This window comes from Leiobunum rupestre, chromosome 1 (assembly GCF_980474605.1).
Source record: "Leiobunum rupestre chromosome 1, qqLeiRupe1.1.hap1, whole genome shotgun sequence".
NCBI classification, from domain to species: domain Eukaryota; kingdom Metazoa; phylum Arthropoda; class Arachnida; order Opiliones; family Sclerosomatidae; genus Leiobunum; species Leiobunum rupestre.
The window spans coordinates 20,938,664-21,075,299 of record NC_143384.1 but is presented as its reverse complement, the minus strand read 5'-3'; the positions used below and the strand labels follow the sequence as shown (position 1 = coordinate 21,075,299).

Below are 136,636 nucleotides of genomic sequence, written 5' to 3'. Positions count from 1 at the left end.
GTCCCACCCCCAAACCAACAAAAATTCATATTGGTCGTTTAACAAGAAACGTTACCAGAGAACATGTTATGGAAATATTCAGCTGTTACGGAGTGGTAAAAAATATTGACCTTCCAATGGACCGCGTTCACAGTCATTTGTCCAGAGGATTTGCATATGTTGAGTTTGAAAATGCAGATGATGCTGAAAAAGCACTGAAACATATGGATGGAGGTAAAAATTATTGAATTAATTTTGAATTGAGTACTAATGTTAGTAATTTCATTTAAGGACAAATTGATGGTCAAGAAATATCAGCGGCACCAGTTTTATTACCAAAACCCCGCCCAATGATGGGTCGCCGTAATTCACCACCACCAATGCGACGCGGCCCTCCTATGAGAAGGAGGTCCCCCCCTATGAGAGGCAGAGATAGGCGCAGGTATAGACGCTAGATTTACAAATACAATATCGTCTCACATAACACAAACTTAAGTCACATTTTCACTTAATAATGTAAATCTCAACCTATATTTTAGGAGTCCACCCATGAGGCACAGATCACCTAGACGACGTAGTCGTTCCCGCTCAGCACTGCGCAGGCGTAGAGATGGTAGATCGAGTTCCAGTTCATCGCGATAGTATAGGCACTCATACCCTTTCACTAATGATTTAAAAAATAACCCTCAAAACAAAATGTAACTCATCATTTTTCAATTATTTACGGAAAAATTTAACTAGTGGTATTGCCATTCAATATCAATTTTTTTTATTGCATTGTTTCCAATGCTTCCGTACTTTCATCAAAAAATAAATAATCTTACTCCATAAGAGTTTTTATTATTTTCACGTGTCTTGTTCAACAGTTCCTTTCATGTAATGAAATCCTGCTTTCAACACGCAGAATTCCTAAAGATATAATATGTGAAAATTAGAATTTTTCTGCAACAATAGTTTGCTATTAATAAACCTATTTTTCATGTGTTACTACTGTCATGAAACATAATAGGTGTTTCTATAAAATACAGGAGGTCATGTGATAATTTTTTGTCTACGTCTTTACGAAATTTGCAACCCCCATACAAAACTCGCGCGCCAGTAAAGCACTGAAATAACTGGAGCTCGTGACGTAGATAAAAACATTTTATACTTTATTTTATAGAAACACCTATTATAAAATGTTTAAATGGTATATTTTCCGCATATGATATTGAGGGACCTTTTTTTCACAGAGTAAACTTAAACCACAAATATAAATTATTAATTTGGACTTTAACTTTTATTATGCCAATAACTTTGACGAACATTTGTAATGTTCAGTTTAATTTAAACCACAGATACAGCAGAAGCATTGGCCTTAACACCAGTATAAAAAGATTTCCTACAACGTCACTTACATTCAATATTTTTTTGCAGTTTGCTTCGGCCGCATTACTTTTTCCTCCTAATTCATCCTCGACCTTCTTTTGGAATGTCGATATTCTAATTCTGGCTGTTTTAGAGAACAAATCAAGAAGAGCTTCGCGTAACTAAATAAAAAATTTAAAATTGTAATTTTTTAGAGGTGTCAGGGTCCTCTTTTAATGGTTGCGAGTAGAGTCTAGAGTTAAATTCCCAAGTACTCGAACGAGTCCTTAAAAATTGGTTCTTCATAATTTTCTGGTCAAGCACCGTTAGTCTTTACCATACAGAACCACTTCTAAGAGTCTCATGGTAGTTCAAGTATACCAAAAGTCTTAACTTCTAATGACAATTGTAAAAGACTAAAGCAGCATCACCAGCACAAAGGAAAGTCCTCTCTTCACGCGATCTATCTCTGTGAAACCAAAATAAAACACAAAAAACAACTCTGGTATTTCACCAGGTGGTGAGCCGTTGAATGCAACTACGCATTAAAAAGATCAGAAACTAAAAACCAACTCCTTGGACTCGTCAAAAAACAAAGGACTCAGTGGAATATTTATTCACTCGAATCAGCGAGTAATTTATAAGCCTTGGCAAAGTGCTCAGGTACTCGAACGAGTAATATATCAGGACGTGAGTTTGAGTACTTGGTACTCTAACTCCAGACGAGTACTCGCACAGGCCTTAATTTTTTATGAAAAGGTAATGTTTAAAAATGTCAAATTACCTTATCCAACGAATCACCAACTCTAATTAGACCATAAATAGGTTCTTCGGAGGCATTTTGAGGCCATTTATTTGATAACCTAAAAACACCGTTAACCTTCACAAGTGCATCTTCTAATTCTTTATCAGAGCATTTCTTGTTGGAGGCCGAGAGAAGATTCCTTAATTGACTGAGTGATAAGCAATGATGGGTCTTCATTATTTGGGTTAATGGCTTTAATAGATCTGATGAACTTCCACCGGAAGGCCCATCAATATCTTTAAAGACAGAAAGTGTTCAAGCTATAAGCCTTTTAACTCAAAATTAATTTTCTACCCATATCATTAGATGTTTTTGATTCTTTGTTAGCAGCACTCTTTTGCGGAGAATCTTCGCGAACAGACTTCCGTCTTGGCCTTTTTGTTTGACTAGATGGGCTAATAGGGTCTATCTTATTTGTAACTGGACCATTTGTGGCATTTGACGTAGCACCAATAGAAATTTTATTCATCATCTGAGATCTTGCTGACCATAATAACTTCTGCCTTTGAACTACATCGGGAAAACTAAATGGGATTAAATTTTATATTAGTAAAAGCACGCAGCAATTGAAAGAAAAAAAGACAACTTACTTCCTAGTGAAATTTGCGTCAAATTCATAACGGAATTGCCAAGTTCCATCACTTTGCTTAGCAGAAATATCTGATAGGATTGTTTTCCAATCTTCTGCTGGAAGCTTAAAATTTAAATAGATAAATATTTAATTTAGGGAATTAAAACCAAAATAGGTGATTACTTTGAAGCACGGTGGTATGTCATTACGATTAAAATAAGGTTTGTCCGCAAACTTCCATATCTTGAACATTAATACAATAAACATCAGTCAAATGAACTAATTTAGCCCTGGTTAACTTAAGTCAGAAATTTACCACAAAATCACGGCATTTGCTCAGAACTTCAGCTGGTACATTTGTAGAGGTACTAAACGTGTCCTTTGGATAGAGTATTTCACTTTTAATAACCCAACAGCCTTGAACAAGAACCGCAATGGGCTGGAGCAGCCGTAAAATGACAGCATTTTCCACAGGTTTTAAAAATTCAACTAATTGTTCAAATTTAACAACTTTTGCATTAATTAAAATGCTTTTTATTTTGTCAGATGTCCCCGTAGTTGAGGGTTCGGTTGATCCTGGTAAACCGCGACGACTAACACTGAAATCATACGATATTACACTTAAGTTTTAAAGTTACATCGCTTTTAAATTAATTATATACCAGTTGCTAGGTACTAAGGCATCAACAAAATCAGTAACCGAACACTGCATATCAGATCCATCATGTTGAGTTTGAGCACAACGTAATAATGCTCTTTCTATTGACGATTTCCCACTCTAAAATATTTATTTTAATTAAATGACAAATCAATTTCAAATCGTTAATATAATACCCAGGTAGGGTAAAAATCAGTGTGAATCCAAGGCTCTGAGGCTGATTTTTGTTGGATAAAGTGAAATGATCTTTGTTTAGCTGCTTTCGATCTTTCAGTTTCAGTTCCAGCAAATTTAACAGTAATTGCTTGGGGTTCTTCCTCTTCTTCCTCCTCAGCTATTCAATAAAAATTCCAAAATTATTTTAATTTTCAAAACTGTTTTAGAAATTTAACTTTTAACATACCAGCTGCATCTTTTTTACCACTTTTAACATTATCAGCTGAATCCAAGTAGTTAAAACTTGGCCTTAGTTGAACCACAGAATGAAGGGGAGTTAAATGTATTTCTCCTTTGTTTAACAAACCTACAGCATAGTGAGTCGCACCAGATGGGATTTTGGATGATGTGAGAATCTGCCTATCTAAAATTTCCCTAAAATATAAGTTTGGTAAAATTCCTGCGCTTTATGTAATTTATATTGAGAATTGCACAAACCCGTGAATATTTTTAGCAGCTTCGTCGTTGCCCTTCATATTTAATACAATTTGTTCTCCCTTTCCATAATCATAATTTTGGCTTTCGCAATCAAGACCTATTTCCAATTCAACCTAGAACACGGAATCATATTTAGAATTAAATAACGCAAATAATGATAAAATGTTTACTTTTTGCTGAACAGGTTTAATTTTGGCTGACAAGCATTCATTTTTATCATCAAATGGAAATTTGGTTGGTTTAGAGGCATATTGAAAAACGTACAAATTCTTATTTAATGATTTACTCAAGTAAACATTCAACTGCAAAAAATGAAATTACATAAATAACGTAATTTTGGATGATTTTACGCACATGGTAAAACGTATAGCAGAATTAATAGCAGTAGAAAATATGGTTAAGGCTTAACTTACTTCTTGAACAACAGGGTCTTCCTTGTCATTATCCATTTAAGATTATCGCAAAAAATATTATTTCATAAATAATTTGGTTGAAAGAAACTCATAAATACTGGGATACCATTAGAACTAGAAAATATTTTCGCTGCAAAATTTATAACTTAAAACTTATATTACCCAAACCCTCTTATGCCTAATCGCGCAAGCGGCGCAACATCAGTGCATGGACTAATTAACAACAGGGACGGTCCGGCCCGGGAAAAAAGTAAAAAGAACAAGCAACGACGCACTCTAGCGGTATTCGCGGGCATAACAGGAAATGCTTGTATAGGCTGGTGATTCAAAATAAGCGGGGGGGGGGGGGGGAGAAAATAGGGAAAGAAGCTTCCTTGGAATGCTTGAAATTTAAAAGTTGAACCACGAGATTACCATTCGGTGCTAATATATTAGTCTTTTAAATTAATCGTCGTAAAAATTTAGAATGTCGAGCTTTTCCGATCGTACATACAGTAAAATATTCTGCTTAACGTCTGGAAGCAATTCCCAAATTTGTTACGGTAATAATTATTATCATAATATAATATTATTTATAAATATAAATTAATGTACCAAGGCTTAATAGTTGTTTACCTTTTCTTATGATGAATAATTTCCGAGATAATTTCATTAGTCCATGATCAGTGTAGCTAAGGAGCTATGCTTTCTGGTAAAACATTCCTACAAGCAGCGTTGCCAACCTGATCGAATAGAATTATCGTACCAACACCCGAAAATTATCGTATTTCAGTTCTATTTATCGTACGCTTCCAAAATATCTAGCGAGTAGAAAAGGGGTGCGAAATTAAAAGAGGGAACGGTTCTTCCCTCTCTTTAGACATAGAGGAATAGAGAATCACCGGCAGCGTTGCCATACGTACTATAATTATGGTACAAATACCATTTTGCATAATATTATAAATTGTACTATTTTTTTGAGAGCGTACTATAATTTAGCGTCAAAACTGGTATTTTTCAACAACGTACATAACAAAAACTCATTCCTACTGAATTATCGTACAATTGGCAATATCGTACGTTGTAATAGCGTACATCCTACTGAATTATCGTACAATTGCCGATATCGTACGTTGTGATATCGTACATCGTACGGAAGGTGAAATTATCGTACAAAACGATAATTATCGTACGGGTTGGCAACGCTGCCTACAAGTATTTGCAAAATACTACTGAAAATTATACTGACCACTCAAAGGGGGAATTTCCAAAAAAATACTAAAATATAGGAGTATTTATACTATAGTAAAACCTCCAAGAATCCCAATAACAAGATGGGCAAACCTAAACAACCAGCGCTTCTATAGGTGCAAAAGCCCAGAAATAAGGTATTTAAAGTCGAATAATTAATGTCTATTCGACAAACGTTTAATTAGAAAAAGCTATGTTAAATTAAATTGATACAAATGATATGAGCCTATGAGATTATTACATACAACATGACACTTCATCAATTAATATTTTCGCCATTTGGCCAGTCTTTTAAAAGAAAACATTTTTGTCACTGTACAGAGGGAAAAAGGAAAGAATTTTCCCCCTATATTTTTATTATTACATTTTTTCCTTCAAATAAGTCTTGCACACACTAAATAGTACAAGACAATGACATACCACGACAACATGTTTTTCATCATCTGAGAAATGGCATTTTTTTTTCCAAAATTAAAAAAGAAAAAAATTGATACTTCAAGTTCAAACTTCACCGAAAAACAAGAAACAAAACTGTGCGGCAAGATTTCTTAGCAGAAAATGAAATATGTACACTATATTTTTTTTGAGAAAAGGTTGTTATCCCCCAATTTAAAATCAACAATTTTTATCGTTTAAATAAATGAGAAAATTTTTAAAAATTTTCTTCCGATGAAAAACAATGTATATAAAACAATCACAGAGTCTCTCGCAAAAAATTTAATTTTTTTTAAAACTAAGAGTCCGAATAAATAATTAAACCATATGTGTTGGTAAATCGTATCAGCCGATTAACAATTAATAATTTTATGTTCCCGTAGAATATTCACCTTAAATATCCATACTTTTAAGCTCTTAAATTATGCCAAATACGGGGTGTTATGAATGGAAAAAAATCAAGATTCCTAAGAGATTCACGGTAAGTTTTTACAATGTTCGGCTTTCTTTCACTTTTACAGTCAAATTTTTTAGTCAAATGGATGATTTGGTTTGAATAATATTGACACGGTTAGGAATGAGATAGGTTGACACTTTTAACATCGCGATTTTTAAAGCTGTTTTTTTTTAAATTTTTATCATCTGGAAGAACTCCTGGACCATTATTTTGAATATTTTTTTTTTAAAAACTCTCTAGTATTTTCTTCAAAAAGATTTTTTTAAACTTTTTTAAAAACCAAAATTCATAATAACAAAGAGTCTAAAGCCTATATTTACTGTACGTTCAGTCTTTTTAAACTGTGTTTTTCATTTATTTATATATATACGAATTTATCTCACCACGTTATCCATTAGCATGCGTGCTCAGTGGGGTTAATCGCATTACATGATGAACTACAATCTTCCTGCTTGATTTCGCTCTTTGTCTTGTACTGCTACAAAGATTAAAGAAAAATTTAGAAAGGTTTCTCGTTGTGAAGTCATTTACATTCTTACTTTGTGCTTAGGACAGAGCATAGAAAAGTTTAGTTCATCCATTTCACAGCCTAATAGAAAAATTATAGAAATAATTAATAAATCTCAACAATATAAAGCTCCCAGCTAAAAGCCAAAGAGCTAAAATATCTCTTTTAAGTCCATAATATAATTAAAAATAAAGTTCCCCCTAAATTATATTAATTTTTTACCCCTATCCTTGGCGCAGATGAAATGGTACTGCTCTGTACATCCTTTACTAAAACATCCCAACGTGGCTCCATTTAGTTTACATTTACAACAGATCTATGGAAAAGGTTAAAGAAATGTATTCAATATTAGTTGAGAATGAATATAATTGTCGTTCTTCGTACCATCTCGGCAGCTTCTTTCACAGCTTCGTCAAGCCCTCTCACTTGCTGCCTGACTAAATAAACTCCCTGAGACCAAATAGCGCAATCTTCGTGGACCCAATACTCAATACCACTGGGGTTAGTATCACCAATGGGAATATGGCCACTAGCTGCCATACTAATTGAGCTGGTGCATTCAATTTCACCCGACGGATGTCCGTCCAGCGATGAAGCGGCAGACGCTGTAGACGCTGCAATTCCAAGAATGCTACTGGATTTTTTACCCTAAAACAATTTAGATAAATTTCTGAATCATAATTCATTCAATAACAATCGCTTTCTTAATAAGGATTGGACAGGCTACCTGTTTTGCCCTTTTTAGTAAAGTAGATTTCAAACACTCTTCGGAAGCATCAGAGCGTTTGCGTTTGCCACGTACTTGGCGGCTTAATGGACTGTGGTTGGCTTGAGACGGGGCACCGCTAGAAACGGGTGCTACGCTTGAATCCCAAACTTTGTTACTTTCTTCGTTCTCTGGAATGCTAGTAGGAGTGGGTACTCCCGAAGAGTATGGCCCAGTAGGGGTGGCCGAAGCCGCAGCTTCCGCGATCCGTTGTTGATCTTCGCTCGAGAAATACGGTCCAAAAAGATCACCCAAACCGCGATAGTGACTGTTTTTATGACAAAGCGAACACACCCAGGATCGATCCCTAGTAAAAGCGTCGTAAAGCGGCGACAACGTGCTACTGTGCCCCAAAACACCCAACTTCTTCCTCGCCAACATGGAAGATCCCAGCGAGCTCATCGGCGTTGAGAGGGCTCGTTTCTGTTTGGCTCCCACCTTACTGGTCTCCTTAACTTCGTCCGTAACGGCAAAATTAACAACTTCAACACTCAAAGGTTTTTCCCGCGTTCCCGTCAAGCGTATAACTGGTCCTAAAAAAGTTCTCCCTTTAAAATTCTTCTTTAAAAAAGGTGTGTCTGGCTCCGAGGTTGGCGGCTCTTCTTTCTTCACAATCACAATATTAGGACTCTTAGTAGGAGTGCCCTGTTGCGACGGCGGGGTTTTCTTGTTAGGGCTGTTTTCTTCGCCTGGCTGCTTAGGTTTGTTCTTGCTCCCCCTAGGGCGCCCTCTTTTGCGTTCTACTTGAGGTTGTCCAGGATACGATACGCCACCCATGGGCATACCAGCCGCTGGCTCTCCCTGGTAACTTTGCTGACTGTAATAGTCATCGGGCCTAGGTGGCACTCCGATACCCTCCTGCATGTGATTAGGAGGAACATTACCAGTAACCTGAGGATTCCTCTGACCAAATTGAAGGTCCTGAGACGTAGATGGCGGTGGCGGCGGAGGAATACTTCTAGGCGTCTCCAGCATGCCAGATTTTAAGAACGGAGCACCATCGTGCATGTTTTCCTCGTCAACGACTCCCGCCATCATGGTAGGATCGCGAATTGTTGGTAAAACTGCACCGGGTTCTAATCCACCAGTACCCAGATAACCGGTTTCCCTCATACCATCGGTAGCGTTACCGCTGGAGTCGAGAAAACCACCGTCGAAGGGCGGCCTTTCGTTGACAAAGTGGCTAAAAGGGCCTCCCCCGGCTCTTCGCCTACTTCTGCGTCCACTGCCTCGAGGAGATCGCATCCCCCGGGCGCGAGGGGATCTACTCATGGCTAAGCTCGGATCATTGTACCTAGGGTCTTCCATTAAGTTTTCACCCATTGGTGGTTGTATCGTACCGGGGCTAACCACAGTTCTTTTCTTACGTTGTCCTCTTTTCAACGCCAAGGATAGGTACATTCCACCTTCATCCAAAGAGCAAACGCCGCTTACTTCTTCAGCCGAGGCAGTGGCGCCACCTAGTTCATTCTCGCCCTCCACCAGCATTCTTCCGCCCCAACGTGGCGAGCCGGCGAAACGACTGCCACGCCCTCTTTTTCTCATAACTCCCAAGTGAACTCGATCATCCGGATAGTACTCCATCTGTCCGTTGGTGCCGTCACTACCAGGATAAGGTTTTCTAACGACCATTGGCCCAACTCCTCCTGGTCCGTACATCATCATGTCCTTATCACCCTGATTAACTCCTCCGAATTCCGAGGGCGAACCTCTTCTGCCACGAACGCCCTTGGCGTACTTCTTTTTACCAGCATACCCGGGGATGTCGTACGAGATCATCTCGTCGGAGTTCCCGTTCGACATGCCGCAATCAACCATAGAGTCCGAGCCATCGTGGCCGCTCCTACTGGCGTCCATCGACCCTCCTGGTCTCGGATTACAATCGACTCTCTGATGTTGCGAAACCATATCACCATTCAGTTGATGAGACGAATCGACGACGACGGGATATGACTCGACGCTAACCGAGCTGTTTGAAGCCGAATCTTGAGCAGACGTAAAAGTTGAACTAGTCGGGGTAGATACACCCGCTCTGGGGGGTGTACAAAGTCGATTTTGATCTAGATTGTAGTAAGTCGGGTAGGGCGAGCCGGGATCGTTCCCGGCAAGATTTTCCACTGAGGAAAAATACGACGATGGTCGGTTAACGTTTGTACCGGGGTGATGTTGTTGATGGTGCGGTTGATGCGACGGCGGGGGAGGCGGATGTGGGTGGGAATGACTCTGGTTCATCTCGTACTGACCGCGCACGACGGCGGCGTTGGCGTCCACCATTTCAGAGTCCAACATGACCATTTTCTGCAGCGATTGCAATGGGTCCGACGGTCCCCCGACCAAGCCGCTGGGCTGAGAGGGGCTGCCCATAGCCGAGACATTTTGAGAGGGTGGCGGGGAGGTTGAACCCGAGGTAGGAGGCGTTTTACAAGACTGTTGTTGTTGTTGTTGTTGTTGCTGATGATGGGTTGTCATGGGCGAAGGGGGCACCCCAACCAGGGGGGAGGCGTGATGATGGTGCGGGGACGGAGTTGCTGAAGCGGGGGGTGGCGAAAAAGGGGTGTGCCCCGGTGATCGTCCGTGGTTGGGTAAGGGAGACGGCGTCGTCCGCGGAGAATGCAACATGGCTCCGCTGGGACTAGGAATCTGACCCGTTTGAGGCCACTGGTGCGGGGAATGGCTAGGCGAGGAATTAGAGGGTGGCATCTGACGATGGTAATGCCCTACCGGAGTCGACATGGATACTGGCGGCGACCTCATCGGTGGAGGCGGCATCGGGGATGACGGGGTGCTGCTACTGAGGTGCGAAGGTGGCGGTAGAGCCCGCGACGCCGATGACTGACCTTGATATAACAAATCTCCGTTGTTACTAGCGTCGTGACCAGGATGCGCCCACGGAGACGACGCTCCCGAGGGTGGCGGTTTCATGGACTGTTGGAGGAGATGAGCGTTGGGACTGGATCCGTAGATAGGCGGCGATCGACCGTGGTACACGTCTTGGTTTGATAGCGGGGAAGGTCCGTAATGTCCTTGAGTGGTTGAGTAGGGGCTAAGTTGATGTCCGGTCGAGTACGATATCGATGGGAGATGCATTTGTCCCGCGCCTGGGGTTCCGCCGTACGGCGACTGATGGTGAGTGGGTGGCGAGACCGGGTGCGGCCGGTAGGGCGACGGAGGCGGCTGGTACGCCGAGTAACTGTTCGTTTGGCAGTGACCACCCTGGAAATTATTAAAACACTATTTTGATGTGTCGTCAAAAAACCCATTCTACAGAAAGAAACGAGAAGCGTAAACTGACCATTTGATTTTCGTAGGCGCGATCGGAGTATCCCATGCTGGACATCACGGAGCCTAAAATGATACGAATTTCAGAAACCAAATTACACCGACTCCACGCGTAGTTCAGTTCAGTTCAGTTCAGTTCTGAGGGACCCAAATGAATTGGAAGCATTTCGAGATAGGGAGGCTCAACATTAGGTAGTTTCTTTTCGCCTGTTCTCGGACTAAGAGTGTACTCTTTTTCCCTAAAAATGTTTTATTCGCCTGTTTCGGGGATAAGAATTACTCCGGCCCATAAATATTTCGCTTGTTCCGGAGTATTAGGAGTAAAAGGAGGTGTAAAGAGAGTAAATCGTATTTTGTCGTCTGCTGAAAAGGTCACAGGCAGCCATATTGGAAAAACGTTTTTACTCCGACTCAAACTATTCGAAATCCCGGAACAAGCGAAAAGACACCAACTACAAACTCTTCAATAAATCAGTAATATTTCCGAGAGCCAGGACCTGCAAGTCAGTGTTTATATAGGGCTTGTTAAAATATTGGATATTTTTCACCTTTACGGCAGCAACAAGCGTTCCCTTTTAACCAGGTAGCTTTTTTGACATATATTAAGGTTTGGCAAATACACAACGTTCTGTTTACAGGTGAAAAGTTTAAATTATTTCCACAAGCACTATATAAACAATACCTTGCGGGCCCTGGCTCTAAGAAATATTACTTCTTGGTGATTTCTTGGGAGGATGATTTATATAAGCATGGACCAAGAATCTGAAGGGAATCACTGTTCAGGCTTTAAAAAGCACGCGTGAATACTGGGAATAGGAAAATCACGGTTCATTTTAGTTCAATGTGGACAAACTTGGCGTCCACGTAGTTTCGTTGAGAAGCTGAGCGAGCACGTTCTATTTGACAAAATGGCGCCGTTGTTGTCGGTTAAATGATGAAGCTTAGTAAGTTTTTGACCTTTTATTTTTAAATTGGGCCTTTAAAGGTTTAAGTAATGGTAATTAACCATTGTGTTAAGTAAAAATAGCCAGTAAGCCGCGTATGGCTAAGGTTTTTTTAATCAAATTAATTAGAATCCATTTCATTTCTAACCTAACTTTATCGCACGTACTGTCTCCGAAGCCCCAACTCGCAGTGATAATTGAACAAATTCTTGAGGCGCTTCAAAGCGGCTGATGTACCTCAGTAAGCCTTCCGATTTAGGCCACGCCTACCGTGTCAAAATATTGGGGAAAGTGAGTCCCCTTAAATTCTTGGTCCATGATTTAAACGCCTTTTGACAACTACGATCAAAATAATTTCCAAAAATTCTAATGACGACAAAACTAGAAACACGAACATAAAGACACAAAGTGAAATGAGATGACGCAAGCTCACTATGATAGTTAGACGTTAAAGAAGTGGCTTGATGCATAGCTGAGACCCCAGTCGCGTTGGCCAGAGCCAGCCCACCCGCAGTACCTGAGGCCACTGAAGAGGGAGGTCCGCTACTGGACACGGCTGCAGCGGCGGCTGCCGCGGCCACAGCCGCTGCGACTGCACTGGCCTGGTAGGCGCTTCCTACACCGCTGCCATAGTCAGGCGCCTGATGGTTACTCGTGGGTTCAGGACTCGAAGCTACACGACCAAAAGAGAAAAAAAAACAATCCTTTGTTAAAAAATCATTCTTATTTAAACATATTTATCGGAATTTTTAGAAAATTCACAAAATATTAAAATACAACAACCTAAAATAAACAATTCAGCTAACAAATCTAATTACTTCAATAAACAAACAATGAAAACTTCCAGCTAACACCACACATTCCAATTAAAATGGGCTATACCACCTAAAAAGGACCTTGATCGTAACAACTCGAACAACAAGCCCCTTCAAAATGCACCTCGAAAACGTAAACAAAGTATCAAAATTCCCGTAAAACAAACGCGTAGACTATATGACAACCACCGACAAACTAACTGGAAAATTTGGAAATTTAATCATCAAAAATAGCTCGAGTCAAGGCCACCAAAAACTGCTATAAAATGGACAAGACATTATTTCAATTACCCCCAATCTGTTAGTTTGTGTCCAATGCTAGTATAAAATCTATATAGTTTCCGTAGTAGGAAGGGTGGGCGGGGAAGTGAACGGAACACGACGCGCCCGCGGGAGGGAGGGAAAGCAGGGATGGTAAGAGGATGCGGGGGGGAGACTTAGATCCTTCATTCCCTTCAACCCCGCATCTAAGGGGCGAGAAGCGGTTGCTATGGAAACACATCGATCTGGAAGCGGGAGAGCGTGGCTGGGAGCTTTCGCAACAATCCGCTAGAGGGAGCGCCGGACCGGGGAGACCGTAGAGGGAGGGCGTGCAGGACGTGGGGGGGGGGGGGGGAAGCAAGCACGTGAACCCAGCACGCTTTAGCGACGAGGTTTTGCCAGCCTAATAGCAGTTCTGGAATGCTACGGGAAGGTTTTTTGGGCTGTGTCAGAACACTATCGACTGTTTCAGCTAGTTTTAAGCCCGAATTTAGACCGTTATGTAACTGAATTCAGTCGATGGAATCTTCGGAAAGGCTCGGGGACCCGCTTAGGTCTTATTATCACGAGGGAAAGGTGGGGCTTGGGAGGAGGGCTACAAAGGTTGATAAAATAACGGTATATATCAAGGCATTACTCGCAAACCCGGTTTTATCGGTCTATTATGGTAACGTCCAAATTAATTACACGCTTGGTAATTATTTGATGACAAGTTATTACGGTGTTCGAAGGGAAAGGGGACTATACGGCGATACGACGCTGTTAGGTTGGTCGAATTTTTGGCGCGTTTCAAGCGAGTGGAATGAAGGGGGAATTTGTTACGTGAACGGTTTTGAAAAAAAAAAGGGTACACCGTTACTGACTCATACTGATAATATTCGTATTTTCCAAAAAAATGTTATAGTAATATAAAAGCTTAATCCATAAGTAACAATAATATTACGTTACTTATGATGGTACTGTAAAATAATTTATACCCTAAGTAATTTGAAGATTAATTATAGATCTTTGATTACGATTTACACAAAACAGTAACCCAAATATTAAGCTTAATAATAAAAATAATATTATGTTATTTATGATACTACTAAAAATAATGGGGTTATACATTATTATATAATTAGATTTTTTGTTAATTTACACAAAACAGAAAACCAATTGTTAAGCTTAGAACCTTACTCAACGCGAAATAAGTTATAAATAACAGGAATCCATACCTATACTTGGAATGCTTATCGCGGCAGATTTTCGTCTCGATGTGGCTGACAGTTTTCTTGACGTCACAATGTTAACTTAACAAACAACAACGTCAGAGGGGAGCGCGCGCAGAGGGGGTTTTTTATCTCTCGTAGGCGGGGCCGAAGCCGTCAGGGTGATCTTACTATACGCGATTCGCCAGGATAAGCATACCATGTAGAGGTATGGATTCCTGTAAATAACTGATAGCTCCACCTGTATCAAACAAAACACCTGTGAAATTCTCAACCGGAAACTATCCTAAAAAAAACGTAAGATGCATATGACTAAAATGACGAAAAATACTAAGGCTGTGCGAGTACTCGGACTGGGACTCGAAAATTTTAATTTTTATTACTCGAGTGGACTTGCGAGCCGTTCACCGAGTCCTAAAAATTACTCGCGAGTCCAATTTTTTTAATACGAGTCCGTTATTTTCCACCGAGTCCGTCATTTTTATTTGTTTATTTTTTTTGTAAAAGTCCCGTATTGGCGCTGCGGTAGCGTTAACGCAGTTTGTTTACAGGGTTGCCACAAAATTTTCAGATTCAAATTCCCTGACTATTCCCTGTTTTCCCTGACCATTTTAAGAGATTTTCCCTGACTTATTAAGGGCAAAATTTTTCTTTTATATTTTACTTTTATCAGAAGTTAATAAATTTGGATGGCCATATATTTAAGTAAAAAGGTTGTTGCAATGTTGAAACATTCAAGGAAATAAATGATAATCGTCGAATTTGTCATACATCTAGAGTTAAATTACCTTCAAAAAGTGCCCAGATAAAATTAAATTCCCTGACTTTTCCCTGAATCTTTACAAATTATTAAAATTCCCTGACATTCCCCTGACTTTTAGGCAGATTTTTAAATTCCCTGACTTTTCCCTGATTTCCCTGTTTTCCCTGACGTGTGGCAACCTTGGTTTAGTCAGAGGTCACATGACTCACATGGATAGTTTGAGCTACGGTTTTAGTTTTGGTTATACTTTTATTTTCGGTCCTGCAGAAGTGGAGGGAAGACAGAGTCAGATCTTTGAAAGAAGTACTCCGGGCTCCCGCTTTAAGTTTATTCTTTATTCAGATTTTCAGTGGAAAATATGAGTAAAACATCGAAGAAGAAACGTTTTAATAATACTTTTCAAGAAGAAATTTTAGCTCCTGATGAATATTCCAATTCTTCTGAAGAAAATTATCAGTCCCAATTTTAAATTGACGTTGAACAACTTCAACTTGACGAAATTGACAATTCTAATGGACTCGTTCCGAAATTTAAGACTCGAATATTGCTCGTGGCTAATTCTTAGGGACTCGAAGACTCGAATGAGTACTCGAAAATGGGACTCGCAAATTGGTGAGTCCAATTTTTTGGGACTCGGACTCGACTCGAAATCCAAAAAAGGGGACTCGCACAGCCCTAAAAAATACCATGATATTCACTTAAAAATAGCCAACGTTCTACAAGAACAAGACTAAACGAAAACCAACCCAACCCCATGGTCTTAAAATAGTGTTGTAAGTCGGAAAATTTCCGTAAAATGACCGAGGCCTTTTTTCCGTATTTTTCCGAAAAAAATAAAACAGTTTCCTTTCCATGATTAGTCTAATATTGTTTGCAAATTTAAATAAAACGGAATTTTCGCCTCATTTTTTCGAATCTAAAAGTAAAACTAAACCTCTAGACTAGTTTAAACTGATTAACAATGTAACACTATTAATGTTTTGTAGTATGTTTACTGTAGTGATGCACCGATATGGGTACAGCCGATATATCGGCTAATCGTGGCCGATAATATCGGCCGATTTTATCGGCCTAGGATAGCCGATATATCGGCCGATATTAACAAAGTTACCTATCACAATATTATGCTTTTTTGTTTACTCTCGTAACCACCTGTTAAAAAATGATATGATCTATGGCTTTTGGAGTCGAAAAACCACTTATGATTCCTGACCGTTTTGGACGCGAATAATTATTTCCTACAACAGCGATCAACTGGCCTTTTTAAAAGGAAATGTAAAGTTGTGGCAATAAATGTTTTCCATTAATTAGTTAGTTGAGTATCGCCTTTTTTTAAAGTTTTTCCTGAAAATATTTTTCTAATACCAGAAGTATCGGCTAATATCGGCCTCGCTTAAGCCGATATTGGCCGATACCGATATTTGAAAAATTAGCCGATATATCGGTTACCGATATATCGGTGCATCCCTAGTTTACTGATACATTTTATATCGATTAAAATTTAAAAGCATTAAAAACCCTTAAAAAGTAATTTATGTTTAAATTTTGAATTTTTCCGATTTGCGAAAAGGGGTCGGACATTTACCAAAATCCCGTACACTTTGTCTAAAATCACAAAATCTTTTAATTCTCTCTATGGTAAATTAACATTGAAATATCAAAATCACTTCAAAAAGTAATGATAAAATCGCCTAAATCTCTACGAAATCCCGAAATCCCGTACAAAATAATGGCAAGTGTCCGACCTCTTGGAAAAGTTTGCGCATTTTATTTTCCGGAAAATTAACAACACGACTGTATACGTATAAGCCGCGACATTTTCGTTCTGGGAGTTGTCTAGGCGGTAAGCCCACGTACAGGTTGAAGATGGTGTTTTCCCCCATCCTTCCTCCCCTTCGCTAAGCCTTGGCAATAGCCATTTTGGTCCCATCGGTTTCGAAGGTAACCAAAATGTTCTATAGCGGGGCGTTATCGTCAAAGTTCGAGAAACGAGGCGCGCAGGCGGGCATGCAGGCCTATATATTTTAAGGGCCGCGAGATTCAAGAATGTCCGGCCCTCCTTCGCCCGAGTTTTATCTAATAATGTCGAGAACAACCGGTAGAGGGGCTCGAATAGGTGACTTTCAGACTGCCGAAGAGTTCATTCGCCCTACGCTTTCCGCCTCTACCTCGCGAACAAACATTCGCCGATAGATTCTCCAAAGCGGACTCGCGGAGGGGGACGTTCATATACGACGTCACGGACGCCATTTGAAGCGAGGGGTCCGACATTCGGGGAAATCTCGTACACTCTAGAGATAAAAAGAATTTTAAAAATCTACAACTCAACTTGAAAATCCCCAAATCTGGACGAAAAACGAAATAACCAAATCACAAAATCAGTTTCCATTTTCGGAAATCATATTGAGATTGATTCAAAATCCCATAAACAAAATTTAGCGACACTGTTTCTGTATTTTTCGTTGTCAATTATTAAATTTGGATTAATTCGATATATTTAACGTTAGCGTAATTATGAAATATACCTTAATATAAATAAATGTCAAATGTCAAATATACCTTAATATAAATAAATATCAAATATACCTTAATATCAATGAATATCAAATATACCTTAATATCAATGAATATCAAATATAAATGAATATCAAATATAAATGAATATCAATATAAATGAATATCAATATAAATGAATATAAAATATAAATGAATATCAAATATAAATGAATATCAAATATAAATGAATATCAAATATAAATGAATATCAAATATAAATGAATATCAAATATAAATGAATATCAATATAAATTAAAATAAATGAATATCAATATAAATTAAAAGAAATGAATATCAATATAAATGAAAATAAATGAATATCAATAAAAATTAAAATAATTTAATATCAATATAAATGAAAATAAATGAATATCAATATAAATTAAAATAAATGAATATCAATAAAAATTAAAATAATTTAATATCAATATAAATTAAAATAATTAATATCAATATAAATTAATTAATATCAATATAAATTAATAAATATCAATATAAATTAATTAATATCAATATAAATTAATTAATATCAATATAAATTAATTAATATCAATATAAATTAAAATAAATTAATATCAAATATTAGAATATATCATTATCCTAACATCTTTCGAAAAGACTCAAATCCCTCCACAATTTCCGAAATCTTTCATTTTGGGCTCTGACGTCATTTCCGTAAAATCCCCCGATCTTCCACCCCCTCAACACAACTAACTCAATACACACGGAGAAAACGAACGGACGGTGGCGCGCAAAACTACTGTTATATTATCGTTTTGTTTACGTTGGAACATTTTCTCGATTAATAAGTAACGAAGCAATTCTAGCCGCGGAAAAGAGTTGTAATTAAAGCCCAAAATGAAAAATACATTCCCTTCTATAAACACAATAGCGGAACAGAACCAGAGAAAATGCCAGGCGAGGGGGGTTGCAGTTGGACCACGGGTAGGGGGGGGGGGCAATCAAATAACTTCTGGGAGACTATTACGCTCTTGCTATGCCGGGAAAGAGTTTGAAAAGGCGGAAAACGCAATTTCATTCTTGAAAACGCCGTGTTTATAGTTTCCACTAATTGATATACTTTATAATGAAATAAAATATAATATATATAATATAATATATAATAATATAATATATAATAATATAATATATAATATAATATAATATAATATAATATATATAATTTATAAAATATAATAATGTATAGTATAATATCATAATGTATAGTATAATATCAATATTATATTAAATCCCCTAGAGTTGTAAAAAAAATAATTCCATGATTAGCCTAATATTGTTCGCAAATTTAATTTTCGCTGTATTTTCGCCTCATTTTGTCGAATACAAAAGTAAAGCTAAACCTCTAGACTAGAATAAAAAACCCTTAACCTCATGAAGTTCTTATGGAAAGGAGAAACCGATGAAATCAGGGAAAACCCCTTTAATTGGTAATCCGTCGAGATAAAAAGTAGTTCACTAATGTTTTCAGACTCTATTAGGGCAAAAACAATAGTGATTAAAAATTACTTCATATACTTTTTAGTAAAATATTTTAATTTTAAAATAAAATTAATCGAATTGCGGGAAAGTTTCCGCAAATCAGAAAAATAAAAAATTTAAAGAAATTAATTTTTAAGGGTTTTTAATGTTAACTTTTAATCGATATCGAATGTCTAATATCAGTAAACATACTACAAAACATTAATAGCGTTACATTGTTAATCAGTTTAAACTGGTCTAGAGGTTTAGTTTTACTTTAAGATTCGAAAAAATGAGGCGAAAATGCCGCTTTATTTAAATTTGCAAACAATAGAGTGTTGTCGTCTGATACGATTTTGAAAACTTGTAACGTCACAGCTGTAGTGTTAATAGTGGCCGCCATGACAGTTTCCGTTTTTTAACAATAGGCAAATTACAATGGTGACGTCGCCGGGTTTCAGACGACAACACTGTATATTAGACTAATCATGGAATGAACACTTTTTTATTTTTTTCGGAAAAATACGGAAATTATTTCGAAAAAAAGGCCTCGGTTATTTTCCAACTTACAACACTAGATTGCATAATTGGCATTATCAAAACGGGACCAAATTCTTAAATCGAAGCATTTAAAGGAATGGAAAATTAAAATTTTAATGCCAATTTAAAAAAAATCATTTCCCTGACATTTAGACAAATATTCTGATTTCATGACTTCCCTGCCGTTTAGAACCATTTTAGGATTCCCGGACCTTTCCAAGTAATGTTGTAACCCAGGCACCCAGCAAGAACACAGATTCAGTCACAATTCTTTCTAACCCTATTTACTTTTGATCATACACCTTAAGAATTATAAACAAAAAATCACTTACGAAATTGTCGAAGAAATTTAACCCTACAACTTTGGCGGAGGTTCGAACTCAGCGTCCCAGCCAAAACCTGCCCACTTAATATCGCGAGACTAAAGTTATCAAGTTAAGCAACACAGTCAACAACGTAACATAGGGTAGACCGATCTATAATAGCTTTTGGAGGCAGCATTTGATAGAGGGGGAAGAATTACACACAGATATAAATATAAACGAGAGAAATTGGCTCGTTAGAATTGACAGAACTGGCAACCAGGTCTTTGGGGTAGGTTTAACGCCCAGTCTACTTGGCATTTATATTTGTAGCGTTGTCCACCTAGATCAATATAAAACGGGCTAAATACGAAAGTTATAAAGACAAGCTTTGGGTGCAATTGCTAGCTAAACCTAGGTCGTAAGATTCAGTGAGTATTTTGCCTATTTAGGTTCAGATTTATTTGAGTGGAATACTTCACCTCTTAGACAACGTTTAGATTTTTATTTTTTCATAGAACCAAGGGGTCGAAGATTCACCAAAAATGTGTCTGGGATTTCACGTTTGATTTGGGATTTCGGAGAATTATCGTGGGATTTCGGAGAATTATCGTGGGATTTCGGAGAATTATCGTGGGATTTCGGAGAATTATCGTGGGATTTCGGAGAATTATCGTGGGATTTCGGAGAATTATCGTGGGATTTCGGAGAATTATCGTGGGATTTCGGAGAATTATCGTGGGATTTCGGAGAATTATCGTGGGATTTCGGAGAATTATCGTGGAACCAACGAAGGGGTCCGACATTTGAATATTTTGAGATTTTGAATCTCTAAGTGGTTTCAGAAATTGGATACTGTTTTGAGATTTCAAATAACGATTTCTCTTTTTTTAGGCTGATTTCAAGATTTTGTAGCTAATTTTCAATATAAAATCGTTTTTTTTCTAGAGTGTACGAGATTTGTACCTGCTACCAACGTTTAACAATGAATTATTAAATATCAAAAACTAATAATATTTATAGCATGGTGACCACAAGAAACTCAAAAAAATCTTATGGGGAAAAATAGGGAATTTTAAGAGATTTTTTTGCAAAATGAAGGAAAATATATGATAAATTACATTAACACCACGGGGAAATCTAGGTTTATTGTACTTCTCAAGTGAAAATACGTGGTTTTTAAAAGGAATTTGGTTTAATAATTATTTAAGTTAAAGAAGATTTCTAATACTTCTAAGATTCTTTCTAATTTTGTAGATTTTGATATCACAATCTACAATTGCAACAAGTAAAGCCCGAAAATGTCCACAAATATATGAAAAATATTAAAATAGTGTAATTATAGAAAGTTATATGAACACATATGATCACCCTATAATAGCCTAAATTAAACAAGAAGTCTTCGCGTTTAAAAATAGACAAGGTTAAGCCTACGTCAGAAAACACGCAAGAGAAACGTGTAGTGCAAACAGTCTGCGCGCAATAAAGCGCGTTATAAAGTGGGCTTAACCGGTCTAATGTCCAATAAAAGGAACAAATGCTAAATAAACAGCATGAAACTAACTTGAAAAAGGGTCGTATAAAAACTCAATTTAAGATCCATTTAGAAAACTATCGCTGTCCAATTTTTAGGGTTGTCGTTAAACAAGACAGTTAAAAATCAATAATAGCTGTTTCAAACTCTTTCCCCCGCTCAGTGCCTTCCCCCCGCGTACTTTTCTTCCTTCGGCGACCCCCGTTTTCTCCCCCCCCCCCTGCGCCGAACAATTTTATATACAGACAAGGATTTTAATATGATTACAATTTAACTTTTATTTACTCTCCCAATTGAAGTTCAGCGCCCCCAAACGACGTTCCCTAGCAACGTTTGCGCCGCCGCCTGGTGGACGATATTAATGGGTAAAGTGTGTTAAATCGGGATGGGTCTTTGCCCAGATTGTTTACAAAACGTATTTACTAGAAATAACAATTGTTTAGCGTATGATGTTGATTTAAACCGTAGCATGTTTTTACCTCTCCGAGGGGACTTTGTACCCTAGGAGGGGTTATGCAACCTCCGTGTCTGTCTGTCTGTCTGTCAGGCCTGAGAACGCGTTCGCATTTTCGGGGCAAAGGGTAATCACTGCGTCCCCAGTTTCTTAGAATCAGTTTTTAATCGGCCGAGATTCGAACCTGAGCCCTCTTACACGACAGGTGAGCGTTCTACCGCAGAACCACGGATTTCTACTTGATAGAGAGATTGACTACGTTGAGATTTTTTTAGAGTTGGATCTACCAAATGGTCTAACAATAAGCTCCTTCTTCCTAAACAAAATCAAATCAGCGCGGTATCTCATTGTTTCCCTAAACATGACGTTTTGCAATAAAAACAGGGTAAAATAGGGACAAAAATTTCCCAAATAGGGACAATTTTTAAGAAAATTTCCAAAATGGGAACCAAATAGGGACAAAAATTTTCCAAAATGGGAACCAAATAGGGACAAAAAATTTCCAAAATTGGAACCAAATAGGGACAAATTTTTCCAAAATTGGAACCAAATAGGGAGAAAAATTTTCAAAAATTGGAACCAAATAGGGACAAAAATTTTCCAAAATTGGAACCAAATAGGGACAAAGAATTTCCAAAATTGGAACCAAATAGGGACAAAGAATTTCCAAAATTGGAACCAAATAGGGACAAAGAATTTCCAAAATTGGAACCAAATAGGGACAAAAAAATTCTAAAATTGGAACCAAATAGGGACAAAAATTTTCCAAAATGGAAACCAAATAGGGACAAAAATTTCCAAAATTGGAACCAAATAGGGACAAGTTTTTCCAAAATTGGAACCAAATAGGGACAAAAATTTTCAAATTTGGAACCAAGTAGGGACACATTTTTTCAAAATTGGAACCAAATACGAACAGAATTTTCCAAATTGGAACCAAACACGGACGAAATTTCCAAATTGGAACCAAATAGGGATGAAATTTATCAAATTGGAACCAAATAGGGATGAAATTTTCAAGATTGGAACCAAAAAGGGACAAATGTAAAACAAAATGTGATATTTTTTTAAACTAAATCCCAAAACTGCCTTGGTATTTATATTTTTTGAAATTTGACAACCTAACAGGGAGGCTCTGTCCTAGAATTTAATCATGTTACCGAGCTTGTGGCGCTACTTTGTGTACTATGTTCGATTTAATTTATCGGTTATCCTCAGATTTGACTATTTTGTAAACAGCCCTTGAGCAGATGTATAAAAATATTTTAAGCCTGCGATGGTTTCCCTGCATTTCATGTAAATAGGGTACTTTAGGGACCAAACCCCGATTTTAGGGTAGATTAGGGACCTTGAAGTAAAATAAGGACATTTGGGTATTTTAGGGACATAGTGGTTGCCCTGCATTTTAATTATAAATTAAATTAAAATGTAGTTTACGTTACCTCTTCGCTTACATTATCAAACAATTTGTCATGACAAAGCTGCATAAAACGTTAAAAAAATCGATAAAATAAAAAACAATAAAACATTCGATGTAAATTATGTAAATCGATTTTTAATTAATGAATTAATAAATTTAAAAATTTAGTCTTTAACAAAAGGGTCTCATGGATAATAAAAAGTGTTATAATATCCAGTGGCGTAGACAAAGGGAGGGAATCCGTGTCCGAACTCCCCTTGGATGTAGCTTTGGCTGTATTAAATTTCACCCCCTTCTCGACCCCTCTCCGGTATTTTACATAGTTTGAACCCTTCCCTTGAAGGATTTCTGGCTACGCCACTGCTAATATCGGTTGTATACTATTGGACTGAATCCCGTTTGACCGAATCCCATTGAACCGAAAAGTATTTTCGTTTATAGCCCAACATGGCGGGATTCAGTTGAATGGGAAATTTAAATCTGGTTCGTTTTCACTTCGGGTAGGTTAGTTCAGGTTGGGTTAGGTTAGGTTAGGTTAGGTTAGTTCAGGTTGGGTTAGGTTGGGTTAGGTTAGTTCGGGTTGGGTTGGGTTAGGTTACGTTAGGTTAGGTTAGATATGGTAGGCAACTATTTCACGTCGGGTCTTATCAAGGTTATTTTCCAAAATTAAACCCGGAAAATATAAAATTTCAAGGGAAAAAGGTCTAAAAATACACGTCGGTACGAAATAATAAATATTGAAGACATAGTTTAGTCCAAATTAGAAATACTATCGTCACGTAACCTACGATATATAAATATGTATCACTAACGGTATATTGAATGAAAACCGGTTTTCGGTCGATTGGAATTCGGTTGAATGGTACATTCGGACGAATGGGATTTCGGTCCAATGGTCTACAATCCTAATATCCATGAAACCCTTTTGTTAAAGACTCAATTTTTAAATATTTTTATACCATAGTTTTAAAATTATTAATTAATAAATTCTTGAGGTACGATGGTATCATTTTAAACTATGTTACCAAAAAATCCGGACCAGTTGCAAAAAGTATAAAAATGAAAATGTGGCCAAATTTGGTCAATAGTGGATAATATTGCTTGTAAAAAAACCTAAAACAATTAGTTTGATTGCAATTTTCAAACTGTTTATTTTATAAACTTCAAATTTCCTTAATTCAACAAAATATATTCAAAAAAAGTTGTCTTTAAACTGAAGTCGATAATTTCGCACATTGGTCAGTGAATTATATTTGGTCCGAGTGCCGCGTTTTAATTTTATCTTCGAAGATGGGTCCGAGTATTTTGTAAGTTTTATCATTACTTTAAATTTCTCAGGGCTAAGCTTTTTTATCCCTTTTTTATTATGGAGCGTTTCTACTGTTTCGCGTATTTCAACTGCATTATAAGTCCATAGGTGGTGTTTATTACCTTAACTTATGGTACAGTGAATTCGTTATAGTCCAGGACGGAAATATTTATACACCATTTCACGTACTATTTGCCACCTGGATTTATTTATTTATTATTAATTTTGTTGGCTTGTTACAGATATAGTTTCCACTAATTTTTCAAAATGATTTACATCATTACTACGCCAAAATTTATAGATAACATATGGTTTAATATAAGTAAAATATCCAATGCACTATAATTGTGGTAATCGACAGGCGTGATGCAGTTTATGCATTATTCACGTGTTGGAACTTGCTCAATATTTCACTTTCATGGCCTATGGAAATTATAGGAACGTTCAGTTGAATTTATAGGAAATTAAAGGAATAATTTTAATAAAGATAAAACAAATGATTTTAAAGGAACTTTGGTTGAATAGAAATATTACATTTAATATGAAAACATCACAGACCTCGTGACAAGATAAATGTATTAAACTGATATTACATTTTCATTTCAAAACAGCAGTCAGCCGTAAAAGCCAACGATATAAGTGTTTTTGCAAAAGGCTGGCTCTTTTTGAACGCCTTCTATCGAACTTTAAAACGAAATTGAAAACAAATTGCAAAGTACGAAAATTATAAAACATAGGAAGTGATGTCACCAGTATACTATATACTTCTGGTTATAGGACAAAGTTCATTATTTTCTTAGAAGAAAAATATTTGGTTATTTTTTATTAAATTTGCTAATTTAGACCTATTTCCATAATAAAATCATCAATAAAGGACTAAATTTTGAAATACTGTAAGCAGAGTTAGTGAATAAAATAAATTTAAATCGATTAGATTTATCTAGTAATAAAATAGTTAACTAATATACTTCTGGTTATACGATAAAGTTAATTATTTACGTAGATATATTAGAAAAAAACTATCTATTAAATTTAAACATATTTCTGAAATAAAATCCTCTTAGTAAAAGATAAAATTTGGAAATAGGTTTATCCAGAAATAAAATAAAATAATTTAACTCTAATAAACTATATTCTTCTGGTTATACGACAAAGTTCATTATTTACAGATATTTAAGAGGAAAAACAATATTAAATTTCAACATATCTCCGAAAGAAAATGTTCTTAGTAAAAGATGAAATTTTGAAATAAAAATAAAATCGTTTAAGTGGAGTGTTATTCATTTATAATGGGCATAAAAGAATTACTTTCGAAAGTACATCTTCGTGGCAAAGTTGAAGTTGATACAAAGGAATATTTGATTTGATAAATTCTAAATATTCCGGACGAAAGTTAACGGATAAAGGGAACTAATTTATTTAAAAGGATACTTGGGAACTTTGGGAAATAAAAAAAATCCAATTCAACGAGATTTAATTATTTCCTACTTAAGTTTAAAAGCGTATTTATTTATTAAATTATAGCTCAGAATAAAACGAAACATCAAAGTAACGTTTTGATAATAGATTTAAATAACGTGAATGAATAATGAATGGGATTTGTTTCCAAAACAGTGGAGGAACAAAGCTCAACAACCAATATTTATTCTAATACTTTAAAACAATACTTGAATTTGAAAGGATTAAATGTACTTAAACTAAAGTATCAATTATTATTCAAAAGCAACCTAGCCTCGACATGGAGCAATGAAATCCCTACAGGGTTGCCACAATATTTTCAGATTCAAATTCCCTGTTTTCACTGACCATTTTAAGCGATTTTCCTTGACTATTTTACTTTTATCAGAAATTTATAAATTGAAATCAACCTACAATTCAGTACAAAAGTATTATTGCAACGTTAAAAAAGTTAGCAAAACTTTAAAGGAACTAAATTATAATCATAGAAATTGTCAGATAACTAGAGTAAAATTACCTTCAACAGAGTTCGTACAAAATTTCATGAATTTAATTCTCTGACATTTACAGGTTTTCCCTGACTAAATTGCCAAATTTCCCTGACCATTTTGGTAGAATAAATTTATGTTTTGAGGTAAAATCTTGAAAAATGTTAATTATGTATTTTTAATACATTTAAAAAATTATTATTTGCCGGATTTGTTTTTGGGGTCATTTTAGAATTCACTTACTATTTTGGACCATTTTAGATTTCCCTGACTATTCCCTGACCATTGGAAAACATTTTCCAATTCCCTGACTTTTCCCTGACCTTTTGGAAACATTTTCAAATTCCCTGACTTTTTCAGGTTTTCCAGGTCGAGTACGAACCCTGTTCAAAAAGTGTCAAGATAAAATTGAATTCCCTGATTTTTTACAAATGCTTAAAATTCCCTGACTTTTAGGGCCCATTTTTAAGTTCCCTGACTTTTCCAGGTCGTGTGGTTACCCTGCCCTAGTTTTCAGTGGTGTTTAGGTACGGTAAACATTAGGTTACTAAAATACAAAAAAAATCATTTTTTAAACTTAGAAATAATTACTATAATCAGCTAGGCTAATACCCTTGGCACCACCTTAGGCCTAAATCATGAAGCGACTTTTAAAGCCATTAATTCAGGTTTCCGGGTTACAATGCGTAAGTGGCAAGCCCTTCATGCCACGCGAGCCAACAGCTCCATACACTCCAACCTTTTTCCTTCCAACAAAAGTATTTTATCCCTCGGGGTTGTCGAGAACGGGCCCGGGCCCCTGGAAAATATTAATTTCGGGCCCCAATATAGCCGTAACTGTTGGAGATTTTTGTTCCAAATCGGGCCCCGAAACTGCACGGGCCCCGCTAATTTGTACCAACTCCCCCCCCCCCCTCACATGTTTAAAAATTATAATTAGCTGATTTTGATACCTTCGAACACGCGCAGTCGCTGTTACGCCTTTTTTACCCGATAGAGGGATAAGAACAGTGTTACGTTATCGCTAAAAGAAATTCAGAGCCACCAAGAAGGCAATAACGTGTAGACGTAACTAACGAGGAGACTACCCGAGGTGATAATCACCGATTTTGTTGAAACTAGGTGGGTACGTAGACCTTATGGTAACAAGAAATTTCACCAAGGGAAAAGTTGCAATGGGCATTAGTTTTGCCATGGCAACCGAAAATGTTTTTGACAACACAGTACGTATATTTTCTCATTGAAAATAGCATGAGAATCTGAGCGCTTCTAAGGCCCTGTGAAAATTTTCAAAACCAAAAAAATAGATCAAAATTGACAAATGAAATTAATTTTATGATATTTTGATGAATTTTGGTCAATTTGATCAAAATTGATCAGAATCAGTAAAAATGGAGAAAAGCGAAATATAAAAATAAAAAGATGTATTTACCAACTAATCGCCAAATCGACGATGATAAATGAATTTGATCAAAATTAATAAAATAGAATTTAGTTGTTTGAATTTGATCAAAATTAATAATTTTAATTAGAATTATTATTATTATTTTTTAGTGCTCATATTCCCATGTCATTTTCAATGGGAAAATATACATACTGTGTTGTCAAAAACATTTTCGGTTGCCATGGCAAAACTAATGCCCATTGCAACTTTTCCCTTGGTGAAATTTCTTGTTACCATAAGGTCTACGTACCCTCCTAGTTTCAACAAAATCGGTGATTATCACCTCGGGTAGTCTCCTCGTTAGTTACGTCTACACGTTATTGCCTTCTTGGTGGCTCTGAATTTCTTTTAGCGATAACGTAACACTGTTCTTATCCCTCTATCGGGTAAAAAAGGCGTAACAGCGACTGCGCGTGTTCGAAGGTATCAAAATCAGCTAATTATAATTTTTAAACATGTAAGGGGGGGGGGAAGTTGGTACAAATTAGCGGGGCCCGTGCAGTTTCGGGGCCCGATAATTAACAACTCTATTTTAATTAGGGCCTATTTTTCTAATATTGGCTTAAGCGAATATTTACTTATGCTACTACCTTCACCATTTAACCTAATTGTTAAAAAAAATTCAATAAAAATGCTATTTCGGGGATAATTTTTCCTAATTGACATACTTATTTCAGTTATGTTTACTTAAGTTATTACTTTCGCCTTTAAACCTTATGGTAAAAAAAATACAATAAAAATGCTATTTGACATACTTATTTTAGTGATGTTTACTTATGCTACTACCTTCGCCTTTAAACCTAATTGAAATACTTATTGTCGTTATATTTACTTACGTTATTACCTTCGCCTTTAAACAATATCGTAAAGAAATGGGATAATTTTTCCTAATTGAAATACTTATTGTCGTTATATTTACTTACGTTATTACCTTCGCCTTTAAACCTTATCGTAAAATAAAAATAACTATAAATTACACTGGTTTAATAATATGGATTTAATATCGCTATTACCTACGCGAAAATAATCTCCCCTCGTATAGAGTTGTCGCGTAAACGGAAGCCGTACAGAGAACAGTATTTAAAGCTGATAATAGTCAATAAACAAACGTCACAGTTCGCTTTCAAGTTAAGCAGACGCGCCTTGAACCGTCCGTCTCCGTTGAAAAGGTTCCGAATAGCCCATTAGTCACTCTTATTTAACTTAACAGTATTTGTAACCTTTGTTCATTGTTAGGCAATAAAACGTGGAGGCGAGACGCGTTCCTTCCTTCCCCCATTCGTGTCTCCCCCCCCCCCTCAATCCCGGCTCATAATGTTTCCCAAAAATTCGATATATAGGAAGAAAAAGAACTTTTTAACTCCACCCCCAAATTTCCCCCCTTTTCATTGGCGTTTTAAAAATGATTGACAAGCGAAACTAGGGAAAGAGAAAGCTAGGCAAGATCCTAAGATAGGAATTATAATGGGAACGGGGAAATGGAAGGGGGGGAGTTCAGAGTTAAAGTTACAACTCCTTTTCCCTATGGCTTGAGGTATATCAAGACATAGGGACAGCGTTGCCAGACGTACGATACAAATTTCGAGATAATTTTTAGGACGTACGATATTTTCATCAATATGCAGCGTTGCCAGACGTACGATATTTTCATCCCTATGCAGCGTTGCCAGACGTACGATATTTTCATCCCTATGCAGCGATGCCAGACGTACGATATTTTCATCCCTATGCAGCGTTGCCAGACGTACGATATTTTCATCCCTATGCAGCGTTGCCAGACGTACGATATTTTCATCCCTATGCAGCGTTGCCAGACGTACGATATTTTCATCCCTATGCAGCGTTGCCAGACGTACGATATTTTCATCCCTATGCAGCGTTGCCAGACGTACGATAATTATCGCACACGTCGAAAATTTCGAGATAATTTTTAGGACGTACGATATTTTCATCCCTATGCAGCGTTGCCAGACGTACGATAATTATCGCACACGTCGAAAATTTCGAGATAATATTTAGGACGTACGATATTTTCATCCCTATCGCTTCAGGTATATGCAGCGTGGCCAGACGTACGATAATTATCGTACACGTCGAAAATATCGAGATAATTTATGGGACGTATGATATTTTCATCCCTATGCAGCGTTGCCAGACGTACGATAATTATCGTACACGTCGATAACTTTGGGACGTACGATATTTTCAATGGCGTACTATATAGTACGTATTTTTCGATAATTCAGCTCACGCGTACGATAATATACGATAAGGTTTTTAATTGGCTGAAATCCACTTAAAAGTAAAACTGCGACTTTTAATGTTTTCATCCGGTCGAACTTTAAGTGTTATTAAAAATTTTGATTTCCCAAGTTTAACGTCACTATTTCACACAATTTAAATCTACCGCCAGTTTTCTGGCATACGATAATTTTTTTCTGAGATCTATAATTTTTTATCTCTGGTACGATAAAAACTGGCAACGCTGGGTATGTAGGTAGTGATGTATTGTATAGCCGATGGGCATGCTAATAAATGAATAGAATTTCGAACTTAGAGAAGATTTGTTGACTTATAGCGGAGATTTTGAGAGAATGATTATTATGGTTTACGGATGAAGAAGTTTTTAAGCTTTAATAGGTATGTTAAGTACGTGAAGGAAAACTTGGTGGTTGAATTTCTTGCTACTTTTCATAACAAAAATAGGAACCAAATCGAGGGGTCGGACATACAACGATATTCCGTACACTTTTTCCAAGAAATCCGAAATCCAGCCTAGATTTTTTTTAAATATCAAAATCCGGAAAGTAATCTAGATCCGGCCAGAAATCCCGAGATCCGGCAAGAAATCCAGAGATCCGGCAAGAAATCCAGAGATCCGGCAAGAAATCCAGAGGTCCGGCAAGAAATCCAGAGGTCCGGCAAGAAATCCAGAGGTCCGGCAAGAAATCCAGAGGTCCGGCAAGAAATCCAGAGGTCCGGCAAGAAATCCAGAGGTCCGGCAAGAAATCCAGAGGTCCGGCAAGAAATCCAGAGGTCCGGCAAGAAATCCAGAGGTCCGGCAAGAAATCCAGAGGTCCGGCAAGAAATCCAGAGGTCCGGCAAGAAATCCAGAGGTCCGGCAAGAAATCCAGAGGTCCGGCAAGAAATCCAGAGGTCCGTCAAGAAATCCAGAGGTCCGGCAAGAAATCCAGAGGTCCGGCAAGAAATCCAGAGGTCCGGCAAGAAATCCAGAGGTCCGGCAAGATATCCAGAGATCCGGCAAGATATCCAGAGATCCGGCAAGAAATCTCGAAATCCGGCAAGATATCCAGAGATCCGGCAAGAAATCTCGAAATCCGGCAAGATATCCAGAAATCCGGCAAGAAATATCGAAATCCGGCAAGATATCATTTCTCGTTAGGTTTCAAGATTTCACGTCGGATTTCGCGATTTTGCTATTTGTCGATTTCTTGTCGGATTTGTGGCAAGATTTAACATCGTATTTCGGGATTTCTCGGATTTCTGGATATCATGCCGGATTTCGAGATTTAAAAAAAATCTAGGCTGGATTTCGGATTTCTTGGAAAAAGTGAAATCCCGTACACATTTTTGGTGAATGTCCAACCCCTCGAACCAAATAGAGACTAGTGTTTAACAAAATGAAATCTTTATTTGAAATAATTTATGGCAAAGCTGAATTAGTTTCTAAATATTGGATCACAAGTAATTATTTAATTTTTAATTATCGCCTTCGATTTGGTCATTTTGTAAACTGCTCTTAAACACAAATATTTTATGTCGGGGATGTTATTCCCCCAATTTATCTAAAACAGGCTACTTTAGGAACCCAAGTTAATTATTTATATATTTTTATTTACAAATTTAAAGAAATTCCCAAAAGCATTCCTTAGGTTACTCGTCGATGTACACTCTGTTTGAAAAGTCTTCGACAGCTGAAATTTTTGCCCTCTTTTTAATTCTGCTAGAAAACTATAATAGATAGCTCGATGAAACCAATTGTAACTTTTATTTATTTTCCAATATCTTTCGTTATTTATCGGTTTCGTCCGCCATAAATTAATAGTTTGGCGGGATCCGTCAAAACTCATTTTTGACAACTTTTTAAATATTGGTTCTACGGCACTGACTCGCGCATTTTTGAATTCACAATGGTCGGTTCATATTTAGAAAGTGGAAAAATTATCCCTCTACAACCAACGGTTGAGAAGTTATCGCGTTTCCAAATTTTCGTCGAAGTTGCGTTATTTATAATCGCTTGATGCATTTTAGGTGTTTCCTAGTTTTGACGAAAGTTTGGAAACTCGATAACTTCTCAATAAAAGTTGCAATTGGTTTCATCGAGATATCTATTATAGTTTTCTAGCAGAATTAAAAAAGAGGGCAAAAATTTCAGCTGTCGAAGACTTATCAAACAGAGTGTACACTATTTTTGTGTTTGTTGCTCCTATAGATTTATAGAAGTGACCTTATTGCGTACTGACTTTTTCCCCTACAGGTGACCCCCCCCCCCAACCTCCACCAAAATATTTCACCTTAAAAGTCAGCATTATTTTGGAACACAAATGATAGCGAAACTAAAAATATTGTGGGCCCCGGACAAAAACTAGCAAAAGCAGCATTTTTAGAGTAACACGCTCAAAAGTGATTATTTCAGATGGTGTTTTAGGGTGGAGGCACTAAGCCTTGATCACTCGTACCGACCCCAAAGAAACAAAGCAATTCAGAATTCCAAAAAAAAACCGAGGAAAAACCAGCGCATGACCAATAATTACAATAATGAGAGGAAACAATTTTATTCCCGGAAAAAAAATCCCCTCTAGTATAGGTTAGAGACTATTCCCCAGAATGGTCGATTGCTAAATATTTTCGTTGAAAATGGGAACATGTTGTAATAGAATTTATCGAGGGGGGTAAAGGCACTGCTTAGGGTCAAATAACAATCTAGCTTCCATGTCAAGTTTCCCAGAAAAAATATTTATACTTGGGACATATAACTACGGCGACTTACCAATTACCGGACAGTTAAGCTAGCGTTTCAAAGACGTAAACTACACCGTCTCCTTCACCTCTGTTCATATTATTAACTGGACTCCGTACTACTACTAATACTAAGTCCTAATAAGTGGGAGTGAAACTGGAAAAACGTTGGGAAAAAAATATCTGGGGCTATTTTTTTTTTCCCTCACTCGGGCCCTGAGGGATTACACGTACTGTTGTATCAAAAACCTACAGAAACCGGAAAACTACGTTTACTCCCGGCTCGCTCTGCAAAATGTCATGACTGAGATACAGCAATATCACATACAGGTACGAGCTTCCAAGCTAAGCTTATACGAATTTCATTCTACATTTTTTGGGCCTCTGTGGAGGGTTAAAACTTCTACGCTGTTGACATTATGGCTTTGGTAACGTAAGGAATAGTTCCAAATTAAAACGATATCACCGAATCAAGAGTGATTTTCCGTACTACAATACTTTATTTAATTATTTGAGAATGTTTATAATAAAAATGTCTTAAACTTTTCTAAACACCGTTTTCTTTAAATTTAAATGCTTTGAATTTGGGACGGCAACGATGCCGGTTCATCTTATGTCGTCATAAGACACCCTGTCCCAGTGCCACAATATTTACAGATTCAAATTCCCTGACCATTTTAAGAAATTTTCCCCGACTTTTTAAGGCCAAAATTATCACATTTTTAAGTTTAAATTTTACTTTTGTCAGAGGTTAGTAAAATTTAAATCAACTTATATTTTAGTAAAGGTTATAGCAACGTTAAAAAAATTGCAAAACTTAGTCATAGATCTACGAGTAAAATCACCTTAACAAATTAATATAAAATTGATTTCCCTGACTTTTTACCAATTATTAAAATTCCCTGACTTTTTAAGCTCATATTTAAATTCCACTATTTCCCTGACGTGTGGCAACCCTGGTTCCAAATCAAACCATTAACACTGAGCAAAGTGTGATTTTCCGTACTAAATTACTTTATTTAACAAAGTTTTTAATAAAAATATTTCTTAACGTTATCTAAACGCAGTTTGTTTTTATTTGAATTTGGGACGGCCACGATTCCGGTTCATCGTATGACGTCATAAGTGGAAAACATCCACATTAGCCCAGTCATCGCTTCGTCAAATAAAAATATCTGCGGCAAATTCCGACCTTTATTTACACTTACTATTATTGCTTTCAATTAATTTGCGATTTAATTATAAAATATATCTACAAACTTATGGTTATCAAACAAATTGTAGTTAAACCAAGCTTCTACATTGTAAGAACCCACTTTCCTAACAATAGAGTAATGGCACTCCGTAGCTTTGTCCATGGCCGCCATTGTGGGCGTGAATTTTTTATGAATAGGAAAAATCATGGGTGACATAGCACTGCCATTACTCTACAGGATAAAGAATGGGTGACGTGCTGTGACGTCACACTGCCATTACTCTATAGATGACGCCAGATGCTCCATAAATTGTATTTTTTAAAACTGCTACACTATTATAGATCTAAATCGGATCATGGTAAACGATGATTGACTGTTTGTTTTTCAAAGTTGGACAGTAGTTCATTCACTAACTTGAGGAGGCCTCTACTGTAGATAAACTATATCATTATTTAATTTAATTTGAATAATATTAATAACTATGGAAATATAAACATTTTCTCAATCAGAAACTCAAATGTTTGTGATACAGTAGAACACTAACATACCACATTTCGAAAGTCCCCTTTAAGAATATGGTCTATACCATAAGTAACATAAGTATGACATTTCTAATTGTTTTTAAGCTAACTTTCTTACCAAACCTTTTTATTTTTCTTGCCCAATTAAGACTAAAACTTACAACCGAAATGAATAGGATATTTTGTAAAGGCTATATTTATACGCTAGGGGGCTCTGAAAATCAGTTTGATGATAATTTTTGCCTATTGTCGTACTTATTGGTATTTGTATTATTTAAGCCTATACTAAAATGCATCAAAACCACTTAGCCTAAACCAGAAAAAATTAAAAACAATATCAGAACTACTTGACTAAACAAAAATTAATTAAAAACCATGTCAGAACAACAAAAATTCAATATTTTAAAACAATATAAATCACAGCGTTATCAGTTAAAATTAGTCCTTCAATCCCTTAAATTCTACTAGGGTACTAGGTCAAACAAAAAACTTAAGATTTACTAGTAAAAAGTTGAAATCAAATTAAAAACGGTATAGCTACTAGTCTTCAAATCATCCAATTTCAATTTACAGAAAAAACCAGGATAAAAACTTCCAAATCCAAGAACCCACACCGTGCCAAATACCAATTTAGGGGCCAGCAATAGGCCAAAAACCTGCTGGAATTCGTATCCCCTTCGCCAAATAAACTCCAATAAAAAAAAACCGATGAAAAATGCTTAAAAAGCACACGTTTTCGAGAAAAAAGCCTACCGTACAACACACACGTGTTAGCGAAAACATTCTTCGACTGTGAGAGGCAAGTTAGCAACCATTTTTCTTTCGATCAGTCAAAACAACGCGATCTGATTGGTTGGGAAACGCGAAAGGAATGGAGAGAGGCGTGGTCAAAAACACGCGAAAAACGCCAAAAATTCCTAAACACAATCGCTTACCTAACTTCGTAAGAGAGGAAAACGAACGGGGGCTCAAAATTATAATTTCTGCTCGTAAATAACAAAGAAAACTGACGCGAAACTAGTTTTTAAAGAGAGTTTCCCGCGCTTTTTTAAGAAATTAGGCTTAACGGGAATAACAGGCAGTACGCGGTATTTAAGATGTACCACGGGGTAGCCATATTTACAGGGGATGAGATGTCTATTTCAAATTTTTCTTAACGCGTGTACATATAATTTATATAAATAAAGAAACTTACCATACCAGGCGGCTAACATAGGGCTCAAAGCCGACATTATAGCCTCAACGGAGAAAATTTTGCCTAACCTGATGGCTGGTAAAATACCAGCGAAATTAACGTTAAATTCACATCACTCATTTCTCGTAATCTAACGGTACGTGTTCGGCGGTTTAGCCTAAGGCTAAAATCACGCACCTATACACCTAAAGATGGAGTATACGTTCCCTTAGAAACTAGTTATCCAAGGGTCAAGACGTTGGCTTGATGCACAAACGCGAAAACCGTAGCGAAAAGTTAGGCTTTCCCGCCGACGACGCAAAAAATCATTAAAAACAAGACGGGCAAAGGCCTAACCTAACCTTTAGCACTGTCGAAAAACGCATTTCCTCAACGAATACAATGTTACGACGCGAGAGAGAGATATATATACACACACATTAAAACCGAAGTATATTAAAGAATTAAGGCCCTGGCTTTAAGCCCGAAAGGACCGACGCAAAAGAATACAAAAAAATCGTGTAGGAGGAGAATTTCTTCAAGGAACCTGCGCACAAATAGGTTATCCAATCCGTCTCGATTGTATTTTTTTATTCCTCAATTATTTCCCCTTTCCGATTTAGCTTTAAATGGAAACGAACTAATTTAACCGTATAACATTTAGATTAAAACTACAACGCGTTTTAAAGACTCATTTGGGTGAATTTTTTTCTCGCTGGCAAGGGACCACGCTCGCCCGCTTGTACCATCGATAAAATGTCATCCTTAGAAAACGGCCAACGCAAAATGCGGCGAAGCTAGCTAAATCCCGGATTGAACAGAACAGCAGGCACACGGCGGAAGCTACACGGAATCCAAGGGATGGTCAATCTCCGCTATCCGGTAGGAAAACACTAGCCAAAAAAAGCGCGATGGGTGTTTTAGTTAAAATTTTCGCCGCGGGGTGGCACCACGCTACAGGAAACGGATTATGGAGTAGGGTGAAGAGGGGTGGGCAACTAAAAATAATAGTGTTTTAACATATTATGGAAATATTTTTATCAATTTTATTTTGTTATAGGGATATAAGGAAAATAAATCTTTAATTTGCATTCATATGTGTATATTTATAATTACGGGTAGTTGGATTTTGAGTTATGAATTTTGGGTAGTATAAAAGATGGTTTTAAATAATTTACGATGGATATTATTATCTTATACAGGCTAGGTTAATGGCAAATTGTTTAAATTATAAATGGGGTAACATTGATAATACATTCCCGGATGAAATGTACATTAAATCTCAAACCTATCAAACTAATACGAAAACATCCATATAAATTAAACGTTTCATCAGATATCTTAGTTCTAAAATTAAAAATACAGATTCCCATCAATAATTTCTAAAAAACGTGCATGATAGTTAATTCAATCATTGAATGACAATGGCTGAACTTGAACTTCAAACCATTCATCTCCATCAAAAATAAAAACTAATATTTACCTGAATCTGACATTCCTAACTCACTTAAATGTGTCTTCCGCACTTGCAGATTCTTTTATCTAAATAAAAGGAACGGGTTTTAAATCGTTAAACAGCGGTATTGAAATAAAATCACGTTTTGAAATTCTGAAAAATATGGCCCACTATTCATTCACCCTAAAATTCGGCTTACCTTTTACACAATTATTAATAGTCTTAAAACTGGGCCTTGGCCTCTAAAATCGTGTTTTCCACTATTTTCCACCTGAAGCTCATCTTAATCGCGAATAAAACACCCACGACTTAATTTTTGTTGCGTAATTAATGTTTTTAAGCCTAATAAGGCCAACAAATGTAAATAATTACTGAAAACCGATATACTTAAACAACTTCACATACGCGACTTTCAAAAACGCGATCTTTGGAAAAGATACTTTTTTTTAGGCGTCTACTTTTAGTTACCTATTTAGCACACCTACCGTAGAAAAATGCAACTACCAATTAAAAATTTATGGTGAATTGAAAACCAATATATTTTTAAGAGAAAGAACTTTATTTAAAATTAAGCAAAAAAATTCCAGAATTATTTCTAGGAGTCTTGATTCTTCCACCTTATAATTTACTTACCAAATAAAGCCTTCAAAATAACAGATTAGCCTTACTGAAAAACTAAATTCTAAACTATTTTCACAAAAAATATCAAGATGTTTTGATTGGATAATTTTGTTTGGATAATTTCACCGCCAAATTCCAAATTCCACTTTTTTTAATTTAAAATTCCTGTCATGGTAGCAAGTAAACAGGAAATAAAATAATGCCCCTCATAAATGGCTTGGCAATTTTTTTTGGCCTACTTTTTTTTGTATTAATTAAAAATAAAACTAAACCCCCCCCCCAGGCAGCAACACAGCAAACTCTGCAACAGCCAATCAGAAATCTGCGCAGCCATGACAGGAGCTAGGACTCCGTAAACAGGACGAGAGACAGGACTGGAACCGCACCAACACCTAATACCAGGAACCAGCTCTCATCCGCCAATTCTCCGCTTTACACAGCCACGCACAGCACACCCGCTTACAGTGCCTGCGTCACAGAACACAAATATAGTTAGCAAACGTTAAAAATAAATCCATTAACAAAAAATATATATCAAGAGCTACAATTTAGGTAAAACTGTTAGTGTTTTTCCTTCAAAGTTTATTCGTTCTTCATCGCGATTATTCCCATTAACGCGTATTAGATGCTAAGTTAATTTTAATCACATTTTAATTTTCTTAAAATCTTAAAGGGGAAAATAAAGCGATTACAAAACTACGACGATAATTAAAGGGGATGTACTCTGTACCCTTCCAAAATAATATTTTTTCATTAAAACAGTTTAAATTTCATAATTGGGCAAATAGCTGGCTTACAAATATACGTCATTAAATTTGTTTTAAGTCACAATTCATAAATTTACGTTTATAACCTTTAATATACGTTATATTTCTAAAAGGGGCTTTGGATTTCCAATTATATTTTGGTGGGAAAACATTATAGGGTTTTTATACAGTTAACCGGTACATTTTGTACTGTAGCCGGGGGAGGCTAAACAAACTATTTCTACAATCACAAAAAGGAAATTTTGTAGGACAAAACTCTTAAAAAGTTCAATTATAACCATTTTATAAGATTTATAAAATAATAAAAAAGAATTATTGATTATTTTTCTTAAATCTAAACCTAACGGCTAAACACAAAAAGAATTAATATGTAGGAAAAGCACAATGGAAGAGAAAAGTTTAACCTTATCCATATGTCAGCGTTTCTCATTCGTCCGTCAATTTCCTCATCAACCACCAAAACACACCATCAGGAAGAGCTAAAAATCTTGTGGAAATATCTCAAAAACAGGGCCCCCAGTGTTTAAAAACTGCGACTTCAGCCGCTGGATTTCGAGCGGGAACGTGACTTGCGTTCATCTTTGGGGCTGATGGAGCGGCTTCTGCTTCGACTATCTCTTGGAGGATGATCATTGACATCTGGACTGTTGCTGTGGCTCCGTCCATTAGTATCTTCTTTATCCACATTGCTAGTGCTGGCTTCAGGTTCTGCAGAACCCTTTCTTTCTTGACTAGCACTTCTTGATCTAGATCTGAGTAAATTAACAAATTAACAATCTTAGCAATGACGGAAATGTGGATTCTTTACAAACCTGGACTCTGATTTATCTCTATGACGGCCTTTGTCCCCATGTTCCGATCCACTACTTTCAGAACGCGAATGTCTTCTTCTATGTCTGTCTCTTGACCTGGACCTTCTTTTAGAAAGGAAATAATTATAATAGGAATGGAGTTAGTATCCAAAATCAGATACTCTCCTAAAAGGGGGTTATTGCTTAAGTCACCTAGATCTGGAACGGGATCTTGAACGAGACCTCCTTCTTCCACGACTTCTTGATCTTGACCTGGACCGTCTCCTATAGCCATAGCGTCTTCCACCAGAGTTACGGTTACTTCTGCCTCTCCAGTCTTCATTAGGACGGCCATAACGTGCCATTTGAACCCTCAACTCCCTTCCATCCAATGTATAACCATCAAGGGCATCCATTGCATCTTCAGCATCTCTTTTATCATAGAAGCGCACAAAGGCGAAACCACGACTATCTTTGCTGAATGGATGACGAGGGATGTAAACGTCACCAACATGACCGTGTTTTTCAAATACCCGCTTTAACTCTTCCGGAGTAGTCCGATAAGTTAAATTGTCTACTTTTAACGATGTCATTCCGTCTATCGTAGGAGGACCTCGTGAATAGCTCATTTTCACAAACGACACCCTGTTAACACTACTAATTCTTAAAATACCATAAAATAAAAGGTATTTTTATTAAAACGAGGCTTAAAAGTACTTACTCGACTTTTTCGGCAAAAAAGCGCGGGAAATGGCGGCAAAAATGACTACAACAATGGCGCCTGACCGGCCGCGTGTTTATCAAAAAAAAAATTAAAAAGAACTACCCTGGAGGTAAAGACGAGCTGCTATTGGTTAACAATCAAAATTGTAGCCAACGACCAATAATTTTCAAGGCCAAAAGATTAGGTCAAAGGTAATTGGTTGCTAGAAACGTTACGTAATAAAAACCATGGATATTTTATTATTGGCGACCAATAGAAGATACCCACGACTAGACTAACATTTTGTCAATTGGAGTAGACAGACGAAATAGACAAAAGCCAATTCGCGGAGTAGATCTACCCCGCAGACTTTTATAAAAGACGAGTTGTATGCAAAATATCCTCCATTTATCCTACGCAACTCACTTTTCCAAATTTATACGTCACCTCCCACCACCCGCGTGCCCACGTCGGCATTTGAAGACTTGAAGTAGAGTCATCGCTTCGCAACAGCTTTTCCTTCACGCTGTCTTACAGGTTGTGGCCGGACGCGTTTTTCATCACTCTGATCTCGGGTTTTTTAAATTCCCTAAAATGCATAAATTAGTTTTAACGAGTTTGTTACTCTCCATTTGTTACTTTACGTACGGACAATGTGACGAAATCAAAAGCGAAGACGGAGTTTTAGTTTTAACCAAGGATAATTTCGAAAAAACCATTGAAGACAACCGGCATATTTTAGTCGAATTTTGTGAGTACGATAACCCCCCCGCAGGTCTTAAATTAGAAGCTTCTGTGAATTAGCGTAACAATATGTAATTTATCAAGACTCATTATGTATTGCTCATAAAATATAAACAATGGAGAAAGGGGGGGTTGAAATTGTCAACGTAACCAGCTAATTTGCATTTTTGTTTATGCTACAGATGCTCCGTGGTGTGGGCATTGCAAAGCATTAGCCCCAGAGTACTCCAAAGCAGCACAACAATTAGCTGAATCTAAATCTGAGATAAAGCTAGCTAAAGTAGATGCGACTGAGCAACCTGAATTAGCCGAAAAGCATGACGTGAGAGGTTACCCAACTATTAAGTTTTTCAAGGATGGAAAACCTGTAGAATACACAGGTAACAGGTTTAAACTTACCTTAAATGACCAGATTAACCACAAAATTGTTTTTAGGTGGACGCACAGCTGAAGATATCATCCGTTGGCTCAATAAGAAGACGGGACCTCCAGCCCAAAACCTAGAATCGGGAGAGCAAGCCAAAACCTTCAAGTCCAGTGCCAATGTTGTTGTTGTTGGATTTTTCAAGGACCAATCCAGCGCTTCTGCCAAGGCGTATTTGGAAGCCGCTTCTCAAACTGATGATTTTGCATTTGCAATCACCTCAAGTGACGAAGTGTACAAAACATTGGAAACTAATAAGGATGGAGTTGTTCTATTTAAATCTGTAAACATTCTTATGACTTCAACAAGTAAGTATGATATTAATATTTTGTCTCGACAGTTTGATGAAGGACGTAATGACTTGGAAGGCGATATCACCACTGAAGCAGTTGTACAATTTGTTAAGGCTAACCATCTACCTCTCATTGTTGAATTTAACCACGAAGTAAGTATTCTAACATTGCACTAGAATAGAATAACTTGCTATCAAACTCTTCCAATTTTTTTCTTTTTAGAGTGCCCAGAAAATTTTTGGTGGTGAAGTTAAAGCGCACAACCTCTTGTTTGTCAATAAAGGACATGATCAGTATGAAAAGTTCTTGGAAGCATTCCGCGCTGTTGCCAAAGAGTACAAAGGAAAAGTTTTATTTGTCACCATTGACACTGATGAGGAAGACCACGAACGTATCTTGGAATTCTTCGGCATGAAGAAGGAAGATATTCCCGACATGCGTCTCATCCAGCTGAAGGAAGAAATGACCAAATTCAGACCGGAGACCAAAGAAATCAATGAGAAGAATATCCGTCAATTTGTTGAGGATGTGATGAATGGAAAGATCAAACAGCATCTGTTGTCGGAAGAAATTCCAGAAGATTGGGACAAGAACCCAGTCAAAGTTTTAGTCAGTAAAAACTTCGATGAAGTTGTTTTTGATAAGTCCAAAGACGTTTTAGTCGAATTCTGTAAGGAAAAGTTTTTATTCTTGTAAAAGTTTGCTCCTTTTTTGGACCACTGTGATTGGCTGCCTAAAAACTAGCAAATTATTGAAAAATGTTGAAAGATATTTTGAACTTTTTGTAATTATTTCCAGATGCACCATGGTGTGGTCATTGCAAGCAATTAGCTCCAATTTACGATCAACTTGGAGAAAAGTACTCCAGCCGCAATGATATTCTCGTTGCCAAGATGGATTCAACAGCAAACGAATTAGAGCACACGCGAGTTCAAAGCTTCCCAACAATTAAACTTTATAAGAAGAACTCTAATGAGGTACAATCTTCTGATATTTACCATAAATGTTGCAGAAATAAGCTTAGTTAATCAAGTTTTACAACGTGTTTATCTAATATACGAATTAGACCTATATTATAATTAGGCTTATGATAATCTTTTACAATCGCAATAACAGGTAGTAGAGTATAACGGGGAGAGAACTTTGGATGGTTTGACGCAATTTATAGATACAGATGGCGAATATGGGAAAGCCGCGCCTGAGGAGGTATATCATCTTTCGTAACTTCCTAATTTTAATTTTTTTTTTTTCGGTTTCCTGCCTTGCCTTTTTTGTTTCCTACCTTTTCTACGTGCTGCCTATTTTTTTCTGTTCATACTACCAAACTGTCAATACGCTATGAGCTGTTAAAATAGGCTGTAGAATTTCATGGTGAAAGGTCACTGGAAGGGCTTAGCCAGTTCTTGGAATCTGGTGGTGATCCTAAAAAAGATTCTGATGAGGTTATATTCTTTTAGCCTTTTTTTTTTATTTCCACTACTAATTTTTTAACTTTTTTCGCTACTAATATCTTAAATCTGGCCCCTTAAACCACTATTAGTGAGGATAAAACTTAATCCATTTATCTTTTATTCAGGAGGTTGAAGAAGAAAAAGACGATGATGAACATAAGAAAGATGAGTTATAAGTCGTCATTTTTCAACGACTGTAAAACTCTTTTACACTTTCAGTTACAGGCCAGAGAAATGATTAACATTTCAAGCCTTACTTGTTATAAACGTCTTACCTTTTTTTGTGTAAAAAAATATTCTCTCTAACCAAAGCTTAATTTAAATATTAAAAACTTCCAAAAAATGTCATCCATGGGACTACTAAACGATTGTATGGCTGTTAATTTCTGCGTGCTTGTAAAAAAGTGTGAATGTAAGCAGCGCGTCTCTTTTGTTCATCTTGGAAAAAGTTTGGTTTATTAACGTTTATAAATAAATATAAAACTTTCTAAACCTTGTTATGCTTAATTTCAATGTTTTAAATCAACATATTATGGGCTAAAATAAATCATCCTCCCAGAAAGTCACCAAGAAGTAATATTTCGGAGAGCCAGGATCCGCAAGGTATGGGAACTTATCACCTGTAAAGTCTGTAACCCTTCAGGTTCATTTTCCCCCGTATACTTATTTTTTTTTACTTTTTCTGTGTTTTATTTACTTTTGTTATTACGTTTTCCCCGCACTCTTGACCCTCTAAATTTACAGTTTTTGTTAAGTATTCGTAAAGCCCCATACATCAAATTTCTTAGAATTCCGAGCTCTATTTAATGAAACTAATCCCCGTGTTAAATATAAATTTAATTTAATGATAAACTAAAAACTTAAATAACTTTTGAACCATACATACAAATTAATTAGTGTTTATAAGCCTTATAGAACTCGATCAAACCCCACGATAAAATATAAAATTAAGATAATTAATTAAACCATTCTCTCAATATAAATTATAAACTAAATCCCTGCCTTCGGCAACGCTAAAATTAATCCCTCGCTAATTAAAGTGTTTTTATTTCGGTCACAAGACCATGGTGCAATACATTAAGCAAACTTTCCCAGCCCAGATTTCCCTAAAACTTTCCGAACTAAACCAGTAAAGCTCCCTCAGCTTACAGCGATCCCATGAAGTCATTTTAAGTCCACAAGCTTCATATTAACTATCAGGTAGCAAGATCCCAAGAAAAGCGGACGTTTTCCAAGGTTGCCGCCATAGGGTCAAGAGGGCGCCCGGACGTTTCCGCTTGGAGACAGAAAATCGGGAACCTCGAGACTCTCTGGCATTTCCCCCCCGCAATCCCAAGCGAACTTTCGTAAATCGGACAACGTCACCACCGCATGACTAGACACGAGTCTTAAATACACCAATGACCTAGGTAAAATGGGAGGTCACCAGTTGCTTTTTGTTTCAACCCCGCCCCCCCATAATCCGAACAAAACCAAGAGACAGGGCCCCAAAGAGAGAAGTTGAGAGAGCTTGAGAGAATGGTACAGAACGGATAGAACTCTGCTTTGGCAGACCTGGACAGAACTTGACAGAACTCTGCTTCTCGGGCAAGAGAAGAACCATGTCGAAATAAATATAAAATAATGTGCGATGAAGTCGCGCTTAAATATTAATTAACCCTCAATGCAAACCACATGATCGGAACAACGCTCCATGATTGCCTAGATGACCCACAGCCAGGACATTCCGATCGGAAGAACATAAGCCAAGCAGTAATGGGTCTGAGAAGCGTAATGCCCTCGACACCCTCGAATCACCTGTTGATCACCCAATATCTAGCCATTCCGAGAGAAGACAGCCAGATGACCGAGACCGATTCCCTAGCCTAGCCGGACATTTCAGACCGAAACCCGAAGTACCTACGCCCCCGTCAGCTTGTGAAGTAAAATAATATAGGAAGAAACCCGCAATCCGGCCGCCAAACCGTAGACGAGTAAATAAAGAGAATTAAAGAAAAGTGTGAATAAAGAAACGCGTAAACAAGCAATCCCCAAAGACGTCCCGTTCTGTGAAGTGCGTGTGTCGGGCATCTTACGTAAACCGAGGAAAGAGAAAACCCGTAAACGGAGAGACGACAACGTAGCGGAGGACACCGAAACCAAGTGATGAGTAGAATTTCCATCATAACCCCCCCCCCCTTGTAGAGTACCCAGGGTCGAAATACGAAGTAGCCAGTGAAAAGTAGAGAAAAAGTTTTAGAAAAGAAAGCTTAATCCCTCGCTATTGTCCGAGAAAAGGATTTAAGACAGGTCCCCTCGAGGTTGAGAGTTCATTCTGCTTCTTGTATTTATACAGTTCGGATTACTTTTTCCGTTCGGGTTGTGCCCTCGCCGTTGTTATTATTTTGAGTTAATTATTGTCATTGTTTAATTGTAGAATCTTTAATTGTAGTATTTAATTGTAGTGTTTATTATTATTTAGTGTAAGTGTATATTTGTTTCTGCCCCCTCCATCCTTTGAAACCAAGATGCCTGAGAGTAGGGATACCGGAACTGATCCCATAGAAAATAGTAAGAGATAGTTTCATTAACAAATTTAAGGTCAAAGAGTGTATTTTTAGTGTTTAAATTCCCCTCTTATATTGGAAAAAGCTAAAAGAACCATAGTAGAGATGGCCTAACCATCACTAGAAGCGAAGTAAGATTATCCCCTCAGTTCCCCCCGCAATTTTGTTCATTGTTTTTGTATTTTAGTGTTATTTATAAATTTGAGTGTTAAATAAAGATTTTGTGATTGATTAACGACAAAGGGTTTCCATTCTGAATTCGAATCTCCCCCTCTTTTTTTATTTTTTTTCCTTTCCCTGTATGTAACCCCCCTCTCTCAGATTTAATTCACTCCACGATAAGGCCACGACTCGCATTTTGTCGCCATCTTCCCCCCGCCTTGGTGAATTAAAATCTATGAGCAAGGGTTAGGAATATTTCCGTCCATAAAATCTATGACGAATTCCTTAAAAACGTTACATAATGGCGCAGCCGGCAGGATTCAGAATAAAGGGACATTTGTCAGTCGGTTGATCACGATATCTCCTTTTTTTTTCACTGTTTTTCCCCCAAGAGTGTATTTATAAGTATTAGCATCCGTAGTGTGTTGCCAGAAGCGTATAATACCCTCCTCGATAAAATCTCTTTAAAGAACGCGATATGGAGTCTCTCAGATTTATCGATATTGTCATGGGATATCCCGCGAGAGACCTTTTAATGCTAGGAGCGCTTTTGTTTTTTTTCCTTACCTTCGTATACCAAAATAAGGCTAGGATAATTAGACCATTTATATATGCAGGAAGAGGGGTAATAATCCTGAGTAGAAAATTGATGTATAGATCTCCTCCCACGCCTCAGATTAACCCGGAGAACAATTTGATCATGCAGATGATTCAGGCGCAAGGTCAGATGATGCAAGAGATGACCCGTGCCCTACTTGATAGGTCCCCACCTTCCCCTCCACCAGATAATCCAGCGACTACCTTGCTCCTCCAAGCGGTCCAAGTCCAAAGTAACCTAGTTGGTGAGCAAGTGGCCGCAATACAAAATCTAGCCCGCACGATGCTCGATAGATCACCCCCGCCCCCAGCCGATAATCCGGCGACTGATTTAATAGTAAGAGCTATCCAGGTACAGGGTGAATTGATAAGAGACCAGGTAGACGCCGCTAGAGGCCAAGCCGATGCAATGAGGGCCTTGTCGGAAAGGATAGGGACCGTCGATGCAGTTATATCAGGCGCGATAACCAGAAATTTAGCGCCGCAAAACACCTCGACCCCCATTAGTGGAATTCAAGGGCCACCCCAAAATTCTGTTACAGTAAACGAGAACGATCCCTCTCTTTCGCGCCTCTATCAAAATCCCGTTAAGGTACCGCCCCAAAATCCGGGGACAAGTCAAGAGACCCCTCATAACCCTGGTCATTTCCGGTCACAGAATATGTCTTTTCGCCGTGGACCTAAGATTCCCCCCATAAAAGCCCGATTTAGAGGCGATGACAAAGTGAACCCCCTCAATTTCATTTTCCAATTAAAGGAATATGCCCGCGCCTCCGAAATTGATTTAAACGAGATGTTGCCCCTTATACCATTGACCCTCGAAGACCAAGCTAGTGATTGGTTTCGCGATAATTCAGGAACAATTCAAGATTGGGATAGCTTCGTTAACCAATTTAAATTAGCATATCTTGGGGTTGATTATGAGGACCGGATATGGGATCAAATTCAAACATGTAAACAGGAACTTAATGAGGAGCCCGAGGCCTATATTCGCCGATTAAAAGTGTTTTATGCCCGCCTGCTATGTAGACCTAGCGAAACCACCGTCTTACGCCAAATGAAAGCCGGCATGTTACCAGAGTTTGCCGCCCTGCTCCATCTTAAGAAATTTTCCTCGGTCGACGAATTGTTGCATGTTGTCACTCAATTAAAGCCGGTAATAGGTGTTTTCCAGAAGAACAATAGTCCTCCGGTACAAGCTCCCGCTCACCCCTGGTCTAGCTATTGCCACCTTTGTAAAAGGTCTGGCCATACCGCGAGCGTTTGCCGGACCCAAAGATCCTATCAGCCCAATAATTATAGACAGGAAATCATTCCTACCCCCATAGCACCCCCGCCCCCGCAACCTCCTTACGAAAACCGTTGTTTCCATTGTTCTCAGACGGGACATTTTGCCCGCGAATGCCCCAATCGTCCGCCTTCGCCCCCGCAATTACATGGATATTTTGACTCCACCACTACCATCCCTAAACAAGTAGTGGAATTACCCCCAAATAATGTTAATTTGATTTAACATTTTACGCCGGGTACCCACAAACTATGGTAACGACCATCAGATTATTTTTTTTCTGTGCAGTATTTTCTTTATATATATATTATTGAGTTATAGTGTTTGGTTTTTTTTTGCGGTCATCCAACAATCGAGTGTTTTTTTTTTATATCTCAGTGTTTTTTTTTCATCTAACAATTCAAGTGTCGTGCTTCTTTCATCTGACAATTGGTGTCGTGTATATATACATATTTTTAATGTCGTCCCCCTAAAAGGTTTTTAAGATACTAGCGACACCTTACTTATTGTATAATTGAACTTTTGCGATGTCCGAGACGGACACTAACGAAGGGGAGGGATATGTAACCCTTCAGGTTCATTTTCCCCCGTATACTTATTTTTTTTTACTTTTTCTGTGTTTTATTTACTTTTGTTATTACGTTTTCCCCGCACTCTTGACCCTCTAAATTTACAGTTTTTGTTAAGTATTCGTAAAGCCCCATACATCAAATTTCTTAGAATTCCGAGCTCTATTTAATGAAACTAATCCCCGTGTTAAATATAAATTTAATTTAATGATAAACTAAAAACTTAAATAACTTTTGAACCATACATACAAATTAATTAGTGTTTATAAGCCTTATAGAACTCGATCAAACCCCACGATAAAATATAAAATTAAGATAATTAATTAAACCATTCTCTCAATATAAATTATAAACTAAATCCCTGCCTTCGGCAACGCTAAAATTAATCCCTCGCTAATTAAAGTGTTTTTATTTCGGTCACAAGACCATGGTGCAATACATTAAGCAAACTTTCCCAGCCCAGATTTCCCTAAAACTTTCCGAACTAAACCAGTAAAGCTCCCTCAGCTTACAGCGATCCCATGAAGTCATTTTAAGTCCACAAGCTTCATATTAACTATCAGGTAGCAAGATCCCAAGAAAAGCGGACGTTTTCCAAGGTTGCCGCCATAGGGTCAAGAGGGCGCCCGGACGTTTCCGCTTGGAGACAGAAAATCGGGAACCTCGAGACTCTCTGGCATTTCCCCCCCGCAATCCCAAGCGAACTTTCGTAAATCGGACAACGTCACCACCGCATGACTAGACACGAGTCTTAAATACACCAATGACCTAGGTAAAATGGGAGGTCACCAGTTGCTTTTTGTTTCAACCCCGCCCCCCCATAATCCGAACAAAACCAAGAGACAGGGCCCCAAAGAGAGAAGTTGAGAGAGCTTGAGAGAATGGTACAGAACGGATAGAACTCTGCTTTGGCAGACCTGGACAGAACTTGACAGAACTCTGCTTCTCGGGCAAGAGAAGAACCATGTCGAAATAAATATAAAATAATGTGCGATGAAGTCGCGCTTAAATATTAATTAACCCTCAATGCAAACCACATGATCGGAACAACGCTCCATGATTGCCTAGATGACCCACAGCCAGGACATTCCGATCGGAAGAACATAAGCCAAGCAGTAATGGGTCTGAGAAGCGTAATGCCCTCGACACCCTCGAATCACCTGTTGATCACCCAATATCTAGCCATTCCGAGAGAAGACAGCCAGATGACCGAGACCGATTCCCTAGCCTAGCCGGACATTTCAGACCGAAACCCGAAGTACCTACGCCCCCGTCAGCTTGTGAAGTAAAATAATATAGGAAGAAACCCGCAATCCGGCCGCCAAACCGTAGACGAGTAAATAAAGAGAATTAAAGAAAAGTGTGAATAAAGAAACGCGTAAACAAGCAATCCCCAAAGACGTCCCGTTCTGTGAAGTGCGTGTGTCGGGCATCTTACGTAAACCGAGGAAAGAGAAAACCCGTAAACGGAGAGACGACAACGTAGCGGAGGACACCGAAACCAAGTGATGAGTAGAATTTCCATCATAACCCCCCCCCCCTTGTAGAGTACCCAGGGTCGAAATACGAAGTAGCCAGTGAAAAGTAGAGAAAAAGTTTTAGAAAAGAAAGCTTAATCCCTCGCTATTGTCCGAGAAAAGGATTTAAGACAGGTCCCCTCGAGGTTGAGAGTTCATTCTGCTTCTTGTATTTATACAGTTCGGATTACTTTTTCCGTTCGGGTTGTGCCCTCGCCGTTGTTATTATTTTGAGTTAATTATTGTCATTGTTTAATTGTAGAATCTTTAATTGTAGTATTTAATTGTAGTGTTTATTATTATTTAGTGTAAGTGTATATTTGTTTCTGCCCCCTCCATCCTTTGAAACCAAGATGCCTGAGAGTAGGGATACCGGAACTGATCCCATAGAAAATAGTAAGAGATAGTTTCATTAACAAATTTAAGGTCAAAGAGTGTATTTTTAGTGTTTAAATTCCCCTCTTATATTGGAAAAAGCTAAAAGAACCATAGTAGAGATGGCCTAACCATCACTAGAAGCGAAGTAAGATTATCCCCTCAGTTCCCCCCGCAATTTTGTTCATTGTTTTTGTATTTTAGTGTTATTTATAAATTTGAGTGTTAAATAAAGATTTTGTGATTGATTAACGACAAAGGGTTTCCATTCTGAATTCGAATCTCCCCCTCTTTTTTTATTTTTTTTCCTTTCCCTGTATGTAACCCCCCTCTCTCAGATTTAATTCACTCCACGATAAGGCCACGACTCGCATTTTGTCGCCATCTTCCCCCCGCCTTGGTGAATTAAAATCTATGAGCAAGGGTTAGGAATATTTCCGTCCATAAAATCTATGACGAATTCCTTAAAAACCTTACAAGTCGTTTTTGCCAAATGAACGGGAGAATGCTTGTTGCTGCGGTAAAGGTTAAGTACTTAAATTCCATTATTTTAATGGAATTTTAACCAGTGACTTGCAGGTCCTGGCTCTCTGAAATATTACTTATTGGCGATTTCCTGGGAGGATAATTTATAGAAAGGTCTATTGGTGTTTTTATAAATTAAAGTGGCTTAGTTGTTTGAATGTAGCTACTACGCCACAACTCTAACTTTGGCACCCTCGGTATTATTACCATTCTAATAAAGCTATGACATCGTGACATAAGAGCAACATAAAAACAAGTTTGGCAAGTGTATCTGAATTTTTAAAAAACCATTAAATGCTACAAACGATTTAGAAAAAGGTGTTGTGCATCCAACCAGAGCATCTATAACTATAAGTCTAAAAGTTTGTCCTTTTATTTATTTGTATGTCATTTATTTCCTAAAAACTCGAGAACGGAAATTTTAACTCAGGCCCTGATTTTCAACTAAACGCGCCTAATTCCAAATACCTGACATGATTATTAATCTAATTCAATTTTATTTTACTTGACTTTGGACTTCCTCCTCTCTTGTGTTCCTTGCGCCCGTCCCGACCTTTAAACTTTTTTACGGGTTAGTGTGAGCTTTACGTGTGTTACGTTTTTGCTACGCGTGTTGCGTTTTTGCTACAGCGTTTACCTTTCTTACGTAAAGTCCCCGGGTGAAGCTGGGTATTAAAGCTAGTTTTAAATATTTTCTTAAATTGGATGTGTTTCATTAAAGTACAGTGACTGTAAAGGCATGTCTATGATATAATGATTAAAAATTATTGGTTCAGCAATTTCTAAATTTCTTCAGCATAAACTGCATAATATTTACTTAGCGGTTTAGAATTTCTATTCAAAGTCCAAAGTGGAATAATGCCCCTACATTATCAAAAAACTACTGGTACATGAAAAATCCTTTGGTTACAGCGTTGCCAGACGTACGATAATTATCGCACAGTGCGATAATTTAATCAAAATTTTTAGGGCGTACTATAATTTTCATGGCGTACGATATCGTACCATTATTTCGATAATTCTGCCTCAACGTACTATAATGTACGATAATCTTTAGATTTTTTTACAAACCTACGAACGATTTATATTTTATTATAAATTTATATAACTTTTCTACTTAAAATGAATGATATACATTTTCTGTACGCGTAGTCCAGAGTGTGAGTTTATTACTCCTAGCTATTACCGCATTTTTTAAAACATTTTTAAACATATTAAGTTCAGTTAATAATGATAATAGACATTTTGTTTATTTCCCTGAATTAAAATTCCTGTAGTGCTTTAAAAAATCATCTAAATTCGACGCATTTATGTATGAATTAAAATTTATCGCCAAAAAGAAATGTACGATAATTTTCCAGGAAAATCGATAATTTTTTGGCTTAGATACGATAATTTCAGATTTTCGATCTGGCAACGCTGTTTGGTTAATAATTTTTTATACATACTGTACATGTGAAAAATCTCTTTAGAGCACCATCCAGTGTTTCCACTTTGCGGCGAAAAAGGGCGTTTGCGGCGAAAATTGTCTCGGTGGGCACCATAATTTTTAAAACCGGCGAAAACCATTGAAAACGGCGCAAATTGCGGCGAAAATATTTTTCGATATTTTCAGTAAGAAAAATTAAAAAATCGTCGTCTCTGTAGTCCCTCTACTCTGCCCCCTATGTCCGCCCATTCAATTTTTATATATTCCAATAAAAAATGTATAACATTTGACGAAATAAAATGTATTTTTTTTATATAAAAAAATATTGCCCAAATCTAAGATTGGAAATAAAGAGAAGTAAAATATGCAGTGACACTCACTAAAAAAATTAAGGTAAATCTTATGGGGGGAAATTGCGGCGAAAACGGCGGCGAAAATCGACTATAGAACCGGCGAAAACTGGTAAAATTTCCCCTAAAATAGGCGAAAATCTCTACCGCAGAGTGGAAACACTGGCACCATCTATATCTAAAATTTGTTATACTGAACTGAATTTATCGAAACATGTCATTACACATGGCTATTCGGTCAGAAACTATATTATTTATAAAGAAATATTATTTAAGTACTGGGAAACCTGTAAAAAATGTATTTGTAAAATTATTAGAACACAAAAATGTAAAAATTTCAAACTTATACTCTTTTGAAATCAATTTATTTATAATATCTCTTTCAAGGTTTTAAACAAAGAAACTCAGCTTAACATTCTACAAGAAACAGTATTACACCCAACTGCTGTTAAATATCCAAATAAATCATATGCCTTACAGTTTTTGAAATTTTTTATAAATTTGGTAAAAATCCAATTTTTTTTATATTTTGCTAGATTTACAATTCTGTCTTTTCTGATGTAAAATCAAATTAGATAGAAGACTCGAGTTTTGAAATATGTGAAGAGGTGTATGAGATGTACAGTGATCTTGTATCGAAACCTATACCTGAAAATGAACTAAGGTTTCATTCCTATTTATTAGTACGAACAAGTATTGGTTTAAAATTTGTGTTGAAAATATATATTAATATATTTTATTTATTTAAGACTGATAATAATTGCATAACGCTAGAAGAATCGACTTTTTTGATAGGTGAAAACACCACAGGTTTACATACGTGGGAGGTACAGATTTTAATTTAGTACGAAAATTAGTATTGACAAAAAGTTTACAACTAAAATAACTTTTTTCTGACTGTCACACATAGGCCGGGAAACAACTGGCTGAATGGTGTTCCATAAATGCCAATCTTTTTGACGGAAAGTATGTGTTACATAAAATTAGAAAATTTGTGATTTGTATAGTGTTAGTAATAATTTTTCAGATTGGGGTTTTTATCCTGTAAACCAAAAAATTGTTGAAGTAACACTTAAAAAGAGAGTGGTACTTCAAAATAAAGTTTCTTCTGAGATGTTCCAATAATAGTTTGTTTTGAGTGTCTTTCACAGTCACAAAGTCAATTCTCATAAGGTTGACGTTTATTATAGTTTTCGATAAAGGTTTAAAGAAATTAGCCAAGGTTTACAGAGTAAAAACATCAAAGGTTGTTAAAGTAAACCAAATATTTAAAAAAGCTTAAGAAATTGAACATGGGTCTAAAAACAGGTTGTCTATTTTATGGTAGATTAAAAAGTTTCCTTACTTGTCAGTTAATAAGATAAATAGGCGCATTTTAGAATTCAGTAGTGGTATTAGACTGAGCGGTATTACTTTTGCCTATTTTATGATAGAAGTTTTGTAGTTTCCCTACAAAATTGCCTTGTCAGTTAATAAGATATCAAATCACCCCGTACATTAACAGGTGCATTTTGGAATTGGGAAGTGGAGTTGGACTGAGCGGTATTACTGTTGCTGTAACATGCAATCCAAGGAAATATATTTTCACAGACTGCAACGAACATGTGCTTCAATTATTAGATAAAAATCTCAAATTGAATCGCAACCTATTAGATCTGTCACTAATAGAGTTGAAAAAGCTACACTGGGGAAATACAAATGATATCAAACCAATCCACGATGTGGATTTTGTTATAGCTGCTGGTATGAAATAAAAATTTATAGAAATTATACAAAAAGGCTCAGTAATTTCAATTAATGATTTTTCTAGATGTGATATATGACCCTAATGACCACCAAGTGCTATGCTCTACGATTAAACAAATTAAACCCAAACATGGAACATTTATGGCCGTGAAAGAAAGAGACCCAGAAACAAGGTTCAAGTTTGAAAGATGCTTAAAAGAAACAGGTTTATTGTTTGAAGAAATAGAACCAGCAAAAGAAAGATTATTTATAAATCCTAAAGATGACATATTTTTCCTATATAAAATTATAGGTTAAACTTAATAAGGAAATTGAAGATTTTTTTTGTTATTAAGTTAAAAGAAAATGTGCTCAATTCTGGCCCTGTTTACTAAATTCTTACAAGCACACAATTTTTTGCTTCTGATTCTATTCTGCAGAAATGCTAAATTTACCAAATATTACAAATAGCCACTACAACTTTGTAAAAATAAACTTACTAATAAATTATTTATATATTTTATTATTGAATTTTATTAATGACAACTAAACTAGAACATTTAAGTGCATATCTTAACTGCTTTAATTTTTACTATAAAGTTTCAAAATCAATCTTTCTTTTGGGCTAATTCACGAATAACATTTATCACTTCAAGTCTAAGTTCCTTAGCACTATTACAGTTATTAGCTTGACTAGGCAAAACTGTAGGACTTATTTTGGTTATGAAATCATAGAGAACCAGGTTGGCATTAAGCATAACGTAAACACCACAATCATAGCTGTTTTTCTGTTCCTGACACATTTGCTCACTGATTTTAATAGGGGTTTTACATTTAATTAAACCACTGAGAGAGTTAGCTACCATTCTAGCGTGTTCTAAATTTCCACTATTTGTCATAGAATCATAATGTTGAAAACCAAAGTGTGGAGTATAGGATAGTAAACTCCAATGAGTTCCACCTGGTGAGATTTCAGATTCACAATCATTTATGGGTAGCAAAATCAGATCTTTAAGCGATAGTTCCAAATCAGAAAGTAAGGCTCCAACTTCATCCTTATCGCTCATTTTAATGAGATGAACAACTTGGGGGCTTAGACACGCAATTGGTAAATTGTTTCCAGAGAAATTATAGCGTTCATGCTCAAGAAACTCCAACCAAAACACAATAATGTTATCATTCAACCACTGTGGTTCATCGAGTAATGCAATGTCCGACTCTCGTAACAAAGAATCATGATAACTTAACACAATTTTATCAACAGACGGCATTTCAAATAAATTTGGTGACAGTTTCACAACTAAAGGTGCAACCGAATTAAACCTAAATCTAAATTTACAACAGAGGCCTTTAAAACAACTTATATTACCTTATTTATCTCACAACCCGAGTTCTTTCATAGAAGGATATCTCCAGGCATCATTTTTCAATCTTTCGGCGACTTGACGTAATGTTTCCAATCTTTTTTGATGAAGTTCGAACTCTTTTTCCAAACTTTTCATAGTGGCTTCCAAATCAGAATCAAATTGCATCTTGGAGTTATTGCCAACACATTCTGATTCTAGGCCTATTTTCATTAGAACGCGTCCTAAGCGTTCACGCATTTTACTTATTTTCGGATATTAGTAATTTCCATAAAACTTATTAACTTAATTAAATTTTCCGGGGAAGTTTAAACTACGAAATGTCAAGTGTCAAAAGTCTCAGCCTGACGCAAAAGAGGAAGCAGACGACAGCGAAAAAAATCTTGAAATCGACTACATACCGCCACCTATTCTTGAACTTATAGCGTTTTCCATTGGGAACTTCGAAAATAGTTCCATAGCACTCTTCTCATTGAATTGGGAATAATACTGCTAGAATTACCATGAATTACAATTACGATTTCAGTTGCCATGGTTACGCGGGACCTGGGTGCCTATTCTGTAGATATTCGAAATCCAATTTTCGATCGAAAACTAGATTTCGAACTTCGAGATCTCGACGAATGGTATTTGGTAAAGATTTCGAATAAGCATAAATCAATGCAAATTGTCGAAGTCGATTTTGACATGGTATAGGGTATCGAGGTCGAATTCCCATTCGATTTTTTACAGAATCGCCCCCCAGTTCTGATAAGACTGTATGAAATTCATCTTTATAATTAGGCGGTAGCGCCATCTATAATTTGTAAAGTTACATGACTAAAAATAAATAATTATTAGCTAACTCATCGTAACTTGAGTTAAAAGGGATCGTGTTTACAGAATAAAATTATTTTTTAACAACTTCAAAGGTTTGTTTGTTACGAGAAATCATACATTTCAATAACGGTTAAAAACGCCGCCGATCAGTTTAGTAAAATATTTTCGTCGGCGTAATCGTTGACCATTTTCGTTATGGAGATGTAGGCCGGAAGGCAGGCAAGGCTGCCAAATTTCGATAGACCGAAAACAGCCAACTCCCTCAAATGTTTTCGTTTTCAAAACGAAAATTTTGCGGCGTAGCTATCGACTAAAGGCCAGTGGTGGGCAAAACACATAAAAGCTTAAAAACCAGTAATCGCGCTCATTGAATAAGAAACAAATGACCTGTTTTTCGCACGATTATTCACAAAAAAAGCGAAAGAAAATATAGTATCGTCCGCTCTATCAGAGAGAGACACACGAATCAGTTGAAAGTTCACAAAATTTGGTCTGGACAACCCATACGTGAGCGTGCTCACTCTGAGCGAGAGACATATAGCTCGGGCAAAATTATATCCGCCCACAGAGAGCAAACTCCCTCTAAGCAAGTACGTGCCACGTTCTCCGGCAGCTGCTCACGGCGGAGAGAACGAAGTTCATCCCGAACGAAAGCGGATCTTGTTCGTTGTCATCGTTCTCAGCGCAGAGTTCAAAGGCAGCTGCTCACAGAGGACGAGTGATTTTATCCCGAACGAAAAGGGTTCTTGTTCTTTTTCATTGTTCTTAGCGTCACGTTCAGTGTCGTTTGCTCACAGAGAACAAGTGATTTTATCCCGAGCGAAAAGGGGTCTTGTTCTTTTTCATTGATATTAGCGTCGCGTTCCGTGCCGTTTTCTCACAGAGGACGAGCTATTTTATGCCGAACAAAAAGGGGTTTTGTTCGTTGTCATTGTTCTCAACGCCGCGTTCAGTGGCGTTTGTTTACTGAGGACTAGCTATTTTACCCCAAACGTTTTCATCGCTCTCAGCGCCCAGAAAAACAGGTTTAGAGCATTCTTGCATCGCATTCGGGGGCAGTAGCTAACGGCGCGACGAACAAACTAATCTTTTAGACTTAATAATGATAAAATCGTTTCTTTATAAATTTAAAAAGGACGTTACCCGTTATTACTGTCGAAGCCCCTAGAGGTCACGCCTTGACTTGGTGGGGGTGGAGGGCTTGCGTGCGTTGGGGGCCTGCGGTTGGTACGCCCGGTTACAGGTTCGTTTAATGGTTCGTTTGTTGAACCAAGGATACTGTATTATCCTTGGTTGAACGAACGCCCGGTGCCCGTCTTCACGCCAGAGTAAATGTGACCAGACCACCATTGTCCTGAACTGGGGGGCCCCTGGGGTCACTGGGTCCTTTGATCCACACTCTACATTTCTTAACCTCCCGGTGACGGTAGTTGCAATGGTTGAGATATCCTACTCTAGTCCTCAGCTGTGCGGGGGCAGGTTTGGTAGCCCGTGGTCCCGCCTTTTGACGGGCCGTGATGAGGGGTCTATTGCAGCCATCTGTGTGGTATTCTCTCTATGGGTGCCTTATAGTAGGCCACGCGTTTCGCTTTAGTGCATACCTGTCCCGGCTTGATTAGTCACATGTGCCGAAGTAATGCCTAGCGAAACAGCGGGGTATAAATTTATAGAACAATATGTCACATATAGCTAACAAACGCCCTCATCATGGCCAACAAAAGGCGACACCATGGTCTGCCCGGAACCCACCCTCGCACAGCTGAGGACTAGAGTGACTTATTGTTCCACGTCTTAGCCCTCCCCGAAAGGTTATAGAATGTCGAGTATGGATTGCACCTGGGGATCCAGTGACCCCATTAAGGACAGTTCAGATAGGGATAGTAGGCTTAGACGTCGGATTATAGTATTTCTATACCCCAGTTCCGATAGGCACTACTGTTGGTACCACAAATTATACAAATTAATTTGTATCTTATCACATTATCCATCATCACGCATCCCACTTTCTCTTTTTAATTAAAAAGGTTAAAACCACTGCACAATGTACATATATAAAAATACTGAAAAAAGGGTAAAAGGTTAAACAGAACTAAAATGGCAAGGTAGAATTAAAAGCGATAAAAATAACCAGCAATCAATCCGGACAGACATCCTCGAAGTTGCTGGTTATGAAGCGCATGATTTTTTCGAAAACAATCATCAAGATCAAGCTTCATACCTCCAAGGTTGCCTCTAGGGACCATATGGAGAGTGAGGGGACAATTAACTAAATAATGCTCAGAATCACCTGTGTCTGACCCACAAACACAGGCAGGACTGAGCACATGTCCTAAACTATGCAAGTAGCTAGGAAACTTGCCGTGACCACTGAGAACTTGCGTTGAGAAGTGGTTAGGGTCGATCGCATTTTCGTCTACGTTAGGAATAAAATTCTTTGTAACATTGCCTTTATTGCTGTCGCTCCAAGTACTCTGCCAATGCCTCTTGGTTATGCCCCTCAAAATATTTTTAATGCTACCCTTATCACGTTTTACAGATTGGATCACCTGATTCGTTAAAGCGCTCTTGGCCAGCGCATCCGCTCTGTCGTTACCTACAATACCACTGTGTGCTTTAACCCAGTTAAGGGCGATTCCAGCGCCATGATTTAAAATCAAATCCCTAATGTTAGCACACATTCTTCGATAGCGAACCATCGGAGTAGATCTCTAAACCTGCATTAGTGGGAAGAGCGTCTCCACTGGAAATCTCTAAACGAGGCTGGGTGCCTTGCCCAAGGGTCACCAGGGTAAAGAAAATTTCCACCTATTACATTGTAATCACAGTGTTTAGCGCACATCTGTTGGTAAAAAGACCTAAAGATGGTTGCTTCCTCACTTACAATGTTTTCTATCGGGATTAAGTTGGTTATTACCAATAACGCATCGGTAGAAATTGTACGATACGCACAGCAGACTCTAAGAGCCGCTATTCGTTGAATTGACCTGAGCTTTCGAACCATTACGCAGGGGCGGCTGAAGGGCCGGGCAACCCGGGCAACTGCCCGGGGCGCTGAAATTGAGTTGCGCGCCTTTTGGTTTTTACCAAGAATTGGATTTGTTTATAAAAATTTTAATGAAAGCATAACATAATTCGAAAAATCTTTAGCTGATTAGAAATACAAATCGCTTTCCCAACGAAAATGTCCAACATCGTCGATGAACGTTTTTTCTCTACTATTTACTTTACAATAGTAAATAATCCATAAAATTACGGTGGATAGTTCTGACGGATAAAGCATTTTCCTGGTATTTTCATTATAAACCAGGGTATTTAATATGAAGAAGAAAAAGTGGTTGGGAGATACTACAAGAATAGAAGGAAGCCCAAAGGAATACAGTACTTCAATTTACTTGCTTGCTATTTCGTTGTCGTTTATCCAGCTTTATGCTAAAAACTAGCAGGCCATCTTCAAGAATTCTATTTGTTTCTTAGGCTATTATGAACCGGCATTCAATCTTCTAAAATGCATTTAAATCGTTTTCGATGGCTAGTTCCAAAGCAGTCTATCGGTACGATTTAATCTGTCGTGTGTCCGTGGTTACAGTTAGTCTCTTCAAGAGCACGCGCAGAAAGCCATTTATTAGTTTTAGTTTAATAGTTTTAGTTAGATAGATATTAATTTGAATTAATTGAATTAAGATGTCCGAGAAAAAGAAGCATTCTGGTTCTTTTTATAAAAAAAAAGGAAATGAAGTGAAGCCGTTGAAGCAGAAAAGCAAGCGACGCTGCGACAGCTTTAAAAAAGTCCATAAGTGTAGGCCTTAAAAAATCCCGCAAAATAGTGTTTTAATTAAGTTGTTAAAGCAATTAATGTAAGGAATAAAATAATTAAGTTTACTAAGAACAACCCGTGAGTTAAAAATAAAAATATGCATTATTATTATCTTTAACTCACGGGTTCTTCGTAAACTTCTTTTATTTCACATATATTAAAGTTCTAAAGTTCTAAAGTATTTTAATTCCGACAAAAGGCGATGCTCTTCACGTCAGAGTAAAAGAGAAGGTCAGCTTAGAGCTGACCTAGATATTTCACGTGTGAAGTTTACGCGGTTTGGCAGCCCTGACTTCAGGTGGTCCGGGACAGAGTTCCAGTCCTTGAGAACTCGGTGGGCCCTAGAGACAGTCATAGAAACGTGGATATCCCAGGAGAGCGTGGCAGTTAAAGTAACATCGAGATACTTGAACTCTTAAACGTGATCGATGGCCGTGCCTTCAACTTGGTACCCGAAGGAGGTGGATTTAAACCCTGGGCGTTGAAGGCTTAGCACTTCGCATTTTTTGGAGATTAGTTTCAGCTTCCAGTGGCCGCTCCAGAGCATGATTTGGTCGAGGTCTAGCTGCAGGGTGTCGTGATCGCCAGGGCAGCAAATTGCTCGAGACAGGGCGACGTCGTCGGCGTAAATGGACAAACGAGAGAATACACCAGAGCCTACGTCATTCACATAAATTGTGCAGAGAAGAGGGCCAAGTACTGAGCCCTGTGGTACGCCTGAAGTGACGGGATACCAATCTGACTCGACACCAGGAAGGACTACACGGAACTCACGCCCCTCCAGAGTGGGGCCGCGTACGCCGTAGCTATGTAGTTTCGAAATAAGAAGCTGATGAGGCACCGTGTCAAATGCATTTCTGAAGTCTAGGAAGACCACATCCACTTGGGGGGCGGTCTCCAGACCGGTGACCAAGCGTCCACGCTCGAGAGGAGCTGGGTTTCGGTACTGTAACCGCGGCGGAAGCCGTGCTGGGCTGGAGTAATGGCATTATAGAGCTCCAAGTGGATGGTGACGGAGGAGGTGATAACGTGCTCAGCAAGCTTTCGGAGTTGGGCCAACAGGGAGATTTGTCTGTATTCCTCAGGATCATCTGGGGGCCCTCCCTTTGGAATCGGCGTTACATTGGCGCGCTTCCAGTCCTGGGGGAGTGTGGCTGTGGAGAGTTAGCCAGCAATCATGTCCGCCAGCGGTCCCACGCAACGTTTCAGGATTGCTGGGTGAAGTCCATCGGGCCCTGGCGCTTTATGGGGATTAAGCTGCTGAAGAAGCTTTAGGATACCCGTGCTTGAGATTGTGATATTTTCCATAGGGGGGCAGACCGGGGGAGGAGGGGGACACCAAATCTGGATGAGATGTTGCGTGAGGGGTGTGACGTAAGACCGCCTCAGAGAGGGTAGCCTTAAAAGTGTCCCACTTGTCACACATATCCTGGTTTGGGAGGCACAGTAACTGGAGTTCAGCGGAGATAGCTTCAGTATCAGCTTTGCCGATCACTAGGCAGGTGCGGGGGGGGGCAGTCTAGGTGGTGAGGGGAGAGCCGGCTGAGGGAATTGAAGGAAGTCGTGGTCCCCGAGACCTGGCTGGGCGGTGTATCACGTCACCAACAACTCCTGAGGGAGACGAGAGCGCTAAGTCGAGAATGCTTTCACAGGAAGACGTAGTTCGGGTAGAACTAAGAACGTCCTGCGTGTAGTGGCACGAGAGCACAGTGCACAAGAACTTCGAATCGAGAGTTAAAGGGGTTTGTAACAGATCCCAGTCTATGGATTTATAGTTGAAATCGCAAACTACTAGGATATCAGAGACACCCTGGGACAGCTTTTCAAGTAAGGCGTTGACCCGGGCGGAATACGACTTATTGGACGAGGGAGGACGATAAACACAAGCGACCCTCAGACATTTGGAGCCCATAGTAAGTCGCACCACAACCGCCTTAACGGTATCCTCGGAGCGCACTGGATAAGATTTTATGCTATTGGCGACCGCGATCAGGACACCACCACCGTGTCGATTTCGGTCGTGACGGTATACGGCAAAGTTCAAGCCAAATATTTCCGAGGAATTTATCGAGGAGTCCAGTTTTGTCTCAGTAAACGCGACAATAGCAGGGCGGAGAGTTGAGAGGTAACCTTGGAAGGCTGGGATCTTATTGCAGAGCGATTCCATGTTGGCGTAGAGGATAATCAGTGGAGACCGTTGCCCGGGTGAAAAAAATTACTCGCGCCACCCTGCGCCAGCATCGTAGGTGACAATACGCTCAATACAACCTTTGTATACCACTCTCAAGGCTCTATAATCCCGGCCCCACTCGACCTTTGCAAAGCAGACAATGGACTGAACGAGACGAGTTACCTTATTCTTAACCTCCTCCAAGTGAGGCAAGAAACACAAAGTTTGGTTTTGACATTAAGGATTATCTTATTACTAAGAGAAAAAATTGGAAGCCGATTCATCACCTTTGTTTTAGCAAAGGTGATTGCAACGGTCTTCCTAGCGCAGAATTTCAATTAATAAATTGAACTCCACTCATTGAAAGTATCCAGAACTTCGTTACCGAGAACCTCAAGGCCACTCCTCGAGGAACTCCAGACAATCGCCTGTAGGTCATCCGCAAAGGCCTGAATAGCACTCGCAGCCGGGTAAACCCGACTTAGAGCGCCATCCATGACTAAATTGAAGAGTAGAGGCCCGCTACAAGAACCCTGCGGACACCGCTTGGTAAGTGACTTACTAAGAACACTACCACCTACACTCTTAGAAAAATTCGTCCATTATTGTATAAAACATGATCCAAATTGTTGTCACTGATACCGTACGTATTTTTGTCCAAAATTGCACAAAAACAATACGTGCAACGTTGGACTCTATGTGGATCCAATATTGCACATTATTACGGGATAAATTGGTAGTTAATTTGTCCATTATTGTACAATATAGCATCAAATATATTTTAATTTTGGGACTCAAATTGTCCAAAATTGGGAGGTGATTCGTCCGATATTGGAGTTTAATTCGTGTAATATTAATTATTTATTTGTCCAATTTTGAAAGTTGTTATGTTCAACACTGGGAAGTTATTTGTCCGATATTGAAGTTTAATTCGTGTAATATTAACTATTTATTTGTCCAATTTTGAAAGTTGTTATGTTCAAAATTGGGAGGTTATTTGTCTGATATTGGATTTCAATTCGTGTGATATAAGCTATTGCTTTGTCTAATTTTTAAAGTTTTTTGGTCCTGTTCGATAGTGAACACTAAATCCATCAACATCAATTTCTAAATTGTGTGATTTTGGAGCTGAAAATATTCGATATAATTGAGCAATAACTTGAATAATAACGAATGAACAAACGTTGAATATTAACGGTTCAATAGATTTATTTCTTTTGGTAATACCGTCCAATAGAGTAGTAGCACTCCGCAGCTTCGGCCATGGCCGACATTGTGTGCGCGAATTTTTTATGAATAGGAAAAAGCATGGGTGACGTTGTGTGACTTTAGACAATGAACTGTTAGAGCACCTTATTTCCTTATTTTGATTTCAAGTTACGCTATTAAATTAAATATTCACTACAGGGTCTTAAATTAGTGTTACAATTATGTTTCAAGGTATAATTGAAAGAATAAGTGAAGTAATAATTTTATTTATAATAATAACTGGTTAACAATGTGTTCCATTTAATTCGATAGTTTAGAGGCATTGAGTTGGGAATAAATAGAGGTACAACTAAATCTGACTGGCTCAAGACCAATAGTTCTTTTTATAAAATAACATTGGCCATCTTGTTGAAATGTTGCCTCCCCGCTTCAGCTGTGGATCCGTTTTCTCTCCCACTAAAGAGTTTATGAACTCATTCTTAGGCATTGGCTGAACTATTCCAGGGCAACATTTCGACAAGCTGGGCAAGCGTTAAGACATTTTTTAAAATCAACTATTTCGTTCATTAAGGAGACTTTATGAACTTTATCGTTCTAACGTGGTAGCATCTGTCTCTAGTGGTAGCAACTATATTTCAATTGAATTTTTTCGCGAATCTGATGCGAAATTGAAATGTATGATTACTCGTAACAAACAAATCTTTGAAGTTGTTTAAAAATAATTTTATTCTGTCAACACGATCCTTTTTAACTCAAGTTACGGTGAGTTAGCTAATAATTATTTATTTTTAGCCATTTAACTTTACAAAATATAGATGGCGCTACCGCCTAATTATAAAGATGAATTTACATATATACATGCATACACCCACACTTACATACACCCATACACGCATACATAAAAGGACAAGCTTCAAGACATAGAGTAACCCACTCGCATGAGTGGAAAGCCCTATGGAAGCACATGAAACATCCATCCTAACGGGTCAACTTGTTTTCGAGGCGTGAATAAATATAGTCCGAAGAGCGATGGTGTTGGTTTTACATTTTTTAGAGTATAAACTTACTTTTTTATCTACATATTGTACATTACCTTTAGGCCAACTTGTTTATTTCACGCCTCGGAATCAAGACGTTGCATACGAACAGTGTTAACAAGTTTCGCTGATGCTTCCACTCTATGTGAGTGGTTTACTCTAGGCTTCAAGACTTATAGTTATAGATACGGAAGTTTATATTTTTAGAAAGTAATAATTTATAATGAATTTTAAAAAACATTCGATAAAATGTTTGAAAATCACATCGATTCTATATTAGATGGCACTATTTAAAGGACCAATATTAACTCTGTAAAAACTACATAACGAAATCGCTCTGTAAAAATATCAAGAAAAAGGTAATGCACGTTTCGACCTATTAATTTTGAAATATTTAAACGATTATGTTTTGAAGTGTTAAAAATTAACATTATACTAAATATATTTAAACCTAATTAAGATATGAAGACAATTTTTTAAAAAAATAGGCAACGTTATCAATCGTAAACAATAAAAACTTCGAGATTTTCAAAATAATAGATGGCGCATAAAACTTAAAATTTAATTTCAGTTAAAGTTTGTCAAGTTATATTTAAATTACGATACGTTATATTTACAACTTTTAAAAATCATGTTATCGTATGTTTAATTAGCTTCAATTTTAATTTTGAGGAAATCCATAAAACCGAACCCGTGGAATAGTTCTTTTTATAAAGTAACGTGGCCTTCTTGTTGAAATGTTGCTCTTACGTCACAGTCTCTTACTTTGACAAGCCTACGAGCGCGCGCTACAGTCGCGAGGAATATAGCTTTTTCTAGAGCGCGTGCAAATCGCTCGTGCGAGGAATACACTAATAAAGCTGGGTCTTGTGACGTAAGAGCAACATTTTAACAAGTTGGGCAAGACCACTTTTTATTTTATAAAATCAACTATTAAACCAAATAGAAACTATATTATTTTTGTGAATTTTAAACAATTTGGGTCAAGACCCCGTTTATATTAGCAAACCAAAGACTATATTAGCTATGGCTTCAAAGAATGGCGTGTTCTGCGGAGAAAAGGTTGCCCAAGCATCAGCACCATCAAGTAGTCGCGGAAGGAGTTTTTCGTTAAAAAAACCGCTCCCGACGCCGGTAGGATAGTCTCAAAGACTATATCAGCTATAGCTATATTAACCCATTTCAAGTTCTATAAACCAAAGATAGATGGCAGAGAAGTGCAACTCTTTTAGTTCCTGCCGCGAATACTACGTGGCGCTAGGTGTTAAATTGTCAACCTTTCTACGACACAGAGAAACTGTAAAACACCTTCCATGCGGTCCCTACTTTCTCCTCTAAAAACCAGTTTTCTTGAGAAATCAGACAATACATTTCGGGCGTAAAAGTATCGCCTCCTCCTGTATTGGGTTGGGGTAATGACGGGGGTTAACTCTCAGCTGCGTATATTGGACGCTTCCGAAAACGATTGAACACAATTTTACCCAAAATCGTGTAGAGATAAAAATTTGGATTACTGGTTCCCAAATTGAACAAATTTGTAAATATCGTCCTATGTTGGCACACTGTGTGCAATTTTCTACTTGGTTTGGAACCTTTTTTCTAAGAGTGTACATCAATCGAAGCAATTATGTTGCTTAAAAAACTTTTGTATAAATAATACAAGTTTCTTGAGCAAGCAACTTTGCTGGAGTCTTGACAGGACCCCCGGAACCCAGACATTGTCAAAGGCCCCCTCTATGTCAAGTAGGCTTACCGTAATAACGTGTAAGGTCTATTTCAAGTTTAGAAATAAAACGAATTTTAGTATTTTTAATCCTAAAAGATTGGTTTGTTCATCGCGCCGTTAGCCACTGCCCCGAATGCGATGCGGCAATGCTCTAAGGCGGTTTTCTGGGCGCTGAGAACGATGAAAACGTTTAAGGTAAAATAGCTAGTCCTCAGTAAACAAAACCCCTTTTTGTTCGGCATAAAATAGCTCGTCCTCTGTGAGAAAACGGCACGGAACGCGACGCTAATATCAATTAAAAAGAACAAGACCCCTTTCTTTTCGCTCGGGATAAAATCACTTGTTCTCTGTGAGCAAACGACACTGAACGTGACGCTAATATCAATGAAAAAGAACAAGACCCCTTTTCGCTCGGGATAAAATCACTCGTCCTCTGTGAGCAGCTGCCATTGAACTCTGCGCTGAGAACGATGACAACGAACAAGATCCGCTTTCGTTCGGGACAAGGGCGTATCCAGGATTTTATTTCAGGGGGGGTTTTGAGGGAAAATATCAAGGGGGGGGGTGCTGACGGAAGTTTCACTGATTTTTATTAGGCACCCCCCCCCCCCCAAGTCAATCAGCATTTCGGGGGGGGGTTTGAACCCCCAAACTCCCCCCTTAAATACACCCTTGGTTCGGGATGAACTTCGTTCTCCCCGCCGTGAGCAGCTGCCGGAGAACGCGGCACGTCCTTGCTTAGAGGGAGTTTGCTCTCTGTGGGCGGAGAGAATTTTGCCCGAGCTATATGTCTCTCGCTCAGAGTGAGGACGCTCACGTATTACCGGTCAGAGTTGCTGAATATCTTTGATAACTCACTCAAAAATAAAGTTCATTTTTTAACTCTGAACACTCATTTCTGAACATTGAAATATGAGAATGCCCACCTCTGCTAAAGGCATAGAAATCTCATAGGTAACTAGAATGCTGCCGTGAAACTGACAAATGGGCCAAACGCCGTGGCAGACGATAGCCAGATCTCAGCCAATCAGAGCTCAAAGAGTGGTTCTGTCAAGAATTTAATGTCACCAGAGAGAATGACGTCACCTATCTCCCGCTCAGCCTTGGAAATAACGGTGGTCAGGTGGTCAAAGACCAGTTAATTAATTGCTCAGACCAGTTTATTTATTCAAAATTTGGGGGGTCACCGGTCACAGTGTCCAGTTTATTAATTCGAAATAATAACAAAAAAACAGAAGGTGACCAGTTTAATAATTCCAAATAATAGGAGATGAATTTAAGGTTTATATCAATTTTGATTTCCCTATTCACTGGATTTCTATGTACAGCGACTCCGCTTATTATACCGCCGCGGCCGCACGTCGAGGTTTTATGTAGAGTCCCTTCGCTCGCATCCCTCGAACGAGTCGAACTGTCTAACCCCCCTCTGGCGTCAAACCCTCAATCTTCTAGTCTCGCTTTAACCCGAGTACGGTAGGCCTAGGAGGATTCAAGTGTACCTGGAGAAGAATCCGGGGGGCCACGGGAGAGGCTGCTCAAAGCCTCAAACCCTTGGACATAAAACTACAACGGAGCCATCTAGTGGGGAAAATGTGAACTATGACTACGTGTTTGGTTTATGAACTGGATAAAAAATTATATTTTTATGGCACCTAGAATCGCTACGACAGTTGTCAAAGCAACAATATTTCCCCATAATTAAATTTAAAACTTAACATTCATTGCAACTTTCTTTGAAATTATATAGTTTTCGGACAAATTTCTTCGACGTGGCCTAAGCTAAAAACCGTTAAAGTTCGAAATACTGTCTAGCAGACGAATGTTTTGGTAACTCCTAGGTTACTCTGAAGCTTTGTAGGTGGCGCTAAAAACGTTATGTCCAAGTATTTGACACACCAGGCGACAGCTGTAGCCGAGCCGCGAGGCATTGGTCGGGGATAATACAAATTTCTTCTCCAGGTACACTGGAATCCTCCTAGGGTAGGCTACCTGGCTACGCGGTAACGAACCGGGGACTCTGGAGTTACGGGGCCTAGAGAAAGATAGATAATACGGTAAATTACGAGGGTCTTCTAGGTAGTAGTCTTAGGTGATTTGGTACTATATTGTACTATTCTTGTGGTACTCATAAAATAAAGTTAACTATTGTGAATACGTGTAAAGTTATTGTTACCAACATAATTTAACTTCTAAACATGTAGTATAGGTTTTTTTAGGCTTATAAAGGACATTAGAACATTTTATATAAGACCAGTTTAATAATTCATAGGCTAGGGGGTCACTGGTCACAGGGACCAGTTTAATAATTCATATGCTAGGGGGTCACTGGTCATAAGGACCAGTTTTTAAAAAAAACTTATTTCCAAGGCTGCTCCCGCTATAGTAGCGGATCCAAGGACTCAAGCTCGGCTGTAGGCGGCAGCATTCTAGTTACCTATGAGATTTCTATGACTAAAGGTGGATGCACACATAGCCTTCGCGCGTATGTGTGTTTGGGCGTAGCCTCCGTTATTAACATAGAGGAATAGCCCTGGAGTGGTATTGATAGTTCTGATTGGGCTAAGCACTGACATTCCTCTTCAGAAATCGCGTAAAGGGGATATGTAGAAACGGGGGGGGGGTATGTCGAGGTAGACTTTTACCTATTCATACATTCCAACAAAGGCAGCGCGATCATGGCGCGATCTACCGGTTAGGGTTTGAATTCTTTAAAAAGTCTACCTTGACTTTCCCCTCCTTTTTCCCCGCCTCGAACTGGCACTACGCTGTCGGATTTAGCGCCTTCTTTCCTTTCCCCTCCTCTACTATTCCTCCATGGTTATTAATAACGGAGGCTACGGTTTGGGCCTTAAGACTATTTCGCATCAGATTCGCCAAAAAATTCAATTGCAATATAGTTTCCACCACTAGAGACAGATGCCGCCACGGTAGAACGATAAAATTGGTCCTGCGCCAGCCAGATTTAGTTGTACCTCTTAGCCTCTATTTATTCCCAACTCAATGAATCTTCTTTAATAATAATTTTATTACGGAACGGAGAGAGTTGAAAGACCACAAATATTCGGCGGGAAAATTCAAAGAGACTATTTAAATGTCGTCAGAACCTGAAGAAATATTTCTATCAGATGTTCACATAAATATCCCCGAAAAAATTGCTGAAAATAGCAGCTATGTATCTCGATTTCAGTTTGTAATCTCAGAGCTGTTAACTATGGAAAATAAGCCTGTTTATGACGATGATGACGATTTAATAACGAATAGAGAAAGATATGAAGTTGTTGAAATAGGTTTGAAAATAATGATATAACTCAATTGCTTTAAGATTAAAACTGAATACTTGCAATTCAATAGAGCATTATATGGCTACGCCAATTTCTAACGTTGGTTTGCAAGTTTGGAGAGGAGCTCTACTACTGTCGGATTTTATTCTATCAAATTCCGATTTGTTTTGGGATGAAACAGTATTAGAACTTGGTGCAGGAACAGGGTTGTGTAGCATCATCACATCACGTTACGCTAAAAGGATCATAGTAACAGGTTATACTGCTCTTCTCAATAATATTGAAAAACGTTACTAAAAATGCGCTAATAACTTCATAGATTATGATGATAAAATTAATGAATTATGCATAAGGAATATAGTGAGAAATAGTGATATGATTAAAGCAACTACAACTATTCAAAATTTAGATTGGTTCAAACATGGTGAAGTAGTAATAATAGTAATTTATAAACTTTATGATCTCAAATTTTTCATGAAATGGTTATTTTTTAGAGTTTCAATGGGACTTAAGTAAAGAAAACTTTAAATTATTAGAGGGAACTTCTGTGATAATAGCAGCCGATGGTAAGATTAGCTTTAATGCTTAGCCCTCAAGACGTTGAATTCATATGAACTATAATTTCCCTAGTTATATACAATGACAACTTAACAGATGCATTTTTTAAAACTTTGGAACGTTTGATTGAACTTTTACCTATAAAATCAATTTATCTCTCAATGGAAAAAAGATTGAACTTCACAATAGAAGATCTAAATGTGTCATGTCCAGCTTACAATCATTTTAAAAGCCATATAACCTCAGAAAAGTGGAAAAGTATCACATCAAATGAAATGATTAACTTCAAACAAGCATTTGATTATGATAGAGTCCCTCAACTTGTAAGATTTTTAAAAAAAATTAAGAAAAAAAGTTTTTTAAATTAATTTTTTTTAATAGGAACTGTGGACAATCAAACCACAAAACGTCACACTAAACATTTAACTTTTTTAATGACTATTTTAGATCTTGGTCATTATTCCACATTTACTAAACCCAATTGAGGATAATTTTTTAATGTTTCTTGGGGGGTTTTTTTTTTTAAATACAGTGTAACAAAAGAAAAGAGGGAAGAAACATTTTAACGGAAAGTTAAAATTCATTTCTTTCCGAATATTACCTGTCATAATTAAATGTTCATGGCAGTGAATTTCTGTTGTTTCATACATATCCAATATACGCTAATGCTACGACTCCTTTAGTTACGATCCCTCAGCATTTTTTTTATTTTGCTTGTACTCTGATACTAATTTTTGAAGCTGACAAACGGTGTTGAAGACTACGGAAGCACCAATTAAGCCAAAATCAAATAGATTGGTCAGGTGCAATACAAAGTTTCGACAAAGGCTGTTTTGTATGAGATGTTCCCCATGTTGTTCTATAAACATACTGCAAGCCAATGGAATTTGGCAATCACCAACGAATCTGAAATTTTTGTTTCCAATATAAAATCAATGGATTTGGATAGAAGCAAAAGATTTGTGTATGTTGTGATATTTAGTCATAGAAAGGACTTTGGAAAGCCTTGTAAGTCTTCATTTGTAACAATATAAGTAAAACCCATATATCTCACCCAAACTTCATTATATGTAAATTCCACAACTTCATCAGTTCTTTTTCACCTTCATTTACATCAGTGAACTCGTCAATCATCTATTGTAAACAAAATTGGACAAGAACAAAATTTCAAACTAAGACTAATTCTACTTTGGCCAAACTTACAAGTTGCGTTTTAACTCGCAACCGTCTATTTAAACAAAATGCAAAAAATTAGGCATGTGAGAGTACTTGATTTCATTCAAATACTCGGCTAGAAAAGCCTTAGTTGAAAAGCTCAAAAATGATTCGAGAACTCAAAACTATTATTATTACCAAAGCACTACTCGCGAGCATTTAAAAATGACGGAAAAGCTACTACAGTCCTTGCTGTTTCTGATTGGTCACTAATTTTAAAAATAGAAAATGAAAACGAAACCATAAGTTACATAATGTAGGGTACCCTAGCTGTTTATTGGCAGTTGTTTGGCCACTATTTTCTTGTTGTAATCCCTTGTATGGACAGTTATTAATTTAAACTTCACAAATATGGCTTCAAATAGATGTAAAAACTCTAGCAGTAAATATTCTTTTAATCAAGAAATAGTAAAACCTAGTGATGAAAGTGAAGATTCTAGTTTAAATGATTCCTCATCTGATGCAAGTACAAGTTCTGATGAAATCTAGCCCAGTGGCTAATTATTCCAGTACTTGAAACCCCCTATTTAAGCTAAGTCTAATTATTAGAGTACTCTAAACCACTTTTTAAGCTAAGCCCGATTATTTGAGTACTCTAAACCACTTTCTAAGCTAAGCCTAAAAGCTCGATAAAATTTTAAAGCTTGGCTAGATACTCGAAAAACTGAAATTTTTCACACTCGAAGCTTGGCTCGAAAACCAAAAATCAAGGCCCACACATGCCTACCAAAAATCCTTCAAAAAAATAAGAAGCTACAAACACCCTCTTACGTGTTGAGTTTTGACCCTCAACCACATTGGGTCATTCTCTCCCTCACTATCAATATCTATCTCCTGAGGTTGTATCGGTTGGCAGGTCCACGTGTGATAATACAGGCGATTATGTCCAAAGACTGCGTAAGGCCTCGAAACTAGCAAGTCAGTGTCATCAGGTTCCAAGAATTCCGATAGACTAGGAATAGGGTTATGTTTTGGCCTAGAGTAAAGTTAAACCCAGGATTTATACCTAGAACATTTGATTGGCAGTATAAGCTTTGGTTATTACCTGCAAACCATAATCTCTGTTACAGGCATTCGACGAACGGGTCCTAATCTACTGAAGGCAAAACCAGTGTGTGCGTGAAGTTCCTGAGGGTTTCCCGCATAGCTGCCATCATAACACTCGTTAATAGACACATCAATCCTAGCTCCCCTTGGATGAGGCTATAAATCACCAAAGTTAATAAACAACCAAAAATGATCAAATGTACAATATATCCCAAACCAAACAGACCACGTAGGTGAAAGTAAATCGTCCGTGACAAAGCTTCAAATGCTTGAGCAAGGAGTAAAGGCGATGGCAGTTGAGAGAGCACCAAGGACAGTGTAGGTCATCTCTCGCTTCTGTCTGTTGTCTTGTGTTGTTATTGTACAGAAATTGATAGAAAATACGTTGTCTTCTTTTCTGGTTGCCATTCCCCTTTTCCAAATCACAGTTTAAGCCATTTTTATGAGCATTTCCATCTCTCATTTTGCAAACAGTCAATGATTCGTTTATCAGAGATTTGGGTGGAGAAACTGGTCCACTTTGAATGGTACTACTCCAAGATAAGTGAAACGTTACGAGTGGACCATTTTTAAACACGTCAAATGGTCCACCAGCTTGTTCTTCCTTAAAAATCGAAATTAAGTTTCAGACAAACTTGTCGTTTATCACCTGTTGATGTAAATGATCATTACCGTCCTACTATCGAAAAATGTTTCCCACGAAGACATTTTTCTAGTTGGTGTTGTGGTATAATCCCGCAGAATCAACTGATATTCACCATCGGTTAAAAGACATCTTTGCAATTTATCATAGACGACGAGTTCAGCTCCATATGTAGGACCATCTACCTTAGTTTTCTTCTTTTTGGCTGGGGGTTCCTCTGTTTGATAAACATTTCATGTTAATCTTGGAGGTTAAGTGTCCAATTGTAATTGAAATTACCAGAGCTTGTAGTTTGATCAAATACCGTAATGAGCAGAATGTATGATTTGACTAGGTGGCCATTGGACAGGGTAAAGTTATCATTTGGAATGGATAAAGCCATAACTGTATTTGGAGGGCTTTCTGGATTTTTAGGTACTTCGCATTTGCCCACTGACATTTGTAGCACAGGTGACAACGCATCTTTTCTTTTCTTATGGCATATTTTTAATAAAATAGCTTCAACAGTCACAGATCCATTTGATTCTAAATGTTTGCAAATAATTATATATCTTCACACTCAAAAATACAAATAGGAAATGCTACCTTTGACTGAATTATCGAAATAACCAGTAAATGTTAATGTCATATGTCCGGATGGCCTGCTAAAGATATTTACGTTATATTCACAAATACAACAAGAATTTTCCCAATAATCCATAACCTCTCAAACTCTGCAACTTTAGCTAGTTGGGCTTCCATTTTTGGAAGGAGATCGGATGTTTTAAAGTTTTTTCGTTTTGCATTATTTCGAGACATTCTGTGTTTCATATATGTTAAATTACGATTTAAAAAAATTGGCTGAAAAGTGAAACTATGAATTAAATTTCATACTTAAATATCCTGATAAATTGGTTTTAAATCTTACAGAAACTAAATGCCTCGTCCGTAGATAACGGTAAATTTGTGTAGGTTCTGCAAAATGTAATGAGGTAATATAAATATTTCATTATACTAATTAAGAGCGGAATGAACAAAGAGATAAAATAATAGGCATAGGCCTAACATTTTCATTTTGTGCATTATTTTAATGAGACAAGTGTTAGACTTTTGGCGCATTGTTTTAATGAGACAAGTGTTAGACTTTTGCAAACCGCCAAGGCCCACTAACTTTCAAATGCTTGCAGAAAGAGCTCATGGTCGCAAATTTGATCACATCTTTGAACTTTTTGATCCATGGAATCTCTTTTCTTGGGAGGCATTTTTTTAAAGTTTCTGTTAATTAGTTTATAGTAAATTAATAACTAAATTAAAAATAATAAAAACCCGAAACACACGCGTTTCAGGAGCCATTCATTTCCAAATAGACGCCGCTTAAAATTTTCGCGGGAAACAAAACTCACTCTGAAAACTTTTTCGAAGTGTAACGCCGTTTCATTTCTTCCAAAGACTGGTTTAGGAACGACTAACCTTCACTTCACCGTCAACCAAGCAAAATAATGAACTGTTCAGAATTTTTTAATAACCGTTCCTAAACTAAATTACAAGTAGATCTATTTTGTTTACTTTACACCCATTTCTCTACAAACCTTGCTTTACACCTACATTAAAAAAACCAGCGTGGGTAGTTTTGAATGTCGCGTTTCCCGTTATTTCTTTTGTCTTGTTTTAATAAATGTGCAATAAAATGAATGAACAAAACGTAGTTAAACTAAGGAAAATGCATTCCAAATTGATCAAAGAAGTTAAAACTAGAGACATTCTCCCAACTTTAGTTGAAAATGGGCACATAAACTCAGACGATTTCAACTCCATCAAAAGATTATCAGCTGAAAGCGATCGAATGGAAGCTTTGTTATTTTTATTAACTGATAACAAAAATGATGAAGCTTTTAACTCATTTTCTAGCGCTCTTAAAGATAGTTATTCGTGGTTAGACGAGGAATTACAAAACATAACTGTCACACCTGCAGATATAACTAAATACACTGATGACTGGAAAAAACAATGCATGTTATTAGTACCTTTTTTTTAAAGCATGATTGTTTCAGTATAAACCTAACTTTATTTCTTTTTTAGGTATTAAGCCTGAAATGATAGACTTAATGAGAAACAACACAAATCTTGTGAGAAAGTGGCAAACTTTAGCACATGCCTTGGGTTTAACAACTCATTGTCCATCTATAATGATGCAAGCTACTTTTTACATGCAAGATTTGGATGAATGTCTTCGCCATGTTATCATGAAATGGTCCTCAACTCTCGGTGATAAAGCTACTATTGGTGCCTTACTTAATGCCTTGCGCAAAGAACAATTCAATGACATTGCAGGTAGTAGAAACCCTAAATTTCTAAAATGTATATTCTATTAAAAAAATTTATCTTTAGATCAACTGGAAAATTCTTACAAAAACTTTTAAAAAACCTTCAGTTATACATTTTTAACTTTTTAATTTTTTTAATAAGTACTTTTTGTACTAAACCATTCATTTCATTCATTAACATCAACATAAAAAAGTTACAATCAGTATTTTATGTATTTTTAAAGTTTATAATAATAAATGTTGAAAACAATTTTTGACTAGCAACGTCAGAACGTCACCTATTTTTGGCAAATCCATATTTCATTGGTATTTAAATTGATATTTTTTTCATTTTGGCAAACTAGGGCATTGTAGCCTTACAACTCCGTGTGACAAATTGGGGATTTGGAAATATAGAGTATATATATATATATAAAGATATAATAATCAAACCGAATAATGTTTTCTTAAATGTGACAAACTGGACAATACTAGTAGCTCCAATCAATAAATAGGTATAAAGTTTAATATAAAAATTTGAACTGCGGAATGTTGGTAGTACTGCTCAAATGGAAAAAAATTCATGTCGTCACTTAATTTCACTGGTCATAAACATCATAAAAATTGGTTAAGTCTTAATGCATTATCCGAAATCAATTAGGCCTTGGTTTAACCCTTAGTAAATCGATTAAGCCTTGGTATAATTAACCTGAGACCTGTCAACTGTCAGTTAAAACTGGGAATAAATCATTAATTGTAATGTATTTCAAGTATAAGAGAAATTTCAAATAACAGTTTCAAAGAATGTAGTTGGCACAAATTAAAAATTTTAAAAGTTCAGGAAGATTTAAATTGGTTGTGTAAAAACTTTGGTCTGTTGATATTACACATTGGTATGTGTAATTATACAATAACCTTGTGACTTGTTTAAAAAAATTGATTAAAACTATAAAGACATCTTAATAGCGATCATCAGAATTATTGACACTACTTTTTGGAACACCATTTTTAGCATCCAATTGGTCTTCATTTTGTTCCAGTACTTTACGATGAGCCTTCCACTCAACTTGGAAGAAAGCCAGAGTACCGATCGTCCCCAAAATAACCATTACTAGCAAATGATACGGAAGAATTATTTGATCTGAATAGAAGAAGGCAACAGCAGCTGCTAAAGACTGTTCAAACATGAAATATATTCAGTTTTTTTGTAAAGAAATTTCCAATGCATGCAGTAGAATTCGTTCTAATAAAAGCAATAAACTATTAATTACCTGTACAAATTTGAACAGCGCAAAAGCAGGAGCACTATCTTCGGAATAAACTGTACCCAAAATGGAATACAGTTGAGTGTTGAAACAAGAATCCCCAAATCCAAGGAAGAAACTACAAACCAACGCTAAATAGATACTGAAACAGAAAGGAGTACCACTATTTACAAACACAACCATAATAAACAAAATGAACAAATGCAAACGCATATTACTTGCTAGGCCTGATATAAGTATTTTGCAGAGTATCAATAATAGGTGATGAATCGGGTAGATTTAAGAATATTAGGAAGAAAGCCACAATATGGAAAATGTATCCTAAAAGAACAATAGGATCTCGACCATATCTGATAGTTTTTTTTCCCAAGAGGCCAAATACAGCTCCGCCTTCAAAATATTTAGATTTTTAGCTATCATCTTGAAAATATGGTGATAATAATAATTCTTACCCAAGATTTCGCCACAACCTATCAACATTCCAGAAATACCAGCGTATTTGCTTGAATCGGAACCTAGTTGTTTGGAATGACCTAAACACGCCCCATACACACCGCTGAAGAATGACAACTCAACACCTAAGCAAAAAGGCAGTTATATATTACAATTCTTGGAAAATTATGTTCATTAATCTTATAAAATACAAACCTGTATACGCAAACGTCAAACTAAGTAGAAGCATTTCTTTAGTTTTGAATAATTTGATTGCATTTACTGTAAAAAAAGTAGAAATTCATAATAACAGATCAAATCACCCATTGGTGACATAAGTTCGTGATAGATTCCCACTTAGTAACAAAGATTTAAGGAAACTTTTAGGCTTAGGTTTAGGTTTCTTAAAATCATTTTATTTAAAAATAACTTACAAAATGCAGTTTTAGGACTTGGTGCTATGGAACTGTGAAAAAGAGAATTTTCATTAATAAAACAGTTAAGATAACAGTATATTAATTATCCACTATAAATGCATGCGATAACATATGACAGGCAAAAATACCTTCGTATAAGGGGAGTAAGAGTTTCAACCTCAATGCTGCTTGAAAGTTTTAAAGTATAAACATATAATTTAGCCACCTTCACCAAACAAAACAAAGACGATTAAACGTGAAAAGGCAGAAACTTGAAAAGTCGATTTAACAGTTTTTTTTAAGAAGTTAGAAATGATAAAGCAAAACTTACTCTTCATCTATTACATCACGTCCCCCGCCTCGTAAAATTAAAAGGCAGAGCAGTCCCACTATGCCAACTCCCAATAAGACTCCAAAAACCATTAACCTCGTCTCTGAATGAATTTTTGTTAGGCCTTCAAATTTGAAGTAAACAAACAAATTTCCAAATAGTAAACTATTTAGGAGTCAAAAAAACTAGTTGTCAAATTATTACTGAAATGAGTAATTATTATTATAGAGATATTCAAAAATGGTTGGATAAAAAGCTTGATCGCCGACAGTCAACCAAACATATCAGACTTTAACTTATGGAGATTCAAAAATAAATTGTTACTCCATTATGTAAATAAGATAAGATGAGCGTTTAAACTTAAAAAATTAATTAGGTTATTAGAGCTGCAAGTTATTATCCAACCAATATATATAATCCTTCCAGTTCATACCTGCACTGTAACATGGCCCAAAAAATACCACTATTTCGTGCCATGGTGTCAGAATCAGAATTTACTGTTAAAAATGTCCCTTGACCAGTCCATATTACTAAATATCAATTTATCTTAACTTTAATAAATAAAAAATGAACTAAAAAATATTTTATCTTACAAGCTGCTCCTAATCCAATAATAACAGATCCCAAGTAAAGACCCCATACCATAGGATACAGAAAGTTTGCGATAAAAATTGCGTACGTTATACCGCCAATAAACATGGCCAATTTTGGTCCCGTGTAGACCAAAACTGATGGGGATAGCCAATTGGCAATACCCAAAACTGCATATATGATAGCCAGACTATAAATTGATGAAAACAAATTATTAATTTTAAAGATTTGAATAGGTTAAATTTAATTAAAAATGTATTTCATTTCATTGGAATATTTCGCGGCTAAAATACAAATAGGTAGATTTCTCATCAAGTTACCGAAGTATTTGTGAATCAACAACCACTTCGACAGGGTTCGTACAAAATTTCCGGAATTAAATTCCCTGACATTTCCAGGTTTTACCCGACTAAATTGCCAAATTTCCCTGACCGTTTTTGTAGAATAAATGTATGTTTTGAGGTATAATCTTAAAAAATGTTAATTATGTATTTTTAATACATTATTCAAAAATTTGCTTTTGGGGTCATTTTAAAATTCCTTTGCTATTTCGGACCATTTTAAATTTCCCTGACTATTCCCTGACCATTGGGAACATTTTCAAATTCCCTGACTTTTCCAGGTTTTCCAGGTCGTGTACGAACCCTGTTCGATGAAATTTCTTGTAAATGCATAGCAAAATTCAATAAATATGAACTAACCAAATTACAAATATAGAGTTTAAAGAATATTTAAATTCAGTGCTTGGGAAATTGATAATGCTTAATAAATTGACCTATTTTAATTATGCCATTTTATTCCTGTTATCATATTGCAACCCACAAAAAAACCCCAGTCTAGTTTGTTAAAAGAGAATGTTTAGGTCAATTGGGTGTTATCAGTGGTATTTTTATGAAACAAAGTTGTGAAGAGGTTCTGAGAGTGAAAAGTTTTTATCTAAAACACTTTTGGGTGTAAAGAAATCGGACATAACAGTGTCAATCAATGAAACGAGATAACGTTTTAATCAAATGTGTCACATTTTGTAAATATACAGACAAAAACTCCCCTGATATAGGCATTGCCTGTATAGCTAGGATCTTCATCTTTGATTCCATCAAGAACTAAATTCTTTGAAACAAATTAAAATGCAATCAATATTTTTTACAGAAAAAAAAAGATCCACATAGACACCTGTCAAACTTGTTACTATAACTGGGCTGTAGTTTCTTTTTAATAAAAAAATTTGAGGTTTAAATAGGTCACCTAAGCTGGTTACCATTATACAAAAAAAACTAGACTTATGTTACATTATCCCTCAAATAAGAAGTGCTTAAATAGAGCAAATTAAAAATCTCAAATCAGGTATCATATTTTATAAAAACTGGTTTTCTTCCATGAAATTTGCGTACTGATTAATATATATTAACACGCATTTAATGTTTGCCCATTTACGTAAAACCAAAACCATAGGTCATACCACAATCATAGTATTATTGATAAGATTATCTTAAAAATAAGGGCAAAAGTTAGCAATATCATGCAATCTGCACCCAATTATCTATAACGTGCTATTGATATTTCCTTCTCTAATAATTAATCAATCTCTTGCTTAGAGAAATAATTACATTAGTAGGTAAAAGTAAAATACAATAGCAGCTGTAGCTGCTTTTACCCATAATAGAAAATTACAACAGCTGTGATTAACAAACCATGGAAGGGTAATGTGAAATATAAATATAAATGTCTTCTACTGTCAAATTCAAATAAAATCACACTTACTTCTATTATTCCGCACGTTTGAAAGGCAGTAAATATCAACATAAATGATAGTCCCAGGAACAGCACATTAAACAATTTTTTATCAAACATATTTAAGTTTTGACCCGCAAAACTTATTTAAAATTATATATTAAAACAAAATAAAACAAATTGACTAACCAAGGCTTAAAATTAAACTTATTAACTTTTTCGTGGTTGTAATTAAAGGAACTTGAAACTTTTCGCATAACAAAAACGCTGAAATTAGTAAATTACTACATAAAAACTTTTGAAAAGATACAAACGAAAACGATTTAAAACGCGGGCATGCGGAAAAACACGTTTTGGTAAACCGCCCCCAAGACAAATAAAATCGACTGAAACGAGCAGACACCCCAGAATGAATGTTCACCAATCACGTTTTTCGAGAACCACACCACGCCTCCCAGTCGTCCCAAACTTTACGTAATTTTACTGACATCTCGCGGCTGAAGCTGAAAGTTTTACTTTTGAAAATAATTCCATCTAGCAGCAGCTACGGCCAACCAATTCGTAGAAGTTTCTATGTTAACCTACGAGCAAAAGATATCTATATGAGTTGAGCGCAAATATCGGTTTATTTTTTTTAGAATAGTTTTTGCATTGAAACCAATTTAAAAAACAGTATGAGTTCAGCGCCACGATCGTTATACCAGGAAAATCCTTGTTCGCTGAATTTCGGCGAATGGTTTGGCCGCTATGGCGCGATATCAAAGTTAGCCGTGCTGCAGCTAACTTGGTAACCTTAAAAATTTTAGATATAAAATGAATACTTTCAAGCATTGAAGTTAATGCACATAATTTATAAATTTATTATGTAACGGAACTTTTTAATTTAAAACAAGTGGATTTGAAACGCGGAATATTAGGGGGAGCATTGTTAATAGATTAATGAAAAAATCTTCGGATACTCCCTTAGGGACAATAAACTGAACAGTTCTAGTTTCTTCTCCAGTTAAAGAAGCCATTTCTATCATAAAACCTTTGATACATTTAAATACAAGCTCAGCTCTTTTTAGACACCAAGGAATCGTCATTTCCTGCAGAAAAATTAAAAAGATACCAATTAATGTTAAATGGATAAAAGATCATAAAACCTAAAAATTATATGAAAATACCTCTGCCATTTCTTGCGCCAGCAACAAAGGCAAAGATATAGCGCAAACATCCCATTCATGAGCTACTCGTAATATTTGTCTTAGACCCAATATTACAGGGTGCCTTGAGTTTATATCTGATGAAAGTAACGAATCATCCGACACCAAATGAAATACAACATGCACTTCTGCTAAATTAGAATGTCGGGTGATGTAAAAATCACCGGGTTTTAAGAAAGTAGAGCTTTTTCCTCCTCGCTCCGCTTCTTTTTTCTTGGCCCTTGAAGATTGACTAGCTAATGTTTCAATGTGACTCATTTGTTCTTCTAAATCGGGAAAATGAAGCTCTGTGGATTGTTGACACACTTTAGCAAACTCCCTTTTAATCCCCGTGTATGAATTGATTCGATTATCCACTAACAGCACTAAACCAGTTAATGAGTTAGAGTAAAGCGACATAGCTGTCTGCACTCTCTGAGGTTGCAAAACTAAGTTTCTGCAACAAATGAAAAAATTATTACTTACAAGGTATTAAGAACTAAGCAAATAATAAACCTACTCTGAGAAAGATTTATGTCTACAGAAATCAAGTACATCAGCAGAAAGGAGTCTTAAATTATGAGTTACTTTTAACTGGGATCCTGAAAAGGTTTATTAGAATGTTAATCACAAACTTAATTTTTCGGAGTAACACTATACCTAAATGAATTGTGAACGATTCTTCTAATTTTTTTTGCTGTGGTATCCAGGCATCTTCAAGAGTTTGTCGCTCTGAATACTCAGACTGGTATGACCTCAAGTGTTAATAACACAAAAACGAGTTAGTTCTGCACAAAAACAAAAGAATAACTTCAAGAAATTACAATTGTAAAGAACCACTCTTGTAATCTTCATAAACTTTTGTAACCCATTCATGAAACTCTTTCTTTTGAAGTTTTTTCAAGTCTCCAATTTTAACATTCCAGCCTTCAAGTACTTTCTGAAATCAGTAATAGGTGGTTTTCATGCACTGTACCTATTGAGAGCGGTTATTCCATCTGTTGCTTACCTGTGATTCTTGAAAATGCATAGCTGCCAGATCATTTATTTCCTTATCTGTTACACTGATGCTGACTTTGGCTACAGCTTCTTCCATTTCATCAGATTGTCTTTTCTGTATTTCAGCTAAAGCTTCGTCACGTTCCCTCACTAGTTCTTCAATAAATAAGGCTCTTGTGCGCTCTAAATTCAACATGGTTTCCAAGGCCGGCGAGTGAATTAAACTGTGGTACATGCCAGCAAACGATGGAGTTATATCATCTTCTGGGACATCAGTTTGGTTGTATGCGGCCCATTCCTCCTCGAATTTTTCACTCCACATTTCAATAAGTTGATCTTCAGTTAAATCAGATTGAAAATTTTCATCGTCATTATAGTATTTTTCTGTTTCTGCCTCGCAAAATTCACGTAATTGCTGGAAAACATCTATATCAAAATATATGTAGGGGGTGGTTTCTGGTTTGACATCCTTAAGTACCAAGGCTTAATTAAAAAAAATTTAAAACCTTACCTATCCTAGAGTAAAAAGGTATCCTATTTTGTTTAATTATTCGACAAGCGATTTCATTAGTATGTTCTGTTACCGGAATTTTAACATCTGCAGTTACAGCTAAATTATTTTTACCAGTAAACTTAAAATTTACATCAGTCATGATTTATTTGGAGGAAAGATAAAAATCGTCTGCTGCATTTGACGGATTTTGAAATGGCGTTTTAGCGCGTGACACTTGTTCAAAGGTTCAAAGGTTTTTTATTCGCTCGTACTCTGCTCGTACAAAGTACACCCTTTTGTAACAGGGCGGCTCCAATGGGAGCTCAGCATTAATTATACAATAATACACTAGTAATAAAAATAAAAGGTAATGGTAATGGAAAATTAACCAGGAAAACGTAAACAGGAAAAAGTAATATACAACGTTATGTAATAAATTTTAGGGGGAAGTACTATGTAGACCGGGAAACAGAGAAGTTAGGGTAGTCAAATAAGTTAATTTTTCTTCTTCTGCCAAGTCTCTAACACCTTTTGGATCACCTCGAAGTCCCAAACATCCCCTGCAAGACCAAGAATATTTTCCAAGGGGCACCCAAAATGCTCTGCCCACCAGCTGTTACACGCTTGGTCAATTTCCGTTTCTGGGCATTCTAGGAGAACATGGTAAACATCCTCATTCACTTGACCACATAGCTTACAAAGCGGGGATAAGGCTTCGGAACCCAATAATTCCACTTGACGTTCCCTGGTTAGTAGGGCACCCGTTCGAGCTTGAAAGAGTAAACCGCTGCCCCACGACCCAGTATAACATGCCTCTTTCATCGGTTTTTCTTTAGCTTTGTAATAGCCGAGGCTTGTTTTCTGACGTACTTGGGACTTCCATGATATCAGTGCGGCTTCCTGTACCTCTTTCTCCACACATGTTACCCATTCCTTATAAGAGGTAGCCTTGTCTCTCTTTGAGCTCAGACATAATTGCCGGTCCACTCTTTCTATTGCTCGAGACCAGTCCGTTTTAGAGCCATTGTCTCGAATGTATGTGTATACTTTCTTAGCTATCCTTCTAGCATCCATAAATTTGAGGCGTCCGAGAAATTTCAATTTGCTGCGAGCTTCTCTGGTTGCCATTGTACTCCATCCCATCTCACCATCTATAGCGGCATTAGCCGCAAATGGGCCTGCATTTAGAGCCGTTCTGCCTACCGCTCTCTGGCATCTCTCCAGCCTCTCCCTAGTCATGGCTGAATAACAAATGACCTCGTTTGCATACGTCATTGCTGGTACGGCTACACTCTTCCAAAGTGTACGGCTGACCGAGTATTTGTTGTAGGACTGCTCGGCTAGGTTACGAACTACCCACCGCATCGCGTTTCCCTTTCCAGCCACTATCTTTTCCGTGGTACTCAAAAAAGGACCAGTACTATCAATGGTAATGCCCAGGTATTTGTACTTGTTCACCTTCTCCATTGGCTTCCCGTCGAGAAGGTACGACCACTCATCAACAGGCTGTGTAGAAAAGGACATTGTATTTGACTTATCCATGCTAAATAGTAAGTTCCTACACTTGGCAAAGGCCGAACAAATGTCAAGTAGCTTCTGCAGGTCGTCAGGGTGTTTTGCGAAGAGTACAATGTCGTCCGCATAAAAAAGGCAAGACACACAGAGGTCCTTATTTTTTGGAGGATACCCAGGAAGTTTAGCTCCATACCCAGAAACTTGTAGTGACTGGGCTAGGTCATCAAGGTATACTGTGAACAGGGTGGGAGATAACGGGCAGCCTTGGCGTAAACCAACCCTACTCGATAATTCAGTCGTCGCAATCCCCTCCAGATAGTATGTGTAGTTACATTCCTTGTACAGACTCTCAATTTCTGATCTCAGGGTAATAGGAATAGCCTTGGAGGAAAGACATTCCCACAGTTTAGACCTATCGACGCTGTCATAAGCTTTCCTCAGATCCACGAAAGCAATTTCCAGGCGTAGAGCCATTTTCATGGTCAATTCAATTAATTGCATGATGACAAACAAATGATCGCCTATTCGTCGGTCCTTTGGAAAACCTCCTTGGGGCTCACAAATTAAATTATTTTCCTCCAGAAAGTTAGTAAGGCGATTCTTCAGTAACATTGCATACACCTTATACATTACTGAGGTGACAGCAATGGGGCGGTAGGAGTCGAGCTCCAGAGCATTTTTGCCTTTCCCTTTATAGATTAGAGTCACTCGTGCACAAAGCCAGGATAGTGGTGCCACTTTACTTCTCTTAATAGAATTCAATATACTACACAGAGACAGGCGAGCGTTAGGACCAAGAGCTTTCAGACTTTCAGAGTAGACTCCGTCCGGGCCTGCTGCCTTCCCCGTTTTTAAAGTACCAAGCACCTTATTTAATTCCATAACTGAGAATTCATCGTCACAAAGGGGATCTTTCGCTTCAGTGCCCGAGCAGCTAGTTGAGAGGGATGGAGTGGTGGGACCGACTGTGGGGCTGAGTAGTTCATTCTCTAGATCTTTGATATACTCTGTGATTCTCAGAGCCACCGCCTGTTAAATCACATCTCATTTCAACATATATAATTTTTGTTATTTTACTAATTCAAATAATTACCCTTTACGCGTTTGTATATTCGAAATTGAGCGCGCGAATTCACATAAAATATGGGACGCGAGCTGCAAGGAAAAAATAACGCGCGCCATGTAAACCGCGAACGATTTTATTTTGAAATCAAATAAAAGTCAGTTGCATTTTTATTGTGAAGGAGAGTAGAATGTTATTTAATTTGGTGCCTGTCTCCGCCCATTGTAACCAACTATTTTCGATCGTTTATTGTAGAAATTAATCGCGGCTACTAATTGTACGAACCCTTCCCGGTTGTTTCACCCCTTTTTTAGATAAATTCAGTTTTATATTTAATTTCGCGTTCTCGCTGTAACATAGTGGTGCCGAAACCCGGGAGAGTTGGTAACGCTTTTTTTTTACTACATTGAACGAGCTCTACGATTTACGAGTAAGAACCCATAAAACTTCACAATGGATGAATTTACTCGCTTAAAGTCTAAGAGAACCGCTACGAAAAAATCCGCTACACGGACGAAGAATAACTTGGAATTGGAGCTGATGAAACCTTCGCCAGACTTCGCCGCCATCGAGGGCTACGTAAAAATCCTTCAAGCCAAGGAAAATCTACTGGTCAGTTTAAACGAATCTATTGAACCCCTTTTCACCACGGAAAAAGAATTGGAGGATGATCAGCAAATCGCTCAAGATTATATCGACGATCTTATTGCCTCTATATTTCGAGGGAAGAAAGCTTTCGAGCTCGCTACGCAAGCCGCATCGCTAGCGGCAAATCTCGCATCGTCCACGGCGATTTCAATGTCACAAGGTTTAGTCGCAAATTCTAGGCCACTTGGGAACTCTTCCACGCTTAACAATTTAAGCCAGCCTGTTCACACACAGACGGGAGTCCCTAACTCGGGACCCATCCCACCATCGCAATCGGTCACCGGCGTAGCACCGAGCGTAAGGTTACCAAAATTGGAAATCCACCGCTTTACCGGAAAAATCAGTGAATGGCAGAATTTTTGGGCACGCTTCGCAACAGCTATTCACGATAATCCTAACCTCAGCAAAACCGATAAGTACAGTTATTTGTTATCATACATAGACGGCGCCGCACTAAAGGCCATAGACGGATTACCGATGTCAGACGCTAATTACGACTCCGCCATCAGTACGCTAACTACAAGATTTGGACGTAAAGAAATCATAATTAGTGAACATATGAACAACCTACTCTGCCTTCCCGCCGTGAGAAAATCAAGCGACGTAGTAGGCCTCAGAAGATTGCACGATTCCTGTATGACGCAACTCAGAAGTTTAGAAGGCTTAAACGTAATTGATCAAAACTATGGAAGTCTCCTTTGTCCAATCATCACGCAACGCCTCCCGGAAGACATCACGCTAGCTTTCAGCCGAGAATATGCCGCGGTACAAGAATTGAAAATTACAGATTTAATGTTTTTTCTTCAAAAAGAAATCGCTAGCCGAGAACGTGCTTCCGTCTTAGGAAGGGCTACGGACTCGGACCGCAAAGACGCCGATCAAGATCGCGGAACATCGGAGAGACAGTCGCATTCGCGGGATTCTCGTCACAATAATCGCGGATCTAAACCGCCTTATGGAGCCGCCGCACTCGCCGTTAATGCCGACGCTAGGTCTTGCCTATATTGCGAGAAGAATGACCACACTACCACGCAGTGCAGACAACTTACGGTAGACGAGAAAAAAGCCCTACTTATTCGAAAAAAACGTTGCTTCATCTGTTTGAGAGATCGCCATCAAGCGCGTGATTGTACTTCAAAATATCGTACCTGTAAAAATTGTAACAACCGACATCACACCAGCATTTGCGATCAACTTGGAAACCGAAACGACAAAGGGGCTGCGGAAAACTCGAACGGAGTCGCTCAAATGGCAGCCGGGGTTCCGAGGAACCAAACGGGGGCCGTTTACCTCCAGACCGCCTTAGCGGTGGCCCAACGTCCCGTGGGCCGACAAAAAAAACCAGTCCGGTGTCTCCTCGACAACGGGAGTCACGTGACGTTTATCAAAGAAAAGTTATCACGAGAACTTGGTCTACAAGTGTTATACGAAGAGGTCCTAGAAACCAATAGTTTCGGAAATTCAAAACCGGAACGAATGCTAAGACGAAGGGTTCGCGTCGAACTTAGAAGTCGCCATAAACCCGAAAAGAACGTAGTCATCGACGCCTACGAAACCCCCGAAATCTGCGGTTCGGTATTCGCTGTACCGGGCGCCGACCTCGCCAAGGAATTCGAGAAACGGAAACTTCCAATGGCCGATTGTCCCGAATTCGAAATCGCAAATCGAGATTCGAGAGCAGTTGACATACTCATCGGCGCCGATTATCTATGGGCCGTTACTTTGAGTGGAAAAACTGAACGCTTCAGTCCGACCCTTACCGCCGTGGAAACAATCTTCGGATGGACACTTCAAGGCCCCGTTACAACGACATCACGTAACGTTGGTACACTCGCCGTCTCACTAATACACACCGGTTCACGCGTTTTTCAAGACGATGAAGACCTCTCAACCCAACTACGCAGCTTCTGGAATTTGGAATATATCGGAGTGTACGACAATGATCAAGACACCGAATCTGGTAACCGAATTTTAGATAAATTCGCGCAAACAACTGTGTTTGAAGGCGGTCGCTACACCGTCGGTTTACCGTTCAAGACGAGCAATTTTAATTTGGGGGACAACTACGCTGTCGCAGCCAAACGCACATCAAACCTGGTTTTCAAACTTCGCAAAGATCCGGCTATTTTCAACGAATACAATGACATCATCAAAGATCAAGTCACCACGGGCATCGTCGAAAAGGTTGATCCTGCTCGGAAAACTGGAAAAGTACTCTACTATTTACCGCATCGCGCCGTGATACGAGAATCCAGCACGTCTACGCGAACTCGTATCGTTTATGACGCGTCTTCACACGCAACCGGAGTGTCAAGCCTCAACTCCTGCCTGGAAACAGGTCCTAAACTTAACCCCGAACTATTTGATATATTGCTTCGTTTTCGAGAAAGGAAAATCGCTTTCACCGGTGATATTACCAAAGCGTTTTTGCAAATCGGAATCCACGAGGAAGATCGGGACGCTTTGAGATTCCTCTGGTTAGACGTTGATAAGCCCTACGGAAGTCACACACTCCAAACCTACCGGATGACACGTGTTCCATTCGGCGCCACTTCCAGCCCTTTTCTACTGGTCGCTACGATCCGCCTTCATTCCAAGAAGTATCAAGAGGTCAAACCCAGAGTGAGCAAACTGATCAACGACTCGTTTTACGTCGACGATTTAATCTCCGGCGCCGATTCAGACGAAGAAGCACTGGAGATAATCTCCGAAGTGAACGAAATCATGCGAAACGCAGGCATGACGCTCGCCAAATGGCAAAGTAACTCGCCCCGGCTGAGACACGTATTGGCCACCAAAAATCAAGATGGGAAGCCCACAATTACCCAAACAGACTTCGCCACAACTAAAGTTCTTGGTCTCACATGGGACAGTTCGAGAGACATTCTGACTTTTGAGATCAAGGATTTACTACAATTCGTTCAGAGCCGAGAAAGTACCAAGAGATGGGTCCTAAAATCTGTCGCGAAGATTTTCGACCCCTTGGGATTTCTTTCACCTTTCACCATTCGAGCCAAGCTACTTTTCCAGCGACTTTGGGAAAATGGCTTACCTTGGGACGAGCCACTTCCAGCGGATTTAGCCGAAATATTCGAATCATGGTGCTGTGAACTACGAGATCTGAGAAAGGTCGTCATTCCTCGGTATTACTTTCAAGGAACCAACAAACTGGACGAGGAAAGCCTCGAAGTCCACTGCTTTTCAGACGCCAGCCAAAAAGCCTATGCCGCTGTAGCGTATATCCGGTTCCGAAGCAAAGGAGGAAACATTGCAACCAATCTCATTACCTCTAAATCGAGAGTGGCTCCGCTCAAAAAGCTAACTCTACCCAGACTCGAGCTGATGGGAGCGCTCTTAGCTGCCAGACTCGTAAAACACCTGCTGGCGAAACTGGAGCTAAAACCAAAGAAAATTTTCATGTGGAGCGATTCAAATGTAACCCTAGGATGGATCAAAGGAACAGCTGATCGTTGGAAACCCTTCATCGCGAACCGAGTAAGAGAAATCCAATCTATTTCCAATCCTATGTTTTGGAACCACTGCAAAGGTACCGAAAATCCCGCCGATCTTCCGACACGCGGATGCCATGTGTTAAACTTAGCCCAAGACCAATTCTGGTGGCACGGCCCAAGTTGGCTTAAAGAAACCGCTAACCTTAAAGACGCCTCGTCTAGTGAAGAAACCTTCGAAGAGGTGGAAGAGGAGCTACGCAACAGGGTGCTCACGCTAACCATTTCCGCAACGAATGACGAATCGCCGATTAACATTCGCACATTCAACTCCTTAAAAAATCTCTATCGCCATACTGGCTGGATTCGCCGCTACCTACACAACCTTCGCTTTAAAGATCAACGCATTACAGGGGAGCTTTCCGCCGAAGAAATAAGCCTCGCTGAAATCTACTGGGTTCGCACTACCCAAAAAGAACAGTTCCCGCAAGAAATCGAACGCCTCGCCAAAAACTCGAGTATCGACAAGAATTCTAAAATCCTGACTCTTCACCCACACCTCGACTCGGACGGACTTCTGCGCTTAGGAGGACGACTGAGAGGAAGCGGACTCTCACACTCAGAAAGACATCCTTGGATTCTTGCGCCAAATCATCCTTACACCGACCTTCTAGTTCGAAACGCGCACGAGAGGGTAATGCACGCTGGAGTCGTTATTACCACCGTTTCGTTACGCGATAAATTTTGGATCATCAAGTCACGTAATTTCGTAAAATCGGTTTTGAAAGGTTGCAACGTTTGCAAATATTTTCGTGCCAAACCTTCGGACGCGTTGATGGCACCCCTCCCAGAGTTCCGGACAACCCAAACCCCAGTTTTCGAAAGCTGCGGATTGGATTTTGCAGGACCTCTCTACGCGAGAGACGGAAGCAAAAGTTACGTTGCTTTATTCACGTGTGCTGTCAAACGCATCTATTCCGACAACGCAAAAACTTTCAAACGCGCCAAAACCGACCTCAGTTAACTTTTGCAAAACGTAGATAGCCCAGAAGTCAGGCGTTATTTTGGAAACCTCCAAATCTCTTGGACTTACATCGCGGATCGCGCCGCCTGGTGGGGTGGCTTTTGGGAGCGACTAGTGGGCTCCGTTAAAAACGCTCTTCGCAAAACAATCGGAACCGCCAAACTCTCTTTCGAAGAAATTTCCACTATACTCGCGGAAGCAGAAGCGGCGATCAACTCGCGTCCAATCACCTTCGTCTCCGAGGATCCCAACGAGCCAGCGCCATTAACTCCAAATCACTTTCTCATCGGGGACCGAACAGCCAGTTTACCGTCTAGAACCTACCCCAAGCTCATAAATCTTCCCGTCAACCAAGTGAAACTCACTCGCCGGTTGAAGTACCGCCAAACCCTCATCGAGAGTTTCTGGAAACGTTGGAGGTCTGAGTATCTCCTACAACTCAGGTCCGCTCACCATCGAACCGCAAACCAATCTACAACCCCTCTTCAAGCCGGAGACGTCGTGCTCATCGGAGAAGAGAAAATGCCACGCCTCAGCTGGAAACTAGGCATCATAGACGAGACTTTTAAAGGTCGCGACGGACATATCAGATCTTGCATGGTGAGATTACCGGACAGAACTAAGCTACGCAGACCGATCCAGCTTCTCTACCATTTAGAACTTTAACATGGACCTTTTTAAAATTATTGAACAAAAAAAATAGTTCAATCGCGGGGAGAATGTTAAATCACATCTCATTTCAACATATATAATTTTTGTTATTTTACTAATTCAAATAATTACCCTTTACGCGTTTGTATATTCGAAATTGAGCGCGCGAATTCACATAAAATATGGGACGCGAGCTGCAAGGAAAAAATAACGCGCGCCATGTAAACCGCGAACGATTTTATTTTGAAATCAAATAAAAGTCAGTTGCATTTTTATTGTGAAGGAGAGTAGAATGTTATTTAATTTGGTGCCTGTCTCCGCCCATTGTAACCAACTATTTTCGATCGTTTATTGTAGAAATTAATCGCGGCTACTAATTGTACGAACCCTTCCCGGTTGTTTCACCCCTTTTTTAGATAAATTCAGTTTTATATTTAATTTCGCGTTCTCGCTGTAACACCGCCTTCTTTTCCCACAAGAGGGACCCATTCTTCGCTCTAACTCCTTTAAAAGCCTTTTCTACCACCACCCCCTGCTTCCTCAATTTTTTCACGTAACGCCAGAACTTCTTTCCTTTGTCTTTGGCCGCCTTTTCGATATCCCGTTCCATTTTTAAGTTCACCAGTCTAATTTCACGTGATACTACGTATTTCGCGTTGGCTTTTGCGGCTTTATAGGCAAACCAGAGGTCTCGTAAAGAGTTAGTATCTGCTCCTCTAGCAACAGCTAGTCTGTGGGTCTTTGCTGCCCTTTTTCTAAGTTTTATTGCTTCCCCAACTGACTTGTTCCACCACTTCTTTGGCAGTATCTTATTCTTAATGAGCGGGGCTGGCTGTCTCTTTTTTAACGTGCCTTCCATTGACTTTAGCATTAATTGAACGAAATTTTCATACGACTGATCACTCGTTCCCATAGCCTCTTCCATGGCCAACTGGAATAGTTTCATATTTTCTTCATTATCCAATTCCCAAAAAGTCCCTGGGTTGGGTTCCAGGGCGAGGCAATTGGGTTTTGTAACTTCAACTTGTGGTGACTCACAAATTGCCTCCAAAAATAGACTGTTATGGTCGCTACCAAAACTCTTTACACCAAGCTCATCGATTTCCATTTTCGTAAAGAAATTTACTAATTCTTCGCTATAGAGAAAGTAGTCTACTGTTGTACGATATGCCTCATTGTGCCATGTATACATTCCACTACAAATTGGAGCCAAGTTACCCATTATTAGGCCGAAACTTTCAGCAAACAGCTTCACCTGCCGGCCCTTTGAATCTTCCTTCCCACACTCCGCAATACGGGCATTGAAATCGCCCATTATACAGACTTTGTAACCGTTCATGACTGCTTCTGTGACGTCCCTACTGAGGCATTCATAGATAAGACTGTTCAACGTTTTGGCTGCTGTAGAAATTCCCACAGCAAAATACACTAGAGCAAAAAGAATATTTGGCAAATTTTCAAAGTAGAACCACATGTGGTCTGTGCAAGTTTTGTGTAGCGTAAGGGGCACAGAAACAGGGGCCATAATGCCAATCCCTCCACCTTTCTTCTCACGGTCCTGGCGGTTATTTCCTAGCCATTGCACACCTTTGGGTAAGTTAGGATTGGCTCCGTCCCGTAGATGTGTTTCTGCTAGCGCAAAGAAAGTCAGCTTATCTCCTGATATAATAGATGATAGCTCCTGCATCTTTTGTTCCGATGCCCCACCCTGTATATTCAGATAGCCAAAACGGAAGAAAAGGAATGTTTTTGTTTTCTGGCTGCGCCTTTTCCCTCTCTTCCTAATTTTTCTCTGAACCATTTTTTTTGCTACAGGAACTTCAGCACTATGATCTCGGTCCACAGGGTCATTCACAGACATATTAACATTTCCGAAAGAGCTATTTACATATTTACACATTGTTTCCCTTGCCCTAAGTTCAAAACTTGTGCGCGACTTATCTTCGTGTTGAAAGATATATCGTCTAGGGCATCCTCCTGCACTCTCATTGGTTGCTGGGAAGAGTCTTTTCCTTGTCCGTGGGTGACATCACCGGAAGGGCCTGATTCCCAGAATTCAGGCCCACCTTCAAGTTTTTTTTAGCATTGGAACCCTTAGCAGTAGATTTTGGTAAAGCCCTCCACTTTTTCCACATAAGCATTCGAGAAAACATCCTCTGCTCCAAGGATCGATCGGGGGCCAGCTGAACTTTACTGAATTCTAAGACTTGATTAGTCTTCAACTTAGGAGCTGCTTGTAGTATGACCTGTCGAGATTCGTGGCTATCCAAACAAATAAGTACCGGTTTCTCCTTTCTTTCTGTGCCTCTGCCCAAGCGCGTGCTGGTTTTGACGGTAAAAGAGAAAGTCTCCTCTAGTTCCAGATTCTTTCTTAGCCAGTTTTCTGCCCCTTCTGGCGTGTCCATGTCGTCAAAATCCACTCCGAAGGCCACTAAGTTTTCTACTGGGGCCTCATTTAGTTTTTGGCCAGCAATCTCCAGACTTGACTTGTGTTGCAGAGTAGCAATCAATTTATTTTGTTCTTCAACCTTTACCTGAAGGGAATCCAGCTTACTAGCCAGAAGTCGAGCGTTCTGTTTCTGGCCTACGGCCTCTACTTTACATAGGTTATGTTCTTTTTCAATATCTTTAAAACGCTTATCAAATGCCACATCTCTGGCCTCCAGGTCTCGAATAATGCCCTCCCGCATATTAGCTACAAAGCTCCGCATATTCTGAGATGATAAACGATTAGCTTCGTCCAATAAATCCAGTCTTTCCATGATCTTAGATTGTTGAGTGCAGATCTGTCGGGCAACGACCAAATCTAAGGCTGTCATAAGACTGTCAAAAGTTAGATCTGTTGGGAGACCACGCTTAGTTTCCACCTCCAAAGAGGTATCCTTCACCCCCACAAGTTCAAGAGAAGCCACGGTTATATTGTGTAAATTGGCGCGTGCTTGCTCGGAAGGGATAATCTTATTGGCTAAGACCAGAAATACATGAACCGAAATTATCAGCGAACAAATTTTTCTCGGGCGGCAATTTCCCCGTGTGACAGGGGAGGGTTAAATAGGGAGGCCTTGTTAATTTTCCGCCTCCCGCGACTACAGAGAAAATTTCGAATGCACCACGGGTAACTAGACCGCCATCTAGTGAGGCTAAGATAAATTATTTCATCGAAGAAAATCGTCAGCAACTCAGCAACGTGGTCTGCAAACCTAGGCTTAGCCGTGTTTTGTTTTTGATAGAGGTCAGTGGAACTGTGGAACGCGGTAGCTGCAGCTAAAAGTAAATAAATTTAAACCTTTTTAACTATTCTTACCAGACGATTTATGTATGAAAGAACAGAGAAATACTTAAGTTTTATTAGAATTAGAAAATATACAAATTACTTAATGGAGCTACTTAAGATATATGAAACCCAGATAAAAATATTTAGGCCTGCAGTAGTAAAGAATATGGGAAGACCAAAGAAACAGAAGGCTACGGAAGAAGAAGAAACTGAAATAAACCACGAGAAAAGAGCTAGTAGAAATAAGAAATAAAAATGATGATTTCGTTTACGAGTAAGGCTACATTTACGTTGCTATTCAGTTTTATATTTCAAATAAAACAAGTACAATTATTTTAACAAAATAATACAAATATTTATTGTTTATAATTCTTAACGTAGTCAAGTTAGTCTAGTTTTTATTAGTCGTTAACTGGGCTTCATTAATTAATAACAACTGATTACGATGATATTTGTTTGAACTATTCTTTCCTTGGACGTTGCTTCTTCCATTGACACTTCTAATTTTTCCCCAGCAGCATATTTCATTTATTTGTTTTTCGAGAAAGTTTCGCTAGGCAGGTAGCGTATTCAAACCTTCGCCGCGGAGGTGGGGAGGTTCGCTTTTCGAGGAGGGGAAGATGACACGCGGCCACTAAGGTGGGGAAAAACGGGGAACTTGCCTCCCGTGTTAGAGGAATAGGACGCTGATAATTTCGGTTCATGTATTTCTGCTAAGACAAATGCGGATAAATATTGCTAAGCCCACGTGATTCTATTTTATTATCAGAATAAATAATTACACGTGCGACGAAAAAATGGGCGATATCATCGAGATTCACGCGTTTTTAATTTAAAAACCCTTCCTTTTGACGGTTTTTATTTTGGAGTGAATAATTTCTTTTAGCGTCTATTGAGTTGAGAATAATATAGAAGAAATTCTGGGCTTAACATCCCAGAATCGGAGCCCGGAGAGGATCCAGAGTATACTTGGGAAATAGACAAAAGAAAAGTGTAAAATAAGGGCTCAAATGCAAATTTAATGTAAAATGGAAAACGACCCCTTTAGCAGTCTCAAAGCATTATGTGTGATGTGTAAATTCCTAGTGAAATAAGGGTCAAATATAAAATATAAACAAAACGTAAAATGCAAAATGTTTCCTAAATAGGGTAAAAGCAATGTTAGTGATATATGAAATCTTGGTAAAATATGAGCTTAAAATTTAAACAAAATTTAAAATGTATAAGTAAGGTTTTGGTGGTAAGTAAGGGTAGGGGGCCCGAATTTAAATGAAACTTAAAAAAACGTAAATTGCCCCTTTAAGTATTGTAAATCATTATTATTATAATATATATATATATATATATATATATATATATATATATATATATATATATATATATATATATATGTATATATATAAGCGTGTGCAAGCATCTCGTAGAAAAATAATACGTGATGATAGTTTAAAGTATAAAGTTTAATAAAAGTTAAGGTTACATTTGTTAGCGGTTATTCCGCGCGTTATCAGCGGTCGGAGTCGTAGAACACTATGCTCGTATCCCGACCCTCTCGACGAGCGGGTCTCTCTACCCCCTTCCGTGGGGTATCGAGGGGGCAAAAAATAATAAAGAAAAGGGCAGTGATCAGGTATATGGATAAGGTATCGCCATCTACCTACTCGTTATTATATTGGCGCTTACAATCGACCATCCTGATTACATAAAACTCCTGATTTACCGTAGTTACAAAAATATACTATTTTACCCTGTGATACTTTTGAACGTTAAAGGGCAACGCAAGCTCTGTGGCAAAAAAATAAAAAGCACCGTGCTTTTTAACCCCCTAAATCCCCACTCGGTACTGGCGAGACCACGTTGAGTTTACCGTAAATTTCGCACTTTGCATACATAGTCACACAAATGCCAGCTCACTTGCGTTGCCCTTTAATTACATTTAAATCGGATTAAACTGAAATAGATTTATACTTTTCTAGAAATTATAATTAATTACGAAACAAAAACCATAATACACTATTCAGTATCATACAAACTAGATCCATTATTTAGACTTAAATTTCGCGGCATACATTGAAACTTATTTAGTTACATAGTCCTTTAAGTAAGCAGGTAACTTCTTGGATCGTTTCTCACGTGTTGGCTTCTCCCTGTCTGCTTCGTCGTCTTCGTCAGGTACTGGATCTACTTCGTTGGTGGTAGGATCGGCGTCGACAGTTAGCGTGTCCTCGACATCTACATCCTCCAGAACAGACTTGGAAATAGTGATATTTTTTACGGGGGCCCTGCGGGCCCCCGACCCCCCTTAAGTTTATTTTTATTGAGAGCCACTGGCCCAAGCGGGGGGGATTGGGGAAAAAAATTAAAATTAGGTAGGGAAAATAGGAAAATAAAAATTGGTTACGTTACTTACTTAACATTTATTAACTTTAAAACAAGCAAGTATATTATAATATCACACATAATCATTTGTAACGCTAGATCCCGCTCTCGTATAGGGTAGGAAAACAGAGTTTCAAAAACGGCGTACAAATCAATATGTTCCAGAAATTTCCGTAAAATGTTTAATAAATATTTTTTAATTAAATTGAGAGCCCCGGTGGCCCGCAACCCCCGTTCGAATGATTTATTTTAAGAGCCCACTGATTTTTATTAAGAGCCATTGGCCCCAAGACTCCCGCTAATTCCAAGTCTGCTCCAGAACGTCTGTGTCGTCGTCGTTGTCAACGATCAGGAACCGTTTGAGTTTATCGACTGGAGCAGTGTTCCGGTAGAATTTGTTGGATCGCTGATTTTCCGGTAAATCTTCAATCATATATCTGTCGTAATTCAGTTTCTTCGTTATCATGTAGGGGCCTCTGTATTTAGCTGCCATCTTGAGAGATTGACCGGTTGCTGTCGCTTGTCTCTCAAATACAACTAGATCACCTGGTTCGTAGACAGTGGCCTTTGCTCTTTTGGCGTTATAATGCTGTCGCTGTTTTTCCTGGTTATTCCGGATCGCTTCAATCGCTCCCTCGCGTCGTTTCTGAATTTCTTCGTCGACATTCAGTGACTCTTCTAAAGTGTCTCGTACCACATCACGATTGGGGTTACGCGATTTAAAATTAAAGAGTAGCGAGAACGGGGTGTTTTTCGTCGTCGTGTGGTAAGTGTTGTTGAAACCCCATTGGATTTCGTATAGGTGGGTATCCCAATCTCGTTCATCCTCCCTCGTACACATGCTGGCGATTGCGGGCGTTAGTTGTCGGTTGACTCGTTCAATTTGTCCGTTTCCGCGGGGCGTTGCAGTAGCGTTGATGATATGTTTGATATTAGATTTACGGCAAAGTTCATTTATGGCTCTTCCCGTATATGATGTCCCTTGGTCAGTAATTAACCTGACCGCAGCTCCGACTAATCCGATAATTTCTTCTAGGAAGCGTTTGGTCGCGTTCATACCCGTGTCTCTGGCTGTTTTTAGAATTGTGTATTTTGTGAAACCATCTATAGCTGCGATCACATAGGTGTTTCCTTTGATGCTGCGTACGAAGGGACCCAGGTGATCCATGTGCATCGTGTGGAATGGTATTCCAACCTTTTCGATGGGATGTAACATCCCTTACTGTTTTCCTGCGGGTCGCTTATGATAGAGGCATTCCAGGCATGCCGACACGTACCGACGAATATATCGGCGTAATCGTGGAAACCAGAACGTCTCCGATACCTTTTTGTAGGTTTTATCTATGCCGACATGACCAATGTCATCGTGATATTTTTTTATGATCCTCCATCGAGCCGCGTCGGGTACAACCCATACCAGTTTCGGTTCTTCGTCCGGATCAGTGTGAATCTTCCGAAACACTCTTCCTTGTTTAAGAGCGTATTCTTCGTGGATACGTTTTTCTTCCTTCGTTTGTGTCTCTGGCAACATCAATAGTTCTTTTTATAAAGTAACGTGGCCTTCTTGTTGAAATGTTGCTCTTACGTCACAGTCTCTTACTTTGACAAGCCTACGAGCGCGCGCTACAGTCGCGAGGAATATAGCTTTTTCTAGAGCGCGTGCAAATCGCTCGTGCGAGGAATACACTAATAAAGCTGGGTCTTGTGACGTAAGAGCAACATTTTAACAAGTTGGGCAAGACCACTTTTTATTTTATAAAATCAACTATTGATCCTTTATGTGAAGTAATTTTGGGTCGCTGAATTGGGCTGCGGTGAGCCAATCGTCCGTACGAACTTCCGTATGCATTATGGTAAGCCCCTGGGCGATTTCCATGTCTTCTGGGTCATCGAAAGGTGCTCTGCTAAGGGCGTCTGCGTGTGCCATTCGTACTCCGGGTCGGTGCGTTACCTCGAAGTTATATTCTTGGATTCGTAGCCACCAGCGTCCTATTCGCGGTACTAGGTGCTTCTTTTACAGCGTAGATCTTACGGAGCTACAATCTGTAACCACCATGAACTTGATTCCTATGAGAAAGACTCTAAACTTCTCTAGACCCCATACAACAGCTAGAGTTTCCAACTCGCTGGAATGATAGCGTGACTCTTCTCTTGTGGTCTTCCTACTTTCGTAGCAAACGGGGTGCATGAGACTATCTTCGGCGTTGTCTCTATGTACTTCGGTGACCGCTTGATGATTGTACGGTGCCAATACGGGGCGTTCTGTCAAAAGTCGTTTGATGGTTTTGAAAGACGTTTCTTGTTCCCTTCCCCAATTCCACTCGACATCATTGCGTATAAGTCTGGACAACGGTTCAGCTTCAGCAGCAAATCCTTTTACGAACCGCCTGAAGTAATTAACTTGCCAATCCCAGGAATCGTCGGACGTCGTGTACGTTCTGGGGTTGTGAAAAGTTCTCAACACAATTAATCTTCTGTTTCCCAGGTCGGATTCCTTCTGCGCTTATGTCAAATCCGAGGTAATCGATATTACGTTGTAGGAAGTGAAATTTTTTTAAGTTTAAGGTAAGGTTGGCAAGTCGAAAAACCTTTAATACCTCTTCTAGGTACTCCAGACCTTGATCTTCGTCGATAGATGGGATAAGTACGTCGTCCAGATACGTAAGGGCGATCGCGTACCTGAGCGGACCGATAACAGCGTTCATCATCCGTTGGAAGACTGCTGGTCCGTTGGACAGTCCGAAGGGCAGGCGCAAAAACTCGTTATGCCCATCGGGCGTGCAAAATGCCGTTTTCGCTTGTGAATCCTTAGATACCGGAATTTGATAATAGCCGGAGGTTAGATCGAGGCTCGTGAAAAACTTGTTCCCACGTGGGGTATCGAGGGGGCAAAATATAATAAAGAAAAGGGCAGTGATCAGGTATATGGATAAGGTATAAATATATATATATAATAAATAATAATAATTATAATAAACAGCTAGGCTAATACCCAAGGCACCACCTTAGGCCTAAGTCATCATGCGACTTTTGAAGCCCTTAATTCAGGTGGCCGGGTTACAATGCGTAGGAGGGTGGTGGCAAGCCCTGCATGCCACGAGATCGAGCCAACAGCTCCCTACACTAACTATTACCGTTAACGTAGACAAGTTTTTATGGAAGGGGAAACCGAAGAACTCGGGGGAAAACCCCTTAAACCAGTGGGGAGAGAACTTGCCTTATATAAAAAAAGTAAAAAAGTAAATAGTTAATAGTCTAAAAGCAATGCTGGTGATATGTGAACTCTAGTAAAATAAGGACTCACAACATACACAATGTAAAATATAAAAGCAAGACTGGTGATGATGTCAGCATAATGGCTCAATGACAGTTTTATGAGCAATTTTTGTGACATGTAAATTTTCAATTTCTGTGTTTTCTCTCAGACTATTTTATGTATTTTTACCTGATACAAAAGGGTGTATCCTATATACGGCAAAAAATAAAACCTTTAAGCCTTTAATATAGAGCCTCAGACCCAAGGTTTATCTACTATACGCTAAACTTTCCGTTATAAAAGTACGCCTGGTGCCTTCTGTTGACAATATTACAAAGCATTAAAGTATCGTGGACTTGCATGCACGTGCAGTCTGGCGCGAGACGAGAATGCATTGTAGAAGGTATATGATAAAGTTCCTTGATATTCAGTCCCGTTGCCACTAATGGTAAGCTTAAAGCCTATGGAGAAAATGCGGTCTGGGGCTCTATATTATTCTCAACTCAATGTCCAGAGCCACGATCACGTCCACATAGAAATCTCATAGGTAACTAGAATGCTGCCGCCTACGGCCGAGCTTGTCGCCAGTTCGTTTTGAACCTTCAGCCAATGAGAGGCCGTAGAGTGGTTCCGCCAAGGAGGATAATAATCCTACTTGGTTCCGCTACTATTGTGGGAGCTAGGTGACGTCATTCTCTCTGGTGACATTAAATTCTTGGCAGAACCACTCTTTGAGCTCTGATTGGCTGAGATCTGGCTATCGTCTGCCACGGCATTTGGTCCATTTGTAAGTTACACGGCAGCATTCTAGTTACCTGTGAGTCTCACAGGTAACTAGAAATCTCACAGTGTGAGATTTCTATGCACGTCCATCACGGAAAGTTTAGAGATACACGTCGTGGTCCATTGAGTTGGGGAAAATTTTATTATCAACGATCACAGTTATCATAAGTTGGTGGCGTTACCTATCTTAAATTACTATAACCGCTGCCTTGCGGTCAGCGGTAGATGACTGCACCGACTAATGATAACTTTCAGTTCGTACAAGATTTCAAGAAACTGCCCTAGGCCATCAAATATAAATTTTGTCTCTAAAAGTACTATATTCCCAACCAATAGCCTCACGATAGACCGGCGTGATTTATCTCTCAAAGGGTAAAGCTCATCGACTAAATACCGTGTTTTCCTAAAATTGTAACCATAGAAATCTCATAGGTAACTAGAATGCTGCCGTGTAACTGGCAAATGGGCCAAACGCCGTGGCAGACCATAGCCAGATCTCAGCCAATCAGAGCTCAAAGAGTGGTTCTGCCAAGAATTTAATGTCACCAGAGAGAATGACGTCACCTATCTCCCGCTATAGTAGCGGATCCAAGGAGGATTATTAACCACTCTACGGCCTCTCATTGGCTGAAGGTTCAAGGCGAACTGGCGTCAAGCTCAGCCGTAGGCGGCAGCATTCTAGTTACCTATGAGATTTCTATGATTGTAAACGCTGAGCTTTGACGTCATATTGACGTAGTATATTTTTGAATGCATTTCATTATTTTTCAACATGGCGGTCAATAATTTTCCTTCTGCCAACGCGATTTACGTCACGATAACTCAAAGACCGGCTCTTCCATCCGATGACTACGATAGCTCATCGTTGAGCATCGTGACGTCAAAACCGGAAACCTAGTAAAGCCAAAAGTGTTTATGTCTGTTTACTTTTGATAAAGCGTACAGTAGAAAATCGATTTCAGCCCTTACTTGACGGTGTCATCGCTGGAAATAGTACTTCTTGGCAATTTCCTTGAAGATGATTTACCATTGAATTGGGAATAGTACCGCTAGAATTACAGTTTCAATCTGCCTTCCGCGAAACAAATTTCTCAAAATTGAGAACTCCTATCACTCTATTGTCGCGGCGCAATCCAATATTCTATCTTGAAAGGGATAGAGTGCGCTGACTCGAAATATCAGAAAATGTTTCTCGAAACTACGACTTCCGTACGTGCGAAAAAGAGAGATTCTCTCTGGTGCTCAATTCATGTGTTTTACCACGGACTATATATAATATAGTTCGTGGTTTTACCAAAATAAAAAACACGAAAAAATTTCTGCCTTTCTGGCTACACTGAATGTTTTGGCGGGAATCCTAAGACTAATAACTGAATATTCGTGTATAAACAATCTACCTTTAACCTTTTATTTGCGAGCTAATATTACCAAAATTGATCTTGAAAATTTTTATCTTCACATATTTCACAATGGAGAATAATTTAAATTTTTTTAAAATAACTGGTAAATATGCCTACGAATGTGAAAGACTGGAATCCTTCAAAGATTGGCCCTTTATGGAAAATTGCAACTGTTTACCCCAAGCAGTAAGTTCCAAGTTTCAATTTAGCCTCAGCTATTTATTAGTTCCATGGCCTCAGTGAAGTTACAGTTGTATTTACGTAATTCAAACCTATATCGTTTAATTTTTTAGTTGGCTGAGGCAGGTTTTTATCACTGCCATTCTGATAATGAGCCTGATCTAGTTCGTTGCTTCGTTTGTTTTAAAGAACTTGATGGATGGGAACCAGAGGACAAACCATGGGACGAACATCGCGCCCACACCACAAACTGCCCATTTGTTAAACTAGGTAAAAAAGAAGAGGACCAAACGCTGCGCGAATGGATGTCCATGAATTTACAAAATCAAATTAACTCTCAGGTAGAATGGGGATAATCGGGAAAACATAACTATTATTTCCTTTTCAAAATTATTTTTTGTAGAAAATGAAAAAGGAAAAGGCTTTAAACACCCTTAAAAACATAAAGGAGGAATACATAAAGCAACTTAGGATTACCATGAAGGAGGTTTAAGAGAATAGCTGTGTTAAATAAGACTAGGTCTATTATTTTAAACATTATTTTATTGCATCGTTCAATTTGTATTTTATGTACTACTTAAATTTCTTTTAAAGAAAAATTTACTTTGGTTTTTTCTTGTCACCCCATTTGACAGTTGTATTATCATCATGCATTAACTCTTCCTTTAATTTCTGCAACATCTTAGGTGTAATTAAACCTTGATCTAACAAACGCTGACTTAAACTACCTAACTTAGATTTAGTGTGTTTCAAATCTATGTGTTGTTGCATATTGAAGGTGTTCTTTTTATTTTTCATCATAAAATCATCTTCATCCACTTTACTCATGGCTGAGCTAACCTTGTTTTCAGTATTCTTTAACAATGTAGTTATATTAAAAACACCCATTTGTATAGTGGCATCTAACTCCCGCTGCATTTCCTTAACTAATTTAGTTTCAGGGAACAAGTCTATAAACCTATAACTAAGCCATAAATAAAGATCCAAAATATCAAAAACTCCTTCTAAATGAACTAAATCCATTATCGTCTTGGGAGGGGAGAACGGCCAGCCAATGTTTTGGCACAACCAATTAAAAGTAATTGGTTGATTTCTGCTATACTGTCGCGCTATACGCAAAAACATGGAGCAGACAAATGGCATTTGACGGCTGATTGGGGCACAGCAAAACACGTATCTGGCACGTAGAGGCAAAGGAACATGTTGAATCATATCAGCTAGAAATTTGAAATCATCAATGTTGCACATAAAGTAATTGGAGGAATCCATTTGGCATATGCTAACAAAGACATCAATTAAATTGGATAAGGTTGCTTCTGGTAGATGATAGGCAAATAATTCAATTTGATCCGCTGTGGGGTGTAAACCTGCTGCTTCAATAGGATCAATAGTCCGTGATAATATGGTTTTCAAGACATTCAAATCTTCACTCTTAAATGTTGTAACAAACCCTTTATCAAATTTAGTGCCAAATCTACCTGCTCTTCCCGCAATTTGCAAAGCTTGGGATGTTGGTATTGTATCAATTTCTTTTTCTCCCTTTTCATTGATGGTAGGTTTCATTAAAGAATTAAAAATTATTCTCCGAATGCTTAAATTTAAACCCATTCCAATGGCATCAGTTGCCACTAGAATTTTACAAGGATGATTAGGATCATTGAATTTCTGAGATTGGGCAATTTTGGTACCCGGTGGTAAGCCACCATAAATAACTGCACACTCAATTCCCCGCTGCTCTAGTTGCAAACTCACACTATAAATATCATTCTTACTGAAACAAACAATACAATCTCCTGGTTGAACTTTATCCAGTGAGATAAGAGCTTCGTCTTCTATCGTTAAATCAGTCAAACGTTTGTAACGTCTAACTTCAACTTCTTCACCCACGGATGTAACCAATTCTCTAACAATGTCCAAAGCAGCCTCCTCTCCGCATAAATGAACTTCTTCAGCGGGAACTCCGAGTAATGCCCTGGTCCATGCCCATCCTCTGCCAATATCACGAACCATTTGTATTTCATCAATAACTGCTACTTCAAAAGGGGTGTTTACTGAAGTCATCTCAACCGTGCAAGCTACGTGATTTGACGGACTACCATCCTCTTTAGCATATTTTTGTTCTTCCCCAGTTATGAGATCACACATTGTTCCTTTACTGTTAGTTTTATGATAAACTTCAGTCGCTAATAGTTTCAACGGTCCGCAATATATTCCAGTTTTAGAATTGGTATAGCGTTCTAAGGCATGGAATGTTTTGCCACTGTTTGTAGGGCCAGCATGAAATATAATTTTTCTGTTAATAGCTCTTGCTTCTGGATACCAGTTTGCAGGTAAACGTAAATCACTGATTTTCTGGAGTTCTTCCATGCAGTTGAGGTGAGGGAAAACTTGTCGAGCGTGTTGTAAGAAAAATGGGAATAGATCATCGACATGACCGGCTCCTTGAAGTAAGTCACTAAAGACAATATGAAGGTCAACAGGTAAAGCTTCAGCTTCAATACAAAAGTTACGAAAGCTAATAAAAGCTTGCTGAAAGAGTTTGTTATCCAAACCATTTTCCTCACTCAGACGATTAACGCCTGGGCGTTTAGAAAATTGATTAAGTAGTTTAATAATGTCATCCTTGGCAAGTTTACAAGACATTTCTTCTCCAATATTAATGTCGTCAGGATTTGAAGTTGCTCGTACAGGAACTGGCATGACTAAGTTTGATAATTTAGTCCCATTTCCGCTACCTTTGGTGGTTTTGTGTCGAAAAACGTTTGAATTTGTTAGGAAATAAGGTAAACACTGTTCAGTTTTGTTAAAAGAATGATGAGAGATAACGTTGCGAAACGAGCCCAACAGCCTTTTAGAGCAGGAAGAAAAGCCGAGGCTTAACTGTGACATGGTTTTGAAATTTACGTTAATGCTAAAGAATCATGAAAAGCTATATAAATGTCAATACTTCAGTTTATACGAACCACGATTCTTCACGGGTCTATAACTAATAGCTAAATATCATTATCTAAAATTAAAGGTTACAAAGAAAAAAAATAACTAATTTAAATCAAAGGATGGGTGCATTTTAGGCCTAAAATTTACTAACCTTGGGGTGCATCAAGGATTTTGTCATTGAGTTGGGAATAAATAGAGGTATAACTAAATCTGGCTGGCGCGGGACCAATTTCTTTCCATTAGGAGACTTTATCAACTTTATCGCTCTACCGTTGCGGCATCTGTCTCTAGCGATGGAAACTACATTGCAATTGAATGTTTTCGCGAATCTGATGCGAAATGGAAATGTATGATTTCTCGCAACAAACAAACCTTTGAAGTTGTTTAAAAATAATTTTATTCTGTCAACACGATCCTTTTTAACTCAAGTTACGGTGAGTTAGCTAATAAATATTTATTTTTAGCCATATGACTTTACAAAATATAGATGGCGCTACCGCCTAATTATAAAGATAAATTTCATACAGTCTTATCAGAACAGGTCCCGCGTAACCATGGCAACCGAAATCGCAATTGTAATTCTAGCAGTATTATTCCCAATTCAACAGATTTTGTATATACAAAATCCTTGGGTGCACGATTCCACGAAGCAAATTATATTCTTTGTATGAAGTCGACAAGAAATCCTGCAAGATGAAGGTAGTAAATTAGGGGTGTGCAAAATATTTGGTGAGAACAAATAATTCGATCGAATACCAAATCGAATATTCGATTCGTCGAATTGAATAGCGCTTGGAAAAGTTCGCGAATATTCGTTTTTCCTGATCAAATAGTCGAATATTCGGTATAGGAGGGGAAAAGTATTTGGTATTTTCAAATAGTTAGCAAAGTGGTCGAATAACCGCGGGTCTTTTTCTAATTTGTTGAGTTTTAAGGCCATCAAATTCTGCCCATCTCCGCTTTCATCATAGATATAGGAAACGTATATAAAGGTCTAGATAAAATATTTCAAAGGGAGTGAATACGCAAGGTTGGTAAAATACTGCCCTCTCTATTTCTTTTCTATCTCTATGGCTCCACCCATTGAGTTGGGAATATTAATCTAGAGGAGGTCCAATCAAAACGTCGGATTTCAGTATTTCGCGAAACAAGTTTTTAAAAAATAAGAATACTGCCGTCTGCTCCCAAACATAGAAATCTCATAGGTAACTAGAATGCTGCCGCCTACGGCCGAGCTTGACGCCAGTTCATTTTGAACCTTCAGCCAATGAGAGGCCGTAGAGTGGTTCCGCCAAGGAGGATAATAATCCTTCTTGATTCTGCTACTATAGTGGGCGATGGGTGACGTCATTCTCTCTGGTGACATTAAATTCTTGGCAGAACCACTCTTTGAGCTCTGATTGGCTGAGATCTGACTATCGTCTGCCACGGCGTTTGGTCCATTTGCCAGTTACACGGCAGCATTCTAGTTAACTATGAGATTTCTATGCTCCCAAATGACGAGAAAACTTTATCATTCTACCCGTGGCGCTGTCTATCTCTCAATGGTTCGTTCAAATAAGACGCGTTTTCCGGCAAAAACCTTTTTTTTTTCAAAAATAATGGATGGAGCCACGGGTGATATGATAACGTTTTCTCGTAATTTTAGACACATTCGTAATTTTCAAAAACTTGTTTCGCGGGGAGCAGATTTGATTGGATCTCTAGATTAATATTCTCAACTCAATGGGCTCCACCCTTCTTTAAAATTGACAAACTGTTTACATTTTTTTAAAAATGACAAGTAGGCTTAGCGAATTCATTGAGCCATTTACTGTTATTGGATTTAACGGTAAAAATCAATACAAAAGCACTATAAAATGCAAATTAGGCACTTCTTTATTTTAAAAATACTAATGAAATGAAGTAACTTGCTAAAATACAATAGGTCATCAACGAAATGGGGTACGAATACATAATTCTGATGAGAGGTACATATTTAGCTATGGACGAACGCTAGCAATGAAAAAACTTGAACTTAACTCGAAAACTACACTTTTACATGGGCATAAAAATGATATATCAACTATTCAAATATCACATGATGGAAAATACATTGCTACAGGTGAAAAGACCAACATGGGGTTTAAAGTCAGTTATGAACTATACACATCTTTCAAATTGACACTAAAATAGCATTTCTATACACAGACATTCATTAATATATGGGAATATGGAACAGATAATTTATATGGTAGCCATGACCTTCATAAAGCAAATGTGGAAGCTATTTCATTTACTTCTGATGATAAATATGTAATATCATTGGGTGGGGATGAATTTGAAAAGGGGTAAATTAATGCAGCTGTAAATTCACTGTCACAACCATACTAACATTAATTACCCTAAATCCAGGGTTTTGGTATGGAGCATGGAGATTCAAGAAGTTCTTTGCGGTTGCCAGGCATCACAAGGGATTGAGGGAATAGTACATTGTTTGACATCAGCCAATACAATAGCTAATATGTTTGTAACAGCGGGTGAAAGAACTATCCGCGTCTGGAAGTTACACGAAGAAAGGCGTCAAATCACAAGTGACTGTGTCTCTACTGGCCATCTCAAACGTGATATACGAGTTTTGAAAGTAATGAGCATATAAGAGTTTGAATATGGAAAACAAAGTTTCTAATAAATTTGGGATTTTAACAGATTGACAAAGATGATTTATATTTTTACGGTGGGACAACATCAGGTGATATTGTTAAAATAAGACTTGACCTTGCGAATTGTAATGCCGCAAACTGGATTCCAATTTTTGTTTGCGATTTGACTAAACTCATTGGAGCCAGAACGCATACTATCAATGCTTACTTCAGCAATGGTGTTACTGCTTTGGATTTCACCTCCAAAGAAGAGGAACTAATTATTGGAACTGGAAACGGGATGCTGTACTTAATGGACCAAATCCTTACAAAAAGAAGTGATAAAATTAAAATGAACAAAACAGTTTCTGAAATAAAACTTTCAAGGAAAAGGTATCCGAGCATTGATTATATTACTCTGCAATTTTTATTTGGTAATTTTCCATCATTTACTTCAAACTTTCTTACTAACAAAAATGTTTACCTTTAAAAGGGAGATTCAGTTGAAAGGAGTAATAACTTCGATAATATTCCATGAAATATCAAATGAAATATATGTTGGAAGTGATGATGGAGTTATATCAAAAGTTAATTATGTTACATTCAGTGTCAAAGATATCCTAACGGCACATAAATACTCCATTACTGATATCACTTTTCCAAGGTAAATTGAAGTTAGGGCTTGTTTTCTTAACCATAGAGGTGGCTGTTCAGTCACTAGGGCAATTTTCAAAAATTAAATTTTTTTTTCTAAAGCTTTTCCTCAAAGATATTTGTTACATCATCCAAGGAGGAAATTAGAATTTGGGGATTGGATCCCGTCAACTTAGAAGAAATACTGCTAATTCGTAGAATATCATTTGCGCAAGCTATATGCTCATCAGTTCATTGTATGGCTAATGGGAGCAGTATCGTTAGCGGTTGGAGTGATGGTACCATTAGAATTTTTGGTCCCGAATCAGGAAAACTTCTCTATTCAATAGCAGACAGCCACCGTAGCACTAAAATAGCAAATGAAGACACTACAAACGAAGGAGTGACAGTCGTAACTGGCACCAGCGACTCAAAATTGATAATTAGTGGAGGGGGTGATGGTCAAATCAGAGTCTGGAACTCTAGCCCTAAGAAACAAGACTTAATTGCCAGTATGAAAGAACACAAAGGTCCCGTTTGTTGTATAAGAATGCATTCGAGTGATCTTGAATGTGTTTCAGCCAGTTTAGACGGAACTAGCATCATATGGGACCTAAAAAGATTTGCTCGAAAGCAGGTACTAACAGATCAAGACTTTTGTAGGCATTTAAATATTGTTTTGTATGTTTTTTCCAGGTAGTTTTTGCAAATACAATATTTAGAACAGTCAGCTATGGCCTTGAAGAATGTCAATTGTTAACTGGTGGAAGTGATAACAATGTTTCATATTGGGAAGTTCACAATGGAGCTTTAATACGTCATGTTAAGGCAGGTGCGAGAACTGAATCAATACAGGATATAGATTTAATGTCAGTTGGAGGTCGTATTGTATCTGGTAGCAGCGATGGTCTATTGAGAATCTGGCTGTATCATAAAGGTACTTTAGAGCTAACTGGGAAAGGGCACGGCGCCGCAATTGATAAAGTTAGGGTTTCACCTGATAACCAAAGTGTTATTAGTGTAGCAAAGGATGGGAGTATAATCAGATGGAAATTACCTCTAAATGATTAACGTGACACATAATTATAGTGTTTTTATAGAAATTTGCATGGGAATGAAACATATTTACAAAATTATGTGACACATAATTATAGTGTTTTTATAGAAATTTGCATGTGAATGAAACATATTTACAAAATTATATACAAGATTTACAAATATTGATCCCACCAATTTTTGAGGGCATATTAGCCCCAGGCTTGAGATTTAGCGTAATAGAATACTAATTTTCCATCAGAACCAAAGCACTGTCATTTGAAAACGGAACTTAATAAAAAGTATGTCAAATAAAATTGTGTTTATAATTGTACATAAATTTCAATTACCTCATAAAGATTGCTAAGAGTTTGATCAGGAGATGGTGAAAAAGCTTGGTTCACATAAAGAAACTGTGTTATAAAACACGAATTAATTGAAGCCAAAACAGAAATAATCGGTTAACAGATAAACAATCTTACTAAAGAATCGGATGGGTCTAATTTCAAATACTGCCTCATAAATTGAACTATCCAAGCCACATTTTGAGTTACGGAAACAGACCACTTTTTCTTTTTCATTATTGGGGCATCCCCCGTTGGTTTTAATAAAATATCAACTACATGAAATATTGTACATTAATGATCGCTGCGCTCGATTGAGTTGATTCTAATCGGTGCCTCCGATATTTTTAGAATTACGGAGGCACCGTTATAATCATCATCCTTGCTCAGGCTTAATAGTAACCTCTGAAGAAATAAACTTACTCTTTGTTATCTTAACGCTGTCATCTGATGTTTGTTCATTTACATATATTTCGGCAGGTTTGTTGACCTCTATGTTCTCAGAAATATTACTATTGTTTTCTGGAAAAACCTTTTGAACCTCTTCTTCGACAATAGAATCTACGTTATTTTCAGCTTCGTCCATTTTCTTTTCTAATATTTCAGTTCAGTTCGTTTTTCCCACCCCAGGGTAGATCACTTTTCAATCAACGCTGAGGGGGGGCACGGCCCACTGCGCATGCGCTCGCGTTCTCTCGCCCCACGCGAGCGCATGCGCAGTGGGCCGTGGGGGGGGGGGCACCAGTATTAAAATAATATTCAAACCAAAGATTATACCAAAGATAATTTAAACTCGTACCCTAGATTCGAATACTGAGAGCTTTCACATTGACGATTTTGTTACGAAGCGTTTACCCTTTTCCGGCATGTGACCTCAGAAAAATCGGGCTCCATCGGTTGCTATATAGCCCGGCAGCGCGTGATCGAAGTTGGCCGTGGTTGCGGTAAGGCGCAAACCATGGAGCGAATTTTTTCTGAGTTCCGGCGGGAAGTGGGTAAACGCTATCGGCAACGCGCGAGAGAGTGATTTCGAATCTAGGGTACGAGTCTAAATTATCTTTGATTATACCTTGGAGGAATAAAACAAGTATACAGGAGTTGCGGAGAGCTGCGAAATCGGTTACGTCAGTGACCGTGAACTCAAGCGAGACGGAGGGGTTCAAACGCGACTAGCGCCAACTGCATTCGGAATTTTGAAACTATTATCATTTTATAGCATTGTTTTCACGTCGTCTGGTTTGTTTTGAAACATTTCTAAATTCTTTGCGCTTTTTTCCAAAATGACTCTTATTTGTTTGGAGGAATAAAACAAACCAGACGACGCGAAAACAATGATATAAAACGATAATAGTTGCAAAATTCCGTATGCAGTTGGCGCTAGTCGCGTTTGAACCCCTCCGTCTCGCGCGAGTTCACGGTCACTGACGAAACCGATTTCGCAGCTCTCCGCAACTCCTGTATACTTGTTTTATTCCTCCAAGATTATACAAAGCTATATTTTACCGATTTATATAGTTCAAAGGTTCAAAGGTTTTTATTCGCTCGTACAAAGTACACCCTTTTGTAACAGGGCGGCTCCAATGGGAGCTCAGCATTAATTATACAATAATACACTAGTAATAAAAATAAAAGGTAATGGTAATGGAAAAATAACCAGGAAAACGTAAACAGGAAAAAGTAATATGCAACGTTATGTAATAAATTTTAGGGGGAAGTACTATGTAGACCGGGAAACAGAGAAGTTAGGGGAGTCAAATAAGTTAATTTTTCTTCTTCTGCCAAGTCTCTAACACCTTTTGGATCACCTCGAAGTCCCAAACATCCCCTGCAAGACCAAGAATATTTTTCAAGGGGCACCCAAAATGCTCTGCTCACCAGCTGTTACACGCTTGGTCAGTTTCCGTTTCTGGGCATTCTAGGAGAACATGGTAAACATCCTCATTCACTTGACCACATAGCTTACAAAGCGGGGATAAGGCTTCGGAACCCAATAATTCCACTTGACGTTCCCTGGTTAGTAGGGCACCCGTTCGAGCTTGAAAGAGTAAACCGCTGCCCCACGACCCAGTATAACATGCCTCTTTCATCGGTTTTTCTTTAGCTTTGTAATAGCCGAGGCTTGTTTTCTGACGTACTTGGGACTTCCATGATATCAGTGCGGCTTCCTGTACCTCTTTCTCCACACATGTTACCCATTCCTTATAAGAGGTAGCCTTGTCTCTCATTGAGCTCAGACATAATTGCCGGTCCACTCTTTCTATTGCTCGAGACCAGTCCGTCTTAGAGCCATTGTCTCGAATGTATGTGTATACTTTCTTAGCTATCCTTCTAGCATCCATAAATCACGGCCAACTTTGATCACGCGCTACTGTAGCGCGAGAGATGCGCGAGAAATCAAAGTTGGCCGTGCTTTGGTTCAGACGTTACTTTCCCATTTGTTCCAATCTCTTTCGGTTTCATTTTCCTTTCCCGCTTTTTTTGTGAAACACGTGTTTTATTTCCTTTGCTTAGCCAAGGCTAAAAGTCATTTTTTAACAGTACTTTCTTAATTAATAAAAAATAATAATGAGTGTCGATAGTCAAAATATTAGTGACGATGATACTTTTAAAATACTGATTGCCACAGATAACCACATAGGCTTTGGTGAAAAAGATCCCGTAAGAGGTAGGTAAGATTTATGGATGAGAGGTAATAAAAACTTGATATTTACTATACATAATAGGTAAAGATTCTCTCAACACATTCGAAGAAATTCTTCAGCTTGCGCAAGAAAATGAAGTGGATTTTATTCTTCTTGGTGGAGATCTTTTTCATGATAATAGGCCTTCAAGAAAATGCATTCATGATACAATGCATCTCATAAGGAAATATTGCTTGGGAGATAAACCCATAAAAGTTGAATTATTAAGTGATCAATCAGAAAATTTCAAATACAACGGCTTCCCCCATGCTAACTATGAAGATGAAAACTTGAATGTCTCAATTCCCATTTTTTCCATTCACGGAAATCATGATGATCCAACAGGAGTTGGAAATTTGTGTAGTTTGGACTTATTTAGCGTAACTGGTCTTGTTAATTACTTTGGAAAAACCACAACATTAGAGAAGGTTGAGATCTCCCCCCTTCTTATGCAAAAAGGATGTACAAAGTTGTCCATTTATGGCTTAGGATCAATTAGAGGTGAAAGATTATACAGACTCTTCCGCGATGGCAAAGTGTCTACTTTGAGACCCAAAGAAGATCAGGAAGATTGGTTTAATATGTTTGTAATCCATCAAAACAGGGTTATTCGGAGTGCCAAAGACCATGTCCCTGGCTATTTTCTAGATGACTACATGGATTTGATAATTTGGGGACATGAACACGAATGCAGAATTGATCCAGAATTTGAGAAATGGAGCGGGCATAATGGTTTTTACATAATTCAACCTGGCAGTTCTGTAGCTACACAATTGAGCCCTGGAGAGGCTGTCCCCAAACACGTAGGACTGTTACAAATCTATAAGAAGAACTTTAAAATGACCAAACTACCTTTGAAAACTGTTCGTCAGTTTTACATGGAGGATATTTCCATTGACAATCTGAATTTAAAAGATCTAGATGATAAAGGAAACCAAAAGAAAATCAACGCATATTTGAGTGAAAAAATAGACCAAATTGTTGAAAACGCCGCAATTGAACGAATTGGTAAATATTACGGTGTTTTAAAAATCTTAATTTAAAAAAGTCAAAAATCTTAACATTTCATCATCATTTTTTAGGTAATGATAAAACACCTGATAGACCTCTCATAAGACTACGACTACCAAGTGAGCTTAAAGAAAAAATTAAGGATTTCAACATTCAAAGATTTGGGCATCAGTACATAGATAAAGTCGCAAATCCAAAGGAAATGATGTCTTGGATTCCAAAACGTCACACTCACAAAAAGGCCAATGGAGCTGGGGAAGATTTTGATAAGGATGAATTACAAATGTTAATTGAAGCCACACGTATGGATCAAACCAGGGTAGAAGACATAGTTAAAGATTATTTCTCTAATGTGAAAGAGGATTTAAAACTATTCCTGCTGAGTGAAGTTGGATTGGGCATTGCTGTTCAAGAATATGTAGATAAGGGGGTTAATGAGTCCATTAGAGAGATATTAAAACATCAAGTTGATAAAGTGCAGAATCATTTAAATGATAAAGATATAGATGATGGGGAGATTGATAAGGAAATACAAACATTCAGGGAGACGAGAATAAAAAATGTGAAGGAAGAATTGACTGAATCGAGGTAACTAAGGGATACAAAGATAAAAAAGTTGTAATCTACTTCTTTAACTATTTTTAGGATGGCATTGGCATCAGCAGGTCAAAATTCGACCACTAGAAATGATGATATTACTATATTGTCCGATGATGAGTCTCCTCCAACTAGGGGTCGTGGAAGAGGTGGCTCTACAAGGGGCCGCAAGAAGGCTGCAGAAAATGGCGAAGACACTCCAAAGAGAGGACGAGGTGGACGAGGAAGGGGCAGAGGAAGAGCTGCAGCTACTAAAATTGGACCTTTGGATGCCATGGTTCAAAGACGGCCTCGTGGTGGCAGTAGGGCCAATAATTCAGACGATGACTTTGCTGGTGGTGACAAAGCTGGTACGAGTAATTCTCGTGGTTCCAAACGTAAAGCGGCTACTGGAAGAAAGGGACCCATCTATGAGAGTTCTGATAGTGACTTTTAAATGTTCCTATAAGTAAAAGTAGTTCCAATAAAAATAAAGTGTTTGTCTAATAGTTTTGAATATTTTTGAAGAGATAATCTTTAATTTTAATTTTTTTTTTTCAAATAAAATATTTGTTACTTTTTATTAATATGAAAAATAAATTTTGAAAAAAATGTATTTTATTGCAATAGCTCTGAATTCATTACTGGCGATCCAGTCCCAATCAATTATTATAGTCAAATGGAACATAAGAAAATTTCTACATCAGACTGGAAGTTCGGAACGCTAATCTTTTGGAAGACAACAAATAGTCACGTAAGGCTGATAAAATGGAACTCGCCAAGAAGAAATATATCCGAGAGCCAGGACCAGCAAGGTACTGTTTATTTGGTCACGGCCAACTTTGATTTCTCGCGCATCTCTCGCGCTACAGCGGCCATCTCATTCGTTGACGTTTCTGTGTTAACCTATGAGCAAAAGATGTGTATGACGTCAGCGCCCCTAGCGGATTATTATTTTTAGTATAGTTTTTACATTGAAGACAATATAACCACCGAGCGTGGCGCTGACCTCCTACACATTATAGTACAGTTTATAGGGGGAAAATCCTTGCTCGCGGAATTTCGACGAATGTGTTGGCCGTAGTAGCGCGAACAGCGCTGATCAAAGTTGGCCGTGATTTGGTGCTTGTTGTTGCTCTCGGAAATATTACTTCTTGGCGACTTCCTTGGAGGATGATTTATTGAAGCGGCTATTCTCTGCAACGTCCCTTTACTTCCCACGGTTTGTCCTCCCATGTGCCAGCGATAGGCACAAGTGGGCACGTTAAAAAATTTCAGGTCTACTTTGGGGGCCTCCAAATGTTTTATATGTGCCTATATGTAACATGCAAAGTAGTGTATTCGCCGGTTTTGTTATTTTCAAAGATGACAAATCTTTAAATTATTTGTTCAAAATTATTCCTCATGGGCCCACCCCTTAAAATTTTTACCTCTCCGAGGGGACTTTGTACCCTAGGAGGGGTTATACAACCAAAGTGTCTGTCTGTCTGTCAGGCCTGCGAACGCGTTCGCATTTTCGGGGCAAAGGGTAATCACTGCGTACGCAGTTTCTTAGAATCAGAGAAAAGGTTTTTCCAAAAGCGCCCTCTTTTTGTCATTGGATGTAGTATAATTTTTTAACGGCCGGGATTCGAACCCGAGCCTATGGCACGCCAAACCGGACAAAATTCTTACTTCACACTATTGTATACTTTTCTACTATATCTAATACTTTTGTCTCACAACCTAGCATACTTTACGCAAACGAGCATACTTTGTACCCGCGAACTATCATACTTGACACTCGCAAACGTTTATACTTCTAACGCGCGAACTATCATACTTGACACTCGCAAATGTTTATACTTCGTACGCGCGAACTATCATACTTGACACTCGCAAACGTTTATACTTCGAACGCGCGAACTACCATACTTGCGACGCTCAAACTTGTATACTTCGTACGCGCACGCTTCTGCGCAAGCGAAGCGTTTTCGCCGCCTTTCCCCTCCAGTCGCTGGCGCGTTATTTGAATCTAACCACTTTACGGCCGGATTTCAAATTTCTGCGGCTTCAATATCAGAAGTAAATGAACCGAAATTATAGAAATAGCGCTCAGAATCGGAGGGACAGTAGATACAGGGACGAGAAAGCAGGAAAAAAAATCGACAATATACTTTCTCGTCCCTGTATCTACTGTCCTTGCTTTATTTTTAATACTTTCACATAGCAGAATTTAGGTAAAAAACTATTCATCCCACCTAGAGGTCGGCATTATCTGACCGTTACCCACTTTTTTTATTATCTATACAGAAATTTTTTTATTTTTAGTGAATTTAACCGTATTATAATTTTTCTAATTAGTTTAAATATTAATTATTTAAACATTTTAAAACCCCAACCAAATCAATAAAAATTTTAAAAAAGGCGACGTTTTCGATAAATGTTTTCCTATGGACCAAATAATTCAACCAAATACCGCCAAATGAAAGCCTATTTGTCAGATGATATATATTAAATTTGGAAAGTGGTAAATAACATGATAGATAATGTTATGAAATAGCTTTAATCCCGAGGGGCAGTTCACTCCTCTTTTGAGCGCATAATTAATCGGATTAAATTCGATTAAATGTATTAAATCGTGTTAATCGTGATTAAATTTTTGATCCGATTTAATCAAGAAAATATTTTAATATTGATTTAATCAAGATTTAATCGGCTTAATCATGATCTAATATTTTTATTACGATTTAATCACTTAATTATGATTAAAATACGTAATACTATCCCTCCATCTAACGTAAGATAAAACATAATAAATATTGGAAATTGTAATGTAGCAATAGAGAAAATGCGTATATGGTTTGGACAGAGACATGTACTTTATTTGGGACCAAAACTTTATAACAAAACAGATAAAGATATTAAAAAATGTGAAACTATAGCATTATTAGTGCAGCTACCAACTAGACCGTCTCAGATTTTAAATCACCATTTTAGTTATTATTTAGAAAAATCATAAATGTTGCCGTTCAAATCGAGGGGTTTGCTCACTTGCCGTAATCGGTGTACACGCCTGTAGCTTTGACCGTACTAAAATGATTACCTAACTGATTACAGATTTAGCACTACCAAAGGCTGTACTCATTTTTGTACTCCCGTAATCGGTGTACACTCTGTTTGAAAAGTCTTATCCCTCTACAACCAATGGTTGAGAAGTTATCGCGTTTCCAAACTTTCGTCGAAACAAGGAAACACCTAAAATGCATCAAGCGATTATAAATAACGCAACTTCGACGACAATTTGGAAACGCGATAACTTCTCAACCGTTGTTGGTAGAGGGATAATTTGTCCACTTTCTAAATATGAACCGACCACTGTGAATTCAAAAACGCGCGAGTCAGTGCCGTAGAACCAATATTTAAAAAGTTGTCAAAAATGAGTTTTGACGGTTCCCGCCAAACTATTAATTTTTGGCTGACGAAACCGATAAATAACGAAAGATATTGGAAAATAAATAATAGTTGCAATTGGTTTCATCGATCTATCTATTATAGTTTTCTAGCAGAATTAAAAAGAGGGCAAAAATTTCAGCTGTCGAAGACTTTTCAAACAGAGTGTACAGAATTTTAGGAAGTGGTTAGCCCCTCGGTTCAAATTCACTTTTAGCGAGAAAATATATCCTCCTTTCCAAAAACTGGGGGGGGGGGGCTACACTCAAAAGATAAAAAAAATTACTTCCATATTACTCCCCACGCCTATGTCCCTAAGCGATGCATTCGGCGCGGACCCTACCGGAGAGGGGGGGGGCTTTCAATCTTCCTCTCTAATATTTTTGTTTTGCGCTATTTTACTTTTGTAGAAGGCTCGCGTGTTTTTTTTGGGACCGAGGGAAATCGGGGCTCAAGGACGAGCGTATATTTATTTGTTCGTTATGAGAGTAAATCAGCCATTGGATACAGGGGTTTTAAATGGGTACAGGCGGGTTTGGGACGATTGCGAGTTTGGGTTATTTTTGCGGGGAAAAGGGTACCACGGAAATTCTCGCATGGGAAAAAGGGTTTGGGGGTCTTACTGGGGTGGTGTGCCTCGAAAAATAAAACTAGCTGAGAATCTCAGCTAGTTCTACATGCGTTTTTCAGCTAGTTCTACATGCGTGGATGAGGACAACAATTCATTAGCAAGTTATAACCATTTAAAATAACATAATAAATGAGACGGTCATTTTAGTTAAATCGTGAAAAAGATTAAATATCTATTTAGCTGATTAAATTACTTTTTGAGAATAAAAATACTCTGAAACCTTAATCACCTTTCTTATTGAAATTTCAAATGGAACTCATAGTTTCGTCTAAAATGAAATATAGTTCGTTACCTTCCTACTTTACGTGTCCGTTCTGACTTTCTGACTCGGTTAAATATCAGAAGTGTGATGTTCCTATTTAAAAACTGCTCTACCTTATATTGTCCCTAAGCTGTGATAATAAATGTTATTTTTCTCAAAACAATAAAATATTTTGGCTGTTCCAGTACGCATATTATTTTTAGATTTCAATAATATAATTATAAACTTAATTAAATAAAGTTAATTGGTTTAATATTATCGATGTAAGATTAGATGGCGAAGTAGAAAAATTTATGATTAAAAACTGATTATGATTAACTAGTTTATTTTTTAATTTATGGATACCCTATGTAACAAACCTATCAGTAGTGTATCTTCCCATTTTGGTCACATGAGAAAAAATGCTCGTGCGTGACCGCGAATATTAATTATCACATCAAAATATGATTATACAAATATATTGGTTAAAGGTACATTTTTTATCGAAGCGAAATTAACAAAGGAGTATCGTCTTAAACTATGAAATTTGAATGCTATACAAATCATGAATTCCTAAATAAATTAACCATGTGGTTATTAGCTTCACAAATAATGCTAAAGTTTCACATTTTTTAATATCTTTTTCAGTTTTGTTATAAAGTTTTGGTCCCAAATAAAGTACATATCTCTGTCCAAACCTTATACGCATTTTCTCTATTGCTACATTACAATTTCCAATATTTATAATGTTTTATCTTACGTTAGATGGAGGGATAGTATTACGTATTTTAATCATGATTAAGTTATTAAATCGTAATAAAATTATTAGATCATGATTAAGCCGATTAAATCTTGATTAAATCAATATTAAAATATTTTCTTGATTAAATTAGGATTAAAAATTTAAATGGTGATTAAATCGGATCGAAAATTTAATCACGATTAACACGATTTAATACATTTAATCGAATTTAATCCGATTAATTATGCGCTCAAAAGAGGAGTGAACTGCCCCTCGGGATTAAAGCTATTTCATAACATTATCTATCATGTTATTTACCACTTTCCAAATTTAATATATATCATCTGACAAATAGGCTTTCATTTGGCGGTATTTGGTTGAATTATTTGGTCCATAGGAAAACATTTATCGAAAACGTCGCCTTTTTTAAAATTTTTATTGATTTGGTTGGGGTTTTAAAATGTTTAAATAATTAATATTTAAACTAATTAGAAAAATTATAATACGGTTAAATTTCTGTATAGATAATAAAAAAAAGTGGGTAACGGTCAGATAATGCCGACCTCTAGGTGGGACGAATAGTTTTTTACCTAAATTCTGATATTGAAGCCGCAGAAATTTGAAATCCGGCCGTAAAGTGGTTAGATTCAAATAACGCGCCAGCGACTGGAGGGGAAAGGCGGCGAAAACGCTTCGCTTGCGCAGAAGCGTGCGCGTACGAAGTATACAAGTTTGAGCGTCGCAAGTATGGTAGTTCGCGCGTTCGAAGTATAAACGTTTGCGAGTGTCAAGTATGATAGTTCGCGCGTACGAAGTATAAACGTTTGCGAGTGTCAAGTATGATAGTTCGCGCGTTCGAAGTATAAACGTTTGCGAGTGTCAAGTATGATAGTTCGCGCGTTCGAAGTATAAACGTTTGCGAGTGTCAAGTATGATAGTTCGCGCGTTCGAAGTATAAACGTTTGCGAGTGTCAAGTATGATAGTTCGCGCGTACGAAGTATAAACGTTTGCGAGTGTCAAGTATGATAGTTCGCGCGTTAGAAGTATAAACGTTTGCGAGTGTCAAGTATGATAGTTCGCGCGTTAGAAGTATAAACGTTTGCGAGTGTCAAGTATGATAGTTCGCGCGTTAGAAGTATAAACGTTTGCGAGTGTCAAGTATGATAGTTCGCGCGTTAGAAGTATAAACGTTTGCGAGTGTCAAGTATGATAGTTCGCGCGTTAGAAGTATAAACGTTTGCGAGTGTCAAGTATGATAGTTCGCGCGTTAGAAGTATAAACGTTTGCGAGTGTCAAGTATGATAGTTCGCGCGTTAGAAGTATAAACGTTTGCGAGTGTCAAGTATGATAGTTCGCGCGTACGAAGTATAAACGTTTGCGAGTGTCAAGTATGATAGTTCGCGCGTTAGAAGTATAAACGTTTGCGAGTGTCAAGTATGATAGTTCGCGCGTTAGAAGTATAAACGTTTGCGAGTGTCAAGTATGATAGTTCGCGCGTTAGAAGTATAAACGTTTGCGAGTGTCAAGTATGATAGTTCGCGCGTTAGAAGTATAAACGTTTGCGAGTGTCAAGTATGATAGTTCGCGGGTACAAAGTATGCTCGTTTGCGTAAAGTATGCTAGGTTGTGAGACAAAAGTATTAGATATAGTAGAAAAGTATACAATAGTGTGAAGTAAGAATTTTGTCCGGTTTGGCGTGCCATAGAGACCCCCACGACGCGCTTCTAGTCCCGTATTTCAAATTTAGTCAATCCTTAGGAGAGACAACGCATCTACTACTTTCAGAGCAATTCAGATAGATTTTAACGTTTCAAACAGTCCCAGAAAGATCGTGGTTATGATTTCATTGGGAGCGGTATTTTCCAACACAGAGCTATCCCTGGAAATAGGTAGAGGAGAGAGAGACTAAAATCGGATGTATATTGAGAGGGGCGGCAAACCCTGGGATCGCCCTGGGTGGAAAATGGATAACCCGAGGAAGCCACTGACAATTATGAGTGTCGCGGGTATATTTCCCAATTAAATTACTTCAACAAAATTACTTAAATTTCCGTAAAGTCGTTTTAACGAAAACCATTGCTGTTGCTATTTGTGAAGCTACAGTAGCTAGCTTAGGTGTTAGAAGGTCTGAACGGTTTGACTTAATTTGGAATGAAGCTGAAAAGTTGGCAGAATCCTCCCATATTTCGGTACCGGCAGTACCTTATTAACCCATGGCAAGGCCTCTAGGCGATCAAGCTTCTTTGGTCCCCTCCACATGGACCACATCCCCCTTCCCTATAGTGATGTATGGGTCCCTGCTCTTGGAGGGCCTCTAGGCTTCAGCCTAGTCAGCCTTATGACTAATGCAGCGAACCTGCTTCGAAATAATAGTACTCCTCTTTACAGGAGAATTCGACGGCGTAACGCTATGAGATGGACCCGGCCGCGGCGATGGGCTAGTACCGCTAGGATTTGACAAATGACAATCAGCTGACCTCCGTCCTCGCGGGACGTGTTGAAGTTTTCGTTGATGGGGTATTAGCGCGTCTTTCCGAGAAAAGTTTCTATCGCATACGGGACAAATAAACTTTATATTACCGTGCTTAGAAGACACATGACGGGCTAGGTTCCTCTTTTCGGTGAATACATCGCAAGAAAACATCTTTAGGCCGATTGTGACTTTAACGGACTTTGTCTAACCTTTTATACCAACCATAAGCCTACATGATGCAATTAAAAATCATCCCAACCCCATCATTGGCTGTAGGCTTAAAATATAGATGATGACATTCTGTTTATGTGTTCCTGTAGTTATTTTCCTCTATTGGTCAAACATGACGTCAACCTGGATAGTTCGAGAAAATCACGCAATATTTTGAAAAATGGCGGTCTTGAAATTTAGTTACTATATTTCACCTCTAAGACTTGTTCCAATATATTTCGAAGCGACTGTGAAATTCACCCTCGGATTTGTGTATGCTCATCCCCCTCCTGAGCCCCTCCTAAGGCGTTTATGCGATTGACATGCAAAGCAATAATCCCTTTTTTGCTCTTAAAGGTTGTCTACACTTTAAGCTTCTTCAAACCCTTGTTCCAATTGTAAAGGATTGCACGTTAACAAAAAGACGCGAATGGTACACCTGATTTTTGGGCTTTTCCCAAGGTAAGTGACTACTTTACGATAATAGTGCTTTTTACGCTAATCCTTAGGACGAGATAATTTGTGACGTCCCTTAGGGGTTTTCTTACTTCTTACTACTACTATGAAAATCACTATTGAGTATTGACCCCTAAGACCGAGGATATAAAGTCCTCGACTGGAAAGTAGGAATAGTGGAATACTTCATTTCTTTTAACCTTGGACCCTTAAAGTTGGTCTCCCTCTACAAAAAAAAATGGTTTTAGGACACGTTCCTTTGGAGATGGTTGCGGATTTGGAACCTCAGTTTTCCGATGATGATCACGAAGATCATACAAAGTTAATCAGATTTTAAAATACCAGTAGAATAAAATGAAATCGTTGTAGGCGAAGCAGAAGAACTGTAAGTATTTGTTTTGCTTTTAAAAAATTGATTTAATTAAAATATTAAGGTGAGTTGAATTTTGATATTTTCTTTTATTATTTTTAATTAGGACTAGATTAACTGGTATAGCCAACAATATGCCCAAGTTTTGTGAGGTATTCATTCCGCAAATTTTTAACATCGACGGCCACCGTCTAATGTAAATGTAGTACAAGACGGCGAGCCCACGCTCGCGCTCTTCTCTTTTAGTACAAGAGGGCGAGCCCACGCTCGCGCTCTTCCCTTTTAGTACAAGAAGGCGAGCCCGCGCTCACAATCTTTTCTTTTAGTACAAGAGGGCGAGCCCACGCTCGCGCTCTTCTCTTTTAGTACAAGAGGGCGAGCCCACGCTCGCGCTCTTCCCTTTTAGTACAAGAGGGCGAGCCCACGCTCGCGCTCTTCCCTTTTAGTACAAGAGGGCGAGCCCGCGCTCGCAATCTTTTCTTTTAGTACAAGAGGGCGCAAGAGGGCGAGCCCGCGCTCGCACTCTTCCCTTTTAGTACAAGAGGACAAGCCCGCGCTCGCGCTCTTTTAAGAGGAAGAGCTAGAGCTCGCGGTCTGCTCGTAATGAGAAGCACCCGCTCTCAGAGACCGATAGATTCTGGGAAATTCACATTCAGAAAAAGCACCACGTGATGTGATTCTTGAAGAAAGGCGGGAATCAATTGTTTTAAATTTCGCTCTCCTCTCTAAGGGCGGCGCTTAAGCTCGCGCTCGCGCCTTCTCTTTTATTCTTAGCGGTGGAGCTCGCGCTCTCGCCCAAAAATAGCTCTCGGACTCTTTAGAGCCCTGGGGATCTATTCTGTAAATATTCAAAATCCAATTTTCGATCGAAAACTAGATTTCGAACTTCGAGATCTCGACGAATGGTATTCGGTAAAGATTTCGAATAAGCATAAATCAATGCAAATTGTCGAAGTCGATCTCGACCAGGGGGGCTATTCGAACGGGAATTCGATCTCGATACAATGTACCATGTCGAGATCGACTTCGACAATTTGAATTGATTTATGCTTATTCAAAATATTTACAGAATACCATTCGTCGAGATCTCGAAATTCGAAATCTATTTTTCGATCGAAAACTGGATTTCAAATGCTTACAGAATAGGCCCCATGGTATAGGGCATCGAGATCGAATTCCCATTCGATTTTTTACAGAATTGCCCCCCAGAGCCCGCCGATCTCTGCTGGAAACACACGGGTCAAGAAATCGGACCGCGGCTGATGGACCGTGTACTGTACTAGGTATAAATGTTTGTTTATTTTGTTTGTGGGTTAGGAGAGCTGGAAGTGGTTACAGCGGTTGGGCTGTTGTAATTATTTACTGGTTTAATGTGTGATGTAAATAATTGGTTTAAGATGTTTAAAGTGTATGTATTACCGGTAATTAGTAGTGTGCTGTACGGTTGTTAGTTTAGTGTTTTAAAAGTGTAGCTGTTTTATGTGTTAGGTTAATTCGTATTTTCTGTTAATTAAATGCTGGCAATCCTGATTACAGTTGTTAATGAATCTATAAGTAAGCTTAAACTCCTATATAGCAGCTATGGCTACCCCACGTTTTGAAGGGTACCCAACAGACCCGGGATATCATTTCGTAATTGTAACAACCCAAGGTAAGTCGGCTATGGTTTAACTACAGTTGAAGATAAAACGTTACAATTTTGGGGGCCCAGCCGGGATTTCCTTTGTTTACATTCCAAAGGTCATTTAATTGTTTTGTTTTTTTGTGTTTTTTTTTATGCCCGTTAAAGTTTAATATGTGTATTTTCCCCATGCTAACCGAGTTATCTCGTTCCGTCCAGGTCGCAAACGTCAGTTTATGACCTCCCCACCTATTTGTTCGTTAATGTTTTTAGTTATGATGTGTCGGAGTAAGGTATCGGCGTTAGTAGTTTGGTTTTAGTGTCGTTAATAGTTTGGTTTTAGTGTCGTTGCTATGAGTAGTCGTTCGTTTTAGGGTATATTCTGTGGTACGTTTGTTTTTGGTTTAAAGCGAAGGGATAGTTTTACCGTTTTACTAGGTCTGATGTTGTTTGATGTTTAATGAACCCACAGAGTACCCCTTGGATTAACGGTGATTAGTTGCGAAGAGTGTTTTAGGGCTTTTAACAATTTTTACAGTGATACCGATATTTCAGTTTCGTTTCTCGATCCGGCCATGGGTTTAATCCGGTCCCCCACTAATTCGCGTCCAGCTTCCCCCGAAAGGACTGCGCTTAACAATAATTATCCTACGGATAGCAATAATAAGGTGCTGGGTAACGGTCATGTGGCGTAGTGAGGTTATTTGGCGCCCAGGGGCTAACTCCAAAATTTGTGCACCTCCCCCCACCTACGCCGGCCCCAATTTCCGCCATAAAATTCCTTGTTTTTAAACGAAACCTAATCATTATCAATAACAAAATAAATATTAATTTTATTGATATTTTAAAAAATTTTCAAGCTTCCAATATCCGCTTTAATACTTTAGGCGCCTCTTTGGCGCCCCCCTGACCGTCGGCGCCCAGGGCATATGCCCCCCTCCCCCCCTCACTACGCCTCTGTCGAAGTACTGTGCCTCCCGGAAGTGCCCAGGCACCAGCAGGTAGTGCTCCGGCAGCAGTTGTATCCATTAGCTCCGATGCCCTGGATCGAATATTGTCGCAATTGCAGTCACTTGCAGCCTCCCAAGCGGCGATGCAAGGAGTTATAGTTGGGATCATGGAGGAATAGTAGAGGAGGGTAAAGGAAAGAAGGTGCTAAATCCGACAGCGTAGTGCCAGTTCGAGGCGGGGGAAGAAAAAGAGGGGGTAAGTCGAGGTAGACTTTTTTTTTTCAAAAATAAGAAAGACTTTATTGGTGTATATGGCAGCGGAGGCCTTCACACCATGTGCATCATACAGAATTAGACTACAAATTTAAAGTATATACAAACAGCGATAAGAAGATAAATACACAAACCAAAAACAAAACTATTGTACCCGGCAAAGTTAACGAATGCCAACGGCGCGGAGCAGATTACGCACGTCCGAAATAATCGGTAGTACACCTCGAGAAAAGGCCAAACGGAGACCCGATACAGAGTGGAGAAAGTCACCTGCCGTAAGCGACTTTTTAAAGAATTCGAACCCTAACCGGTAGATCGCGCCATGATCGCGCTGCCTTTGTTGGAATGTATGAATAGATAAAAGTCTACCTCGACATACCCCCCGTTTCTACATCCCCCTTTACGCGATTTCTGAAGAGGAATGTCAGTGCTTAGCCCAATCAGAACTATCAATACCACTCCAGGGCTATTCCTCTATGTTGGGATGCAGAATAATATGCCAAATCCTTCTCCCAATATAAGTACTAGTGCCAACCCTCCCCCTACTCTCAGTATGAGAGTTCCCCTCAGCCGTTAGCACCCCCTTTTCCCAGCTATTAGTGCTAATCTTCCTACTCACTCGGTTAATAGCGTCCCTCTCGCTACTGTTAGTTGTCACCTTTCTTCACAGTGGCCGTTACCTCCTAAGCCGCCTGCTCCGGTTGCCATGCAACAAGGGCGTATCCAGGATTTTATTTCAGGGGGGGGGGTTGATGGAAAATTTCAAGGGGGGGTGCTGACGGAAGTTTCACTGATTTTTATTAGGCACCCCCCGTCATCAGCATTTCGGGGGGGGGGGTTTGAACCCCCAAAACCCCCCCTTAAATACGCCCTTGCCATGCAATTGCAGATCCCTCAACTCCCTCCGCAGACTGTACCCCCATTGTACGCGCCCCGGGCTAGTAACGCAGGTATGGACAAACCCCCTCCCATCCCTACCTTTGCCGGGAATGCTACGGATTTTGGTCCAAAAAGATTTTGTACGTAGAGCTCGTCAGGTAATGATCACTACAAACGACCCCGAAAACGTTTTCATCCACCGTTGGATGCCAAACATGTTAAAGGGATCTATCACTCACAACAGGGGGAGGCATCTATATTATAACAAGTCGGCCCAGGCCGTAATATTAGTTCCACATCAGTGTATTCGAGTGGGCAAACCCATACACCCTTAGTAGACACAGGTAGGCAAACTAATACAAAAACTGTTGAGGCTACGTGATTTCTTATCGTTTGATATGTAAATTGCCATCCTAAGTTAAAGAGTGGGTGCCGCCCACCCTCAGGATAACCGGGTGGGCAAACCAATTTAAAAGCTGTTGAGGCCATGTGATTTCCTATCGTTTGATAAATAATTTACCATCCTATGTTAAAGAGTGGCCACCGCTCACCCTCAGGATACATGGGTGGGCAAACCAATACAAAAGCTGTTCAGGCCATGTGATTTTATATTATCTCGGTGATTTAATTAGTATTTTCTTTGAGCAGATATTTAATATGGATTATTAACAACTGCATAAATCATATTATTGCAAGAATGTATTTATGTACTATGAATATGGCAAGACGGAGATTCTGTCCCCATGGTCGCATACTTTTCAGCTTAAGGGCCTGTGGCCAAAGCCCTAGCCAAAGTGTTAGCCCATTGAATTTAACATGTTTGATTCTAGCAAAGCAGACTTTTGCTACACGCCCTAAGTTCGACTGCTTTGGATTTTTTGGTCTCACTCTTTCAAGTAGACGCGAGCGTAGACGATTTCAATCTTTTACTTTTATTGATCTATTAGACCAAATTGTTTTTTTCGATAACTCTCCCTTTAAGGGGGTTGTTCGGAGGGGGCGGAAATTAACGGCACTGCGTGCGCGTCAAAGAGCTCTATCGAATGAGACCAACTTGTTTTTTTCGGTCACTTTCCCTTTAAGGGGGTTGTTCGGAGGGGGCGGAAATTATTGGCACTGCGTGCGCGTCAAAGAGTTCTATCGAATGAGACCAAATCTCTGGACCAACTATACAAACTATACAAGTTCGCCAAGAAGGCGATAATATTATTTTGTGCCACATATAAACGACTTTGATAAGAAAGTGCCACACTTATTTATTACTTCTGACCATACACGGTTTCGATAAGAAAGTGCCACACTTATTTATTACTTCTGACCATACACGGTTTCGATAAGAAAGTGCCACAGTTATTTATTACTTCTGACCATACACGGTTTCGATAAGAAAGTACCACACTTATTTATTACTTCTGACCATACACGGTTTCGATGAGAAAGTGCCACACTTATTTATTACTTCTGACCATACACGGTTTCGATAAGAAAGTGCCACACTTATTTATTACTTCTGACCATACACGGTTTCGATAAGGGGGTCGAAATTGGGGCGGGGGGAGGCGAAGTTTGAGGTTAACTTGACCCTAAAACGCCGTAAATATACGTAAAATGACGCGGAAAAACGAACGGGAATTGCGACAACTTAACTTGACAAATCCCCCCCGCCTTGCAAAGAAAGATTAGAAGTTCCGAATGAACTATGTACAGAGCGGTGTGGTTGGTTGTTAGAGCGGTCGGTTTTTGGAGATTACGCGGCCCGCAGCTATCTGTGTTCGAGTCTCGGTAAAGCCACTAAAATAAATGATTTTTCGCAGCTCCATCTACCGTGTCGTCGCTTTCCACAACAAACAAACAAACAAACAACAACACTTAACGACAATCCGTCCATAGCAATAGTCCCACTTCGATATATATATCTCGATGTGGAACTAAAAAGTGCGGAAGGTGCGAGCGGTTTCGTGTTAATCCAGCCCAACAAGACGTCGCGACATTACCCGCGGATCGTATTACGCAAGCGAAACCCTTCTTCGGCGGTCCGTTATTTGTGCGCGTGGGATAAAATTCCAACAAAAAAATGTTACATTGCGCTTGTAACATGTGCGATCCATCTAGAATTGGTGTCTGTGCGAACACCGTTCTAACACTTTGCCCCGCGACGTCAACTACGAACACCGTTCTAACACTTTGCCCCGCGACGTCATCGGCGAACACCGTTCTAACACTTTTCCCCGTGACGTCAACTACGAACACCGTTCTAACACTTTGATCCGTGACGTCATCGGCGAACACCGTTCTAACACTTTTTCCCGGGACGTCAACTGTGAACACCGTTCTAACACTTTGCACCGCGACAGCGCCTGCCCTAGGGTAGAGCAAGTAGAGCGGTCGCTCTAGGCGCCAGGGCAGCGGCCAGGTGAAAAGGGGCGCCAAAATTCCTTTTGAGAGGCGCGGGGCGGCGTGGCAACAATCGAAAAACAATCTCGCTCTACCCTGACCAAGGGCTAGGGCCGGCGCTGCGGACCGCGAGGTCAACTACGAACACCGTTCTAACACTTTGTACCGTGAAAAAATTTATCGTAAGCGACACCTGTTTGGGGCCTCAGGGTCAGAAAAAAATTGTCTAAGATTTCTAGTCTCAGTGGTTTTTTTATCTTGTTGCTAAGATACTTATTTTTAACGCTTTCTTAGTTATTGGCTGTGGCCGCGAATGTGGAATTAGTGACATGGCTGACGTTGTTAGGGGAGTCCGGATTCTGCGGCCCATCAATATTTCGGCTTATGACAGGAATATACCTTGATGTGCCTCGTGTATGATTTGTAAGAACCCATTATCTCATACTTCTCAGAATAAACAAACAACCCCCTCCCCCTCTCCTGTAAATTAGGCTTGACTCCTGGTGTTCTCCTCTTGGAATACCCATAAATGTTTAACCCTTGCATGGCATAAATTTTCATTTGACTTGGTCCACCCACCGTTAATATACACGAGAAGAGACTGCCTGGCCTGATCCCTGGGGATAGTCTCTTTCATTTCATATATTTTATGTTCTGTTAACACCGTCACTGAATGGATGATGACGTATAGGCCTTCCAATTCCGGGGTTTCAATCTGCTGGTCTGCACTCGGGGCTCTGGATCTTAGAACCGGCCAAATAGACTACGCTTAGTTGATATCACAATAATCGTTAAGCCAGGATTTGAACTTTGAGCCTCCAAAAACGATACGACGGATTGCAACATGTTTTTTATTTACAAAAACTTATCTTTTCTTAGTTAGTTTGATTTCCCAATAATTTTTAATTGATCAACTAAAAATTACTTATTAGACCGATTCTTAATTTTTATGGATATTGTGATGGGTTAAAAAAAGGTCTTAGCGGGTATAAATAGGGTATTAACACCAGGAATGGTGTTCACAGCTTCATCGTGTCTTGATTCGTAAAAGTTTTGAAATGGAGTGCAGCCGATCTATTTCGAAAACCATGAAGATAGCTCTCGCTCTGTACCTCTTCGGCAATGTGCTCCAGCATGGTAAGTGTGACTTTCGGTTTAATCCATTGAAGCGAGCGTTTAGCATTATACTTGTTTCAATAAGATAATGCCGTTGTTAAAGAATATTCAGTCACGCGTGTAATGAGGTGACGTGTGATTTGAATTTCAGTGCTCTCGGCACCCAAGCCAGCCGCGTACAAGTGCCCTCGTGCCAAAGGAATGTACGCCGATCCCGAGTCTTGCCGGCGATTCTACACATGTGCCGAAAACTACCCCTACCCGCAAGCTTGCCCACCTGGCCTCTATTTCGACGATGTCAAGAAGCATTGCATGTATAAGACCAAAGACCTCATGTGTGGTCCCGTTCCTCTTCGTAAGTAGAAAACTCAGCCTTCTCCGAAATATAAGATAAATGTTTATTGACCCGAGTTCCTTTCTTTGACCAAGCTCCAATTGTAACCACAACCGTCGATCCTCTGAGGGCTGCTAAATGTGATGAATCTCAATGCTCACTGCCCAACTGTCATTGCAACCGAGACGGAACCAGAGTTCCGGGTCGTCTGTCTCCGAAGGAAGTCCCGATGATGGTCACAATCTCCTTCGACGGTGCTCTCAACTACCAAAACATGGCATATTACGAGAAGGTTCTCAACAGCACGAAGAAAAACCCCAATGGATGCCCGGCTAGTTTCACTTTCTTCGTTTCGCATCATTACTCCAGCTACTACAACATCCAGCAGATGGCCGCCGCTGGGCACGAAATCGGTCTCAATGGGATCTAGTGAGTTCACGCTGACGTAGTCCCGGGAGTCAGTTATAAATGTTTGTTCTTCACCAACAGCACCAGAGAGCCCGAGACTTGGTGGGAAACTGCTACTAAGGACGAGCTCAAGGAACAGTTCGAAGGCTTAAGGTCCATGCTTGTCAAGTACGCCAACTTGACGAAGGAGAGCATAGTCGGAATGAGGTCGCCTTTCTTGAGAAACGGAGGAAACGAAATGGCAGCCATGATTAAGGAAATGGGCCTCAAATACGATTCATCTTTGCCCGCTGCTAAGAACGTTCCCGTGTGGCCATACACTTTCGATTACAGGATGCCTCATCGGTGCGTCGGCGGAAGCAAGTGCCCAACCCGCTCCTTCGAAGGTGTCTGGGAATACCCCCTCAACATGATGTTCACCGAAGACGGCATGGGCGGAAGCTGCGCCTTGGCCGACCAATGCGTCTTCCAGGAGGACGAGGATATCATCTACGACTTCTTGATGGAGAACTTCAACCGCCATTACAAGACCAACCGCGCCCCTTTGGGTCTCTACTTTCACTCGAATTGGTTCCAGAAGGAAGAAAAAGTAAGCGCCTTGAACAACTTCATCCAGAAGGTCCAAGGTACACACAAAGATGTCTGGTTTGTCAGCGTCAAGCGAGCCCTCGAGTGGAGCCAGAACCCTAGTGCCAACGCTGCCAGCCACCCGGCTTTCGCCTGCGCCGAGAAGCCTCTCACTTCCTGCCACATTCCGAGAACGTGCATCTTGACCTTCGTGCAAGATGGCGTCGAGGAAACGAGATACATGCAGACCTGTTCTCCATGCCCGCAGAGGTATCCTTGGCTTGGCAACCCGGAAGGTCTTGCCGTTCCGGGCGACACTGGCGGAGAGGACAGCGGTCCTCGTGAACTTGGCCAGAAAGAGAGTAACTTCAGCGAAGAGGAAGAAGAATATGAAGACGAAATCGAAGCTGAAAATTATTAAAACAAACTAAGCTGTTAAATCACGTCGTTTTACAAACGACTTTTAATGATATATGCATTTCTGTATAAACTGTACAAAACTCAAGAATAAACTTTGTTTTTAATATCTGAATCGCTCTTTCTTATTTCATTCTGTTCGCCAATTTTATATACGGGCTTTCATTATCACAAAGACAGTTTTAAAGATGTTACCTACAAGAATAAGTAACTTAATTACTCCGAAGTATGCCGCTGCACCTATTATTACATTCGAAAATCTTCACTTACGGTTTGCCTCGCAACGAACCAGTGAAAACGTGGACTACGTTAGATTTTGACCTTATTATTCATATCTATTTAAGCCAATGGGAAACCCCCAAATTGTTTAGAGGGAATTTTAGTGTAGTTTCATTGAACTTTATAAACTCACTCGGTTTGTGCGGATGAAATTAAATGAATAGTTTGGTTAAAGAAAAGGAGAACGGTCAATACGGTTCGGTTCAGAGATCACTTTCCGAAAATCAAACAAATCGTCGAAGTGGTTTATTCCACCAGCGTTATTAAAAAACTTGCCAAACCTGAAAGATTTAAGCCTAGGTTAAAAAGAATCTGCAAAGACTCCAGCCTTGTAGATGCCCCAGAAAAGCTAAACCCGAATTTCAACCATTTTTTCCCAATAAACCTGCTTCTTTTATTAGACAATTAAAATCTATTTTAGAACCTGATCAGAGTCTTCGAAAACTTCATTATTTTGCATATCAATTGCATTAATAGTACTCGATGATATATTGTAGTTCATTTTAGCTCCTAAGCCTTAGTTGTTCAAACCGGTTAGTTTACTAAAATAATGGCCGTCGGTTTGTCAGACGTAGAGCTAATTGTGCGACGGCATAATCGGCATTTGAGATCCTATGACGGTAAATACTACGTGTTAAGACTTAATATATTGATATTTTTTACTTTAAATTTGTTGTTTGTTTTTTGTATTTGATAACGCCTTCTAATCAAGAATTAGTTTTTTTATTCTGATATATATACGAGTTTAGAATATTATAAACCGTCACTACCACCACTGCACCTCAATGTAAATTGTAATCATCGTCCAGAAATAAATAGTTCTACTTAATTCAATGCGTTACCTCTGTTATTAGCGAAGTAGTCTACACTGAAGACTAGTTAGTAGTTCAACCCTTTAATTTTCCCGAGTCCTCTTCATGGTGCCGAAACCCGGGAACAACCAGAATCAACTGCTTTCTAAACGAAGACGACAAGAAGCATAGAGACAGACCTCTTCGTTCAGACTGAGACATCGCAGAATAATGGCAGAGGCCGCAGTCCTTCTAAGGGAGCAAGAGAAAAGAACTCTCCTAAGACGAATGATCACCACTCTTTGTAACAACGTGACAACTGAACTATCAGCAAACGAGCCAAATGACAAGAAGCTGAAAGAATATGTGGTCAATCTCAAAGATTAAGAGTCGACCATGGAAACCGTTGAACACCATCTTGTCCTTGGTACCAGTCGATACAGTCGAGAAGGAAATAGACAATGCTGAGCTATATCGAGACACACTCATCGCAGCACGAACGGACATTGAATCATTCCTCACCCATACGCTACGAGTAGAAAGACGTCAACGCCGCAAACAAGATGGTTCCGATGACGACTTAGACAACGATTCTACAGTAATTTCAACCCATAGTTGACATCAAGCCACGTCAATCCAATTGCCTAAATTAGGTCTGTAGAAATTCGACGGAGATCCGACATCTTGGACGGGGTTCTGATCTATCTTCGAGATAGCCACTGACGAAAATTCTGGTCTTAACGCAGCTTAGAAGTTTACTTATCTTAAAAGTTATCTACGTGGGAAAGCAGCAGCAGCCGCCGTCTCAGGATTAGCATTGACCGCTATGAACTACGATATTTCCAAAGAAATTGTGAAAATAAGATTTGGGAAAAGGCGTTTGTTTATCAATTCGCACATGAACTTTTCTCGCTTGAGTCAGTGAAACGAAGTACCGACATCAAGGGATTACGAAACCTATACGACAACTGCGAAATTCAAGTCAAGAGTCTTGAGTCCCTCGGAGTTCCGAGTAACAGCTATGAATCTATGTTAAACACGCTACTTGTGAAGCTCATACCAAGTGACCTGTCATTTGAGTTCGCCAGAATAAAAAGGGAAGATGACGATTTACTAAAATTCCTCCGCAAGGAAATTGAAGCGAGAGAAAGACACGCATTACTGACGGGAGGATCCGAAGGAACCGATACCAGAGTCAGTTCATCGAATCGATCTTCAGAACGCTCCAAGTCAAAGACTGGATTTCAAGACACGAGGCTCAAACAACGCATATCGTTCACGGCTGCGTTAACTACGGTTACCGAAGATAGATGTATTTTCTGCGACGAAGCCCATGAACCAGTCAATTTGAGTCAAATGTCTAAGCTTCACCGTATCCGAAAGACGAGATATTTGGAAGAAAAGGGCGAGATGCTTCATTTGTCTACGATACAAACATCGAGCTTGCCAATGTAGAGCGAACGGAACCTGCAACACCTGCAAGAAAAAACATGACGAAGCTGTCTACCCTGAAAGGTTTCCTGATAAAAACTCAAATTCTGAAGATTTATCTATCAGGTGTGCCTCTTTCCAATATACGACTAGAAATCAGTTACCTCGAACCATTCTACTACAGATTCTACCTGTGAAGATTATTGCCGGACGGAACCGAGCTACATTTCGATGTCTACTTGACACCGCAAGTCAACGCACGTTCATTGCAGCGTCAACGTCGATGAAGCTGAATCTTCCAGTATCCGGAACAGAATTCAAGAGAATTTATGCCTTCGGAAGCGAAGAACCGATCCTTGCCGAAAGAAGAAGAGTAAAAGTACGACTTTGAGATCTAACTATATAAATATTTAGGTATCATGTTTGACCAGCGTTTAGCATGGAACGATCATATTGATCATATATGTAAGAAAATAGCTTTTGGTATTTACCTTATAAGTAAAAATAGGAAAGCTTTCAGTGAAAGGCTATGTTTACCACTGTACTATGCGATAATCTACCCTCATTTAATTTTTGGTATTCAAGGTCATACAATTTTCCAAATATTAAAATATCCTACCATGATGCGATTGTTTAGCAAATTTCGATATTGTAGCACTGTTTTGGAGTTATTAGCACTGTCTTGCAATTTTCCTTTTTACGACCTCTGTGATTTTGGTAAACATTTTCTCGACTTACTATTGGTCGAATTCGATCATGTTCACGCTATGTGCATAAAACGTGACGGGGAACACTTTTCTAATTGGAACCAACCTTCTAACACTTACGGTTCTCGAGATAGTTTTTGAATGACCTTGAAGACAGGGTTCAAGGTCATCGCGGTTATCATTCTTCTTTGGCCCCCTGCACGTGCTAATTAACACAAAAATTTTAAATTCCTAGAGAAAACAGTTTCTGAGATATTCGCCCTGGATCGTTTTTTAGCAAACACCCTGTATACAAAATTAACTGTCTAAACTTTATTCAAAAATCTGTATTCCGCTCAGACACGAGCCTCTTCCAACCAACGCATAACTCCGCTGATTACAATTTAAGAAATAACAACGTCTTATCGATCTCTCCTGTAAAAACGGCAAAAAAACAAAATTCAATTTTCTACACTGGCATAAAAATGTATAACGCATTACCACAGGAAATTAAATTTTTGTCCAATATTAAAAAAATGTTAGAAACTACATTACCCGAAATTAGGTTACAAACGAACGTGTCTAGGACACCTCTCTATTAAACTACCGATCTTAAATAATTAAATTTAAACATTCTGTATCCTGCCAGGACAGAGGCCTAAAAGTCTTCTAAGACTTGGCCTTATTTCGTATGTATTGTATATTTTTTAATATTTATAATAAAGAAATAAAAAAAAGAACGAAATCGAACTAGAAACGCTCGAAGATCCGTGGCTAAATAAAGCCCTTCTACCAGTTGCCACGGAAGAGATCTACAAGGAGATGGAAACCCGAGGCATCCAACTCGCAGAAGACCCAAACGAGAAGAATCTTGAATTGGCACTTGTAATCGGTGCCGAGCACTACTGGAGGATCGTTTCTGGACATATCCGACGATTTGGCGACTTAATTAACAGCAGTTGACACGAAATTCGGTTGGCGGAATGAACATAGCGGACGAAGAACTGGCATCAACCCAATTACGAAAATGTTTGGATCTCGATGTCTTGGGTATTACCGATTCGTCTACGTCCAATGAAAATCAATCCGTTATCGAACACCTGGAGACTTCGATTCAATTTAACGAAAGGCGGTACAAGGTTCAACTGCCCTGGAAATAACATGAACATTTATCATCGACAAATTATCTGACCGCACTCCGGTGATTCTCATCTTTAAGAAATCGCTTCCGAAGAGATCCCTCCTATTACGTCCAATATTCGGAAGTAATCAATGACTATTTAAGACAGACAAGACATCGTCGAAGAGGTACCAGCTCATGAAGTTGAAGACTCGTCACGAATAATTAATTACTTACCTCTACACGCAATACTATGAAAAGAAAAGCCAAGTACCAAGTTACGAGTCGTCTTTGATGCCTCGTCACATGATAAAAATTAATCTGCTCTAAATAATTGTCTTTATTCCGGCCCTAGCCTCAATACTGATCTCATTAAAATTTTTATCACGTTTCACCTTGGGAGAATTGCCTTTCTTCAAATCGAGTTGTACGAGAGCGACATGGATGCAGTCCGGTTTCTTT

The 136,636-nt window shown here is 38.6% G+C and overlaps 20 protein-coding genes across 32 annotated transcripts in view; 10 read left to right on the top strand and 10 right to left on the bottom strand.

Annotated features, from left to right (window-relative positions):
• The window catches only part of RnpS1 (RNA-binding protein S1), a 1,519-nt gene extending 709 nt beyond the window's left edge, over window positions 1-810 (top strand). For both annotated transcript variants that reach the window (XM_090176828.1, XM_090176827.1), the window contains exons 3-5: window positions 1-213; window positions 271-421; window positions 519-810. The exon at window positions 1-213 is cut by the window's left edge. In XM_090176828.1, coding sequence (XP_090032954.1) covers window positions 1-213; window positions 271-421; window positions 519-621 — 467 coding nt within the window. In that variant the 3' untranslated portion in view covers window positions 622-810. The remainder of the gene's footprint in view (window positions 214-270; window positions 422-518) is intronic.
• On the bottom strand, window positions 667-4,628 carry Polr3E (RNA polymerase III subunit E). Its single transcript, XM_090176826.1, has 13 exons — window positions 4,428-4,628; window positions 4,185-4,316; window positions 4,015-4,127; window positions 3,764-3,951; window positions 3,537-3,694; window positions 3,365-3,480; window positions 3,019-3,301; window positions 2,886-2,945; window positions 2,722-2,825; window positions 2,426-2,655; window positions 2,111-2,367; window positions 1,377-1,508; window positions 667-888 (listed from the first exon to the last, which is right to left on the bottom strand). Exons 1-13 carry the CDS (start codon window positions 4,461-4,463, stop codon window positions 826-828), a joined length of 1,872 nt encoding a protein of 623 aa, XP_090032952.1. The 5' UTR covers window positions 4,464-4,628; the 3' UTR covers window positions 667-825.
• Window positions 4,629-5,869: 1,241 nt separating this feature from the next.
• LOC149961340 (uncharacterized) lies at window positions 5,870-37,801 on the bottom strand. 2 transcript variants are annotated; one of them, XM_090176825.1, is made up of 9 exons: window positions 37,607-37,801; window positions 37,435-37,493; window positions 12,480-12,719; window positions 11,116-11,168; window positions 7,785-11,036; window positions 7,442-7,705; window positions 7,280-7,373; window positions 7,089-7,138; window positions 5,870-7,027 (listed from the first exon to the last, which is right to left on the bottom strand). In XM_090176825.1, exons 2-9 carry the CDS (start codon window positions 37,445-37,447, stop codon window positions 6,944-6,946), a joined length of 4,050 nt encoding a protein of 1,349 aa, XP_090032951.1. In that variant the 5' UTR covers window positions 37,448-37,493; window positions 37,607-37,801; the 3' UTR covers window positions 5,870-6,943. The 2 variants fall into 2 exon arrangements, with proteins under 2 accessions (XP_090032951.1, XP_090032950.1); XM_090176824.1 differs by lacking the exons at window positions 37,435-37,493; window positions 37,607-37,801 and adding an exon at window positions 35,973-36,818.
• Window positions 37,802-38,007: 206 nt separating this feature from the next.
• LOC149961339 (uncharacterized) lies at window positions 38,008-40,392 on the bottom strand. Of its 5 annotated transcripts, none has more exons than XR_016481101.1 (4): window positions 39,800-40,089; window positions 39,608-39,712; window positions 39,200-39,547; window positions 38,008-38,496 (listed from the first exon to the last, which is right to left on the bottom strand). XR_016481101.1 is itself a non-coding variant. In XM_090176822.1 (4 exons), the coding sequence occupies exons 2-4, from the start codon at window positions 40,213-40,215 to the stop codon at window positions 39,334-39,336; spliced, it is 735 nt and encodes a 244-aa protein (XP_090032948.1). In that variant the 5' UTR covers window positions 40,216-40,231; window positions 40,308-40,390; the 3' UTR covers window positions 38,590-39,333. The 5 variants fall into 5 exon arrangements, 3 of the variants coding, with proteins under 3 accessions (XP_090032948.1, XP_090032947.1, XP_090032949.1); XR_016481102.1 differs by having other exon boundaries at window positions 38,010-38,496; window positions 39,608-39,709; XM_090176822.1 differs by lacking the exon at window positions 38,008-38,496 and adding an exon at window positions 40,308-40,390 and having other exon boundaries at window positions 38,590-39,547; window positions 39,800-40,231.
• A 268-nt stretch (window positions 40,393-40,660) lies between these two features.
• On the top strand, window positions 40,661-43,693 carry Pdi (protein disulfide isomerase). Of its 2 annotated transcripts, none has more exons than XM_090176819.1 (8): window positions 40,661-41,040; window positions 41,216-41,413; window positions 41,469-41,740; window positions 41,798-41,902; window positions 41,973-42,420; window positions 42,549-42,727; window positions 42,867-42,956; window positions 43,327-43,693. In XM_090176819.1, exons 1-8 carry the CDS (start codon window positions 40,884-40,886, stop codon window positions 43,375-43,377), a joined length of 1,500 nt encoding a protein of 499 aa, XP_090032945.1. In that variant the 5' UTR covers window positions 40,661-40,883; the 3' UTR covers window positions 43,378-43,693. The 2 variants fall into 2 exon arrangements, with proteins under 2 accessions (XP_090032945.1, XP_090032946.1); XM_090176820.1 differs by lacking the exon at window positions 42,867-42,956 and adding an exon at window positions 43,106-43,192 and having other exon boundaries at window positions 40,668-41,040.
• An 8,936-nt stretch (window positions 43,694-52,629) lies between these two features.
• LOC149961337 (protein-lysine N-methyltransferase EEF2KMT-like) lies at window positions 52,630-54,754 on the top strand. Of its 2 annotated transcripts, XM_090176816.1 has the most exons (7): window positions 52,630-52,887; window positions 52,947-53,063; window positions 53,135-53,242; window positions 53,309-53,386; window positions 53,470-53,525; window positions 54,064-54,302; window positions 54,370-54,754. In XM_090176816.1, the coding sequence occupies exons 1-7, from the start codon at window positions 52,774-52,776 to the stop codon at window positions 54,600-54,602; spliced, it is 945 nt and encodes a 314-aa protein (XP_090032942.1). In that variant the 5' UTR covers window positions 52,630-52,773; the 3' UTR covers window positions 54,603-54,754. The 2 variants fall into 2 exon arrangements, with proteins under 2 accessions (XP_090032942.1, XP_090032941.1); XM_090176815.1 differs by having other exon boundaries at window positions 53,135-53,386.
• On the bottom strand, window positions 54,584-55,555 carry LOC149961336 (sentrin-specific protease 8-like). The gene has a single exon (XM_090176817.1). The coding sequence runs from the start codon at window positions 55,553-55,555 to the stop codon at window positions 54,893-54,895; it is 663 nt and encodes a 220-aa protein (XP_090032943.1). The 3' UTR covers window positions 54,584-54,892.
• A 108-nt stretch (window positions 55,556-55,663) lies between these two features.
• LOC149961335 (uncharacterized) lies at window positions 55,664-55,982 on the bottom strand. Its single transcript, XM_090176818.1, has one exon. It carries the CDS (start codon window positions 55,886-55,888, stop codon window positions 55,664-55,666), a length of 225 nt encoding a protein of 74 aa, XP_090032944.1. The 5' UTR covers window positions 55,889-55,982.
• A 13,459-nt stretch (window positions 55,983-69,441) lies between these two features.
• On the top strand, window positions 69,442-70,759 carry LOC149961334 (methyltransferase-like protein 22). Its single transcript, XM_090176812.1, has 6 exons — window positions 69,442-69,710; window positions 69,775-69,960; window positions 70,024-70,128; window positions 70,199-70,270; window positions 70,335-70,585; window positions 70,644-70,759. The coding sequence occupies exons 1-6, from the start codon at window positions 69,515-69,517 to the stop codon at window positions 70,686-70,688; spliced, it is 855 nt and encodes a 284-aa protein (XP_090032938.1). The 5' UTR covers window positions 69,442-69,514; the 3' UTR covers window positions 70,689-70,759.
• Su(z)12 (Polycomb protein Su(z)12) lies at window positions 70,674-74,700 on the bottom strand. 3 transcript variants are annotated; one of them, XM_090176806.1, is made up of 12 exons: window positions 74,550-74,700; window positions 74,318-74,421; window positions 74,075-74,121; window positions 73,871-74,007; window positions 73,753-73,811; window positions 73,447-73,692; window positions 73,197-73,384; window positions 72,742-73,128; window positions 72,523-72,680; window positions 72,249-72,453; window positions 71,317-71,396; window positions 70,674-71,168 (listed from the first exon to the last, which is right to left on the bottom strand). In XM_090176806.1, the coding sequence occupies exons 1-12, from the start codon at window positions 74,582-74,584 to the stop codon at window positions 70,946-70,948; spliced, it is 1,869 nt and encodes a 622-aa protein (XP_090032932.1). In that variant the 5' UTR covers window positions 74,585-74,700; the 3' UTR covers window positions 70,674-70,945. The 3 variants fall into 3 exon arrangements, with proteins under 3 accessions (XP_090032932.1, XP_090032934.1, XP_090032933.1); XM_090176808.1 differs by having other exon boundaries at window positions 72,751-73,128; XM_090176807.1 differs by having other exon boundaries at window positions 73,753-73,808.
• Window positions 74,701-74,760: 60 nt separating this feature from the next.
• On the top strand, window positions 74,761-75,716 carry LOC149961332 (uncharacterized). Its single transcript, XM_090176813.1, has 3 exons — window positions 74,761-75,155; window positions 75,226-75,477; window positions 75,535-75,716. Exons 1-3 carry the CDS (start codon window positions 74,822-74,824, stop codon window positions 75,564-75,566), a joined length of 618 nt encoding a protein of 205 aa, XP_090032939.1. The 5' UTR covers window positions 74,761-74,821; the 3' UTR covers window positions 75,567-75,716.
• Window positions 75,717-76,015: 299 nt separating this feature from the next.
• Window positions 76,016-80,963, bottom strand: LOC149961331 (UNC93-like protein MFSD11). Of its 2 annotated transcripts, XM_090176810.1 has the most exons (11): window positions 80,246-80,963; window positions 79,536-79,594; window positions 78,487-78,677; window positions 78,327-78,423; window positions 77,894-78,058; window positions 77,581-77,612; window positions 77,363-77,428; window positions 77,167-77,292; window positions 76,933-77,104; window positions 76,721-76,856; window positions 76,016-76,624 (listed from the first exon to the last, which is right to left on the bottom strand). In XM_090176810.1, the coding sequence occupies exons 1-11, from the start codon at window positions 80,333-80,335 to the stop codon at window positions 76,409-76,411; spliced, it is 1,350 nt and encodes a 449-aa protein (XP_090032936.1). In that variant the 5' UTR covers window positions 80,336-80,963; the 3' UTR covers window positions 76,016-76,408. The 2 variants fall into 2 exon arrangements, with proteins under 2 accessions (XP_090032936.1, XP_090032937.1); XM_090176811.1 differs by lacking the exon at window positions 79,536-79,594 and having other exon boundaries at window positions 78,487-78,674; window positions 80,405-80,963.
• Window positions 80,964-81,049: 86 nt separating this feature from the next.
• Window positions 81,050-83,086, bottom strand: LOC149961330 (FERRY endosomal RAB5 effector complex subunit 3). The gene is made up of 7 exons (XM_090176809.1): window positions 82,910-83,086; window positions 82,409-82,824; window positions 82,224-82,339; window positions 82,060-82,154; window positions 81,920-82,001; window positions 81,382-81,856; window positions 81,050-81,303 (listed from the first exon to the last, which is right to left on the bottom strand). Exons 1-7 carry the CDS (start codon window positions 83,049-83,051, stop codon window positions 81,094-81,096), a joined length of 1,536 nt encoding a protein of 511 aa, XP_090032935.1. The 5' UTR covers window positions 83,052-83,086; the 3' UTR covers window positions 81,050-81,093.
• A 2,836-nt stretch (window positions 83,087-85,922) lies between these two features.
• On the top strand, window positions 85,923-91,256 carry LOC149961329 (uncharacterized). The gene is made up of 2 exons (XM_090161253.1): window positions 85,923-90,327; window positions 90,607-91,256. Exons 1-2 carry the CDS (start codon window positions 85,923-85,925, stop codon window positions 91,254-91,256), a joined length of 5,055 nt encoding a protein of 1,684 aa, XP_090017379.1.
• An 11,045-nt stretch (window positions 91,257-102,301) lies between these two features.
• LOC149961328 (baculoviral IAP repeat-containing protein 5-like) lies at window positions 102,302-103,116 on the top strand. Its single transcript, XM_090176805.1, has 3 exons — window positions 102,302-102,519; window positions 102,627-102,854; window positions 102,917-103,116. Exons 1-3 carry the CDS (start codon window positions 102,403-102,405, stop codon window positions 103,004-103,006), a joined length of 435 nt encoding a protein of 144 aa, XP_090032931.1. The 5' UTR covers window positions 102,302-102,402; the 3' UTR covers window positions 103,007-103,116.
• On the bottom strand, window positions 103,058-105,563 carry Suv3 (Suv3 RNA helicase). The gene has a single exon (XM_090176804.1). The coding sequence runs from the start codon at window positions 105,400-105,402 to the stop codon at window positions 103,114-103,116; it is 2,289 nt and encodes a 762-aa protein (XP_090032930.1). The 5' UTR covers window positions 105,403-105,563; the 3' UTR covers window positions 103,058-103,113.
• A 1,621-nt stretch (window positions 105,564-107,184) lies between these two features.
• LOC149961326 (cilia- and flagella-associated protein 52) lies at window positions 107,185-109,944 on the top strand. Of its 2 annotated transcripts, XM_090176800.1 has the most exons (8): window positions 107,185-107,281; window positions 107,378-107,580; window positions 107,641-107,780; window positions 107,845-108,073; window positions 108,139-108,464; window positions 108,565-108,735; window positions 108,828-109,341; window positions 109,401-109,944. In XM_090176800.1, the coding sequence occupies exons 1-8, from the start codon at window positions 107,227-107,229 to the stop codon at window positions 109,773-109,775; spliced, it is 2,013 nt and encodes a 670-aa protein (XP_090032926.1). In that variant the 5' UTR covers window positions 107,185-107,226; the 3' UTR covers window positions 109,776-109,944. The 2 variants fall into 2 exon arrangements, with proteins under 2 accessions (XP_090032926.1, XP_090032927.1); XM_090176801.1 differs by having other exon boundaries at window positions 107,222-107,554.
• Atg12 (Autophagy-related 12) lies at window positions 109,843-110,720 on the bottom strand. The gene is made up of 4 exons (XM_090176803.1): window positions 110,507-110,720; window positions 110,222-110,358; window positions 110,090-110,152; window positions 109,843-110,011 (listed from the first exon to the last, which is right to left on the bottom strand). Exons 1-4 carry the CDS (start codon window positions 110,667-110,669, stop codon window positions 109,952-109,954), a joined length of 423 nt encoding a protein of 140 aa, XP_090032929.1. The 5' UTR covers window positions 110,670-110,720; the 3' UTR covers window positions 109,843-109,951.
• A 1,820-nt stretch (window positions 110,721-112,540) lies between these two features.
• mre11 (double strand break repair nuclease mre11) lies at window positions 112,541-114,955 on the top strand. The gene is made up of 4 exons (XM_090176799.1): window positions 112,541-112,748; window positions 112,807-113,772; window positions 113,847-114,363; window positions 114,421-114,955. The coding sequence occupies exons 1-4, from the start codon at window positions 112,649-112,651 to the stop codon at window positions 114,806-114,808; spliced, it is 1,971 nt and encodes a 656-aa protein (XP_090032925.1). The 5' UTR covers window positions 112,541-112,648; the 3' UTR covers window positions 114,809-114,955.
• A 15,106-nt stretch (window positions 114,956-130,061) lies between these two features.
• Window positions 130,062-131,901, top strand: LOC149961323 (chitin deacetylase 7-like). The gene is made up of 4 exons (XM_090176798.1): window positions 130,062-130,162; window positions 130,293-130,496; window positions 130,571-130,904; window positions 130,965-131,901. Exons 1-4 carry the CDS (start codon window positions 130,084-130,086, stop codon window positions 131,869-131,871), a joined length of 1,524 nt encoding a protein of 507 aa, XP_090032924.1. The 5' UTR covers window positions 130,062-130,083; the 3' UTR covers window positions 131,872-131,901.
• The last annotated feature ends 4,735 nt before the right edge of the window (window positions 131,902-136,636 follow it).

What these genes read in the sequence shown, in the direction of transcription:
- LOC149961340 (XM_090176824.1), bottom strand. Translation starts at nt 36,009, where the DNA reads ATGTCGGCTTTGAGCCCTATGTTAGCCGCCTGGTATG. An exon ending in TATGTTAGCCGCCTGGTATG is followed by an intron (nt 12,720 to 35,972) that starts GTAAGTTTCTTT and finishes TTGGTCGTGTAG; the next exon opens with CTTCGAGTCCTGAACCCACG. An exon ending in TTTAACGTCTAACTATCATA is followed by an intron (nt 11,169 to 12,479) that starts GTGAGCTTGCGT and finishes GTATCATTTTAG; the next exon opens with GCTCCGTGATGTCCAGCATG.
- LOC149961334 (XM_090176812.1), top strand. Translation starts at nt 69,515, where the DNA reads ATGTCGTCAGAACCTGAAGAAATATTTCTATCAGATGTTCACATAAAT. An exon ending in TTTAGATTGGTTCAAACATG is followed by an intron (nt 70,129 to 70,198) that starts GTGAAGTAGTAA and finishes GTTATTTTTTAG; the next exon opens with AGTTTCAATGGGACTTAAGT. An exon ending in ATGATAGAGTCCCTCAACTT is followed by an intron (nt 70,586 to 70,643) that starts GTAAGATTTTTA and finishes TTTTTTTAATAG; the next exon opens with GAACTGTGGACAATCAAACC.
- mre11 (XM_090176799.1), top strand. Translation starts at nt 112,649, where the DNA reads ATGAGTGTCGATAGTCAAAATATTAGTGACGATGATACTTTTAAAATA. An exon ending in TGAAAAAGATCCCGTAAGAG is followed by an intron (nt 112,749 to 112,806) that starts GTAGGTAAGATT and finishes TATACATAATAG; the next exon opens with GTAAAGATTCTCTCAACACA. An exon ending in CGCCGCAATTGAACGAATTG is followed by an intron (nt 113,773 to 113,846) that starts GTAAATATTACG and finishes ATCATTTTTTAG; the next exon opens with GTAATGATAAAACACCTGAT.
- LOC149961336 (XM_090176817.1), bottom strand. Translation starts at nt 55,555, where the DNA reads ATGCCGTCTGTTGATAAAATTGTGTTAAGTTATCATGATTCTTTGTTA.
- LOC149961328 (XM_090176805.1), top strand. Translation starts at nt 102,403, where the DNA reads ATGGAGAATAATTTAAATTTTTTTAAAATAACTGGTAAATATGCCTAC. An exon ending in GCAACTGTTTACCCCAAGCA is followed by an intron (nt 102,520 to 102,626) that starts GTAAGTTCCAAG and finishes TTAATTTTTTAG; the next exon opens with TTGGCTGAGGCAGGTTTTTA. An exon ending in AAAATCAAATTAACTCTCAG is followed by an intron (nt 102,855 to 102,916) that starts GTAGAATGGGGA and finishes TATTTTTTGTAG; the next exon opens with AAAATGAAAAAGGAAAAGGC.
- Polr3E (XM_090176826.1), bottom strand. Translation starts at nt 4,463, where the DNA reads ATGGATAATGACAAGGAAGACCCTGTTGTTCAAGAA. An exon ending in TGGTAAAAAAGATGCAGCTG is followed by an intron (nt 3,695 to 3,763) that starts GTATGTTAAAAG and finishes TTTATTGAATAG; the next exon opens with CTGAGGAGGAAGAAGAGGAA. An exon ending in ACATACCACCGTGCTTCAAA is followed by an intron (nt 2,826 to 2,885) that starts GTAATCACCTAT and finishes TTAAATTTTAAG; the next exon opens with CTTCCAGCAGAAGATTGGAA.
- LOC149961332 (XM_090176813.1), top strand. Translation starts at nt 74,822, where the DNA reads ATGTGCAATAAAATGAATGAACAAAACGTAGTTAAACTAAGGAAAATG. An exon ending in TGATGACTGGAAAAAACAAT is followed by an intron (nt 75,156 to 75,225) that starts GCATGTTATTAG and finishes TTTCTTTTTTAG; the next exon opens with GTATTAAGCCTGAAATGATA. An exon ending in ACAATTCAATGACATTGCAG is followed by an intron (nt 75,478 to 75,534) that starts GTAGTAGAAACC and finishes ATTTATCTTTAG; the next exon opens with ATCAACTGGAAAATTCTTAC.
- LOC149961339 (XM_090176821.1), bottom strand. Translation starts at nt 40,215, where the DNA reads ATGAGCTATTCACGAGGTCCTCCTACGATAGACGGAATGACATCGTTA. An exon ending in AGATCCCGTTCCAGATCTAG is followed by an intron (nt 39,713 to 39,799) that starts GTGACTTAAGCA and finishes CCTTTCTAAAAG; the next exon opens with AAGGTCCAGGTCAAGAGACA. An exon ending in AGAGATAAATCAGAGTCCAG is followed by an intron (nt 39,548 to 39,607) that starts GTTTGTAAAGAA and finishes TAATTTACTCAG; the next exon opens with ATCTAGATCAAGAAGTGCTA.
- LOC149961326 (XM_090176800.1), top strand. Translation starts at nt 107,227, where the DNA reads ATGACAAGTAGGCTTAGCGAATTCATTGAGCCATTTACTGTTATTGGA. An exon ending in TACTGTTATTGGATTTAACG is followed by an intron (nt 107,282 to 107,377) that starts GTAAAAATCAAT and finishes AAAATACAATAG; the next exon opens with GTCATCAACGAAATGGGGTA. An exon ending in GTGATATACGAGTTTTGAAA is followed by an intron (nt 108,074 to 108,138) that starts GTAATGAGCATA and finishes GGATTTTAACAG; the next exon opens with ATTGACAAAGATGATTTATA.
- LOC149961337 (XM_090176815.1), top strand. Translation starts at nt 52,774, where the DNA reads ATGTCATTACACATGGCTATTCGGTCAGAAACTATATTATTTATAAAG. An exon ending in AATTATTAGAACACAAAAAT is followed by an intron (nt 52,888 to 52,946) that starts GTAAAAATTTCA and finishes ATCTCTTTCAAG; the next exon opens with GTTTTAAACAAAGAAACTCA. An exon ending in TGAAATTTTTTATAAATTTG is followed by an intron (nt 53,064 to 53,134) that starts GTAAAAATCCAA and finishes AAATCAAATTAG; the next exon opens with ATAGAAGACTCGAGTTTTGA.
- Pdi (XM_090176819.1), top strand. Translation starts at nt 40,884, where the DNA reads ATGCATAAATTAGTTTTAACGAGTTTGTTACTCTCCATTTGTTACTTT. An exon ending in GCATATTTTAGTCGAATTTT is followed by an intron (nt 41,041 to 41,215) that starts GTGAGTACGATA and finishes TTTATGCTACAG; the next exon opens with ATGCTCCGTGGTGTGGGCAT. An exon ending in ATAAGAAGAACTCTAATGAG is followed by an intron (nt 42,728 to 42,866) that starts GTACAATCTTCT and finishes TCGCAATAACAG; the next exon opens with GTAGTAGAGTATAACGGGGA.
- Atg12 (XM_090176803.1), bottom strand. Translation starts at nt 110,669, where the DNA reads ATGGACGAAGCTGAAAATAACGTAGATTCTATTGTCGAAGAAGAGGTT. An exon ending in CAGCGTTAAGATAACAAAGA is followed by an intron (nt 110,359 to 110,506) that starts GTAAGTTTATTT and finishes TATTTCATGTAG; the next exon opens with TTGATATTTTATTAAAACCA. An exon ending in TAGACCCATCCGATTCTTTA is followed by an intron (nt 110,153 to 110,221) that starts GTAAGATTGTTT and finishes TTTATAACACAG; the next exon opens with TTTCTTTATGTGAACCAAGC.
- LOC149961331 (XM_090176810.1), bottom strand. Translation starts at nt 80,335, where the DNA reads ATGTTTGATAAAAAATTGTTTAATGTGCTGTTCCTGGGACTATCATTT. An exon ending in TATACAGGCAATGCCTATAT is followed by an intron (nt 78,678 to 79,535) that starts CAGGGGAGTTTT and finishes TTCATCAATTTA; the next exon opens with TAGTCTGGCTATCATATATG. An exon ending in AAGTCCTAAAACTGCATTTT is followed by an intron (nt 77,429 to 77,580) that starts GTAAGTTATTTT and finishes CTTTTTTTACAG; the next exon opens with TAAATGCAATCAAATTATTC.
- LOC149961335 (XM_090176818.1), bottom strand. Translation starts at nt 55,888, where the DNA reads ATGCGTGAACGCTTAGGACGCGTTCTAATGAAAATAGGCCTAGAATCA.
- LOC149961323 (XM_090176798.1), top strand. Translation starts at nt 130,084, where the DNA reads ATGGAGTGCAGCCGATCTATTTCGAAAACCATGAAGATAGCTCTCGCT. An exon ending in GTGTGGTCCCGTTCCTCTTC is followed by an intron (nt 130,497 to 130,570) that starts GTAAGTAGAAAA and finishes TCTTTGACCAAG; the next exon opens with CTCCAATTGTAACCACAACC. An exon ending in ATCGGTCTCAATGGGATCTA is followed by an intron (nt 130,905 to 130,964) that starts GTGAGTTCACGC and finishes CTTCACCAACAG; the next exon opens with CACCAGAGAGCCCGAGACTT.
- Suv3 (XM_090176804.1), bottom strand. Translation starts at nt 105,402, where the DNA reads ATGTCACAGTTAAGCCTCGGCTTTTCTTCCTGCTCTAAAAGGCTGTTG.
- LOC149961330 (XM_090176809.1), bottom strand. Translation starts at nt 83,051, where the DNA reads ATGACTGATGTAAATTTTAAGTTTACTGGTAAAAATAATTTAGCTGTA. An exon ending in AAGAGTGGTTCTTTACAATT is followed by an intron (nt 82,155 to 82,223) that starts GTAATTTCTTGA and finishes TTAACACTTGAG; the next exon opens with GTCATACCAGTCTGAGTATT. An exon ending in TGGCGCAAGAAATGGCAGAG is followed by an intron (nt 81,304 to 81,381) that starts GTATTTTCATAT and finishes ATTTTTCTGCAG; the next exon opens with GAAATGACGATTCCTTGGTG.
- LOC149961329 (XM_090161253.1), top strand. Translation starts at nt 85,923, where the DNA reads ATGGATGAATTTACTCGCTTAAAGTCTAAGAGAACCGCTACGAAAAAA. An exon ending in ATTTTGGATCATCAAGTCAC is followed by an intron (nt 90,328 to 90,606) that starts GTAATTTCGTAA and finishes TGCAAAACGTAG; the next exon opens with ATAGCCCAGAAGTCAGGCGT.